Source organism: Hyperolius riggenbachi, chromosome 2 (genome assembly GCF_040937935.1).
Source record: "Hyperolius riggenbachi isolate aHypRig1 chromosome 2, aHypRig1.pri, whole genome shotgun sequence".
Lineage (NCBI taxonomy): Eukaryota > Metazoa > Chordata > Amphibia > Anura > Hyperoliidae > Hyperolius > Hyperolius riggenbachi.
This window is the reverse complement of record NC_090647.1, coordinates 100,265,810-100,382,682: the sequence shown is the minus strand read 5'-3', so window position 1 is coordinate 100,382,682 and position 116,873 is coordinate 100,265,810. Positions and strand designations below refer to the sequence as shown.

At 44.3% G+C, this 116,873-nt stretch overlaps 1 protein-coding gene across 2 annotated transcripts; it reads right to left on the bottom strand.

The window, feature by feature from the left end:
- Positions 1-19,617: 19,617 nt before the first annotated feature.
- On the bottom strand, positions 19,618-106,190 carry LOC137543984 (phosphatidylinositol 3,4,5-trisphosphate 3-phosphatase TPTE2-like). Of its 2 annotated transcripts, none has more exons than XM_068265040.1 (19): positions 106,068-106,190; positions 87,435-87,504; positions 73,737-73,811; positions 67,375-67,422; positions 59,413-59,574; positions 57,740-57,859; positions 56,027-56,126; positions 53,485-53,548; positions 52,506-52,570; positions 50,368-50,428; positions 47,736-47,817; positions 45,005-45,093; positions 41,792-41,853; positions 38,591-38,671; positions 37,842-37,947; positions 35,706-35,803; positions 28,214-28,309; positions 21,529-21,599; positions 19,618-20,958 (listed from the first exon to the last, which is right to left on the bottom strand). In XM_068265040.1, the coding sequence occupies exons 2-19, from the start codon at positions 87,482-87,484 to the stop codon at positions 20,856-20,858; spliced, it is 1,533 nt and encodes a 510-aa protein (XP_068121141.1). In that variant the 5' UTR covers positions 87,485-87,504; positions 106,068-106,190; the 3' UTR covers positions 19,618-20,855. The 2 variants fall into 2 exon arrangements, with proteins under 2 accessions (XP_068121141.1, XP_068121140.1); XM_068265039.1 differs by lacking the exon at positions 106,068-106,190 and adding an exon at positions 105,859-105,977.
- Between the last annotated feature and the right edge of the window lie 10,683 nt (positions 106,191-116,873).

Sequence of the window (116,873 nt, the reverse complement as noted above, 5' to 3'; positions counted from 1 at the left end):
TGAAAGTATTTCACAGAGTCATCACCCCAATCCTACTGTATGGAAGTGAAGTATGGGGCCCCACCACCTACCCAGACCAATCAAAATGGGAATCCAGCCCAACAGAAATATTCCACCTTGAGTTCTGCAAACACCTTCTCCGTGTCCATCGGAGTACCTCAAACAATGCCTGCCAAGCTGAGCTGGGGAGATTCCCATCACTGCTTGAGATACAGAAGAGAGTGTTGTCCTTCTGGGCCCACCTACAGAGCAGCAGCCCCGACTCACCCCACTACCAGGGGCGGACTGACCCGGGGGGACGGGTGGCATTTGCCCCCCGGGCCGCTGCCTCCTCACACATTCAGGGCCGGTGGGGCAGAACTAATTATCTACACAGGTGTCGGCTGCCGAGCATAACTGCAGTGTTGCGACTGCTCGATATGCAGACTAAGCCTCGCCCCCATCAGTAGCTGTTCCTCAGTGTCCAGGCATTGGGTGAGACCTCCAGCTCCTCCCCGATGCAGAATGGTCCAGGATGGCTGCTCTGGAGTCTTAACTCCGCCCCTGGCCTGGAGCTGTCAGAGGAGAGGCCGCAGCAGTGCTAATACACGCCATGTGCTGAGGGAATTGGAAGAGAACCTTGGCTTCAGGGAACCTGTGCATCCGCCAAAATCGTGGCGAAGCTCCGCCCCCAAAATTACCGCGAAGCTCCGCCCCCAAACCGGGTCAAAGCTTCGTTCCAAACCTTGGAGGTATTCTTGAACTCTGTAGTGGTGAGTTACATCACCCTTCTTTCACTTGCAAACTCTGTATTGGGGGGCTCCCTCTCTCCAACCACATAACCTGGGAGCTTCACAGGCTACCTATACTTGGGGGGCTCCCCGATGCCTATCCTGGGGGGTTTCCCTGGTTGTCTTTATGTGGGGCTCTGTGGCTACCTATACTGGGGGGGGGGGGCTCTCTGGTACCTATCCTCTGGGATTTCCCTGGCTGTCTTTATGTGGGGCTCTGTGGCTACCTATACTGGGGGGGGGGGGCTCTCTGGTACCTATCCTGGGGGGTTTCCCTGGCTTCCTCTATGTGGGGCTCTGTGGCTACCTATACTTGGGGGGCGGGACTATCTGGTACCTAGCCTGTACCTAACGCTAACCTCACCACCGCTGCAACTAACGTTAACCTCATTGCTGCCTCACCACCGCTGTACCTTACGCTAATCTCACTGCCGCTGCACCTAACACTAGTTTCACCGCTGCACCTAATGCTATCGTCGCTGCTGCACCCAACGCTAACCTCACTGCCGCTGCACCTATTGCTAATCTCACTGCCACTGCACCTAACGCTGCTAGCCTCACTGCCGCTGCACCTAAAGCTATGGTCACTGCTGCACCTAACGCTAACCTCACTGCAGCTGCACCTAACACTAGCCTCACCGCTGCACCTAATGCTATCGTCACTGCCTCACCTAACACTAACCTCACTGCCGCTGCACCTATTGCTAATCTCACTGCCACTGCACCTAACGCTGCTAGCCTCACTGCTACTGCACCTAAAGCTATGGTCACTGCTGCACCTAACGCTAACCTCACTGCCGCTGCACCTAACACTAATCTACCTAACGCTAAAGTACTCTATTAGATTGAGATCTGATGACTATGGAGGCCATAGAATTACACTAAACTCTTTATGTTCAAGAAACCAGTTTTAGATGATCTGAGGTTTGTGACATACATTATGCATTATTCTGCTGGAACTAGCCTTCAAAAGCCATCAGGTGCACTGTGGTCATGAAGCAATGGGTATGGTTAGCAACAACATCCAGGTAGGCTGTAGGCTTTAAACAAAGCCTAGGTGGTACTTAAGGGCCAAAGTGTGCTAAGAATATATCACCCACACCATTACACCACTACCAGCAGCCAGGATCAATCTTATTGCTTTTTTAACCCGACCGCCCATCAGAAAGCGACCAAATGAAACCCCCCCCCCACACCAAGCAGCACCTGAAAGTGTATTCCGACCCTCATTTTAAAATGTTTGTTTTGCAAGAACTAGTTAATGTAACTGTAAAATGTATTGCGTTTTTATGCTACATATTTTTATACTACATACAGTGGGTTGCAAAAGTATTCGGCCCCCTTGAAGTTTTCCACATTTTGTCACATTACTGCCACAAACATGCATCAATTTTATTGCAATTCCACGTGAAAGACCAATACAAAGTGGTGTACATGTGAGAAGTGGATCGAAAATCATACATGATTCCAAACATTTTTTACAAATAAATAACTGCAAAGTGTAGTGTGCGTAATTATTCAGCCCCCTGAGTCAATACTTTGTAGAAGCACCTTTTGCTGCAATTACAGCTGCCAGTCTTTTAGGGTATGTCTCTACCAGCTTTGCACATCTAGAGACGGAAATCCTTGCCCACTCTTCTTTGCAAAACAGCTCCAGCTCAGTCAGATTAGATGGACAGCGTTTGTGAACAGCAGTTTTCAGATCTTGCCACAGATTCTCGATTGGATTTAGATCTGGACTTTGACTGGGCCATTCTAACACATAGATATGTTTTGTTTTAAACCATTCCATTGTTGCACTGGCTTTATGTTTAGGGTCATTGTCCTGCTGGAAGGTGAACCTCCACCCCAGTCTCAAGTCTTTTGCAGTCTTCAAGAGGTTTTCTTCCAAGTTTGCCCTGTATTTGGCTCCATCCATCTTCCCATCAACTCTGACCAGCTTCCCTGTCCCTGCTGAAGAGATGCACCCCCCGGGCATGATGCTGCCACCACCATATTTGACAGTGGGGATGGTGTGTTCAGAGTGATGTGCAGTGTTAGTTTTCCGCCACACATAGCGTTTTGCATTTTGGCCAAAAAGTTCCATTTTGGTCTCATCTGACCAGAGCACCTTCTTCCACGTTTGCTGTGTCCCCCACATGGCTTGTGGCAAACTGCAAACGGGACTTCTTATGCTTTCTGTTAACAATGCCTTTCTTCTTGCCACTCTTCCATAAAGGCCAACTTTGTACAGTGCATGACTAATAGTTGTCCTATGGACAGAGTCTCCCACCTGAGCTGTAGATCTCTGAAGCTCGTCCAGAGTCACCATGGGTCTCTTGACTGCATTTCTGATCATTTGCTCTCCTTGTTCGGCCTGTGAGTTTAGGTGGATGGCCTTGTCTTGGTAGGTTTACAGTTGTGCCATACTCCTTCCATTACTGAATGATCGCTTGAACAGTGCTCTGTGGGATGTTCAAGGCTTTGGAAATCTTTTTGTAGCCTAAGCCTGCTTTAAATTTCTCAATTCAATTCTGACCTGTCTTGTGTGTTCTTTGGACTTCACGGTGTTGTTGCTCCCAATATTCTCTTAGACAACCTCTGAGGCCCTCACAGAGCAGCTGTATTTGTACTGACATTAGATTACACACAGGTGCACTCTATTTAGTCATTAGCACTCATCAGGCAATGTCTATAGGCAACTGACTGCACTCAGATCAATGGGGGCCGAATAATTATGCACACACCACTTTGCAGTTATTTATTTGTAAAAATGTTTGGAATCATGTATGATTTTCATTCCACTTTTCACGTGTACACCACTTTGTGTTGGTCTTTCATGTGGAATTCCAATAAAATTGATTCATGTTTGTGGCAGTAATATGACAAAATGTGGAAACCGTCAAGGGGGCCAAATACTTTTGCAACCCACTGTATATTTGTACACAAGATAGATATCCGGTACATTTGGGCTGGGGCTGCTGTAAAAGGGCCTCTAGGTTTTGTTTTCCCCCCAGGCTAAAAGGTCCCAGTCCTCCCCTGCCCACTACAAAGCCATGCTGCACAATGAAGACCAAGAAAAGCCGTGTGCACTAAAAGTCGTGGTCAGCTCTATACTCCCTCCAACCCCCGACTCACAGGTCATAACAAAAGTCCAGATAAAACACACCACAGCTAAGAGCAAAAAAGACTATGTGGAAAAATGGAGGAGTGAAATAAAACAGTCACAAAAGCTAACCATATACCAGTCTCTACAAAGAGAATATAAAATTGCCCCATACCTGGAAAAGCTGCAAAACTCTCAAGAGAGGAAAATCCTGAGTGTCTACAGATTGAGTGCTCACAACCTCGAAATAGAGTCTGGGAGACACAGACAGACGTACAAACCCAGGGAGGAGAGACTATGCCAACACTGTGAGCAGAAGACCCTTGAGGATGAAAGCCACTTCCTATTGCACTGCCCCAAATACCAAACCAGGGACACTTACTTTAAGAAATTGTTGGAACTATTCCCAGACTTTCTCACACTAGAAGACGAGAGAAAAACATACATCCTACTGGGAGAAGAGGAATCCACAGTGACAATCGCTGCACACTATGTCACAGCATGCCACAGACTGAGAGGAGCATAACTGAACTGTAAACCTAAAAAATTTCCACAGACTGCTTAGCCACTGTCCCCCTACCCCACCCCCTCCCATGTCCCCCTACCCCACCCCCTCCCATGTCCCCCTTTTTCCCCTTGCTTTGGCAATACCTGTAATGAATCTTGGTCATGCCAATAAAGCTATCTTTGATTTGATTTGATTTGACAGCCAGGCAAGCAACATTCCTGAAAAAGTAATAAAGTCAGTGCTAAATAATAAGTAATAAATATGGTGGTTTTAAATATTCCTCTCAGTTCTGACCCTTTAAAGGACTTACAAGGCCAAACTGTAAAAAAAAGTTAAAAAAGTGAAGTACCTGCATCTCTTTAAAAGACGCGGAGGACGCCATCTGCGCCCTCCGTGTCATTCCGCCGGGTCCCCGCCGCTCAATAGACCCCCCGGCCTGTCACGACCGCAGGGCCCGGGTCGGGCTCTCCTGCCACTGCCAATATGGCCACCGGAGCTGGCCGCAGCTGCGCAGTCCGCACCTGCCGCGAGTGCGGCTGCGCAGCTCTAGGGCCAACCCCCCGATCCACGCTACTGTACCTTTAGCATGACATGGAGGGCACGGATGGCGTCCTCCGTGTCTTTTAAAGAGATGCAGGTACTTCACTTTTTTTTACTTTTTTTTAATAATTTGGCCTTGTAAGTCCTTTAAAAGCATTAGAGAATATTTGGTAATCAAATAATCCATTCTAGTAGAAAGTAGAGTATTGTAGCGTGTTAGCCATCAATGAAAGCAAGATGTTAGGAATCAGGATGACATTTATTGTCTAATTTCAAAGAAAAATAGTAAGCTTTTGGGTAATAAGCCTTCTTTAGACTCCGACTTTTAAGTTAGCCAATAAACGGTATCACCCTGATTCAAAACTTCTTGCAATGAATCCATTCAGACTGAAATACTTCTAGGAAGGGAGAAGACTGTCTGGATGGTATAATTAGTATTATATTCTGAGTATCATAGCTGTAATTACTGTTTAATGCAAAACAGAAAGTGTACAACGTGACAAGTTTGATCTATTTATACGTAACATCAGAGATAATATATTGTGATCTGACCGATTCGGTTCTAGTTACTATGGGGAACCCAGGCAAAATTAACCTGGAAGCCCCCCTTGTTGGCAGTATCAACAGGATTATTACTTAAACTGCAGTATAGTAAAACAACCACACTATGTCACTGTCTGTAAAATGTGATGATAATCTCCATGGCATTGTTATTTTCGGTACTTTCTGTGTGTTTCTCTCTGTTTTAAGTATGCAGCATTTCCTGATGGTGGCATATCTCTGCATGTTTTGCGTCAGTAAAGCGTTCTAACTTGTTATACTGGGTACAGACCACTCTGCTGCTCCATCACCCTTGACAGAGCCCCCCTTCCCCCAACAGACTTGACTCCCCTCCCTAAAGCATCATCAGGGGCCGCTTTGTTGTGCTTCCTGGGTCTTCAGCAGAGTAACATCTCACCTGTTTCTGCCTCCCAGTGCGCCACTATCTTCATCCTCGCAGATTCGCCTCTCCCCCGTGACCTGGTACATGTTCTAATGCGGGGGTGCCCAATAGGTCGATCGCGACCGCCTATTTGGTAGATCGCGTCCCATCACATTTTGCGGCTGGCAGCTGTCCCATCGAATTCTGCTGCCAGCCGCTGGCCAATAGGAAGCAGGGGAGGAGAGAGGAGGCGCGGCTGAAGAGGCCATGATGCGACGTCATGGCTGGAGGCGGCGCCGGGCACGCATGCCCGCCTCATGCAAGCACGCTGCCCGCCTCATGCAAGCACGCTGCCCGCCTCATGCAAGCACGCTGCCCGCCTCATGCAAGCACGCTGCCTGCCGGAGCGCTCCGAGTCTGAGAGGGGAGACCAGACATCGCCGCTGGAGGGAGGTAAGTGTTTGAGCACCCATCCTACCTACGCGAATGGCACCTATCCCCACCTATGCTAATGGCAGCTATCCCCACCTATGCTAATGGAACCTATCCCCACCTATGCTAATGGAACCTATCCCCACCTATGCTAATGGAACCTATCCCCACCTATGCTAATGGCACCAATCCCCACCTATGCTAAAGGGACCCATCCCCACCTATGCTAAAGGGACCCATCCCCACCTACCTATGCTAAAGGGACCCATCCCCACCTACCTATGCTAAAGGCACCCATCCCCACCTACCTATGCTAGAGGCACCTATCCCTACTTACCTATGCTGACACCCATCCCCACCTACCTATGCTAATGGGACCCATCCCCACCTACCTATGCTAGAGGCACCTATCCCTACCTACCTATGCTGACACCCATCCCCACCTACCTATGCTGACACCCATCCCCACCTACCTATGCTAATGGGACCCATCCCCACCTACCTATGCTAATGGGACCCATCCCCACCTACCTATGCTAATGGGACCCATCCCTACCTACCTATGCTAATGGGACCCATCCCTACCTACCTATGCTAGAGGCACCTATCCCTACCTATCTATGCTACCTACCTATGCTAGAGGCACCCATCCCTACCTACCTATGCTAGAGGCACCCATCCCTACCTATCTATGCTATAGGCACCCATCCCTACCTACCTATGCTATAGGCACCTATCCCTACCTACCTATGCTGACACCTATCCCCACCTACCTATGCTAAAGGGACCCATCCCCACCTACCTATGCTATAGGCACCTATCCCTACCTACCTGTGAGGGGCGGGAAACGCGTCGATGGGCGGAGCCTAGTGCACCACGCACACGTCACATCCACACCAGCGGATGAACCGACTCTGGAGCCGTCAATACACCACTCCATGCGTGCCGCCATTGCAGATTGCGGCTTGAAGTAGCGGAACACAGCCGACCGCTGATATTGCCTTCTTGGCGCAGCATTGAGGCATTGCCCTGGTTGGGCACATCTCATTCCGGCCACCGCTCTAAGAGGGACTGCCTGAGCATATGCTCAACACAAGCTGGAGGGCTGTGCCGTCCTCTCACCATATGGGACATCGTGCAGTATCATCAAGTGGGTACCCACACAGCAAGCTACAACGGAGGTGGTAAGAGTGACTTTCTACCTGGAAGCTATTCTTTATCCCTGTGGAGATTATTGCTTGTCAAATTGATTATCGCTGCTGTGCAGGTGGACTCAGTTGCCCCTATGGGAGTAGCCTCTCAAGCATCACGCACTGCAATTAAGTTGAGCAACGCTTAGGAGTGAGTGGGCGCCATTGTATGGATGTATGGATGGACGCATGATGCCGGCCTAGATTAGATAGTTGCTGTCTAGTTTAGAGCATCTCATTGTTGGTGCCTAGGTGCTCCGCAAGTTTTTACTGATTATTTTATGAAGCTGATTTTTGCATGCAATCAAGCTATGAAATTGTGTCATTTGTGTATCCATTAATACATTTCTACTATCTGATTTATATATCTTGAACCCTAGCCAAAATTTCTTATACACCTATCCCTACCTACCTATGCTGACACCCATCCCCACCTACCTATGCTAATGGGACCCATCCCCACCTACCTATGCTAATGGGACCCATCCCCACCTACCTATGCTAATGGGACCCATCCCCACCTACCTATGCTAGAGGCACCTATCCCTACCTACCTATGCTGACACCCATCCCCACCTACCTATGCTAATGGGACCCATCCCCACCTACCTATGCTAATGGGACCCATCCCCACCTACCTATGCTAATGGGACCCATCCCTACCTACCTATGCTAGAGGCACCTATCCCTACCTACCTATGCTAGAGGCACCTATCCCTACCTACCTATACTAGAGGCACTTGTACCCAGTGAAGGGACCTGTACCCAGCTACCTTTGCTGAAGGGACCTATACATAGCTACCTATACTGGAGGCACTTGTACCTGGGGGCTGTTCATGATCGGGGGGGGGGGGGGGGGGGTCTGCAACACTTTTTAAATGTTGGTAGATCTCCTGGACTTGGCAAATTTTAAAGTAGCTCGCGAGCCAAAAAAGTGTGGGCACCCCTGTTCTAATGTAACCCTGTGAGGCTGAAGACAGAAACACATAGAGCCATGGACCAATGGAGGAGTGCGGACAGATGAGTTGCTACACTGCTGAATGTTCTGCAGGGGTCGGGGGAACAGTTGGGGGGTGACCTGGGGGCCTCACAGCTGGCTCGGGGCAACCTCCTGCTTTAGTAACTTCTCCCGATCATCTCTTCTTCTGGGGGCATTTACTAATATAACCCCAGTGATTGTTAATGGAGAATCATTATCTGCATGTATCTTTGCTACATGCTTAATTAAACGTCCTGCCCCTTTTGTAGTTTTTAAAGAGTTAACATGCACCTGATATCTTGTGCACAATTGGCGTGTTGCCATGCCGATATATAAAACGATTACAGGGACAGAGGATTTCATAAACTCACTTTTGTGAGATACTGTACCTTATCAATACATCACTACTAGTAGTCATATGAGGCAGTACAAATAGTGTTGCTGTTTTGGGGTAATAGGATAAAAAGGTGCCCAGTGGGGGTTACAGGCATCTATTGAACTAAAGATGTGATCTTGTGGGAAAGCTGCAGCTAGTCACCACTGTAAAAAAAAAGGTTCTTCTGGATATAAATCTGGGCAAACTACTGGAGACTGACAAGGCCTCCATAAAATGGGGAGTGGTCTGTGCGGTTGCCCACAGGCTCTATGCTGAACAGACCTCAGCTAGATTCATCCATGTCAGATCTGAGTTGATCCAGAGATTTATCTGACTGTCATCTGGAGTTGAGAAGGAAGTTTCCCCCTTTTAAGGCTAATTGACCCGGACCTTGTAAGGTTTTTCACCTTCCCCTGGATAAAATGGGATATGTGCAGGTTCAGGATGGTGTTTTTTGTTTTTTTTTAATTTTTGTTTGTTTTTTTTGGTTGAACTTGATGGACGGATGTTTTTTTTTTCAACCAAACTAACTGAGTTTGCTCTCAACTGTTCTGCTCCTTTGTGGTACTGAGCAGGTGAGCAGTTGCTTAGCAATCAGTGTGAGCAGCATCAGATGGCCCTGATAGCCACATGGTGCTCATAGATCACGAGTTTGAAAGCACTGGTTATAGAATGCAAAGCCAACCATAAAATAATTTGGCAACTATGGACATAACAACCAAAACATTGAAAAGATAATAACAAGCTGAACATGTGGTGAAAACAGATGATGGTTAGAATTAGTTAATTGCTCATACTGATTTGCTGTGTGTGTGTGATGTGTCATCCAGACATAAATACAGGGCTGGGATTGCTCTGAACAAATTGTCCTGCTTACAGCTCACTTTCAGGCAAGAAGCAGCCAGAACATTTCGGCCCTAACAAGCAGTTGATGATCACACTGTTTGCTCAGGACTCCTGGACGGAAAACCAGATTCTTCCAGCTTAGGAAGCCATGGCTGTTGCGTCAGCCAAGCGCTGCATACAAATGGCTACACTTTCTGCTGTTAGATAATAAATAAAATCTGCTTTATGAGGGAAGCAATATCAATATCGTTACTTCACGTGGCTCATTAGGACACAGATCTGTCATCCCAGACCTAAAGTCTGAGGGGAATACTGTGCAGTGATAACAGTTCAATGAGACAGACTATATAAAACGAAAATGATAACACGTGGCACCCATAAGATTTAGATAATAAAATGAGGATGGAAATCACAGGAGCTTAATGAGCCATATATAGCTGTATGGGGGAGCAGATTTATGAAAACCAGTGCAAGGCAGACCGGAGCAGATCACCAAATTAAGGATTTTGATTAGTGTTGGTGTTCGATTGCGGATTTCTTATTTTGGAAACTTAAATTACACCGTACACCACGCTTCAGTACCTCAGCCAGTGGACAGGGCCACGGAGGTCCACACTGCAATTCACCAGACTCAGATACTTCCTCCTTCTAACTTGGAAGAAGGAAACCAAGATTCAAACACCAACAATTTTGATTGGTCTCTCTGAACAACTGCTCCTTCTCAATGATTCTGATTGGTCGCTATGATCAGCTGCTCCATTTTAAAGATTCTGATTGGTCACACTGATCAACTGCTACATATCAATGATTCTGATTGGTCTCTCTGAACTGCTCCATTTTAAGTATTCTGATTGGTCGCTCTGAACAATTGCCCAATTGTACCAAAATATGATGTTGCTGCTGGGAATAGAGGCATATTCAAACAACATAGGGTTTAGTTTTAACTAAGGCGGGGTTCACACTTGTTAAAAATCATGTGTGAATTTGCAAAAACGCAAAGCCAATGGAGAATCACACTTCAAATTGGGCTCTCATTTCCTTACATCTTGCAGCATAAATCTGTGTATTGCATGCAAATTCTCATTGCTTTTCAATTGCTACCCCGAAAACATGCATGTGAAAAACGCACATGAATGCAAGAAAAAACTCACATATGAAAAAAAGTTCATTTTTTTGCAATGCCTAAGCAGCTGAGTGGAGTAGGTAGGGTGTTCAAATGGACCTGAACTCAGAACTCCTCTCTGCTCTAAAATATACACAACAGCATAATAACCTTTCGGCTGCTTTCACAGTGGGACGTTATAGGCGCACGTTAGTGCAGCCTGTAACGCAGCCCAACTCACAGTAATGAAAAATCAATGGGCTGTTCACAGTGCCCACCTTGCGTTACAGTGTAATGCTGGACGTTCAAAGAAAGTGCAGCATGCTGTGCGTTATAGGTGGTTTTAGCTGCGTTAGACTGTTTGCACACGCTCAGTAAGGGGAGAGTCCGCTATTGTTCCTAGCCACATGGCTAATTAATATTCACTGCACTGTAGTGTTGTCCAGATCATGAACAATTCGAATCTTTGATCTGGATCTTTTTTGTGAGTCGAATCATCCGGATCATCACAATGAAGGATTTGGTTCACGGTGGATGTCTGGAAGAAACAGGAACTGCAGCTTCTGTGCACAAGCACAATCTTCCTGCTGCATCTCTCCCTTCCCCATTAGCACCCTCAATGTGCCTTCATTCTCCTGCACCTCTCACTCTGCTGCACCCCTGCTTCCCTAGTAAAACGATTCAAAGATTCGGTTCCATGCGTTGCGTTGGGTGCACGTTATGCGACCTTAACATCCCCTAAAACCGTTATGCGACCTTAACGTCCCCTAAAACGCAACGTCTTGGTGTGAAAGAGGCCTTAAACAAAAAACATTTCTTTGTTACAGCTGATACAAATCATAATATAAATTTGCACAGTCTCTACTTCCTGATTCATGGAAGCAGACATATTGTTTACAGCCTGTGCTTTCAAATGGCCTTATCTGCCATCTCTGCCATAGGCAGTCATGTGACACAGGGGAGGATCACATTACAAATAGTGATTAGACACAAATGAGGGGGAACTACACAGGCTAAACTCTTTAAATACATACAGGGTGCAATTCTGTTATGTTTTCATTGTGTCCTGTGCAAGAGTTCAGGTCCACTTATCACCTATGAAGGGGCTGCATAATGACCTCTAAATAAGGGGATATAGAGGCTACACTAAATTCCATAGAAGTGGCTGTATAGGGGTCCTTTATAATACCAGTTAAGTCACTCTGCAGAAAGACCAAATAATGACTATTTAAAGCAAGGGTCCCCAAACTTTTTCAGTCAAGGGAAGGGTCAACATACTTCAGACTGCTAGGGGCTGGAGTATACATGAAATGATGTAGAAAACCATAACATTGAGCATAGGTATTGTAGACAGCGCCTAGTATTAACATGGACAGCCCTCATGTCTCCCATTTAACCAGAGCAGATGTTATGCTCCCAACACAGCATGTGCAGGTAATATCTCCCCAACACAGCATGTGCAGGTAATATCCCCCCAACAAAGCCTAGACACCCCAGAGCAGATTGCTAGGCCAATATGACAGTTTTTGTCTCTAGTCCTAACTGGAACTGTGTTGTATAAGACCATGGGAGGCCTGACCATGAGAAAGTCACAATCCAAGAGGAATCACTCAAAGCTGGCTCTGTGAACTTGCAGGGCTGCAATGCAGACAGATGAAAAGACATACCAATAAACTGGATTCACTATAAGCCGGTTACTACAGTAAAAAAGTAGCTTGCTTACAGTTCCTTCAGATGAGGCAGAATGAAGCAGCCATGTGAAGTAATCTGTCACACACCTTTAAAAAACGATGCAGTCTATATAATTCTCTCAACCATCACCCTCCGGAACAACTATCTAACTTCCTGTCAGATATATCCTTTCCTGACCTCCCTACTGGCTTTCGGGACCTATTAGACCAGGAAATCTCACTGTCTCAGGTCCAACTGGCAATTAAGCAGCTTAAGTTAAATAAGCAACCTGGACCAGATGGTTTTAGAGCTTTATATTACAAGAAATTAAGCGATGTTCTTGCCCCTAAATTAGTTAACGCTTTTAATAGCATTCTCAAAGGTGCCAAGTTCCACTCTGACTCTATTACCGCCTCCATTAGTATGCTCCCTAAACCCAATACAAATAACCAGCTTTGGTCCAATTACAGACCAATTTTGCTTTTAAATATAGACGTTAAGCTTCTAGCCACTCGACTCAACACGGAAATTTGCTCCCTCATACATAATGACCAGGTAGGATTCATGCCACATCGGCAAGCAGGCGACAGTGTGAGATGCCTCCTCCAGTTTATTCAACACGCCCGTTCTTCTCAAATTTCCTCCATGCTGCTTTCCTTAGACATCACGAAAGCTTTCGACTCAGTGTCCTGGAAATACCTAATTACAATACTGGGAAAATGGGGTTTTGGAGATCACTTTATTACATGGATAAGAGATCTATACTATACCCCCTTAGCTTTTGTAAATTATAACGACTTCCTATCCCCCTTCTTCAAAATCACAAGAGGTACTCGCCAAGGCTGCCCCCTATCTCCCCTACTATTCGCCCTTGCAATAGAGCCCCTAGCTATCCGAATTAGAAACTCATAAGAAATTAAAAAAGGAATTTAAGGTCAACCTGTTCGCAGATGACCTAGTCCTTTGTATCACTCGCCCCACGAACTCTCTCCTCGTCCTTAATAAACTCTTATCATCCTTTGGAACTTTCTCAGGCCTACGGGTAAACCCCGATAAAACTAAAGCATTAAATATCTCACTATCACATAGACTTATGCAAGCTCTTCAGGACACCTTTGAGTTTCAGTGGGAACAACACAAACTCCCATATCTAGGCATCTATTTACAAACTCAAACGAAACTCTATTCCACCACAACTATCCGGCATTAGCTAAAGAACTACTCCAACTTCTAGAATGCTGGAAAAGATACTCAATCTCCTGGCTAGGTAGAATCACGGCAATTAAAATGACGCTCCTCACAAAATTTCTTTATGCCTTCCGCATGCTGCCTATCCCACTGTCGCCCTCTTTTCTCAATAACATTCAAAGCAAACTCAACCACTTTATTTGGGGTTCTAAAAAGCCAAGGTTTCGCAGCCTCTACTTATTCCGATTAAGACATGATGGTGGCTTAGGCGTACCTAACCTTAAGTACTACTATAAGGCAGCACAGATCTCCCCATTAACCCTTTGGCATCTTGACACCAACAGACCCTCTTGGGTTGATATCGAAGAAACCCTTATTAATCCAATCAAGCCCTCCAATCTTCTTTGAATCACTCCTGCCGACAGAAGCTCAATTACAAATCCCATAATTAAACATTCACTGTCAGTTTGGGACAGCTGCAAATATTCCGGGAATCTCCTTTCCCCCCATAGACTGTTGGCTTTCTTCATGGGCAATCCCTCCTTCCCCGCGGCTTTGGAATCCCTGGTCAGCTTTCACTGGTGGGTTAATTCCCATCTCACTAAAGTCTTTGACCTATCTACTGACACTGGAATGAAGTCCCTGGCCTCCCTGTGTGAACACAAACAGCTCCCCCCTAATGAAACCTTTCGCTATCTGCAGATTTCTCATTTCATCAAAGCTCACCTTTCCTATACGGAATCCCCATTAACTAGGACCCAATTTGAACATATTTGTGCCTCGATTTCCTCAGGTATTATCTCATTTATATACAAATCACTATCTCATGAACAATCTAAGCATTTGCCAAAGTATATCGCTGACTTGGAAAAAGACCTAAATATCTCAATAGATCCTGAAAATCTTTCAGATATCTGGTCCAACATCCCCAAAATCTCTATCAATGCTGACTTAGTAGAAGTTAACTACAAATTACTTTTTAGATGGTATATGGTTCCCCTCCCGGCTGGCTAAATTTAAAGGGACACTTAAAGAGGAACTGTAACGACAAAACGTCCCCTGGGGGGTACTCACCTCGGGTGGGGGAAGCCTCCGGATCCTAATGAGGCTTCCCACGCCGTCCTCCATCCATCAGGGTTCTCGCTGCAGCCCTCCGTGCAGCGGTGACGTAATATTTACCTTCCTGGCTCCTGCGCAGGCGCTCTGACAGCTGTCGGCTCCGAAGTAGGCGGAAATACCCGATCGCCGTCGGGTCTGCTCTACTGCGCAGGCGCAAGTTTCCGGCGCCTGCGCAGTAGAGCGGACCCGACGGAGATCGGGTATTTCCGTCTATTTCCGTGCCGAAAGCCGCCACAGCGCCCCCGCTGGAGCCAGCAAAGGTAAATATTGAAGCTACAGTCGGCTCTGTCGCCGGCTGTTCGGAGGGCTGCAGCGAGACCCCCGTGGGACAGAGGACGGCGTGGGAAGCCTCATTAGAATCCGGGGGCTTCCCCCACCCGAGGTGAGTACCGCCCAGGGGAGGTTTTTGTTGTTACAGAGTCTCTTTAAGTCAAACAAAAAAAATGAGTTTTACTCACCTGGGTCTTCCAATAGCCCCCTGCAGCTGTCCGGTGCCCTCGCCATCTCCCTCCGATCCTCCTGGCCCCGCCGGCAGCCACTTCCTGTTTCGGTGACAGAAGCTGACAGGCTGGGGATGCGAGTGATTCTTCGCGTTCCTGGCCACAGTAGCGCCATCTATGCTGCTATAGCATATATCATATATCATATAGCAGCATAGAGGGTGCTAATGTGTCTGTGAACGCGAAGAATCACTCGCGCCCCCAGCCTGTCAGCTCCTGTCACCGAAACAGGAAGTGGCTGCCGGCGGGGCCAGGAGGATTGGAGGGAGGCAGCGAGGGCACCGGACAGCTGCAGGGGGCTATTGGAAGCCCTAGGTGAGTAAAACTCATTTTTTTGCTTGACTTAAGTGTCCCTTTAATAATGATATCTCCCCTAATTGTTTTAGGGGATGTAACTCTCCTGGCACACATGAGCACGTCTGGTGGAAATGTACTAAAGTCCGTCGACTCTGGCTAAGGGTGTGTACTTGGGCCTCATCCTTAGTTAATCAGCCAATACCTAAAAATCCTATCCACACCTTATTAGGCCTCCCTTATCCTAACCTTACTAAATCGCAAAACAAGCTAGTGAATTTTATCTTTACTGCCACTAAGCTGACGATAGCGGCTGCATGGAACTCTAAAACTGTTTCCTTTGACCTAGTCAAAAAGAGATTAAGCCACATCCTCTTCTTTGAAAAATTGTGCGCTAGGCTTGAAGACAATATGGCTAAATTTAATAAAATATGGTCTCCTCTTATAGAATACCTTTTGGGTGCTGACAACAGCGCTAGAGTTGCCAACATCTAACCTCGTCTTGGAATTCAAAGTCATGCCTTACCCGTTTCAGCTGATCTATGACGCTGTCTGCTCTCCTTGTCCCATACTTTAACCCTTTCTCCATTACCTTTTCCTTTAATCCTTTCTTTCTGCTCCCTCTTTCTGTCCAATCCTATCTTTATACTCCTTGTTCCAGAAGCACCTTTTAATGGTATCTACCTTATCTCCATAAGCACAGGAAGCGGATTATATCCGCAGCTCACTCCTGCCTCCGCTGGGAGACAGGTTATATTAGCCGCTCACTATATCCTAACGAAATAGGCTCTTACCCAGCCAGAATTCTGGTTTAATGAATGGGCGAGAGATATATTGTTTACATTATGTGTACATCAGCTACCTTCTTCATGTAATAACACTAAATAAGTTATGTAATATTTATGGTTTATCGTTCTATTTAGTGTACCTGATTATAATTTCTCTGTAAAACAGACGCTCAACGGTTGTACTACCCTCTTTTTATTTGTTCACTATTGTCTAATTCCATATTTGACAATAATTTGTCTTTGTTCGTTATCCTTCATGAATGTTACTGAAGTTTTTTTTTGTATAGTTCTTGTATACACCTTGCTTTATAAAACCCAATAAAAACAATTGAAACAAAAAAGGATGCAGTCGCAGGACACTGTGGAGAAAGGATTTCACCTGCAGATAGCTCAGCAGCTCTGAGTAAAGCTCTCCTCTTCAGAAGAAGAGTAAAGCTCTTCTCTACCAGATCTTTCTCTGCTATCTCTCCAGACAGTTCAGTTCTGTGTGTGGAACACTGTGCAATCCCCCAGATCTCTCTCCAGCCAGTTCCCGCTCCATTCTCTCAGCTCACTCAACCCAGTTTCTAGCAAATTATTTGTTCTCTAAGCTAAGATTTTGTCTCATTGGTTACAAAATCTTCACAGTATAAAAGCTGCTCTCCTATTGGTAAGATGAACTATCCACCTAGGTGTAGAAGGGAAAACTGCAAACAGAAAACTATGCAATCAACTGTTTCAGAGCTGAATTCATAGAACTACAAATCCCAGATATGATTACACAGAAAATATACTTTGTACAGGTACTGAATATTCATGTTGGCAGGCTGGCTACACTCAAAAAAGTGTGTGAACAGAACAGTTTTTAAAATATAAATAGAATATTTTATTGAATACTTCAAAAGATGATGCATTTCATGTGGGCCCTGCTCGCCCTTAGAGCAAACTTGAAGCAAACAAAAAAAAGAACGTATAATGAATTGTATGTGTAGTACGGATAAGGAATAGAGCAATAGTAGCAAAGAAAATAGTCTCGTATTTTAATTTTCAGTTATATAGCTTTTTTCATAACATTGCATCATTCTGTCACAATTCCAGTTTTAAATCCACACTCTGTCTTTTAAGCTATAAAACAATGCAGAAATAATGACCCATTGAACTTTCCTGCAGTAAAACCTTATCTCAAGCTGTCTCTCACTGTTTCTTTGCTGTTTAAGTGCTTCAGAAAACAGGACTGTTTTGGGTCCAGTGGGTGGAATAGCTCAGAGAAGCTCTTTTGCATAGATAACAACTGACGTTTTTTTTAACTCTTTCTGTACTGTTAAACAATATGAGACTCTTTTGTTCTATTAATGTTCTATTTCTTAGCTGTACTGCACATACAATTCATTATCTCATAAGTTTATTTTCCCTTCAGTTTTGCTATAAGGTCAAGTTAATCAGGGTCTTATTGGGGTGCCTCCTCCACCTGCACATTTTACTCGACTTCCCCCATCCCTCAGGGGAGTTAAGTGTTGAGCACCTCTGGAACCCTCAAGCGTTTTTCTCTTGGAGGGTGACCCATAACAGATCTCAAGTCCCGAGTGAGGATGGGTTTTCCTTGCTTGCCTGTGACACTGGTTTCTGGTCTTGCAACCCACTTTGCGACTGCCTCTTTACTAGACATACATATATACATCTGGTGCAGTTAAATACTACACTATGCGGGGTTCCTGTGTTTTCTGTTTTTCTCTATCTTTTTGTCTGGAAGCGCCTTTGGACTGCATCCAGGTGTACAACGCGTACAGTTTGCTTAATGCGCAATAGATTTCTGCTGAAATGTATCGCATTTAGTCTACTGTGTGGTGTAGCAACCAATCACTATTCAGTCACCATTGTTGGTTTCCACTTACCATTGGTGGTCATTGGGGACCTTCTCTTCCACCCTCTTCTTGAGACCTCGTATTTCAGCCTCTTGGTGATTAGTGTTACCCCTGTATTCAACCCTTTAAATCAGTGGTCCTCAAACTAAGGCCCACGGGCCGAATGCAGCCCCCTGTGGCTTTTTTACTGGCCCCCTACACACAATGTATTACTTATAGATGCGGTTCTCTACATCTTTAAATATTGGTGACCCACATACAGAATAGCAGTTCTGGCACCACCCATCCACCTGGAAGCCAGAAAGCAATCATTTGCTAGCTTTTGGATTACTGGGTGGAGGGGATGACTTGTAACAAGCATAATCACATATATTTTGGTCAGTGCTGTGCAGGAATGTTATGGTTTCTTTGCGAAGGGAATATGAAGGGTTGCACTTCATATGTTTCTACAGAGAATGTGTGTGTGTATGGGTGAGATTGTGCTGCAGGCTTTGGCACGCCATGGCTCACATATGACTTGCTATGTTAGGGTTTAGATATCTGCACTGTGTTGGGGGCATACTACCTGCACATGCTGTAGTGGAATGCATACTATCTGCACATGCTGTAGTGGAATGCATACTATCTGCAATATCTAATAATCCAGCTTGTGTCATCTTCCTGCTGCTGCTCTCTTAGTGAAGCTCCATGTGGATTACAAATACTGTTTTATATATGAGCTCCAACTGCTGGCCTACTACTTAGATTAACATTGGCCAATGTTTAGTGAAATTAGCTTACAGTAAATGTTTATCTGAGTTTGATTATAACAGATTGTTTATACATTTGTCATTTACAGTGCACTTAATGATTTACTGTGATTTGGGGATTTGACATCTCTGGATTTTCTGGTGCTTCTTTGGGCCAAGCCCTTCCCAGAGTCTTTGGAGGTGTCATTCTCTATTGCATGCCTTTGCAAGCAACTGCTGGTATTCCATTACTGCCATAACTGTGAGTTCAGATGCTATGACCTATCTGTTGGAGCATATTGATAGAAGGTAAATTGTTAGTTTTATCTTTATCACTTGGTCTCCAGATCCAATAAAATTGCTTAGCATTATGCTGCTGGTTCATGTGTATCACTAGAGGTTCTGGGCGTCACCAGAGTTGGACAAGAGCAGGACCCATCTAACACCGCTACACCTACCGATGCCCTACATGAGCAACTACCACAATTATTGGTGCACCTCCTCCAGTAGGCGCCACGGAACCCCTACTTCTCCTACCCCACTCCGTTGCAATTAGATTTTCCAACATGTACAAACAAAAATAAATTGATCGGGTACATAAGGGTAACAGATGACCCACTAATTTGATCAAAATAATCAAATCGCATGTGCTGGAAAGAAATCAAGTGGAAAAATCAATACGTGTCTGGCCAGCCTTAGAATTATTTAAAAATAAGAAAGTCAATATTCATAGCAAAATAAATGACAAAGTACAGTTTTTATTTTTTTCCAGTTTACTGATGAAAAAAGAAATACCCATATATCCTCGAATATAAGTCAACCTCGTGTATAAAGTCGACTCAAATATTTGACCCTCTTAAGCTGGAATATTTGATTGACTCAAGCATAAGTCTACCCAGCAAAGTTAATAGTTGCACTTGGGGACCAGGAAGCATTAACAGCTGCACTTGGGGACCAGGAGGGATTAATGACTGCACTGCATACAGTATTGCAGCCATTAACCCCTCCTGACCCTTAAAGTGTAACTGTTGGGCATAAAATAAAAAAAATGAATTCTTTATTTTTATCTGGTAAACAATCAATAAGGATGCTAACCAGGCAATCCAAAAGTTAAAAATCACTATTACTGTTTTTGTTGATAAATGATCATTCCACAGTTTACCTGACTCTTATTTGGTATATCTGCCACACAAAGGAAGTTGCAGGGCATGCTGGGTTGTCTTTTTTTTGCTTCTTTACTTTCCCCTCAGACTTAACTAATGCAGCCTGATTGGCTGAAGCCTCTTTGCCTCCTGTTTTCCCCTCCCACACCTCTGGTCCTCTCTGATTGGCAACTATTTCTCATGCTGAGGCAATGCACTTTCTATTGCAGAGCTGGGTGGGAGTGCCTGAAGACTGGGAGGAGGGCGGGCTATGCATACACAATCAGGTAGAGGAGAGTAAGGGAGGAAATTACAACAGGATTGGCTTCAAGATAGACACAGTTAAAATGGAGAACCCTAAGAATGATTTTTTTTTTTTTACTATAAAAAAATCACTAAAATAAAAACATGGACAGTGCAATACATATGTTATGTATGTAGAGCAAGTGTTTATCTACTTACATATGTGTTTTTTTTCTGAGATAGTATGGCTGACAGCTCCTCTTTAAGTGCAGCCAATAACTCCTCCAGGCCCGTACATTACATTACGCACATTAGTGTGCTCAGTGTTGCTCGTGAGTCATGTATAAGTCGAACCCTATACTTTTATTTAGTGAGTCAGACCTAAATTTCTAGACTTATAGTCGAGTGTATATGGTAAGTACATATGCCTATATCATAATTACAATGTTAGTATATACATATAAACACCAATATAAAACAGTTTATAACAATAAAAAAATATGGCACATAGAAATCCTTTGGACTCTTTGGTCCATGTCACAGTGAGGGTCAGATGGTCACACACAATTTGTGTGCCTGAAGTGTCAAAGTCTACGCAGACTCAAAGTTTATTTCCACTGCAAAGTTTTCAGTGTAGAGTTTTCCAGACTTCTCTTTGTGCGGATTGTCCAGCTCATTTTTCGATAGATACAGCCTAAAATTAATATTGATAATCAGTATTATTGTACTTTCCCTTATAATACGAAACTGAAAAAAATCCTATGATACAGAGATAGGGACTATAGGTTTATTCTTAACCTGAATTCGTTATTAAGTCGGAACACTGTTTCACCTCTATCCCCTGTGTCTCCTATGTGCCCCCCTTTGCCTCCAGTGTCTCTTTCTCTGCCTCTAGGCCCCTTCTGTGCCTCTCTCTCTCCCTGTATGCCCCCTTCAATGTCTTTGTTCCCCCCTCTGTGCCTCTCTGTCCCCTTCTTTGCTTCTTAATCCCCCTCTGTGGCTACCTCTCCGTTTACTATGCATTAAAAGAGCTTTAATGGTACTGCTAAATTATTTGCTTTCCTCCCAAAATCATACAGATAAGCTAACTGGCTTCCCCCTAAACTGACTCTAGATTATGATGGACATGTCTATGGTAGGGATTAGATTATGAGCTGGGGGAGATGTCTGCACTATATAAATACTTATGAATATGCATTCAGTTAGCATTGGCTGCAACCAGGCAAAGCACAATAAACACCTACAATGCATGTCAAACACTTACTTGTTGTTTTCTACAAATGAAGTATTGAACCAGAAATAGAATGGACAGTCGTCGTAGCCTTTTGGTAGACCCTAAGTGATAAGAGATGAAAATTTGTAACAATGACGCTGTTAGAGAATTGTTTCTTGCAATACAGAATCCCTCATTTATTTTAAACAGCAAGAAAACTGTATATACAGAGTACGTCTTTAAAGCGAACCTCCAGACTAAAAATCTACTCAGCAGCACTGAAAAGGCTTGGTGTTTCTTTAACAGTTTCACAACATCAGAATTTTGTTTTTCTTACCAAAGCCTAATTTTTAGCTGCACAGAAGCTATGCGACGCCCCATCAAAGAAAACTGCCTGGGCATTTTTCCCCTGATGCTGTGCAAAGCATGATGGGATTTCTAATGTTGTTGCTCTCGTTGCCTAGCAGCTGGAAGGGGTGATCAGGACACAGGACAGTTGGAACTGTTTCTCATGCTCCCTGTCACCTCCTTTCACCCAAAAAGATGGCTGCCCCATGAAATCCCAAACATTTCCTGTTTTTTTAAAACAGGGTGGGTAAGAGATTATATCAACTATCTATTTTAAATAACATAACTAATTTAACTAAATGTCAGTATGTTTGTTTAGGCTGAAGTGCCTCTTTAAATACATTAAAAGAGACCATAATTCTGAGGGTGTAGTGGAACATTTTGCTTATGTTTCATGAAGGCCACAAAGCAGCTTATCTGCTAGGTGCCCAGACACCCAGGCATTTTAGGCTGGCAAATATGTAAACAAACCAAGCGGGAACACATAACATTGTTTCGTGGTATGACGGAAGGAAGTTCCATATAGGGTTAGCCACATTTACGGCAGCGCAGTGTCTTTTCAACCACATGACCAAAGGAGCCAATAGCAAGGTCCTATGAGGTGATGTGTTGTTGGGACACACCCACCGGGGGTGACATTGCTAATGAATGCTTGGGAAGCTGGTATATAACAGCTTACCTAGTTTCAGGGGGTTACGTCTACTCCTTTAGTGCATCTTCTTTTTACTTAGCTCCACTTCATTTATGCTGTAGTTTCTCTTAGTGTAACATTTAGAGTATTCTTAAGATAAACATGAGTTATTCACTAGGACTATCTCATGAATGCAATGCAATGCACTGCCAATACCTGAACTGATCTTCATATTCTCGCTTTCCTTTGCTGAGGTGATGAAGATTGCTGATGTACACACCTGTATACCTGTACTTGCCAACGTTTCTGTCAGACTGAGGAGTGTTAAGCCGTTAATTGCAGCCATTCGGGCTGCTGGTGCTGAAGAACGGTGTGGTAACCAATAATGAATTCTTTACAAAGTAAAGAAAGATGTATCGAGATGTTAAATCCAGTTTATGTACTCATTGTATTAAGTGTACAATGTGACATGCCCAACTAGGTTCAGAACTGCTGACAAAGAGGAACTCCAGTGAAAATAATGTAATAAAAAAGTGCTTCATTTTTACAATAATTATGTATAAATGATTTAGTCAATGTTTGCCCATTGTAAAATATTTTAAATCACTGATTTATATTATGACATTTATCACATGGTGACATTTTTACTGCTGGCAGGTGATGTAGCTGCTGCTTGCTGTTTTGGCAGTTGGAAACAGCTGTAAACAGCTATTTCCCACAATGCAGCAAGGTTCACAGACAGGAAACTGCCAAGAGTACGTACTCGGAATTTCTTTGTGGGAGGGGTTTCACCACAATATCAGTCATACAGCTCCCCCTGATGGTCTGTTTGTGAAAAAGAATAGATTTCTCATGTAAAAGGGGGTATCAGCTACTGATTGGGATAAAGTTCAATTCTTGGTCGGAGTTTCTCTTAAAAATTGTGCCGAAGGAGGCCAGGCTTGCGTCAGCTAACCCGCCCCCAGCACTCAGGACTTCCAGTCCGGTTGGTAGGAGATGGCCCTTTGGGTAGATTAAAATGTGAAATAACTTTTTTTTTTCTTGTGAACTGGTCTAATAGCCCAAGAGACTCTGTACCATTTCACAAGTGGTCACAAGCTCAGGTCCCACTACAACGGACCCAAGCAGGAGCATTATACTGCTGTCCCACTCCATGTGGCCTACTACAAGATTCTCTGCAATTGTGCAGCAGAGGATAAATGTCCTCAAAGCACCTGTCTAGAAAAATCCTTCCTACTGGGATGGTCTGTGAAAAAGTGGACCCATTAAAATGGATTGGTGTGAATAGGCCCACGGGAAATCATTTCCAGCTTCATCCCATCCATATTTTTCTGATGCTGGTTCATTGTAGAGCAGACCCAGTGCAAACTGAGCCACAGACATTTTTATACTAATTAGTTGGGTTTAGTGTGCAGGCCCACTGATCTCTCTGTGCTAGTGGACCGATGTGAGAGCGGGCTTCAGTACAGCCTAGTGCTTCACCCACTGTGCTATGTTGCTGCTATCAGGCCAGAATCCAGGCGAACTTTTTAAAAATGTGATCCTACATACTTGACATTGGCCTCAATTCACTAAGTAGTTTAAACTAGTCTACTGATGGTTTGGTGTAAATCAGTTTCATCAATAGGGAATTCACCAATAATTACCAAATGTTTTAGACCTGTTTTTAGACCTGCTCTAAACATTCGGTAATTAGGTCAGTAAAGCAGGGGAAATGATCAAAAGAGTAGCTATGACTGACATCCTTCTCCTCTGATGAGCTCTCCTCTGCATACAATTAAACTCCTGCATGATTCATTCAAAAGGTTCCATCCTCACATCTAAAATACCTCAGAGAATTACTTTACGGACAGAAATCAGCTGGTCTAATCTCTGCCAGAAAAAGTGGGTGTGGCTACTCCTTGTTTGCCTTTGTGAATTGCATCTTTTGATCATTTCCCCTGCTTTACCTACCTAATTACCGGAAATTTTAGACCAGGTCTATAACATTACAGCAAACCATCAGTAGACTAATGCTGGATACACACTATGCGTTTCCGCGTGCGACGCGGCCGTCGATACGCGTCGATTCGATTATTTCCAAACATTTCCGAACGAATTTCGATGATTTTTAGGTCGAATGCCATGTAAAGTATGGCAAATCGACCTAATGATACATCGAAGCTTGAATCGGACATGTCGGAAATAATCGAATCGACGCGTATCGACGGCCGCGTCGCACGCGGAAACGCATAGTGTGTATCCAGCATAAAAACCATCAGTAGACTAGTCTAAACTGCTTAGTGAATTGAGGTCATTGTCTCTTATCATTCACGCGCATGTGGGAGACAATTAAGGATAGTGATGGGAAGATATTGTCTAAGTGATGCAAATGGGTTCTGTGAAAAAGTTAAATCAATGGAGGCTCCACTTCTGATATAAGGCCACTTTTCTATGGGTAGCTAAACAGCCCTAGCTATGCCTCTGCACTGCTCTCCCCCCCCCCCCCCTCCCATCATGAGGCTAGCTCAGGCATGGGTAAACTTGGCCCTCCAGCTGTTACGGAACTACAAATCCCACAATGCATTTGGGAGTCATGACTGTGGCTGTCAGACTCCTGCAATGCATTGTGGGACTTGAAGTTCCTTAATAGCTGGAGGGCCAAGTTTGCTCATGCCTGGGCTAGCTTCTACTCAACCCCCAGCCACCAATCAGGACAATTGTTCTGAATGAGATAGCAGGATATGCTTCCTCCATACTGGCTTTAGAATAAGAAACTACTGCTAGGTCCCCCCTCTTCCCCCAGCAGGATGATGAAGCAAGTTAATGAAAAAAATGCTGTTTATACTGTCTTGGTAGGTACATTGCACGGTGTGATGTAAACTGACATTATGTGACGCCGAGTGACTACTGAGAGTGGAGAATCCTCTGCCCTAGTGATAGGAAAGAATCACAGCAAAATAAACATTCCAATAACAACCAGAATCCTTTGCACATGGATCAACTCTTTCTTTAAAAAGTTCTCCATTGTGCAGAGACTCACTTAGTCACTAATTGAAGGCTTAAAGTGTACTCGAGGTGATATGTGACATTATGAGATAAACATGTGTATGTACAGTACAAAACTTGCTAATAACCAGGCTGCTTTACTTGTTTTATTTTGCTGCCTGAAAGAGTTAATTTTTGGGCATGCAAGTTACAGTTTCCATCTTGTTGGTACTTTGTCGGGTATATAGTAAACATCACTGATAATCAAATTACAGCCATTAAAGTTGACCTGACAGAATGCAACTTCTGAGTGCAAGGAGAGATAAAATACATGAATGTGTGACCTTATTCTAACTCTGGGACACTTAATAGGCTGCCACTGAGTAGAGACAGTAAAACATTCAACCAACTTTGTAAATATTTAAATGTAAAAGAAAACCATGAGATATCATAAAAAGTCATTTTTAGGAGTAGGAGGATAAATATAATTGTTTACATAATTGTTTATCTCATCGGTTTATTTTCACCTTGGGTTCACTTTAAGCGTTAGAGATGATCCATGGATTGCAAATGCTTCCAGCTTGATGCACATTTTGTTGCAATTTATGTGCATATTGAAACTGGACCAATCCATTTTGGCAACAACTGCATTGGATTGGTATCATTTTATCGGCATACAAACTGCAACAGAAGTTTCATCAAGTTCGAAAACTTTGCATCTTGCTGATCATTTGTAATACCGTAGGAATTCTTTTCTCTTATCAAAAGAAAGGTGCTGGAATCCATTGTTTTTTGCCATAGTGTATGTACTGTATAACTGTTATAAACCAGATTTTTACATGTTGCTCTATGAGTTGATGAAAGCTGATTTCTGATTGGATGACTGTCCCGTCATGCAGTTACCACATTTCTTTTTAATACAACCATTGGCATTCTTTCTCTTTAAATTTGCACTCTCTGCAGTATGAAGATGGAAAGCTTATAGCCTGAACTGGGACCAAATCCAGACAAACGGAATCAGGGCACCACCAAATACAAACTGACCCCACTACGGCATGAACTGCTTCCAGCAAGGGTTTGATACTTATTGATTGGCTTTTGTAGGCTCCACCCACTTTTCTGAACATTAATCCCAGTTACCCAGTGACCAACTTTGCAAACTTTGAGAACCCTGCCATAAACAGTGTAAGAATGGCTGCAGTTGACATTTTCCCAGTGAAATTTGTATTTGTCTCCGCCCACTGATGACCTGGCGTTGCCCGGGTATGTATTTGGCTGGTGTTGGCTGCGCCTACTTTTTCTAACCCTAACACACAATTACTCAATTACCCAATGACCAGGAGCGCCGCCAGCATACAGGCGAGCCACGCCCCCGCTTGGGGCCTCACACAAAGGGGGGCCTCGCTCTGCTGCTGGCGGCTGGCAGCGGGGCAGCAGGAGGGTGTGCGCAGTGGCGGGGGGAGCAGACAGAGCAAAGTTTCAACTCACCTGCCTCGATCCTGCACACAGCCTCTATCTTCATCCTGTCCCGGCGTGCGGCATCTGTCGCTATTTTAACAGTGCCCCCTGTGATGACGTAACTGCATGGGATCACAGGGGGAGCTCTTGCCGATGCAACAGATACCGGGACAGGAAGAAGATAGAGGCTGCGTGCAGGATCGAGGCAGGAGAGTTGAAACTTCGCTTTGCCCGCTCTCCTCGCCCTTATTGCTGGAGACACCTACCTATCTAACCTATATTAGGGGCATCTACCTATCTAACCTATACTGGGGGCACCTACCTATCTAACCTTTACTGGGGGCATCTAGCTATCTAACCTATACTGAGGAGTACCTACCTATCTAACCTATACTGGGGGCACCTACCTATCTAACCTATACTGGGGGCCCCTACCTATCTAACCTATACTGGGGGCATCTACCTATCTAACCTCAAGTTATGGACTGCTTGGGGCCACCAAAACCTTAGCTGCACCCCTGCCAATGACCAAGTTTGTGAGTGAAATGAAACAAATCTGATTGGCTGTGGCTTCACCCCCTTTTCTGAATGTGAACCCCAGTCACCCAATTACCAACTGTACCAGGTTTGAGACTTGTGCCATTAACAGAACAAGACTGGCAACAATTAAATATTCTCCTTGAAAATCAATAGGTGAATTTTGATTGGCTTTTGTAGGCTCCACCCACTTTTGTAGGCTCCATCCACTTTTCTGAATATTAATCCCAGTCACCCAGTGACCAACTGTGCAAAGTTTGAGAACCCTACCATTAACAGTGTAAGAATGGCTGCAGTTTACATTTTCCCAGTGAAATTTGTATTTGTCTCCACCTACTTTTTGGTTATGGGAATAAAAAGTATCCTATATGTTACTCCAGGTAATGTACTATGTGTGTGCCAAATTTCATTCAAATCCGTTCAGTCATTGTTGCGTGACTGGGTAACAAACATTCAAACTTTTGCATTTATAATATTAGTGAGATTATTATTATTATAAACGATATACACAATACATACATAGACATATGCCTATGGTAGAGATAAGATTGTGAGCCCCTCTGAAGGACAGTTAAATGACAAGATAATATACTCTGTACAGCGCTATGGAACATGTCGGCGCTGCATGAATACTAAAGAATAATAACACTTTATAGTAATTGGGAAAGGCCTCCCTGAAACTAGTCTGGGGACAATTATACAGTCTGGCTTTCCTTTATGTCAGTTTTACACTTTAGATGACAGCATGATTAATACAGCATTCATCATAGCACCGATCAATGTATAACTACTTACGGCACTAGATTCAAATCTGATCTTAATGTCTCCACTGATAACCGGACAAGCTTCCAAACTAATCACTACTGAATTGTTCCCAGCATCATAGAACAACTGCATGAAAAAAATGTGAAGGTTTGTTAAACATGCACATAGCATACGATACAATTAGCAATATCCGATGAGGCTACAGAAGTTAGGTCTCTTTCATATGGGCAGCTGAAGGCAATTAATTCACCACCTGTCAGCTGATCTCTCCCAAGGGAGTTGCTAGCACTTGGTACCGGCATTGAACAGGCAGCCCCCCATGGAGTCACATCCGAGCACAGCCACAGCTGCACACAGGCGCAATATTTTGCCTCTGGGTAAAACGCTGACACATGTGAGGTTAAGACCACTGCCATTCTGCTGCATTTAAATAGCACCCGAATGGTGGTCATGGGCGGCAGATGGGACACTAAACTGCCTGAGAAGCATGTCTGAAAGAAGCCTTAAAGTGACCATGAATGGAGGCTGCCATATTGAATTCCTTTTAAACCATGCAAAAAGTTGTTTGTCCTACTTGCCATTTTGGCTTCTGCAATGCTTGAATCATTCTCCTGAAGCAAGCATGTGGCTAATGTAGTCAAACTTTAGTTAAGGCACCAAGGGATCCTAAGGGGTGCCCTAACATATGTATATTTATTCAAACCCAAAAATACAAATATTAGGACCATGGCCCATATGCAATTAACTTTTTATCCTAGGCGATAATTTTCCTATTCTCGTTAAAATACCTTTTAAGTATTTTACTATTGATAAAGTTGTTAAAAACGTACTATTAAAATTATTTGGGGAATTTTCTTGCTTGCTGGTGGTTTTAAAAGCATTTTATGACAAGGTGTGAAAATATCGTCCATGAGAAAACTCAGGAGAAAAAGGTAATTGCATATGGGCCCATGTGTCTTACCAAACTAATAAAAGGTATTCAACTGTTTTACGATATTGATTTTAAAAAATATCACAAAAAGACAACATCAGGAAGTCTGTAATCAGGATGATACCATATATTGGCTAACTTAGAGGTTAAAAAAACCAAAGTATGCTTTCGGTTTATAAGCCTTTGTTAGCCTGATGGCTAATATGGTACAACACTCTACTGCTTGTAAAAAAAAAACATCAAAAAGAACACAGTATCTCCACCTAAAAGGCCATTATACATTTTAATTTAAAGGACTTAAGAGGTGAAATTTGTAAAAAAAAACTTCAGTACCTGCGTTTATTCTGTATTCACGGAGGACGCCATCCGCGCCCTCCGTTTAAAGAGACTCTAACAAAATGTTGAGCCTTATTTTTCTATCCTACTCCTATACCTGTTATAATGTGCTCTGTCTTACTGCAGCTTTTCCTAGTTGCAGAGTGGCTGTATTATCTATGTTGTATGATCTAATCTTCTCTCCTCTGTCGGCTCTGTCCGGCCCAGGCACTCAGGCTGGAATGTGCTGTGCTGCTTGTGATTGGATAGATGCTATACACACCCTCTCCAGGCCCCCTGCACACTTTATATGACTCACACGCTGAGCTACTCTCAGCCTATCACGTGCTATGTCTTTTGTTTGTAAACACTGCATAAAAATGGCAATTACAAGCCAAGATTGCAGCAGGGAGTGGCTGTAATAGTACAGAGGGGCCCAGGAGAACATAATGAATAGAATGGTATGCTTTTTATTGTAAGAATTTTAGAGTACATATTCGCTTTAATTCCGCCGAGTGCCACGCTCTGTGCCAGACCTGCGTTTATTCTGAGTGCGGCTGCGCAGCTCTAGGGCCTCCCCCTCCGATCCATGCACAGGAGACAGCCTGTAGCGAGGACGCGGCGGGAGGAGCCCTAGAGCTGCGCAGCCGCACTCGCGTCTATGCGCAGCCATGGCAAGCTCCGGCGGCAATTTTACCTGTGGAATGAGAGCCCTACCCGGGCGGTGGGCCGGGAGCCGACCGGGGTCTGACACAGAGCGGGGGACCCGGCGGAAGTAAACGAAGGGCATGGAGGGCGTCCTCTGTGGTTACAGAATAAACACAGGTACTGAACTTTTTTTTTCAAATTTCACCTCGTAATAATAATAATGTAATGATTGTTGAAAATTGATTTGGAAAAGCCATTCTTTAATGGAGTGGCCAGGAGCATTAAAGGAAAGTTGAAGTGAGAAGAATATAGAGGCTGCCATATTTATTTCCTTTTAAACAATACCAGTTGCCTGGCAGCCCTGCTGATCTATTTGGCTGCAGTAATGTCTGAATAACACTAGAAACAAGTATGCAGCTAATCTTGTCATGTCTGACAATAATGTCAGAAACACCTGATCTGCTGCATGCTTGTTCAGGGTCTATAGCTAAAGGTATCAGCAGAGGATCAGCAGGACAGCCAGGCAACTAGTGTTGCCTAAAAGGAAATAAATATATGGAGGAAAGAAGGCAGGCTGGCACTTGCAAGGTTCCAAAGCGTAAAAGCAGCTTTATTCCATCCGGCTGACAAACTTCAAATATGCATATCATTAGTTTCATACATAAAACGTTTCCTACCCTTCTGTAGATGGCTTTGGGGCGCGGTGGGGGCGGTGGGGTCGCCTAACGACCGTTTCGCTCCTTGAGCGTCTTCAGAGGCTGCTGCGCACGCCCGGACGCAGAACTGCGGCTACATTTAATGGGGAATTCCTCCCTATGGGCGTCTCTCGCTGGACTCCGTCGCCTGCTCCACTTCCGGCGGATGCGACGTCGCATAAAAATATCTGGACCACCTCCTGAGGCCGCTACTCGCGTTTGTACCGTCATATTTACAAGACACACTGGATGTGTTGAAGTTCGTCGAAAACTCGTCGTGGAACATGGGCGATGCGATCGCCACCATAGATGTAGTTAATCTCTACAATAGAATCCCCCACGCCGATGGAGTTGCGGCGGCTAAGTACTTCCTACAAAAAGCAAATAAAGACTCGAGGACTATAGACTATATATGTGAATGCCTCACCTTTGTCCTAACCCACAATGCTTTTGTGTATGATGGCCAGTGATACTGGCAGGTGTCGGGCACGGCCATGGGGACATCGGTGTCATGCACATACGCAAATTTATTTTTGGCATGGTGGGAGGAGAAATATGTGTATGGCCCGGATGTACCCCATGGCCACGGCCTCAAGAGGTGGTCCAGATTTGTAGATGACGTCCGGGTGGTCTGGAACGGGACTGTGAATACTTTTGAAGAATTTTTTGAATACCTAAATAAAGATAATATCTGTCTTACTTCAGTTGTCCTCTAAGTGGAGGGAGGATGGTGGTTGGGGCAGAGCACCAGTATTCAACAGACAGCTTCATTATATTTGCACTGCAATAAACAATACACAGCTACTACTAGCAGTGGTGTGAATAGTATTAGATCACATCTCTGTGTTCTGAGTTCTTACTAAATATCAAGAGGTGCAAGGTGGCAAGCAGGATTGCTCGTATGCACCGTATTGCGGATTCAAATGATTTCAATCACGGCTCCACCCACTTCTGGATTGCAGTGATCGTGGTTACGGATAGAATCGGAGTTCCGAATTTGAATGCAATTGCGAATCATAATTACGCATTACATCCGTAATCATGAGTTGGAATATGTGAATACTTTAACGGTTGACAGCAAAACCCCCATACGCAGGGGCGTAGCAATAGGGGTTGCAGAGGTTACGATCGCATCGGGGCCCTTGGGCCAGAGGGACCCCGAAGGGCCCTAATTCAACTACAGTATTAGCTATCTATTGGTCCTATGCTCATAATAGTCACTTCTATAGATACTTTGAATAGTGGTAATCAGTAACAGACTGTTCCCCATTCCCTTTTTGCACCTCTGACATTGTAGTTGCCATTGGCAGGTTTTGGTGCGCCGTATCAATTGTTATGTATAGAGTGCTTGGGGGGCCCTATTGTAAAACTTGCATCGGGGCCCACAGCTCCTTAGCTACACCACTGCCCCTACGTGCTAGAAACACCAAATTTTCAGGGTATGTTAAGAAGAACATTGGTAACAAGAGGAAAAACAATTACAAAAGACCTTATAGTTTTTGAGGAAATTGATTTTAAAGTTAGCAGGAAAAAAAGTAAAGTGTAGCAAAGCCACTGTGCTAAAATGATAGATATTGTACTATAAACATGTATATAAATGTTTGCTGTTTTTTATGCTCAGAGTGTTGGAAATCTTAAAAAAGATCTTATTGTTTTTGAGAAAACTGATTTTAAAGTTATAGTGCAGAATGTGGGAAATGTTTCCGATGCCGCCGACTTTAGAAGTTAATAGCAAAGCCCCTTTATGTGCTAGAAACACCAGATTTGCAGGGTATGTTAGGAAGAACACGGGGAACGAGAGAAAAAAAATCAAAAAGACCTTCTAGATTTTGAGAAAATCGATTTTAAAGTTAGAGGGGAAAAAAGTATAGCAAAGTCACCGCTAAAATGACAGATAATGTCCCCTGAACATGTATATAAATGTATTTGTATGTTCAGAATGTAGGAAATTTAAAGAAAAGTGACGCGGGGTCCCCCCTCCCGAGCCTTTTTAAATTTGGTGTTTCTAGCACGTACAGTGGGATGCGAAAGTTTGGGCAACCTTGTTAATTGTTATAATTTTCCTGTATAAATCGTTGGTTGTTACGATAAAAAAATATCAGTTAAATATATCATATAGGAGACACACATAGTGATATTTGAGAAGTGAAATTAAGTTTATTGGCTTTACAGAAAGTGTGCAATAATTGTTTAAAGGGACTCCGAGCAGTGCAGAAACTATAGAAAGATGCATATCATTTTAAAGCTCTCTTTCTCCTCTTTCCAATGATATATAAACCACCACCCTACGTCTTTTAGTTTTCGTTATTTTCGCGATTGAAATTGCCGCGGCCGCGATTTCGATCGCGAAAATAGAGAAAACTAAAAGGTGTAGGGCAACGATTTAGGTGTCGTCAGAAAGAGGAGAAAGAGAGCTTTAAAATGATATCCATCAAGCCATAGTTATATTGTATTACACAGGACGACACTTTCCCCAGTGTCAGCAGCTCCATTCTGCTGAATGCAGCTGCTGACTTTGACAAAAAGTCGCCCTGTGTAATACAATATAACTATGGAAAGATGGATATCATTTTAAAGCTCTCTTTCTCCTCTTTCTGACGACACCTAAATCGTTGCCCTACGCCTTTTAGTTTTCTCTATTTTCGCGATCGAAATTGCGGCTGCGGCAATTTTAATCGCGAAAATAGCGGAAACTAAAAGGCGTAGGGTGGCGGTTTATATATCATTGGAAAGAGGAGAAAGAGAGCTTTAAAATGATGTGCATCTTTCCATAGTTTCTGCACTGCTCGGAGTCCCTTTAAACAAAATTAGGCAGGTGCAAAGAAGAAATTAAATCAATATTTAGTAGATCCTACTTTTTCAATAAAATACAGCCTCTAAACGCTTCCTGTAGGTTCCAATGAGAGTCTGGATACTGGTTGAAGGTATTTTGGACCATTCCTCTTTACAAAACATCTCTAGTTCATTCAGGTTTGATGGCTTCCGAGCATGGACAGATCTCTTTAACTCACACCACATATTTTCAATTATATTCAGGTCTGGGGATTGAGATGGCCATTCCAGAACGTTCTACTTGTTCCTCTGCATGAAAGCCTTAGTGGATTTTGAGCCGTGTTTAGAGTCATTGTGTTGTTGAAAGATCCAGGCCCGGCGCAGCTTCAGCTTTGTCACTATTTCCTGGACATTGGTCCCTCAACTTTGACAAGATTCCCAGTCCCTGCACTGGCCACACAGCCCCACAGCATGATGAAACCACCACCATATTTTACTGTAGGTAGCAGGTGTTTTTCTTGAAATGCTGTGTTGTTTTTCTCCATGCATAACACCCCTTGTTATGCCCAAATAACTAAATTTTTAGTTTCATCAGTCCACAGCACCTTATTCCAAAATGAAGCTGGCTAGACCAAATGTGCTTTAGCATACCTCAAGCTGCTCTGTTTGTGCTGTGGGCGGAGAAAAGCCTTTCTCTGCATACAGCATCTTCTTGTGTAAAGTGCGCTGAATAGTTGAACGATGCACAATGACTCCATCTGCAGCAAAATGATGTTGTAGGCCTTTGGTTCTGGGCTGTGGGTTGACTCTGACTGTTCTCACCATTTGTTGCTTCTGTTTATCCAAGATTTTTCTTGGTCTGTCACTTCGAGCCTTAACTTGAACTGAACCTGTCGTCTTTCCTCAATATGTTCCTAACTGTGGAAAGAGACAGCTGAAATCTCTGAGACAGCTTTCTGTATCCTTCCCCTAAACCATGATGGTGAACAATCTTGAGACCCCCATATTGCTACTCTTCAGATAAATTTAAAAGAGGAGGGAAACTTACAATTGATCCCCTTAAATACTATTTCTTATAATTGGATTCATCTGTGTATGTAGGTCAGGAGTTACTGAGCTTACCAAGCCAATTTGAGTTCCAATAATTAGTTCTAAAGGTTTTAGAATTAATAAAATGACAACAGTGCCCAAATTTATGCACCTGCCTAATTTTACTTAAACAATTATTGCACACTTTCTGTAAGTCCAATAAACTTCATTTCACTTCTCAAATATCACTGTGTGTGTTTCCTATATGATATATTTAACTGACATTTTTTATCATAACAACCAACAATTTATACAGGAAAAACATGACAATTAACAAGGTTGCCCAAACTTTCCCATCCCACTGTACGGGGGCTTTGTGATGAAGTAATCACAGATTACGACTCGTGATTACGGCCGTAAACCGGGATTATGGGTCGAATGCGTATGAAATTACAGATGCATTCGAAACCGCAATCCGTGATCGTAGCTGATCACGGATTCCGATTTCGAGCCCATGATTGCGCGAATCAGCCCGTAATCACGGGTTACCCGTGATCAGATCACAAGGTCGTGATGAGCACCACTGGTGGCAAGCAGGCGAATTACCAATATCAGGTTGATATTGATGGTTTACCTGATCTAATATTGTATTGAGAACATAGTTATTAGCATTACTATTTAAAGGACCACTATCACAAAACATTATAAAATATAAAATACATTCATATAAGATGTACATTTGGGCCAAAGTAAAAGGCTCTATATACAGTATGTTCCTATGTCTCATTTACAGTAGGCAGTAGAAATCTGACAATTCTGACAGATTTTGGACTATTCCATCTGTGCATGGGAGATTCTCAAGGTTTTCTCTATTTTCAAAAAAACTTAATGAACAGCAGTTGCCGCCAAAATAGTGTGTAACCCAGGAGGATGGCTGACATGTTTATATAGATCCTTTTTCTAAAGGAGGATAGTATGCAGAATGATATTACCTACCTATCCTGTACCCAAAAGGCTGACAGTGTGGCACCATCTACAGCGGTCCACAAATATGTAAAATCAGGAAACTCTCCTCTCCTGCTCTCTTGATATTCCTGTTATGGATGTGGCTACAGACCTCGGCATACGCTACCTTGCAGTTCTCTTGTGTTTCACAAACACACTGGAATACAACTTGTTTCTTCATGATTATCTGGACGCTTATGTCACTTCCATTGCTTTTTCCTACTCCTGTAGAGACAAAAAATACTGCATTAGATGGTAGTTGTCCAATAGCACACATCCCATATCACACTGATACGTGAAGAGATCTAGCGTAACTAGTGCAAATCACAGTTCTAGTGAGAAAAGCGTAGTCAGAGTTAGACCGGGGCCAACCACGAGAGCAGATGACTGAAGTACAGAAGGGCTAGGCAAAATCGTAGTCAAAATAACAGGCAGGGTCATACACATTAGTCAGATGTCAGTCGTATTGGAAGGATCAAACAGTAGCGAAGTCAGAGACCTGCCGAGTCATACACAGATATCAGATGGCAGTGGTACAGAGGGATTAAGCAGAAACGAGGTCAAGAGGCAGGCAAGGGTCGGTACACAGAATAATATACAATATTACAATATATAATATTACAAGTAATATAATACTACAGATAATAATACTGACTGACTAGAGTACATATATATCGTGCTGATGCGCAATATATGAAATGTAGCTCTCAATATCTCACTAGCTAAGGGCCAAGAACTAGCAAACTGATTAGTATCAAGGCCAGTGAGCAAGTGAATGCTCTGGCCTTAAGTACTCAAAAGACAAGCCATAAGCCCACCCCCAGAATTGACAGCACCTCCTGCAAAGGGTGTCAGCTGATGACATCACAGCTGACACCTCATCAGACACGCCACCTTATCCTATAAGGTCCGTCCTGCCCCATGTGCATCCGTCTGGACGTACTGTGCATGTGCGTGCGCTGATCCACTGCCGCAGGGGTGCCGGGGATGCTGCCGAAGGATGTCAGCGCGGAAGCTCCACCACGCGCACAAAAACCACCGGAGATGCCGTGGGAACCGCTGTTGGAAGGTAAGATTGTTACATCCCAACTCGCCTTCCTTTGGAGGGGCAGTCTGCATTCCAAAGGTGCCCATACCTCCTAGGTTCTCAACATGTGGTACACGTACCCCAGGGTTACTTCTGATGGTTCCAGGGGGTACTCAAGCTTGATATACTTGACCAAGAATAACAAATTTAGAGTTTTAGAAAATAACTCTTATTTTAAAAACACCAAATTAGTGTTTTAAGTTATTAAAAGCAATAGTAAATGCTTGGAAATTGTTCAGAACCAATTATCATGTACTACGATTAAATATATATTTGTCAAGGGGGATTTGTTATAATGTTTACTATGTTAGGGGGTACTTGTTGAGTATGGGGGTTTAAAAGGGGTACATAGCAATAAAATGTTGAGAAACGCTACCTTAGACGATGTATGGGCAGATCGACCAAGAGACAGATTTCTCTCGGATCAAATCTGATCGGAGAGAGATCGGTTGCCTGCCCATACACCACAGGCCGATTCCCGATCAATTTCATGCTGAAATTGATCTGGAGATGGCCTTGTGACGCTGCTTACGCCGCCCCGCCGGCCTGGTGCTGTCCGCCATGATGTTTCATGTTCCTTCCCGGTGCCCAGTCCACTATAAATTACCTGTCCGTGACCGCCGCTGCCTCTCGGCGCCCATACATGCTCCCCACGTGGTTGACATCATACACGCACTTGCATGTACACATGGGGCGAGTGTATGGGCAACACCCGGAGCCAGCCCAGAGTCAGCAGCGGGCACGGAGAGGTAATGTACAGTGCACTGGGCACCGGGGAAGGGGGGACGGGACATGAAACATCAGGGGAAACAGCTCCAGGCTGATGTATTGCCACCTTTACACACATATGATTACTGTTGTCATACACAATCCTTTGGGCGACAGCTAGTGGCAGAGGTTATACAGACACATTGCTAGCCTACAGACTATCAACGTGTTCTGTGACTATGGAAGGGGACAGAGGAATGATGAGCAGTGCACAACGGAGTGGGGTAAGGGGTGAAAATAACAGTGTGGGGGATCAATGGGGAGGTTGGGGGCTGGGGTACACACACTAGATTCTGGGCAGAGGTGGTCTTTAGCAGCCGCCTCGGCTAAGCTTGATCTAGTGTGTATATAAACCTAGATAAGTTCTGATTTATTGTTGCCATGCACTGCTAAATGAAATGAAATTACCTTGGATAGAATGTATTCGAATACTCCGGATTTTGAGATTTTGTTGGGGAGGCATCTGTAACTTGTACTTGTTCTTCAGAATTTCGTAGTAGCCCACATACCTACTCTGTAAGCAAGCACAAACATAAAAACACTACTACACACTATTCGGTACTGGAAAAATGTGTCAATGAGAGGATGTTCTTTGTAAAAAAAAAATGCACAAAATGCAGTACTTTATCAGCAGGGACCTATTTATATTACCCTTGGCCCACTAAAAAAGTCCTGGAGGACTTCTGATTTTATATCTAGTATCTTGTGGAAACACTCTTACAAGCCCCACCCCCAGAGCCATATCAATGCATATCTTACACAGATATAGACCAAAAGAGCCTGAAAATGTAAAACTACCGTATATGTGTGCTAAAAGCAGCAGTTCTGGACTTATGGTTAGCTAACAACAGCATAAATTAATGGCATAATTAAGAGATTTACAAAGTGTAAAACCAGCCTAAAAGGGATTTTTTTTCAAGCTGTTGTTCTGTGTTTCTGCTTGTAAGTCTTTGTGGACAAGGTAAGAGATACCAATGTGTAGTATGTCTGAGTGGCACCCTTATTCCAGTGGATATGGCGCAGGAATCAAAAATAGAAGCTGAACTACATGCTTGCTTTTATTTCAAAAAGAAAATTTCAGGACGTTTTGACAGATTCTCCTCACTGAATTCCAGACTGGCCTCTCCCTTGTAACTGTTCACAGAAGACAGACGAACCTGTGATGGTGTTTCCACGCCTTGAAACTTGGTGCTGACAGATGTGTCCGTCCTGCGTTCACCAAAATAGTCCAGACTTTCCTAAATATAATGAAAAGAAGACAACTGTCATACACAGAATGGTCAGGCTTAAGGTGGCCACTAATGATCCAATCTTTTTCATCCAATTTTACCAAATCTATGTAGTATAAAGGTAAATTGAGTGAATATAATAAATGGATAATTTAGGCATTTCCCTTATATTCCATAGAAATGGTAAGATTGGATGAAAAAATTGGATGATTAGTGGCCACCATTAGGGAAATGCTCTCAAACAGGTCACAAACCAACTTCCCTTTTGTTATCACAGTCATCAGCAATGTACACAGAAAATGAACACGGTAAGACTTGATTTGATTATGTCCTTGTATCCATATCTCATCCACATCACTACGATACTCTCCATTTAATTCAATGCAGCCTCTCAGTTAACAGCATTGCTAGTGAATGTACTGTAAGCTGGATCCAGGGGCGTACCTAGAGGGGAGCAGCCCCTGCCATTGTGGGGGAGGGGGGTAGAGATGTGGGAGGCACTAACTACTAACCTTCCCTTCCTCCAATACCGGGGACTATACTTTAGATCAGGTGTTTTTGTGGCTACAGTTGTTATGGGAGTGAAGATCATGAAGGCCACACTTGTTTTATGACCCCTGTGAGATGAGCCCAAGGCTGTGAATGGCACCAAGGGGAGGCAAGAAAAGGGGTGTGAACAATGGGGTGGGGCATCAAAGTTTAGTTGCGGGCCCCATGAATTCTAGTTTCGCTACTGGGCAGCACGGTGGCATGTGGGCAGCACGGTGGCATGTGGGCAGCACGGTGGCATGTGGGCAGCACGGTGGCGTAGTGGTTAGCACTCTTGCCTTGCAGCACTGGGTCCCTGGGTTCATATTCCAGCCAGGGCACTATCTGCAAGGAATTTGTATGTTCTTCCCGTGTCTGCATGGATTTCCTCCCACACCCCGAAAGCATAGAGATAAGTTAATTGGCTTCCCCCTAAAACTGGCCCTATATTACGATACTTACATTTCACGATACATACATAGACATGACTATGGTAGGGATTAGATTGTGATCCCCTCTGAGGGACAGTCAGTGACGAGACTATATATACTCTGTTCAGTGCTGCGGAAGATGTCGGAGCTATATAAATACGAAATGATAATAATAATACAGGCTGGATCCCTAGCAAATGAGATTTATCAGTGCTTAGTGCTGATGGTAAAGTCACTGGCAATAGATAATGCCCAACAGTCTCTGTTAATAAATACAAATCACTACCTTAGGGCTGGATCACAATGGGACACTTTTGAGCAGCGTTCCAGTGCTTTTCTGATCGCCAGCACTGTGACATGTGTATCCCTATGGGATCATTCTCACTGCTACGCCTGTAATTAGTATAAATTGCAAAACAGTGGCGTACCTACTATAGGGCTGCAGGTGCTCATAGCACCGGGTGTAGCCATGGCTAGGGGTGCCGCTGTGGTGCTCAGCCACTGTCTTCTGCCACCTGGGACCTTTTCTCATAGCTTGGACAACATTTGGGAAAATAGCAGCAGGCAGTGCAGGAGATTGTACTACTTCCTGCACTAGATGAAGCACCCCTCCCCCTTCCTGTCCCACAGGCAATGTGTCTCCTCGGTCTCTACACACAGCCTGCAGTGAGTGAATGTGCAGAGCAGGAGGGTGAGTAGAGAGAATGATTGCTGTGCTGCAGCAGGTACATTAGCAGGGAGAGGTGGCAGGCTGTGTTTAGTGCTTCAGAAGTTGCCTGTCATTAGAAGCCATGTGCACTGGCTGTTGTAATACCATAGTGCCCTGGACTATTGATAACTTATCCTGATCAGAGTAATTAATAATGCAGGGCAGTCTGCTGTTGCAGGTGCTGACAGCCGACTTCTGTAGTGAGCAGAGAAGCAAGCTTTAGTACCGGGTGTCAAATTCCCTAGGTACGCCACTGTCGCAAAATAATTTTGGCAGCGATCACGATGCGATTCTCATTTTCATAGCAAATCGCTAGTAGCAGGGACTTCCACTAATATCTCCTATGTGTCACCTGTCTGACATTGAGGCACCAAAGTGACACAGTACTAAGGATGTCGTCACCTGTAATAAAAGTCAGGGAGAGGAGAGTTTTTACCATGGGCATACACTGACGCAATAATTTCTGAAGTAATATTGTAAAAAAATAAGCAATTTTGTTATGTTATTTTCACTACAGTTCCTCATTAAGCGACTATGCAGATGACCTTGTCGAGAGAGCACAGAAGGAGGTTAGTATGCTCTGCTTTACTGTAACAGGTAAGGCTCATGTTTGCAGGCGTTATTCATTGCTTGCAGTATGCCTGCCAGTACACGCTCCAGCAGTGGCCTCTACCTCTGCCTCTGACACAGGAGACCTGGGTTTGAATCTTGGGTCTTCTTGTTCAGTACGCCTAGGCCAAGACTCCCTAACACTGCTAATGTGCCCTAGTGGCTGTAGCTCTGGTGCTTTGTGTCTGCCAGGAGAAAAGCGTGTTATAAATGTTCTGTGTCTTAAAGGATACTTTAACACTTAATTAAATTAAAAAAGGACGTCTAATGTGTGTATGGGGAGTTGTGCGGATCCTTATCCCGTGCCCCGGCCTCTCCCTCCGTTCGCCAGTAATAATTCAGTTCTTTCTCTTCCTGGTCGGCACGGTTGGTAACCTCTGACCCGGATATACTGCACTGCACTTTGCAACCACGTCAACGTGCTGACGTCATATGGTGTCGCCGGGGAGCATGGTCACAAAGCGCCTTAGCGGACATACTACGCAGGTGCAGCATGCTCCGACCACGCCAACCAGGAAGAGGAAGAATTGGATTACTACCGGAGAACGGAGGGAGGCGCCAGGGCACGGGAGGTGCGGTAAGGATCCGCACAGCTCCCTATAAACATATTAGGCATTATTTGCATTTAATTTATCGCTAAGGTATCTTTTAAGAAAAGCAAATGTTTCTTTTTACAGCTGGTAAATTATAAGTTAAACATTTGGTATGAAAACAAGCCAAGAGTTGTCTACGTAACAGCTAGCCAAATGGAAAAAATAAGCTTTGCATATCTTCTATGGTTAATATTTTAACCGAGGCTTCTAGTTTGTTAATACATCATATATGAAATAGTAGGTACCATGAGGTCATTACCTTTGCACTCTCAAACTGGTCACAGTCAACAAGATACGTGCAAACCATGGTTCCTGTCCGGCCTAAAACACAGAATACAGAGCTAAGAAGCGTAATGTGACTAAAAACCAGTAAAAACCACACAAATTGTGTCACCGTGAGAAGATAAATGGCTGCAGGCCTGGATCCTCATTTTGATACATTTGATCAGTTTTGAAGTCCATCCAGGGACGGATCTAGGGGAGGGCAGGTGGGTATCTTGCCCCAGGCGCAGTTTGTTAAATTTTTAAAAAGGCAGCAAAATTTGGATGGGGAAAAAAACACTTGGCAGTTGGCAGCATTGATAGGCGGGCACGGGAGTGTGACGCGTCGGCGCGTCTGGCTTATGTGTCGCTGGTAATGACGTGTGACACTCGTGATTACCAGCAGGGAGATCTTTAGCTCCTCTGCGGCATTACCCCTGTTCTACCCCCCTCCCCGTGTTTAGCAATCCCCCTCCTCTTCCTCTCCGAGGGTAGCGATTTACTGACCTCCCCCCCTTTTTTGCAATCCCCCCTTCTTCCCCTCCAAAGGTGGCAATCTACTGACCCCCCGTTTGTTGCAATCCCCCCTTTCATCCACCTCCGAGGGTGGCGATTTACAAACCCCCCCCCCCCCCCGTGTAGCGCCCCCCCCCCCCCGTAGCCAACCCCTGCTTGGTGTAATAATACATACCGAGCCTTCAATCCTGAGGATGGATGTCACACAAGCTCTGCGCTGCAGCTCCGTCTTCCCTGCCGAGGACACACTCGGCTTGGTGCCATCACTAAGCCACGTGTCTGTGTCCTGACAGAGAAGAAGGAGCTGCAGAGCTTGTGTGACATCCGCAGGATCGAAGGCTCGGTATGTATAGTTACACCAGGCAGGGGATGGCTGCAGGGGGGGGGGGGAGGTCGCAACACGGGGGGGGGGGCTTTACTAAATTGCCACCCTCGAACAGTAGGGATAAGAGCATAGGCGCCAACACCTGACCTTGCCACAGGTGCAACTTGGTCTAGATCCGTCCCTGAGTCCATCTCTAACTCATACCCCTTCACAACTGTGTAACGCCAGTAACTCATACCCCTACACAACTGTGTAACGCCGGTAACTCATACCCCTACACAACTGTGTAACGCCAGTAACTCATACCCCTACACAACTATGTAACACCAGTAACTCATACCCCTACACAACTGTGTAACGCCAGTAACTCATACCCCTACACAACTGTGTAACGCCAGTAACTCATACCCCTACACAACTGTGTAACGCCAGTAACTCATACCCCTACACAACTGTGTAACGCCAGTAACTCATACCCCTACACAACTGTGTAACGCCAGTAACTCATACCCCTACACAACTGTGTAACGCTAGTAACTCATACCCCTACACAACTGTGTAACGCCAGTAACTCATACCCCTACACAACTATGTAACACCAGTAACTCATACCCCTTCACAACTGTGTAACGCCAGTAACTCATACCCCTACACAACTGTGTAACGCCGGTAACTCATACCCCTACACAACTGTGTAACGCCAGTAACTCATACCCCTACACAACTATGTAACACCAGTAACTCATACCCCTACACAACTGTGTAACGCCAGTAACTCATACCCCTACACAACTGTGTAACGCCAGTAACTCATACCCCTACACAACTGTGTAACGCCAGTAACTCATACCCCTACACAACTGTGTAACGCCAGTAACTCCTACCCCTACACAACTGTGTAACGCCAGTAACTCATACCCCTACACAACTGTGTAACGCTAGTAACTCATACCCCTACACAACTGTGTAACGCCAGTAACTCATACCCCTACACAACTATGTAACACCAGTAACTCATACCCCTACACAACTGTGTAACGCCAGTAACTCATATCCCTATACAACTGTGTAACGTCAGTAACTCATACCCCTACACAACTGTGTAACGTCAGTAACTCATACCCCTACACAACTGTGTAACGCCAGTAACTCATACCCCTACACAACTGTGTAACGTCAGTAACTCATACCCCTACACAACTGTGTAACGTCAGTAACTCATACCCCTACACAACTGTGTAACGCCACTACGCCAGTAACGTATACCCCTACACAACTGTGTAACGCCAGTAACTCATACCCCTACACAACTGTGTAACGCCAGTTTATTTCCTGATAAATGAAAAAATATTTACACTGGAACTAAGGGCAGCAGCTAAATACATTGAATTGTTTTAAAGTAAGGCCTAGTTTCCCAGTACATGAGGTTTTTTTATGCATTTCACAAGGTAAAAACTTGCATGCTAATTAAAGTTTATGGGCTCATTTGCATTACATTTCCGTTGCTTTGTGGGGAAAAAACTGACAGCCTGATGAATTTTTCCCATGACATGTTTGCATCTAAATCACACTTTTGGCTAAAATGAAATTTCCAGATGGGAAGAGGCGGGGTTATTATTCCCTCCTATCACCCTTCATCGCATGCAAACTCTCACTTGTAAAATGCAAACATGCAATAAGCCTTTAAAGGAACCCTGAGCAGGACCCAAAAAATGCCAAAATGAACTTACCTGGGGCTTCCTCCATCCCCTCGTAGTCCGTGAGGTCCCTCTGCGTTCTCTGGGCACCCTCTGTTCTTCTGCTGGTGTCTTCGTTAGCCTGGCAACTTTGCATGTGTGTTTTGCGCATACGTGTTTCTCAAAAGAATGAACCGCACATGCACAGAATGCTCACAGGGATGGGCGCATGCAAAGTTCTACACGACTCCTCGCGAAGTCGCCAGGCTAACGGAGCTACCAGCGGAAGAACTGAAGGAACCCAGAGAATGCAGATGGACCTCACAGACTACAAGGGGATGGAGGAAGCCCCAGGTAAGTTCATTTTGGCATTTTTGGGTCCTGCTCACGATCCCTTTAAAGCACACCTGAACTGAGAGGGATAGGAAGCTGCCATATTTATTCACAGTCAAACAATATTTATCAAAATACTAATTCTCAAAACTAGAAGTTTCGTTTGGACGGGCCTGGCGGTCTGGATTGAGATAGGGGCAGGGCAGAGTTATAAATCTTTCGGCTGGTAAAACAATTTACTTTTGTATTTAATATTTATAAATATTTTAGCAGTTTGCCTAGAGTGCAGATGATATATTCAGATTACACACAAAATAAACATAACAGCTTTAATGGCTAAGTGTGTGACTTTTTTCTGTACCTTTTCCCCCTTTACAGTGAATGGCGATTACATTTTTTGGATCCTCTGCCATCCAGGAGCGTACACTGGCTGTATATTTCAGCATGTCCCTAGGGAGAACCCACAAACAAAATGTATAGCCTCAATATATTACAGGCTGCTTAATAGTATACACAGAACTCTGCCTGCTTCAGAGGAGCTTAAAATCTAATCAATTTAATATTTAAAAATATTTGGAAAGCAGACAGAAGGCAGGTCTTCAGAGGACCTGGGCCCATATCCAATTCACTTTTTCTCCTGAGTTTTCTCCTAGGAGATAATTTTTCAACTACTTTTTAAAATAACATTTAAGCATTTGAGCATAGTTCCCAACTCTCCCTCTTTTGGAGGGACAGTCCCTCTTTGGGAGCCGTGTCCCTCTGTCCCTCTTTCCTCCTCATTTGTCCCTCTTTCAGGACTTCATCCCTCTTTCTATGTAAATATTTATATTTCTCTGCTAAAAAATGTGTTTGATTGACTCTAAACGTTATTCCCATCCTTTAAATGGATATATTACTAATTTTAAAATGTTAATATGAAAGAAAATGAACCAGGATAGAAAGCACCAGTGTGGTCTGAATTATAAAAAAATCATATTTTTCTTATGAAATCTTTATGGTATGCGTGACTAGAAGTGTGACGGCCGGGGGCCTGATCAAGGGCGTGGCAGGGGCATGGCTTAATTGTGCCTCTTTCTCATGTCAAAAAGTTGGGAAGTATTATTTAAGTAGTTTTTTCTTTTTTTAGAGCAGAGAGGAAGTTCTGAGTTCAGGTCCACTTTAAATGCACTTTGAGGTGCAAGCAGAAAACTGTGCTTACTCACACAAGTAGTGAGAGGTCTGGAGAGGAACACCTTGCCATATGAAAAGGTGGGTGCATAACCTTGTTGTTAAGCCACACCTGTAAAGAAGTAGTAAAGCCCAAGAGTGGTTTGCACACCATTTGTGATGCTGAAGTGTTTTTTTTTCTTCAAGACATAAGTCAACACGATAATTGACAATAGTTTTGGGGCCCGTGGGGGGTCCCCTTCATCAGATAGTGCAGTCAATCGTATATAATAAAACCGCAGATGTCCCTGCATCATCCTGTCCGTTTCCGTGGGTTTTTGCTACTGCGCATGTGCGCAGCACGGACAACCGTTAGGTCAGGAGACGGGGCCAGGGAGGCGGACGGGTGCGTGCAGCGGACGGGTGAGTGGCTGATGGGTGCGTGCGCCGCAGATGGGTGCGCACATACGCACTGACTTGCGGAGGCGGTGGCTGCGTGAAAAGACCTAGAGCCCGTTTTAAACGGGCTGAGGTCAACTAGTAAAGAGAATAAAACACTTCATGATCACAAACAGTGTGCAAACCAATCTTGGACTTTACTACTTACACACAAGTAGTGTACTGTTATATGATAAGCTACTTTTGTATGTGTAATCACCATTTTTGTGTGTAATATACTGCTATATTCCAAACTGCTTTAAAGTTTTTCAGAAATTATCTTAACATATAAAAAAAAAGCATAAATACAGAGAAGGGAATATAAAGAGTTGAGGATGGATTTACACTTGTCAGTGGCTAAAACGAACACAATTTTTGGACAGTGTGTGCATTTGCCTGTATTGAACCGCACATATTTTTTTAGAGTGGCAAATGATTGTAGTTAGAAAAATGCACATGGTTTGCGAAATAATGCTGGACTGCTGTAAGTTTTATACCCACATGCAAAATTCACATTTAAAGGGATACTGTAGGGGGGTCGGGGGAAAATGAGTTGAACTTACTCGTGGCTTCTAATGGTCCCCCGTAGACACTCACCGATGCTCCGGCCCCGCCTCCGGGTCACTTCTGGAATTTCAGACTTTAAAGTCTGAAATTCCAGCTGTGCTTGCGTTGCCGTGTCCTCGCTCCCGCTGATGTCACCAGGAGCATACTGTGCAGGTACAGACCATACTGGGCCTGCGCAGTACGCTTCTGGTGACATCAGCGGGAGCGAGGACACGGCAACGCAGGCGCGGTGGTTTTCAGACTTTAAAGTTTGAAATTCCAGAAGTGAACTGAAGGCGGGGCCGGAGCATCAGTGAGTGGCTGCGCGGGCACAGGATGTCTGCGGGGGACCATTAGAAGCCCCGGGTAAGTTCAACTCACTTTCCCCTGACCCCCCTACAGTATTCCTTTAACTCAGGATTGAACTCCATCCCAATCAGTAGCTGAGAACCCCTTTCCCATTAGAAATTTTAACCTTTTCTCAAATAGATCATCAGGGTGGTCTGTATGGATGATATTGTGATGAAACCCCTCCCACAGTGTGATGTCATGATTATGGTCCTGACAGTTTGCTGTCCATGAATCTTGTTGAATTGTGGGAAATAACGGCATTTTTCCAACTGCCAAGCAAGCAATATCACCCTCTGGGCATGGAACTCTCAGTAATAAACATTCTGTAAAAATCACCTGACAGAACTAAAGATGTCACCACCAGTGAATCATTTCAGAATGTAAATCAGGGAAAGGAAAGAATTTACAATGAAATATACGTATTGTAAACAATAAGGAATTTTATTCATTATGTTATTTTCACTACCGTTCCAATTTAAGTCACATTAGTTTTAAACTGCAATGTGATTTTGAATATGGGAAAATGCCTGCAATTTTCACAAGTGTGAACCCTGCCTAAATTGTATTGTCTCTAGAAGGAGATCAGTTGTTCAGAATAAAAGCAGACTTACTCCAAAGCTGGTACATTATGATCATCTATGAAAACTCGCTCCACTCTGTAATGGAAGTATTTAGGGTCATAACCCTTTTCACCTTCAAGAAAAAATTGACATACTGTCAGTAAATAGATAAAAAACGAAGTTAACAAAAATTTACCTTGGTAGAACTTTTCAAATTACTTGCGCTTAAAAAGTGCTGGTAGTGTAAACCAGCCCTACGAGTCACTTCCAGTCATCCTCATCTCATAAACTTATTGCACCCATCTCTTAATCCAAGCTTGATGCTACAGTATTTCAATACAAAAGTGACTTTTAACCAATGGAATTGTTTATCGTTGGAATTTATGATTTTCTTTGAAATACTTATATCCTTTGGTAAATCTACTACTTATGCTAGCAAATCCCTAAAAAGTCTTAAATGACCGTATGTTTGTAAAACTCCAACCCAAACAGGGGATGTGAGTAATTTATTACCTTATATATTTTGCATTATATTTCCTATGGTCAAAAACAGATCATTCTAAATATACTTTCTGTTTTGTGACTTTATTACAATAGACCTAAAGAGAATCTATATCTTTAAAAAGTGCCCCTGGGGGTAGCTTGGATCCTATCGAAGCTTCCCCCGTCCTGCTCCGCCCCACGGTGGTCTCGCTGAGCCAATCCGAACAGCAGTCATGTAAATATTTACCTTCCAGGCTCCAGCGCAGGCGCAGAAGCAGTTCTCGGCTCGGAATCAGGCAGAAATAGCAGATCCCAGTCGAGTCCGCTCTACTGCGCAGGCGACTTGACTGGGATCGGCTATTTCCGTCTGATTCCGAGCCGAGAGCCGCAACATGCGCCTGTGCTGGAGCCGGAGACGGTAAATATTGCAGGCGCTACTGCGCCACAGCCTGACAAATGGTCGACTGTGGCTTACGAGGGGCAAAGCGAGACCACCGTGGGATGGAGGAGGACAGGGGAAGCCTTGTTATGATCCAGACCCCTCCCGGGGTAAGTACCCCCCAGGGGCACTTTTTAAAGTAACAGAGTCTCTTTAAAGCTTTAGGATGCAGAGGAGGTGCAACGTCTCTTAAGGCCGGTTTTATACTTGAGGCGTGCGTTTGCGGCGTGATGTCCCGCCGCTTCCGCATTGCACCGCAACACTTCCGCATTGCACCGCAACAAATCACAAACATATGACCCTGTGGCAGAGTATGCTGACAGGGTCATATGCATAGTGCCGCCCCCCACACGCCCCTCGACAAGGTCCTTCAGCACCCAAGGCTGAGACACCAAAGTGCGCCCCTCCATCCCTCCACCCCAGCCGTCACACACTGATTATTATCAGACTAAGAAGCACCCCAGGGCCCCCAACACCTTCATCTCTAGTTATCTGGCTTGTAGTCACTTCCATGTATCTTCTTTTCTTATTTCTTTCTGCTTTAAACACAATTAGGAATGACAGCTGAATGAATTGTGCGCCCCCTCCTACACTGCGCCCTGAGGCTGGAGCCTCTCCAGCCTATGCCTCGGCCCGGCCTTGCCCATCACCCAGTGACATAATTCTTACTGGACAGGAAGTACATCACTGGGGTTCCCGGGGATTCCCAGTCCTATTCCTGTTGTTCCACGTATGCGTGCCTCAACCAGGGCCCCATACCTTTTTAAAAGGTATGCGTCACCCATTGACTTAAATTACTTCTGTCTGGCGGCAACGCACTGTTGACTTTATGATGGCTCAGCAGCGGAATGGTGCACTACCGGCACAACGAGACAAGTGTTCTAGGCCCCATTGCCTTGCAGTTGCATTACTCTGCAGTAAAACAGGGCAACACAACACGCTCTTGCAATGCAAGTGTAAAAGGGGCCTCAAGCTTTGAATCATGGGAGAAAAGCTGAACAGAATGAAGGTATACAATTGTCAAACTGGGAAGCAGTAAAAAAAGGGCTAATGGACAAAAAGGGCGCCACCATAGACTGCAATGCAAAATATCGGCTATTGGGCGCCCAACAGGAAATTTGGGCGCCCGAGAAATAGCGGTTGCAGGGATCGTGTTAACAAAAGTTTTCGTTTACAGAATAAGGTTTATTATAAATATCGTTTACAAGTTCGTTTTGACTTTGTGGTTTCCTTATTTTTTCGTTTTTTAAATTTCGCTTATAGGAGCTTTTACTTATTTTTCCATTTTTAAATTTCGCTTTCAGGACTGTAACAAGTAAATTTTCGTTTACACTGATTTTATCATTTAAATTTGTTTTCATAAGTATAATGCTTAAATATCATTTTCAACCTTATTCTATTAGAAATACATTGCTTTTGGTATCAACTTTGTTTTTTACACTTATAATGCGTCGATTAAATTACTAATATATCGCTTTTAATATTACCATTATTTTAAGATTTTTAGTACGTGATTGTAAGGCTATCTATTCTATTATATACAGGTGTATATATATATATATATATATATATATATATATATATATATATATATATATATATATATATATACACACACACACAGTGGCTTGCAAAAGTATTCGGCCCCCTTGAAGTTTTCCACATTTTGTCACGTTACTGCTGGCTGGCTGGCTATGCTTATTCAATGATAAACTAGTGTAAGTATAGACACATATCAGCCACATACTGAGAAGTACTTACTGCACAGGTTGTACACCTTATAGTGATCTTTATGCTTGGAGTCCAGAAACCTTGCAACTTCCTTTGAAGTAAAAAGTACAAATGTTACTGAGATAATTTGAGATATTAAATGGGAAATGGGAGATTTAGAAATGATAACACATAGCATAGTGCAGAACAAGAGTAATATGCAACATGCTTCTATAGTAATATAAAAGCAGACTTCTGATCAACATGCACTGCTGCTTCTGCAGTCAAGGGGTCATTGGGTGTCAGTCGTGTGGCCTGCTTTGCTATTATTATTGTACTTATTGATTTATAAAGCGTGAATATATTCTGTGGCACTGTACAAAGTAAGAAACAAACATGGGGTACATAATAATACAGACATTGGTGTACACCAATATATAAAATACAGAATTGGTACAAAAATCAGGGGCGTAACAATAGACCCTGCAAGGGATGCAGCTGCAGGGGGGCCCAGGAGCCACAGGGGGCCCTGTCCTGAGAGACTTGTGGCAAGGAGAAAAAAAACGTTCTGTTCTCTGCACAACTGCTCTAATAACTGCATCTGCTCAGCCACTGATAAGGAATCATACAAAGTTTTGCAGACAAAGATTTGTAGACAGTCCCTATTCAGTGTTCAGCAGGGTCTTGTGTACAGGGCTGCTGTACCTAGCCTATCTTCCTCAGCCCAAGTGCTATGTCCTGTAGTGATGCTTAAAGGGATGCTGAAGAGAGAGGTATATGGAGGCTGCCATGTTTATTTCCTTTTAAGCAATACCAGTTGCCTGGCAGCCCTGCTGATCTTCTTCCTCTAATACTATTAGCCATAGCCCCTGAACAAGCATGCAGCAGATCAGGTGTTTCTGACATTGTCAGATCTGACAAGACTAGCTGCATGCTTGTTTCTGGTGTTATTCAGATACTACTGCAGAGAAATAGACCAGCAGGGCTGCCAGGCAACTGGTATTGATTAAAAGGAAATAAATATGGCAGCCTCCGTATACCTCTTACTTCAGTTCCCCTTTAAGGAGTCTGGGCACAGAAAGAAAGCGCTTTCTGCTCTCTGCACAATTGTTCTAATGACTGGTGAGGGTGGAGTTTGGCGGGAGGGGGCCCCATCCAAAGTTTCGCAGGGGGGCCCAGTGATTTCTAGTTACACCCCTGTTCAAAATACAAAATTAGTAATAACAGTGACATAATTAATATGAATAAATGTGTAACAAATTCAAGACACAAAAGAGTGGGAGAGCTCTGCCCTTGCAAGCTTACAATCGAAGGGCCTGTACACACTGCTGCGCTTGCGCTGTGCTTTTAAAATCACATGCATTTTTTAATTCGCAAGGTCTTTTGAAAAATCATGAAAATCATGAAGACCCGTACACACTGGTGTGATGCGATTTTTCTATTTTCATGAAGGCTTTGCAATTTCAAAATCGCATGCAATTTTTAAAACGCAGCGCAAGAGCAGCAGTGTGTACAGGCCCTAAAGGAATCTAAAGCAAGCCCTATTGCATTCAACAGCTGAGGCCTGAATGTCTTCATTAATCAGTTCAAGAGAGTCATGAAAGTCGAAGACAGTAAAACTCCTGCAAGGACACAACAAATGAGCTTTCCCCAATCTATCTTCCGCAATCGCCTATCGCAAAAAGAAACTACAGGAGCGAACAAGCGTTAAAAGGATCATGGTAATTTGCGTGAAAGTCAATGGGGATATGGTCAATTGCTCGTCCAGTGATCCGTCATGACGGTCGTTCAATTTGAACAATCATTGCGGGTTGTCGGATGCCGTCTCTATGACGACAGAGTCATATGAGCCGGTCAGGAACCGCTTTCATTGGCGCCTGACCATGTCTATCAATGTAAGCCTATGGGAGTTGCTTACATTGATATACACGGCCAGGAGCCAATGAAAACTGCTCCTGATCGGCTCACAGGGCTCTGCTGTCATAGAGACAGGCAGAGCAAGTGAGCTGAGACGGGACACGGCAGGGATTCAGTTGCGAGATCAGCGGGGATTTTAATCACAGTGGTCCTTACGTAGTTAAAGGAATTCTGGAAGAATCTGATTGGACTCAACCCTGACACGTGGACAGTGCTTTTTAATTCTCTTTGAAAACTGCAGTGTACTATTGTCAGCACCTAAGAACACCTACCTCTATGGGATTCCTGTAAAATGACTGTTTTCCAGAAGATGGGAATGACATGGCTATAATGCGATCTGTTAAGGATAACATGAACATTTACTAAACAATCTTTTTAAAGATACCTAGAAATCACAAAATAACACAAAATAACTAGAATGTTTACTGATGTACAGTATGGGAAGATTCTCACACAACTTTGATAATATTGGTTCCCAACTAAGCAGATTTCTCAGTTTGTATGAAATAAGAGATTTGACAACTGAATTTTTGCTATGATACACAGTTTGAAATCATACTGGGCTTCCTGAGAAAAAAGCTCATTGCGAACATAGCAAGGATATGTGCCTCCTACGTGAGTCAGCCAGCAGTGCAAAGTCATCTAATCTCAGAGTAACAGCTCTTGTGTAAACGTGAGAAGATTACAACTTTCCAGCTATATATGTGAATATGTTCATTTATCATATTTCATGTATATTTGATGAGATAAACTGTCTTTGTGTTAGTACTGAGGACTAGAATATGATTTATCGAAGTCTGCATCAATAAGCAAGCTTAGATTTTTTTTACAATAAATGCAAAGTAAATACAAAGACTACAAAAACCATGCACAGCCACATTGGGCATCAGTGCTTGTGGAACCTGCAAATGCATCCAGGAGGTTATGTACATCCCAAATGAAGACTAACAGACACTCAAAAGAATAAAGAGATTTCAAAGAAATACAATGAATATGATTTATATTAGAAATAAAAAACAAACAGATACTTAACTATGGAGAGCATAAATGGAGGTCGGCAGTGAATGGATTGGGTGCAGAGCACTGAATAGCCTCACCGCCGTTTTGCAATATTGGCGCTTCTACGTAGATTCTGTAGAAGTGCTGATATCACAAAATGACCGTAAGGCTATTCAGTGCCCTACATCCACCGACTGGTTAACACAGCTTTACTGAATCGTTAAATCAAAAATGACCAGATCCAACACAAACCTGTGACATAGGTGAGGTCCAGGTCAAACCCATCTTTCTGATACCGCCTCTTGTTTTCAGAAACCTATAGGAGAAAATATTAAATCTAATCTTACATACAATTTGCATTCCTTATGGCAGCCATGATTGCTTCTGATAATGACTCAATGAGAATTTCAGTTTTATTAAAAAGAAGCTAAAATGAAGCAGATTAGGTAGGAATAGGTTAAGTTTTCCTTGTAGGTTGTCACCAACAGATCAAGGACTCTGATTGGTCTCTTTGAGCCACTGCTTCACTTTGGCACCTGATTTACTCCTAAGTGATATTTTCAAACTTGTCATTAAGATGCCCTTAAAATCACCAACAAGCAAGAAATACTTATAGTTTTGCTATTTCACCTACTTGTTCTTGGTACTTTTTCAATTACAAAGTGCTGACAATTTATTGTAAATAGAAGATGAAAAATGACCTCCTAGGGAAAATTCAGGGGAGGAAGTGAATTGCATATGGGCCTGTGTGTCTGTCATACAGCTGCCAACCAACAGACAGGACAGTTTACCTATGCAAAAGAGATTTTCTGTATCACTGAGGGTGAGCTTTTCATGGCTTAGCTCTGAGGTCCCCATACACACAGGGCCGGTTTCAAGGCCACTGGGGCCTCAGGCAAACTTGATCTAGCGGGCCTCCGAGCTGCCCGCTCCCTTCTCCCACTTCCTCCTGGATACTCAGCAAGAGAACCTTTTCCACCTCAGTGTAGGCAGCCATATGCAATAGCCATCGTTTTACACTGGTTCTTATATATCGCTGGCTCCCCTCGCTCTGCATCCCAATGCCCGGCATACTCAGTGGCACTTGCACTCATATGAACGTGGCTCGCAATGATGAGGCAGGCGAGCGGTGAACTGTCACGGCACTCGTATACTTCAAATACAGGTAGTGATTACTTCCTATATTTGAAGTATATGTGCGCCGTCACTGGTCACTACTCGCCTCCCTCATCACTGCGGGCCACGCTAATCTGACTGCAATGGGATGCAGTCAGAGCGAGGGGAATAAGGCTAATTATCTGACTGCAAGCCTGAGTATGCCGGGAGCTAGGAAGTGGCAGCGGAGCAAGGAAAACTGTGTCTGTGTGAGCAAGCTAGCAGGACTTGTGGGCAGCACATGTGGTGGGGTACAGTGACGCGGGGGCCCCTGGAGTGGTGGGGGTCCTGGGGCAATTGCCTCCCTTACCTCAATGGCAGTGTTGGCCCTGCATACACATAAGAGAACATCCACTAAGTCTATGTCTCCTGATGTCTTTAGATGGAGATGCTGCTCTATGGGGAAACTCTTGATTGGACAAAAACAGATCAGACGTCTGTTGCTTCTCCATAATGAGCTGGCATTGCCAGTGTTTGTGGATTTCCCCTGCCCTCTTCCTCCACCATAAGCATGATCCTGTATACTTGCCTAAGATAAGCTCTAAGTTTATGGGGCATTCAAGTCTATGCAGTCAACCAGTTTACTGCATAATACGGAGTGAAAGTTGCCTCTTTTGTGTATATATCGTACTTGTCTTTCAGTTTAGTTCAGATGCAATGAAAAGTAAGATTATTTAAAGAAAATGTTGTAGTTCTGATAATAAAGAAAAACCCCAACAAGTTAGCTGGGTTCCTTGTAGCCCTATACTTCTACAGTAAATGTAATCATGTGACCATCTGACCTGCCGCAGCTTCAATTTACTTTCACTGTGGCGTCTCTTCCTGTGGGAATGCCCCCTTAGAAATCCACTAACAGCCTTTTGCTTCTCATAATTGCACAGCAAGCTGAAGTGAGGCAATCTCTGTTTCCTAAACAGATGTACATTTCAGTTCTGTTCATTGGGCCACTCTGTTCATTGGGCCACAGGGAAGCCAGGGGAATTTCCCAGAGCTGTTCTTTAAAGTTGAACATAAAAAACAGCGCCTGGAAATTTAATTTGGGTAGCCAGAAATAGCTGATAGTAGAATATTGGTAAAATTACTGATTTTCTACTCTTGCAGTACTAATGGGGGTAGTAAAATATTGGTAATACGTATCAATATTCTGCTAAAGCTAAATCTAACCCTATTTATTTTCACACCGAACCCACCCTTTACAGATGATTAACCTCAACTGCTCCCCCCCCCCCCCCCCCAGACCCAGCTAACCTTAACCTGCTGCCCTCCAGGCCTAACCTAAACCACCCTTCCCTCCCCGATTGGCTAACCTTAACCCCCTTTCTCACAGCTAACCTTAACACCACAACCCACCCTTCATCCTCCGCCAATACACTGCAAAAAACAACAATTTCTGGGTGCTATTGAAATACCGGCAATGTGGGGAAATTTGGGTGCGTGCTGCATCTGCAAAATGTCTCCACATTGCCAGTATTTTAATGGGCACCTATGGCGGCATCCAAACGTCCGTCAATCGTGAGCGACCAAGTTGTTTCCTCTTTAAAGTGTGCTCTACAGACAGACATTAGTCACAAATGAGACAACACAAGTGTATCTTAGCCAATGAAGTTTCCATCATGAGTCCAAATCAATCAGGCCTTACCATTCTCCGGGTCACCTTCTCCAGCTGTTTCTTCTGAGAAGCAAGACGGAAGATTCTAATCAAGATGAATATTCTCAACGCTCGGAAAAAGTTCACCAGCCTATGAAGAGAGAGATGTTTCATTAATGCCTATACAACTCTACATTTATCTACATAATGCAGATGTTTTTACAAGATTTACAATTGGAAGCAATCAGTAATATTTTGACTTGCACTATTTATAAGATAAAAATGCATACAATTAAACAGGGAGCTATGATAGAGCTTAATCAAATGACTGCAGTTTTTGGTGGACCAGTGCCTCTTATTTATAGGCAGTGTTAGCAGCGCTTTTCGGCTATGTTCCCACTAAAGCAAAGACTTGAAGCAGAGAAAAAGTATGATATAATGAATTGTATGTGTAGTACGGATAATAAATAGAACATCAGTAGCAAAGTAAAGAGTCTCATAATTGTATTTTCATTTATATAGCTTTTCTATAACACTGCATCATACTGTCACAGTTGCAGTTTTAAAACCACAGAAATAATGACCCTTTGTATTTTTCTACAGTAAAACCTCAGCTCAAGCGGTCTCTCACTGTTTCTTGGCTGTTTAACCACTTAACAACCGCCTAACGCCGATAGGCGTCGGCGGGTCGTTAGTGGTATAGCATGCGAACTGTAAACAGGCGGGGAAGAAATCCCTGCTGTTTACATCACACGGCGCTGCTGTGCAGCAGCGCCGTGACGTAGATCGGCGATCCCCGGCCTCTGATTGGCCGGGGATCGCCGGCATATGATAGGCTGAAGCCTATCCTTCAATGCGCAGGACGGAAATCCGTCCTGCGCAGCCCATGGAGGGAGAGCGAGGTAAGGGGAAGGAGGGAGCGCCAAAAACACTGCGGAGGGGGGCTTTGAAAACAGCCGGCGACGATCAGACCCCCCAGCAGGACATTCCCCTAGTGGGGAAAAAAGGGGGGAAGTCTGATCGCCAAGGCTCAATCCTGATCGGTGCTGCGGGCTGGAGAGCCCACGCAGCACCGATCACTGCAGAAAGCCCTGGTCCTTAAGTGGTTAAAGAGGAACTCCAGTGAAAATACTGTAATAAAAAAAGTGCTTCATTTTTACAATAATTATGTATAAATGATTTAGTCAGTGTTTTCCCATTGTAAAATCTTTCCTCTCCCTGATTTATATTCTGACATTTATCACATGGTGACATTTTTACTGTTGGCAGGTGATGTAGCTGCTGCATGCTGGTTTGCAGTTGGAATCAGCTGTAAACAGCTATTTCCCACAATGCAACAAGGTTCACAGACAGGAAACTGCCAGGAGTACCACGGTCCTCAGAGCTTCTTGTGGGAGGGTTTTCAACACAATATCAGTCATACAGCGCCCCCTGATGGTCTGTTTGTGAAAAGGAATAGATTTTTCATGTAAAAGGGGGTATCAGCTACTGATTGGCATAAAGTTCAATTCTTGGTCGGAGTTTCTCTTTGAGTGCTTCAAAAAACAGGAACTCAGAGAAGCTCTTTTGCATAGATAACAACTGACAGTTTTTAACTGTTCTTGTACTGGAAAACAATATGAGACTCTTTCCTTTGCTACTAATGCTCTATCTCTTAGCTGTACTACGCATACAATTCATTATCTCATAAGTTTACTTTTGCATCAGTTTTGCTTTAACCTTTTCCCTATTCAGTGACATGAACCCTGCGTTGCTAAGGGTTACCTTGGAATATTAGTGGCTCCACTGAAATCTGTAAATGCATAGATGAGGGTAACAACCAGCGTGACGACAACAATAGCAGCATCGAAGATATTCAGCTTGGAACTGAAGTATTTCTTAAATCTGGAAGAGAGGAACACGAGTCAGAAAGCTGATCCTTCTCATTTAGTTTTACAGGGAAACAAACGATTTCCAGCACAGCAAGACAAAAGCGCAGGACAAGAGACGCATGTTGACAAGTTCTGATATGTGAGCATGCAGGAAATATGAGGACTGGAAAGGAAACTGGATCTGGGACTTATCTTCTAAATAATGCACAGCACTGTCCTGTCTCAGGGCTGGTGGTAACCATGCTCATCTCATGTTCCAATTTTTTCTAATATCAAGACGTGTTTAGGCAATAAAATGTATCTTCCGGGAGATGTAAACATACACATAAAAGTTGTAAGATGTAAAGATATCGTAAAAGTTATCACCTTGAAGTTATGATATACCGGTATTGATTACATTTTGTCACTGCCATCATTGGTCCCTAAGTGCATGAAGTTGAGAAAATCAGCTCATTGTATCCTTATTTTTTTTTTACAGATTGTGCCAGAAGTGTGAGATGGAAAGATTGAGGTACGCAGCGAGATAAAGTTCCTGCATTTGAAGAGAAATAACGTCCGGCAAATTCATGATGAGCTGATGGCTGTTTATGGAGACGATTGCCCATTTTATGACACTATTGTGATGTGAAAAAGTAAATTCCAAAGTGGCCACATGCTCTTCACAGATGAGCCAACACCTGGAAGATCATCCTTGAAGGACGATACGGCCACACTGAAGAAAGTAGAGTGTTTGATCTCCAAAGACAGACGAACAACCATCCAAATGATCCTGAATGAAGCTGGCCTCAGTTATGGTAGTGTGTGGAAAATGATTCATGATGAACTGCACATGTCTAAGGTGTCTGCACTCTGGGTTCCATGTATGCTAACCCTTTTCCAGAAACACACATGGGGTGGGGGGTGGCCTTTTGAGATAGATGTTGACGCAGTTGGCACAGGATAAAGAGGGATTGCCAATTGGACAACACAGGTGACATCATTCTTGAAGTGGAAGAATGGTTTAAGGCACAATCTGCAGACTTCAAATATAACAGTATTCGGAGTGTCAAAAAAACGCTGGGAAAAATGTGGAAGGTGACTATGTAGAAAAGAGTTAACGACTTCAAATCAAAACAAACTTTCTGCCAATTTATTTTAAAGGTGACACAACTTTAAAATAGCCCCTCATACATATAAATCAACAAATAACTTGTTTGTAATATCTGTATTTGTTACAATTTGGACATTTTATACATATGCTAGTATTTAAAATTAATAGACCATATGATATCACATACTTCAGCTTCTAATACCAGGAGCACATGGACTGATGAAGGAAAGCACCGGACTAACAGGTGAGTCACTCCGCTGCGGAAATCTCTGCAGGGGCCAAGGGGACCACAATTTATTTGTGGCGAGACCTGGATGTGTGTTTGTGTGTGTGTCGGGGGTGGGGGGGCGCAGCAGCTGGCCCTTGGCAATTGCCCATTTTGCCCCAGCATTGCTCTAGTTTTTCCTTGCAGTTGACCTTTGCCCCCTCGACTGAAACCAGACATGTGCTGCGTTTATTTGACATTTATCACCTACCCCTCCACAAAAATGTGCAGCAGAACATCTATCAGGAAGAAAATGGAAATGGATAAGGAAATAGCTGATATGATAGCGGCCGTCTCAGCACTTTTGTCCACCACTGACAGATCCACAATGACGAATACAAAATCCACAATGATGAGGACAACTCCAAAGACCCTGAAATATAAATAATGACAGATGAAACAAATGCACATTACAGGAAAGTGGACATCAATACTTTTAACAGAGTAACCAAGCAGCTCAGGGTGACCCAAACTACTAGGAATGTATAGGGGGATAAAAGGAACCAAAAAGCCCTCCTACTAAAAAAGCAAAGCTTGGTGTAATTGCCTTCTTAAAACAGAAGGAAATTTGCAATAATTCAGTTATAAGTGAACATTTGTGGTTACCCACAATGCCCTACTGAATATGCAAATTATCCCTTTTTACTTTTAAGTGGAACTCTCATCTAAAACATTTTCTTTCTAGCTTTGAGTAGTGTGACAAACAAAGTTAAATTCTGTCAGATTTTTATTGCTATTTTCTGTCCCCATGTCAAAGATTGCCTCTACTTCCTGTCTCACTGAAATCACAAGGAACTAGAAGAATCTCTCCATCAGAAAATAACACCACAGGAAATCAGATGCTTCTCTCCACCAGGAAGTGACTCCACAGGAAGTCAGATGGTTCTCTAAAACATAAAATGACTCCACTGGAAGTAAATGTGACAGAAAGTGAGGAAATCTCCCCAATATGAACTTGGTCAACAAAAAAAGATACAACTATTGTAACACTTACAGTACCTTAACCATTAAAAAAAAGTTCATTTTTGTTTCCTGTGTGCTGGATGGGCATGTTCCCTTATTTCCCCCCCCAAAATTGCCTAGACATATTTTAAAGTGATCATGAAGTAAACTTGTACAATATTAACTAAGACCATTGAGAGAACAAAAAGCACTCCTACTAAAAAGCAACACTGAGTATACCTTACCTTCTTAAAAAAGAAGGTATTTGAAACCACATCAATCCCTGCCATGCACTGATGAGGACCAGATAGGCCAAAACAGGCTGTATGCATAATGTAACGTTTTTTTTACTTCAATCAGTCACGCTGATACAAGTTACACTTACAGTGTATAAGAAATCAATGCGCCTGTCAGGCCTGCCGTCTATCCTCTCCTGTGTCCCGCGCTTGGCCAGAGCGGCGGGATGAGTTGGAATCAGCGTGGGAATCCCCGCGTCCTGGCTCCGCCAACTGCCTCCGACTCCCACGCTGATTCCAACGCATCCCGCCGCTCTGACCAAGCGCGGGACACAGGAGAGGATAGACGGCAGGCCTGACAGGCGCATTGACTTCTTATACACTGTAAGTGTAACTTGTATCAGCGTGACTGATTGAAGTAAAAAACCGTTACTGCACCAGCGGTGCGCTCTTGTTCTCTCTTTGTCTTTTTGTTAGAATCGCTGGCACCATCCAGCTTCCGGAGCAGCACCCACCCACACCTCCCCACCATCCATCAAAGACAGCGCAGGGATTGTTCTTTTTGTTGGATGCATGATGTGTTGATGTGGCTCCGTATAATTTATAAGCTATAGGCTTGCTATACACCAGCAGTTCTGGATGCCAGCCTGGGTTCAGGGGCATAAAGAGATTATTTGCATATTTAGGAGTGATGCATCGAGTGAAACCACACTTCTACACTTCAGGGTTCCTGAGCAGACGCTGTGGGTATGCATGTAAGCATACCCATGTCTATTTGGTAAAGAGGATGCACTCACCGGCCCCTTATCTAAGTGCTCCGGCTTCTGGGCTGGCCGCTATAAATTACATTGTAATCGGTGACTCTGACAATAAGTGACCCGGAACAGGAAGACTGTGGGTTCTCTCTGCGCATGCACTGGCCTACAGGCTTCTTCCTCCCCTCCGCGTGTGAACGGCAATATGATGCGCGCAGGAGGGGAAGAAGCCTGTGCATGCCAGAGGGGACCAGCAGTCTTCCTGCTTATATGCATATACACAGTGTCTGCTCAGGGTGGGTCCCTTTAAATATGAATGATCACACATACGTTCTGTTTTAAGAAGGCAGATTACCATATACTCAGCATTGAATAAGCCTATAACATTCCTGCCCTTTCACCTTGTTGGCACTCAGACTGCACACCATGCTGTTATGTACTATTCTCACGTCTATTTCACAACGTGTTCTGAACACTATTATTACGAGTAGCGTATTCCAGGGGCAATTACTGCATTCACAAGATGTCCAAAGGACGATGCAGACACAGTAGTAAATGAAGTAAATATTGACATAGCTAGCTTGGACCATCACAATTCAGCAATAAGTTCACAGGAACACATAGGCAAGGGGACTCTATTCGGTGCTTCACTTGTGAAAATGGACCTGAACTCATAGAGACATGCACCCTGTATGTATTTAGAGAGTTTAGCCTGTCTAAGCCCCCCTCATCTGTGACCAATCACCACCATAATTTGATCTCTCAGCTGTGTCATCTCAGGAATCTCCTCTGCCAAGGCAGAGCTGAGCAGCTAATTTGTAAACACAGGATGTTAACAATAGGTCTGCTTCACCCTAACGATTTATTGCAGAATTTGTATCAGCTATAACAAAGAAATGTTTTTCTTTAAAGGTTATTATGCTGTTGCGTATCGTTTAGAGCAGAGAGGAAGTCCTGAGTTCAGGTTCATGTCAGACTCAATGAATGTAAGCAAGTCATTTACAAGCAGCTGCGCTGAGACAGTTGTTATTTGCGCTGTTGTTTTCCTTGCGCTGTCACAGAAATAGCTGCTCCACCTAAGTCTACATTCATGTTTTGTCAACTGAAATTGTTTCCCACACTGGCGCAGTGTTGTCTGGTGCAGCTGAAACAGGACTGATTCTTGGTATTTGACCGTTCTGAACTCGCCGGCCTCTTTATCTGGTGTGTTCATTTAAACATACAACCAGTATTTTTATTGATGTTCTTCTCCGTCATGTAAACAAAACCTCAACTTAGGGATGAATAATACCCGGAAGGCTGAATTATGAGGTTTCTTGAGAAGCCAGATATCATAATTATTATGCTGACAATCCATTTCTATAGTGTTGACACTCCAGAGAGCTTTACAGAGCTAAGGTGCGCACAAATTCACAATTTCTGGCCCCCTGTAGAGATCTGGACTTGGTCCCTCAAAAAGCAGTTTGGGGCCAAGTTGTGTACAGATGCACTGCTAGCATTGAGGCTATCAACACTTTCTGTTGCTAAAGAGGGGCGAGGAGGAATGACGGCATGGCGCATAATGGAGAGGCGCAGAGACGGTGGGATAAGGAGGAGGACAATGGCCTTGGCCATTACTTAAACCAGATGATCCAGCAGTCCAGATTTCTCACTGGTGCTTTGGGGAGGGTTGGGGGCTGCCCTACACATGCCAGATCCTTCAGTATTTAGGGTGTCTGTAAGGCTTTGACTCAGTTCCCACACGAGCACCTGCTCCGGGCCATCCGCTCCGCATCCACCCGCTGTCCGAAGTGATCGCCGCTTTACCTGTCCTGCCGCCACTCGGTCCCTCTATATTCAGCCCAGAGGCTGGCAGAAGCATGGGGCTCTCCATAGGCTGCATTAGGCCAAATCTCCCTAGCAACAGGGCGAATTGTCATTGGTCCACAATGAACAAGTGAGAATTCTCCCTGTTGCTGAGATTTCCCATTGGTCTTTTGCAGCCCAGTGGGGATCCCCATGCTTCTTCCCTGTGTTCAGGGAGCGAGTGACGGCGATCATCAGTGGGACGTGTAACTTGGGGCAGATGCATTTGCCTGCCCAGGATTATTGGGGAGTGCATAGAAGTGCGGTCTGCTTACTGCAACGGATCCGTGGGACAAGTGTGAACGGCTCCAATTTATAAATTATGAGCCATTCACTGTCCATTTAGCGATGAGTGGAGAACGAACAAAAACATGGCCATTCTCTGCTCTAGTGAGAACACAGCCTTACACAACAGAACAATACACATTACTCACTCAGCATGGCTTACAATCTACCATGTCCTAGGAGCAATTTTTGGGGCAGGGACAGTGGGCCTCTAGCCTCGCAGCATGACTTTCGCATGTTGGAAGAAATTGGTATATCCAGAAGAACTCCACAGAAACTGGTGAAGAACACACAAAGTTCATGCAGGTTGTGTTCTACTTAACGCCTTTTCTACTACTACCACGATTGAGTTTTGAAAATGATCTAGACTTGACCATTTTCTCTGTGGTTTACTAATCAGAAGTGTTGGTATTGACTGGTCCTGTACAGATACCAGTGGGTGTTTTGTTCAGGACCAAACAATATAAGTATAGATGTGGGTAAGATGTGGCTGCTGATATAGGTGGGATGCAGCTGGTGATGTGGGCAGGATGTGGCTGGTATGTAACCCTGGCTACACTCCCTGCGCCCCCTATGGAACAATTGTACATGTGTGTGTGTTGGTTTGGCCTTCCCATCCAATTAATCACCTTTTGTTCAAAAAGAACGATCACCTGAAAGATTGTGTGCACATCCCATCATACTGAGAATCCAAAGGTCATTGCATGCCAATCCTGTATTGTATTTTTTCCATGCTTCTTGTGTTAACATGTAATTATACCTCTTGTATAAAAACCTAAAGCAGACATGAACTCAGAACTTCCTCTCTGCTCTAAAAGACAAGCAACAGCTCACTTCACTTGCAACCCCTGGATATGTTTTGTGGTAGGCATCGCCCCAAGCCCCCCCCCCCCCACCACCACCCATGGTCGTCACATTTGCAAGTATCTGTATGGATGTAGTAGGACCATTCATTTTTAAAACTGGTTTTGCAGTGAAAACGAAAGTGATTGCTCTATATAATGGCAATCTGTAAAACTCCAGACTTTGAAGTGGACCTTAAAGCAGAACTGAAATAAACTGAAAAAAAAATAAGAGTTTCACTTACCTGGGGCTTCTGCCAGCCCACTGCAGCGACCTGTGCCTACGCAGCCACTCAGCGATGCTTTGGTCCCATGTCGCAGCTCACTTTCACTTTGCGCAGTCCTCGTTCTCGTTTAGGCTCCCGTAGCCGGTAAAGATTTTCTCGTACTGCTCCTGCGCAGGACGCTCCTGGCCACAGAAACGCGTACGAGGATAAGCGTGGCCAGGGCGCAGTGGAGTTCGACATAGAATTCGGCTTCTACTGTGTGAAATGGGGGATCAGTCCAGGACGGCGTGGGCACAGGGCTGGCAGAAGGCCCAGGTAAGTGAAACTTATTTTTTTTAGCTTATTTCAGTTCCACTTTAGTTGAGAATTTCCTCTCTGCTATAAAAGCTAAGCAACAGCATAATAACTTTAAAAGAAAAGCATGTCTTTGTTACAGCTGATACACATCCTGCAATAAATATGCAGTTTGTCTACTTCCCGCTGTCATGGAAGCAGACATAGGCCTCGATTCACTAAGCACGTCTTAAGGCTTTGGATGTGCAAACTAGGGTGCTAAGCAGTTTACACGTCCAAAGCTCTCACTGATCACGTGCAAAAGTTTAGTGCCGCGTGGTGTGCCGATAACGTTGCACCGGTGCGTGTGAAACATTGCACCGTCTGCTTGGACGGTGCGACGTTTCGCGCACACTGGTGTGACGTTATCGGAGCATCGTGCGGCACTAAACTTTGTGTGCGCGACCGATTGCGCGCATATTAGCGCGTGAAGCGGCCGTTTTCGTGTCCTAAGTGCCTCTTCACTAGGGTGATAACACTTAGCATCTCTTTAGTGAACCGAGGCCATATTGTTAACATCCTGTGTTTACAAATTAGACCTCTGCCGTGGTAGTCAGCTGGTATAGCAAATCAAATTACAATTTAAGCTTAGTCACAAATAAGGGGAAATTAGACAAGCTAAACTTACTAAATACATACAGGGTGCATTTCTCTCTGTTTTCCTTCTGTCCTGTGCAAGAGTTCAGGAGTGCAAGGTAAAAAGAAACCTTTGGACCTGATGATGTTTGATGCCCCCCCCCCCCCCCCCAAAAAAAAATTAAACGGGATTAAAAAACATACAATACTCTCTCCAGTGTCTCATCTAAAGAAACGTCTCAAAACTCCTATATTAAATCTATAGTTGTTTTTGTTTTTTTCTCGCAAAAAAATGACAAGGACAGCTTTGGCCAGTTTTGAAGATCACTCGCTAAATTTCACTTTGTTTTCACAAAATTGTAAGCTAACTCAAAATAAACACTTCATGGCAAGCATATCTCAAAATGCTTGTGACAAGTGCATGTCATCTTTGTTGATAATATCTTTTGCTAAACCATTCTGTTCTGTTTTTATCCATTAGAGGTTGTTCCGTTTGTTGGCAAGATGAGATTTCAGTTCTAGAGGCCTGCAGGCATGCAATGCAAAGAAACCTGTCCTGTCCTGTCTAGTCTATATATTCTCCAGCTCAGATAGATGAAGGACAAACTACTGTAACTAGCAGCTGATTAACCTCATCAGTCCAGGGCTGTGGAGTCGCTAAAGAAATCATCCGACTCCTCAGTTTATGAAACCACCCAAGGCCGGATTTCTAATTTTAGCGCCCCTATGCCACCTTTCTTGTTGCTCCCCTTCCATCAGCATCACCCCCCTCCATTCCATGTACATCCCCTTTTCCATGTGTAAAATCCACGTACAGCAGTCTCTTATAAAGAGAACCCGAGGTGGGGTTCTGACAATGCAATACACATACAGAGGCTGGGTCTGCCTATACTGTCCAGCCTCTGTTGCTATTTCAATCCCCCCTAAGCCCGCCCTTGCGCTCTGCTATCCCCCATAAATCACAGCCGCGTTGCCGACACGCAGTGTGTCACAGTGGGCTGTGTTTATCTCTGTACTGTCAGTCTGCCACTCCCGCCTCCTCCTGCATAGCTCTGGTCCCCGCCCATGTCCCTTCCCTCCCCGCTGATTGGACCGCGGGCGGGACCGGAGCTATGCAGGAGGCAGGGGGGAGCACGCAGAGTGACAGGACAAAGGTAAACACGTAGCGCGGCTGTTCTTTATGGGGGATTGCAGAGCGCAGGGGGAATGGAGGGGGGATTGAAATAGCAACAGAGGCTGGGCAGTATAGGCAGACCCAGCCTCTGTACGTGGATTGCATTGTCAGAACCCACCTCGGGTTCTCTTTAATGATAGCTCTATTGAACAGCAGCACCATTTTTTCCTTGTGTTGCTCCCCATTTGCAGTTCTCCTTTTCAATTTGCCGCCCCCTTCCTCCATATACAGCAACTCTTCTTCAATATCCAGTCACCCCTCTTCCAGGTCTGGCAGCAGCCCAAGGCCCGGACCTTTGTGACCTATGCAGAAATCCGTCCCTGAAACCAATGACTCTGATTCCAGGTACCCAAAATTGCTCTGACTCTTTGACTCCGACCCCACAGCCCTGCTCATCACAACAGCACAAGTGTTACTTTGTACCACTTTATTAGATAAAACACTTTGGGCTTGATTCATTAAGCTGCACTGTTACGCTGCGCACCTTTAATGTGAAGGAGTGTCCGCTAATGCATGCATTACATAGCAGCGCTCACTGCTATGTAAGGAGCGTGCCTTCCTCAGGAATGTGCCTTGCTTAGATAGGAGCGTGCCTTCGAATGCATGCTCCTATCTAAGGAAGGCACACTCCTAAGGAAGGCACACTCCTTACATAGCAGCGAGCGTTGCTATGTAAGGCATGCATTAGCGGACACTCCTTCACATTAAGGTGCGCTGCTTTAGCAATGCAGCTTTATGAATCAAGCCCTAAGGCCCATATGCAATTCACTTTTTCTCCTTAGTTTTCTCCAAGTTGATATTTTCAATAAAATACCCTTTAAATCCCCAGCAAGCAAGAAAATACACAAAATAATTTTGATTGTATTTTTTCTACTACTTTGGGTACTTTTTCTTTTCTCTGTTGCAACACAATGCAATGGTTATAATGTTGAAGGACCCTCATATAAAAATGTCCTACCTGAATCCAAAGGACATCACAATTGGAGAGATTACTTTCTTCACCTTGCTGGAAAAAAAAACAGTAAACAGAATTATAATTAATTTTATTACCAATTTTGAGTTGGTATCATTAAATAAAACAATCAGACAAACAAAATAAATTATTCTAAGGGCTCATTCACAGTAAAAGCAGTTTAAACAATAATTATGTTTATAAAAGTACTATAAATGCCCCTTCAAAATCTTGAACTACTGACCTTGTTATCTGTTTCCTACAAGCAGATGTTTTTTACTCAGCCATGGCAAGATTTACACCCCTGAGAGATATGCTACAGTCTAACTGCATTTACAGCTATGAATTATTAATCCTTACAGTGAGAAAGAAGGAAAAAAAAGGAACACGGGACAGTTCTAAGTAGGATTGGGACTGTGCACACAAGTTCCTCATCATGGGCCATATTCACAAAAAAATTGTAAAGCTGCCATGCATAGGGAGCTATGTAATACGTGCTGCGCAATCAGCATCACCTAAGTTCAAAGTAATCACCAGGGTAGTTTCTAGGTTAAATTGCACCCAGGGCGAGGGTGTTAAAATTGCGCCCCCTTCTCCCCCCCACCCCCGTGGACTCACAAACCCTTACTCTTTAGGGACAGTCACACAGCCACAGGTCACAAGTAGATCTGCCTACTTACTAGTGACCAGCCGCTCATCCAGGAGGAAGCAGGGACCAGGAAAACACACAGCCGCAGAGTCTTTTCTTCTTTCATTTGGCTGCACCACATGTCACCAGCTCCCTAGTGGTTATGTCCTTCTGCCTGCGCCACCCTTCTACTTGCTGGTCTGCACCCAGGGCAGCCGCTCTGCCCGCACTGCTCAAGAAACAGCCCTGGCAATCACTTTGAGTGCACTCTTCTTCGCACTGCCCCTGACCTGACACCTAGACGTAATGTCAATACATCTATGGCTGTGCAAAGGGATTTGAAATGTAATACGGGTGTCGGCAATTGCCAGACCCCGCATTACTTCTCCCTCCAAGTTGCTACAACTCGGAGGCAGCATAATATTTAACGCACCTGCTATTTCATGTCCAGAAGGGTGAGCTGTCATTCGGTTCACCCTGCGCCCAACTGACCAGGCGGCGTACTGACAAGTACGCCCTACGTGATGCCAGTTATGTGACATGCAATGCTCGCGTCACCTAGGCAACGTGGCTAATTGCGCAACAGGTGCTACATAATAAGCTAATAATGGTAAAATTTCTGTGCGCTCCCTACACATAACAACTTTACTTTTTTTGTGAATTTGGCCCCATATCATGTGTAGCTTCAGGAACCTTTTAAGATAAACATTGAAGCCCCATTCCTCCTCGCAGTGAAGTGTTTCAGTACATCCATTTTTTGCAAATGATGCTAGTGCCATGTGATATTTTATAGCTGTCGGCCATCTCACTGGGGAGATTTCATTTTACTTCCTACCCCTGTAATAGTTAATAAAAGGACAAAGAGTGAGTCCGATTTCCAAATTAGACAAAATTCTCCTAACCAATCAGATTAATTAAACCGATGTGATTTTTGGATCGATATGTCAATCTGATCAGATTGGTTAGGAGATTTTTGTCCATTAGAGGTCCCAAACAATCAATTGTTCTAAAACGATGGTTCAGGAAATTGTATCATTAGTGGCCACCTTAAAGTGGAATATAACCCTGCATTTCATCTTTGCTCTAAAACATTATTTACAGCATATTATATGCAACCAGCATTTTTTTTACTAGACCAGCATACGAAGGGTTACACACAGAGCTTGAAAGTTCAGTTCAGTGAAATGTGGATGCATCCGAACTTTAGATAATGTTATCTTGTGTTTACTTAAATGTATCAAGTGAGGAATGTGACACATTATCTGACTGTGCAGAAGCAGCTGGAGACAGAGAGACACTGAAAGCATGTCTGCCTTCAACACATAACGAATAAAACCAGTTATTAATAAAATGCAAAGTCAGCTCACAAAGCAAAAAACTGTACTTTTGGAAACCTATAACTTCTAAATGAATACTAATACTTATGCACAAATGCAAATATGATAACCATATTGCATATAAAAAGTAGGTAAACATGTTTTTATTGAATATTAAGCCAGGGTTTTAAACCGCTTTAAAGGAAGTAAAATTAAATCTCCAGCATGGACTTCTGTTCCACTGAAAACTGTCCGAAGCGTGACTTAGACTTGCTATAAGGTTCTCAGGTCCTGATAAAGCAGGACAAAGGATTTATAATGCTGATGCGACTGATCCGACCTGATCTTATCTAATAATGAATTCAATCTGAGCAGAAAATAAATTCACAATAAATTCTGAGCTGTAAACTATGCTAACCCTAATTCCACAGCAAAGGCAACCATGGGTAACAAGACAGGCAAGTGATATTTTAATGTAAGAATGTAATGGAAACAGTCAACAAAATGTATTATGCATGCAACGTAGAAAATGGTCAGCACTATCAATACCACATTTACCACGTTTATTGGTCATCATGCCTAAAGCCTCGGAAGAAGCGCCACTCGCGCGAGCCTCAACAGCACCCACACTGAGTGAATATTTTAGCCTGATCAAATTGCTTATCATTTTCACGCTGTTTGCGGCCCCAGACGATGGTCTCAGACCAATCACAATGATTGGATCAGACGGATGATTGTTCCAGAAATTGGATTGTTAATGAACACCATTAAGCTAGTACACACATGCAATCACTGGAATCAGGAATCTGGAATCAATCCCTCAAGCAGCAGTTCGGGGTTTATGCAGTACGGATGCACTGCTAGTTTGCAGGCTAGCGATGCATTCTATTACTATGAAAGGGAGGGGGTCAGAGGTAAAAGGAGTGGTACACCATGGAGCAGGAGGAGTAAGGAGGGAAAACAATTGTGTCGGGCAGCATTCAGCAGGTTGGATCTCTCGCCAATGCATCCGGTAGGTTCAGGGGCTGCCATGCACAAACTAGGCTCAGCACAGGTGGTCTTTACCGACCGTCTCGACTGAGTTTAATCTACTGTGTGTATGAACCTGAAAGGGGAACTGTAGTGAAAATAACATGATTAATACAATTGCTTATTTTTTACAATATTCACCTATAAATTATGCAGTCTGTGTTTGTCCATTGTAATCTTTCCTCTCCCTGATTTACATTCTGAAATTTATCACTGCGGGTGACAGCCTTAGTTCTGCCAAGTGATCAGTACGGAATGTTCGTTACTGAGAGTTTTACGCATAGAGGGAGATACTGCTGGCTTGGTAGCTGGAAAAAGCCATTATGTCCCACAATGCAACGAAGTTCACAGACGACCATAGTCAAGACATCACACTGTGGAAGGGGTTTACTCACAATATCAGCCATACGGACACCTTTGATGATCTATGTGAGAAAAAATAAAGATTTCTCGCGGAAAGGGGGTATCAGCTACTGATTGATCCTTGGTTAAAGTTTTTCTTTATGGGTGGGAACCAATTAACATCTCTGTATGTTTTGGCATGTGGGAGCAAACTGGAGTACCCGGTGAAAACTGACGCAAAGAAATAAACAAACTTAATGCAGATAGTGTCCTGGCTCCATTTGAGCTGGAGACCCTAGTGCTGTATGGCAAGAGTGCTATTCATTACGCCATCATGCTGTCCACCTGTATATGGAAATACAAAGCAGTGCAGTATATAAAGGAAAGGGTGGGCTGTATGAGTCCTCGACCATAACAATTCACTTTTCTCCTGAGTTTTCTCAGAGATGATGTTTTCTCGACTCATACAATATTTTTTCAGCACCTACCAAAGGACTGTAAATGATTATCCTGTAAGGAAACTCAGGAAAAAAAATCGGAATCACTGCTATGGTTGATGTTGCCATTCACACCTGCCACAGATGAAGGTAGATACTACATTTTTAAAGGCTAATTTTTCTGATTTGAAGCAAATTTGGTTGCAATTTGTACGGAGACTGGAACTGAACCACACAAAGTCAACTGAAACTTCCTTTATTGGTCTACTTTCAACATGCATACATACAACAAGCAACCAAATTGCAACCCGATTTCTATTATTTCTGTCTGGGGTAAACAAGTCTAATTGTTAAATGCCTTTGCGCTCCCATACAGATAAACCTTGAACTATTGAATTTGTTATCGGTTCCCTGTACTCCAATAAGTTTTTTTCAGCCACACACAGTTTTTTAACCCTCATTAGTTATCAATAAGAGTTACACTACGGAAGCAGTAGATTTGGGCGCATGAGACAAGTGGACAAAAAGGGCGCCCCATTCACTTTCATTATAAATATCGTTTAATGGGCGCTGAACGGGGAAAATAAGGCGCCGGAGATTTTTAAGGATTTATAACGGCGCCCGGAGATTTTTAAGGATTTATAACTATGTTTGTGATGATTTAAGTTTACAAAATGAGCCCGTGACGAATAACGTTTATGAAGATAATAAATCACTATTTCTAAAACATTTCTAACACATTATTATCCACCCAAAAAAATAATTTACATTTTTTTTCTTTACATTCTTTATTTATTCATGTCTGTAAAACATTATTATCCATAGGGGGTTTTAGGTTTAGGCACCAACAGGGGGGTCTTAGGTTTAGGCACCTACAGGGGGGTCTTAGGTTTAGGCACTAACAGGGGGGTCTTAGGTTTAGGCACCAACAGGGGGGTCTTAGGGTTAGGCACCTACAGGGGGGTCTTAGGGTTAGGCACCTACAGGGGGGTCTTAGGTTTAGGCACTAACAGGGGGGTCTTAGGGTTAGGCACCAACAGGGGGGTCTTAGGGTTAGGCACCAACAGGGGGGTCTTAGGGTTAGGCACCAACAGGGGGGTCTTAGGTTTAGGCACCAACAGGGGGTCTAGGGGTTAGGGATAGGTACAGGGAGGGTTTTTAATAAACGAAAATATAAGTTTCACTTTACAAACAGGGAAGATTAACGTTTTAAGAATTGCCGATCTCATACACATTATTTAGTGATTTATACATTTTTAAATCACTATTTATAAACGAAATTCTACACAATAATTTCTATAAACGATATTTCCATTTATCGTTTATACCACGCGCCCTTTTTTCCCGACGCCCTTTTCGTACGTACGCTTTGTTATCGGTTCCCTGTACTCCAATAAGTTTTTTTCAGCCACACACAGTTTTTTAACCCTCATTAGTTATCAATAAGAGTTACACTACTGTCTGACTGCAGATTAAGTATAATTTAAAGTCCTTTCTTAAAGCACATCTGTATTTGACCAGAAAAGTAGATTCTTTGCTTACCCAAGGCTTCTTCCAGCCCCCCCCCCCCCCCCCTCAAAGCTCTTGGTATCCTTCAGGTCCCCTCTGTTATGCCTCTGCACCCTTGCAAAGATCTGTCACTATCGGCTACTGCACACGCATGGTCCCATCTGCATACCTCCTCGATTGCTCTTCCATCATTGGAAGCATTCTGTGCATGCACCATTTTCAAAGGAACTGTATTGCACGTGTCCAGGATGCCCCCGACAACAGAATGGGACCGTACATGTGCAGTAGCGCATGACTAGACTAGTCAGAGATCTTTCTAAAGATAGCAGCAACACAACGGAGGGGAGCCGAAGGACACCAAGGGACCTGGAAGGGTATGGGAGGCTGGAATTATCCCAAGGTAAGAAAACTGTTTTTTTTTTTTTTTGGGGGGGGGGGGGGGGGGAACAAAACAAAAGAAACACAGCCTCGTTCTAAGTGAGGGTGGGACTGTATGCTTATGGCATCATGTGCCATGTTATTTCCAATACAATTTAATGTAGATATGTCTGCAAAGCAATATAAAAAGGGCGGCCACCTGAGACTTATAAGCTCTTTCTGTGTGTTTTTTCCAGTTAACAGCACATTACACTTGCTATTTTCTCAAATGGTTGCCTTTCCCACTCAAGAGAATTACTTTATGTTCTTACAGATTAAACATCAACTTTTTCTCCCGAGTTCTCCCCAAGATAATTTTCATATTCTCTTTACAATATCATCTTTGAAATAACTTTTTTAAAGCATTTTACAATTGAAAAACGTACCTAAAAGTAGGTGAAAAAGTATTGTCAAAATAATTTTGAGTACATTTTTGTTTGTTGGTGGCTTAAAAGACATTTTAGGACAAGGTGTGAAAATATTAATTAAAATTCTGACAGTACTTTTTCATCTACTTTTTGGTACTTTTTCAATTGCAGAGTGCTGAAAGTTATAAACTGAAGATGAAAAATTACTGTATCTCCTGGGAGAAAACTTAGAGGAAAAAGTGAACTGGATTGGGCCCCATGTGTTTTCTGTCTGCACAGTCCTGTCCTGTATTGTAAGAACGCTCACCAAGCGCTAACTTACTTCAGACATGTTGTTGTTTCCTCTGGATCATTCTTCCCATCATCCACCTGAATGTTTACTTCAGTTTTAGGATACCTGTTTAACAGGCAAACACAGAAATGAGAATTTATGTTAATGATAATTTATACTGTAAAGCATCATTTCCTGTAATGTTTCCATAGTGAGGCTGACTTATTATACATTACAGAAGTTTGTACACATGCTGTATATATTGTTAATGTATACGCTGTCTATGTCTGTTAGGCCCGGTTCACACTTGCGGTTGTCTGCCAAACGGACCGGATGACCTGACCGGATCCGGACCGGATCCGGATCGGAACCGTACGGTTCTGATCCGGATCCGATCCGGATCCGGTGAGGTTGCATCAGGTGTTCATCAGGATGCGATCCGGATCCGTTTGGCAAAAGTTAAGTACAAACCAAATAAAATGTTGGGGTCTGGGAGGTCAGCAGAAGGGGGACCTGTGGAATCAGGCCCTCTGCTGTTTAGCACTCACCTCCACCTCCGACATGCTGCCAACATCTCCAGCTCGTGTAAAGTCACTGCTGCTCCACTCCAAAATGCTTGCCCATGTGTCCCCATCCAAAATCGCCGCAACAATCCGCATAGGAAGTGGGGTAGAACATCCGGATTTTTAGCCAGTGTGTTGTGCGCTCTCCGGTTCTCATTGCTTTGTATTGGCCGGATGGTGCAGTCCGGCTCCGCCCCGGATACGGCTGCTGGAGGAGCCGGACCAAAAAATAGCGCATGTTGAAACGGACGCCGGAGTCCGGATCCGGCCCGGATCCGGTCCGGCTCCGGTCCGGCAGAACGGACGCATGTGAACGGACGCATAGGCTTTCATTGCCATGCCATGCGTCCGTTCCGTCCGTTCTGCAAGCGGTCCGGCTCCGGCACGGCTATTCCGGACGGCCACCGCTAATGTGAACCGGGCCTTATTTTCCCTTCTGCCAAAGCCTATGTGTACCAAAGGCAATTCCAGGTACGGCTCCAGACTCCGTCATACTTAGCGAATACAGCTGATTCTAATTCTGAGAAGAAATTTATCCAAAGTAGTAATTGCTTCATATATCTATGTGTATGGCCTAATTACATATTATTCTTTTTTATTTACAGTGCTACCCATAATTATTCATACCCCTAGCAAATTTTGACTTAAGGTTACTTTTATTCAACCAGCAAGTAATTTTTTTTACAGGAAATGACATAGGTGTCTCCCAAAAGATAATAAGGCGATGTACAAGAGGCATTATTGGGGGGGCGGGGGGGGGGGGGGCGGGGGGAATTCTCACCTTTTAGTTACATTTGAGCAAAAAGTATCCAGTCCAAAATTATTCATACCCTTCACAAACTGTCACAGTCTGTGTGAAAATCCAAGTTCTATACCATTCCAAATAGTCCAAGCTGTTCTAAAGCATCCTAATTACCCTGATTAATTGGGAACAGCTGTTTTAATCAACTCAACAGGTGAAAAGCAGCAGCTCTCTCCAGTTTGTGGACTGTCATGGCTTAGGAGCTCAGTGAGGACCTGCGGTTGCGCATTGTGGCTACTCACAAGTCAGAAAAGGGCTACAAATCCATTTCTAAATGTTTTCAAGTTCCAGTGGCTACAGTGCAAAGTATTATTAAAAAACACAAGATGTTCTGCACTGTGGAAAATCTCAAGTGACACCTGTGCTGGCCACGATGATAGTGAGAGAGGTGAAAAAGAATCCAAAGGATCACCACCAAGGCCATCCTGGTGGATCTGGGCTCTGCTGGTGGCAATGTCTCAAGGCAGACAGTCCAACGGACACTGCACACTGCTGGCTTCCACAGATGCAGACCAAAGAGGATGCCTCTTCTCCAGATAAGGCACACAAAAGCTCGCTTGGCCTTTGCAAATGCTCATCTGGACAAAGAAGAACACTTCTGGTTTTCTGTGTTATGGTCAGATGAAAGAAAAAATGAATTATTTGGTCACAATGGTGTTTCCTTCATTTGGTGTAAAAAAGGGAGAAGCTTTTAACCCAAAGAACACCATCCCCACTGTCAAACATGATGGTGGAAACCTAATGTTTTGAGAGTGTTTTTCAGCCATTGGAACAGGGAACCTAATCACAGGAAACGGCACCATGAAAAAAGAGAAATACATGAGGATTCTCAACGATAACATAAGGCAGTCTCCAGAGAAACTTGGGCACCAGTGGACATCTCAGCATGACAATGACCCCAAAAACACACAGCAAATGTGGTGAAGAAATGGTTAGCAGACAACATTAACGTTTTGGAGTTGCCCGGCCAGAGTCCTGATTTGAATCAAATTGAGGATCTGTGGAGGGAGCTAAAGATCAGGTAGATGGTAAGAAGACCTTCCAACCTGAAAGATCTGGAGCTCATTGCTAAAGATGAATAGGCAAAAATACCTGTGGAGACATACAAAAAGCTGGTCTGCAATTATAGGAAGCGTTTGTTTGCTGTAATTGCCAATTAAGGCATTGATTATTGAGAATAATATGAATCATTTTGGACTGGACAGTTATTGCTCAAATGTAAATAAAAGCTGAGAAATGTGCCCCCCCCTCCCACAATAATGCCGCTTGCACAATGTCTTATTATCTTTTGGGAGACATCTATATAATTTCCCGTCAAAAAATTACTTGCTGGTTGAATAAAAGTAACTTTAAGTAAAAATTTACCAGGGGTATCAATAATTATGGGCAGCACTGTATATAGCACCAACATCTTCCGTAGCACTGAACATATTATTATTATAGTTTTATGAAGAACCAACATATTCCGTGGCGCTGTACAACGTAAGAAACAAACATGGGGTACAAAATAATACAGACAACGGTTTACACCAATATAAAAAATACAGAATAGGTAATTACAGTTTTTTTTTCCAACATGGCCGATCTCTTTCCGACAAATTTTCTGTTCACTTCCATGGAAAATCGGAAAACGATCAGAAATCGATCGGACCCGTTGAAAATAATCTCATTGTGTGTACCTAGCACTAGACTGTAAGGCTATTTGGCTAGGGCTATTTTCCACTTTTACTCACAATGCTGTGTAATGGGTGTGCATATCTCCCACCCCTGTAAAAACCCTGAAGTTGATTTGCTCAGTACATCCCGGTAATCCACCGTTGTATTGTAGCGTTAACTGTTGCATTGTTTATTTGGTATTGTTATAACCTGTATGCTGTTGTACAGCGTCATGGAAGATGCTGGTACTATAAACAGTAGCAATAAAAAGTATGTGAACCCTTTTGACCAAATTGGTCTTAAAATGTGATCTGATCTTCATCTAAGTCACAACAATAGACCATCACAGTCTGCTTAAACTAATGCCACACAAATATTTAAATGTTTCCATATTTTGATGGAACACCATGTAAACATACACAATGCAGGAGAAAAAGGCATGTGAACCCTTGGATTTAATAACTGGTTGAACCTCCTTTGGCAGCAATATTTTCAACTAAACGTTTCTTGCAGTTGCAGATCAGATGTGCACACGGTCAATTCTTGACCATTCCTCTTTACAGAACTGTTTCAGTTCAGCAATATTCTTGGGTTGTCTGGTGTAAATCGCTTTCTTGAGGTTATGCCACAGCATCACAATTGGGTTGAGATCATGACCCTAACTGGGCCACTCCAGAAGGCGTATTTTCTTCTGTTTAAGCCATTCTGCTGTTGATTTACTTCTATGCTTTCGTTGTCCTGTTGCAACACCCATCTTCTGCTGAGCTTCAGCTAGTGGACAGATGGCCTTAAAGGACATCCGAGGTGAAAAAAAAAACTGAGATAAACAATTGTATATGTCCTCCTCCTTCTAAAAATGACTTTTAAAGTTATCCCGCAGTTTTATTTTATATTTACATCAACTTTTTAAGCTTTTACTGTATCATGGCCTTTTCTCAATGAAACATTAATTAAAATATGCCAGGGCTAAAATATATGAACTATTTACCTTTTTTATCTCTTTCCTGCTCTTAGAAGCCATTTACTACCACAAAAGTGTTTTATGGCTGAAATTCCTCATGAGTGAGGGTTACGCTAGAGTCCGACCCAGTCCTGACAGGAACTGCCACTTACATACCTGATTTTTAACTTTTTCAGGCAGAGAAAGAGAAAAAGGAATACAGCCTAGTTATTTGTGTGCTAGGCACTGTACATACACATGTATATCTCATCATGTCACATGTCACCTCGTGAGTCCTTTAAAGGGAAGGTTCAGGGTGAGGGAAAAAAATAAAAATCAAAATCCACTTGCCTGGGGCCTCCTCCAGCACGTGGCAGGCAGGATGTGTCCTCGGCGCAGCTCTGCAGGCTCCTGGTGGTCTCCGGTGGCTTCTTGTGCGCTCCGATCTGCGTTTCACGCGGGCGCGATGACGTCATCAGACGTCCTCCGCGCTGTACTGCACAGTCTCAGAACTAATGAGCCTGCGCAGTACAGCCCGGAGGACGTCCAATGACGTCATCGCGCCCGCGTGAAACGCAGATTGGAGCGCAGAAGAAGCCCGACCTGGCCGCCGGCCTGGCCAGGTCGGGTCGGCCACCGGAGACCACCGGGAGCCTGCGGAGCGGCGCTGAGGGCACATCCTGCCTGCCATGTGCTGGAGCAGGCCCCAGGTAAGTGGATTTTGATTTTTTTTTCCCTCACCCTGAACCTTCCCTTTAAGTTCTCCTGCAAAATGTCTTGATAAACTCCAGGCCCTGAGCCAGCAAAGCAGCTCCAAACCATGATGCCCCCACCACCATACTCCACAGTTGGGATGAGGTTTTCATGTTGGTGTGCTGTGCCTCTTTTTCTCCACACATAGGGCTTGATTCACTAAACCGTGATAACTCAAATATCACACCTTATCAAAGATATCACACCTTATCAAAGTTAACATGGCTTATCAGAGTAGCATAGCGAGCACTACAAACTTATGCCTGCTAATTGGCTAAGGCACTCGTCCTGCCCTGAGCCCCTACGGGTTCGAAGCGCTCACTATGCTACTCTAATAAGGCATGTAAACTTTGATAAGGTGTGATATCTTTGATAAGGTGTGATATTTGAGTTATCACGGTTTAGTGAATCAAGCCCATAGTTTTGTGCATTTCTTCCAAACAACTCAACTTTGGTTTCATCTGTCCACAGAATATAAATGTGTGTTATTGTGCGTGTCGCTAAAACTACACAGCGTGTTGTAAAACCACACATTGCGCGGTATAACCACCCAAAGTGCGGTGGGAATACACAGCGCCCATTACAAATGCACAGCGCGTGCTGGGAACAAGCTCTTACTACACAGCGCGCTACAACTAGATAGCACGCATTACTTTGGGCGCGTATATGTTTATGCGCGTAATAATGGAATGATGCAAGCATTTCAATTAGGTGGTACTCTTTAACATTTGTCAGCTGTTTTTGACCTATGAAAGCTTTGCTCATCAGCACCAGATTCAGAATAGTTTGAGACTGGGCAAGTAAGTGTTATTTGTTTGTAAGTGTCCTTTACAATTTGTAGCTGTTTTTGCCCTATGTCTATTTTTTCATTGTTTGTTAAGTAGTATTTAAATTGTGTTGCTCATATGTACAATGCCAAGCAACCATAACTTTTATTGTTTGTATATCACTGTAGGCAATATAATATGTGGATACTGTGTAGTGTGACTTGTGTGCTGTGTAATATGCGTGATATGAATGCATACTGTGAACTTTGTGTCACTGGCTGCCTTTGGCTTGTTTTAGGCTGCGCCTCAGTGGCTGGCCTCTATTATGGGGGCCACGTCTCCGCTCCTGCTCCACTGCAACCAAAGCAAAAGAACAATGGAAAAACAGCAAAATATACAGTATGCAAGCACTGAATAATTAAATTAAAAAGACTAGGGAATTTAAAGGAGAGGTCCAAGGTAAAACAAAAATCAAAATCCACTTACCTGGGGCTTCCTCCAGCCCCTGGCAGCCATCCTGTGCCCTCGCTGCAGCTCCGCTCACTGCCGGTGTCCTACGCTGAAGAAGCCTGCGCAGTACAGACCTGATGACGTCGGCTACACCACGTGACCCATGCCGTGAAGCGCACATGAAGCCGACCCGCAAGCCGACCTGGCAAGGTCGGATTCTTCAGCTGAGGACACCGGCAGTGAGAGGAGCTGCTGGGAGGGCACAGAACGACTGCCAGGGGCTGGAGGAAGTCCCCGGTAAGTGAATTTTGATTTTTGTTTTACCTTGGATGTATCCTTTAATTACACACTACGCATAACTGATTACGCGCATAATGAATTACTGGTGCGCAATCAATGCATTACGTGCGCACTGACCTAATTCTTAACAAATGCTCTTTACTGTGTCACTACCGACCTCTATCTAATTATCGCACACTCTACCGTAATTGCCATTAGCACGCGCCTTACGTATAGCATTACACCGTAAGCGCTGTTTAGTGAATCAACTCCTAGGATTCTTCTTCACCTCATTGAGCATTCTGCGCTGTGCTCTTGCATCTTTAAAGGACAACCACTCCTAGGGAGAGCAGCAGCCCTACTGAACTTTCTCCATTTATAGACAATTTGTCTTACCGTTGGTTGATGAACAGGAAGACTTTTGGAAATACTTTTATAGCCCTTTCCAGCTCTTTATGCAAGTAAACAATTCCTAATCGTAGGTCTTCTGAGAGCTCTTCTGTGCGAGGCATCATTCACATCAGACAATACTTCTTGGGAAAAGCATACCCAAAACTGGTGAGTATTTTTTATAGGGCAGGATAGCTGTAACCAACACCTCCAATCTCATCTCATTGATTTCTGGCAAACACCTCCCTCCAATTAGCTCTTGGAGATGTCATTAGTCTAGGGGTTCACATACCTTTTCCCCCTGCACTGTGAATGTTCACATGGTGTGTTCAATAAAAACATGGAAACATTTAATTAATTGTGTGGTATTAGTTTAAGAAGACTGATTGTCTATTGTTGTGACTTAGATGAAGATCAGATCACATTTTATGACCAATTTGTGCAGAAATCCATATCATTCCAAAGGGTTCACATACTTTTATTGCTACTGTAGATCAATAATAATAATAATGGTATCAGATTCGTCACTCTGGTTCTGAATATTTATGCATTATAAATGTTACAAATGTTTGCAATAGAGTTCGTTTAAAAGGAACCCGAGGTGTGAGACCTATGGAGGCTGCCATATTTATTTCCTTTTAAACAATACGAGTTGCCCAGCAGTCCTGCTGATCTTTCTGGTCAGTAGGGTCTAAATCATACCCTGAAACAAGCATGCAGCTAATATTGTCAGATTTCTCATAGACACCTAATCTGCATGCTTGTTCAGGGTCTATGGCTTAAAGTATTAGAGGCAGAGGGTCAGCAGGACAGCCAGGCAATGTGCATTATGTAAAAGAAAATAAACATGTCAGCCTCCATATCCCTCTCACCTCGGATTCCCTGTAACTATAAATTAATAATAGAACTTATAACGTTTAAACAAAAAAAAATTGAGGCCTTCAATGACAAACTGAATGAAAAACAAAATGGGAAAAAATAGTTGTACCGAATGTCAATGCAGACCTGTATTTATAGTTAATACATTCCATCATTGTTTGTGATTGATATTGTATTTGTTTATACACTGTATGAGACTGCATAAAGTTTCCTGTGTACAGTGGGTTGCAAAAGTATTCGGCCCCCTTTTTCCACATTTTGTCACATTACTGCCACAAACATGAATCAATTTTATTGGAATTCCACATGAAAGACCAATACAAAGTGGTGTACACATGAGAAGTGGAACGAAAATCATACATGATTCCAAACATTTTTTACAAATCAATAACTGCAAAGTGGTGTGTGCATAATTATTCGGCCCCCTTTGATCTGAGTGCAGTCAGTTGCCTATAGACATTGCCTGATGAGTGCTAATGACTAAATAGAGTGCACCTGTGTGTAATCTAATGTCAGTACAAATACAGCTGCTCTGTGAGGGCCTCAGAGGTTGTCTAAGAGAATATTTGGAGCAACAACACCGTGAAGTCCAAAGAACACACAAGACAGGTCAGGGATCAAGTTATTGAGAAATTTAAAGCAGGCTTAGGCTACAAAAAGATTTCCAAAACCTTGAACATCCCACGGAGCACTGTGCAAGCGATCATTCAGAAATGGAAGGAGTATGGCACAACTGTAAACCTACCAAGACAAGGCCATCCACCTAAACTCACAGGCCGAACAAGGAGAGCGCTGATCAGAAATGCAGTTAAGAGGCCCATAGTGACTCTGGACGAGCTGCAGAGATCTACAGCTCAGGTGGGAGACTCTGTCCATAGGACAACTATTAGTCATGCACTGTACAAAGTTGGCCTTTATGGAAGAGTGGCAAGAAGAAAGGCACTGTTAACAGAAAGCATAAGAAGTCCCGTTTGCAGTTTGCCACAAGCCATGTGGGGGACACAGCAACCATGTGGAAGAAGGTGCTCTGGTCAGATGAGACCAAAATGGAACTTTTTGGCCAAAATGCAAAACGCTATGTGGGGCGGAAAACTAACACTGCACATCACTCTGAACACACCATCCCCACTGTCAAATATGGTGGTGGCAGCATCATGCTCGGGGGGTGCTTCTCTTCAGCAGGGACAGGGAAGCTGGTCAGAGTTGATGGGAAGATGGATGGAGCAAAACACAGTACAAACTTGGAAGAAAACCTCTTGGAGACTGCAAAAGACTTGAGACTGGGGCGGAGGTTCACCTTCCAGCAGGACAATGACCCTAAACATAAAGCCAGGGCAACAATGGAATGGTAAAACAAAACATATCTATGTGTTAGAATGGCCCAGTCAAAGTCCAGATCCAAATCCAATCGAGAATCTGTGGCAAGATCTGAAAACTGCTGTTCACAAACGCTGTCCATCTAATCTGACTGAGCTGGAGCTGTTTTGCAAAGAACAATGTGCAAGCAGTGGCGTAGCTACAAACCTCTGGGCCCCGATGCGGAATCTGGATGTGGGCCCCCCCCCCCGGCAACAACAGCCCCCCCTCCCCCGGCAACACCCGACGGATGCACACACATATCAAAATCCCTATAGCCAGCTATAGGTCCCCCCAGTATAGGTAGTCAGGCATAGGTAAGCCAGTATAGTTGCCCCCGGTATAGGTGAGATAGGCAGGCGCCGCCGGTATAAGTTAGATAGATAGGTGCCCCCAGTACAGGTTAGCTAGGTGGGTGCCTCTAATATAGGTAGCCAGAATAGTTGCCCCCAGCGTAGGTTAGATAGGTAGGTGCCCCCAGTATAGGTTAGTTAGGTAGGTGCCTCCAATATAGGTAGCCAGTTTAGTTGCCACCTGTATAGGCTAGCTAGGTGCCCCCAATACAGGTTAGATAAGTGCCCCCAGTATAGGTTAGATAGGTAGGTGCCCCCAGTATAAATTAGATTAGGTCGGTGCCCCCCAGTATAGGTTAGATTAGGTAGGTGCCCCCCAGTATAGGTTAGATTAGGTAGCTGCCCCCCAGGATAGATTAGGTAGCTGCCCCCAGGATAGATTAGGTAGGTGCCCCCCAGTATAGGTTAGATTAGGTAGCTGCCCCCCAGGATAGATTAGGTAGCTTCCCCCCAGGATAGATTAGGAAGCTGCCCCCCAGGATTAGGTTAGATTAGGTAGCTGCCCCCCAGGATAGATTAGGTAGCTGCCCCAGGATAGATTAGGTAGGTGCCCCCAGTATAGGTTAGATTAGGTAGCTGCCCCCCAGGATAGATTAGGTAGCTGCCCCCCAGGATAGATTAGGTAGGTAGGTGCCCCGTCCCCATAATGGAGGGGGGGCCGCAGCCGCGGGGAGGGCAGCCCGACCTCTTCCTCCCTTCCTCTCCCCGGGCCCCCCCCCCCTCAGATGCAGAGTGAGCGGCTCACGGAAGCGCTGTAGGCAGAACTCACCTCCGTCCCTGGTTCCAATCGCCGCTGATCTCCTCTCTGGCTGGCTCTGCATAGATGCTTACACACGCAGCGTCCTGTTTAGCCGGAAGCTGCGTGTGTAACAGCATCTATGCAGAGCCAGCCAGAGAGGAGATCAGCGGCTAGTGGAACGCAGGGAGGTGAGTTCTGCCTACAGCGCTTCCGTGAGCCGCTCACTCTGCATCTGAGGGGGGGGGGCCCGGGGAGAGGAAGGGAGGGAGAGGTCGGGCTACCCTCCCCGCGGCTGCGGCTCCCCCCTACCAGCGCGCATGGGCCGCATGGCCCTCCAAACGGAGATGGGCCCCCCGGGCCCCTCCCCCGCCTCCACAGGAGCCGGGCCCGGTCGCCAAGGCGACCGCTGTGACCACGGGCCCTACGCCCTTGTGTGCAAGTATTTCAGTCTCTAGATGTGCAAAGCTGGTAGAGACATACCCTAAAAGACTGGCAGCTGTAATTGCAGCAAAAGGTGGTTCAACAAATTATTTACTCAGGGGGCAGAATAATTACGCACATCCCACTTTGCAGTTATTTATTTGTAAAAAATGTTTGGAATGATGTATGATTTTCGTTCCACTTCTCACATGTACACCACTTTGTATTGGTCTTTCACGTGGAATTCCAATAAAATTGATGCATGTTTGTGGCAGTAATGAGACAAAATGTGGAAAACTTCAAGAGGGCCAAATACTTTTGCAACCCAATGTATATAGACTCTTTCTTGTCACCTGTCCACACAGTGGCATAGCTATGGAGCTATGGGGCCCCGGTGCAAGTTTTACACGGGGCCCCCCAAGCACTCTATACGTATCAATTGATACGGCGCAGCAAAACCTGCCAAGGTCATCTACTGTATTAGAGGTGCAAGAAGGGGATGGGGAACAGTTTGTTAATGATTACTACTATTCAAAGCATCTATAGAAGTGATTATTACCACCACAGGACCAATAAACAGCTTATACTGGGGTTTAGGAAGGGCCCCATGGGGCCTCTCTAGCCCAAGGGCCCCAATGCGGTGGCTACCTCTGCAACCCCTATTGCTACGCCACTGTGTCCAGAGCCAGGGACCTCAGAGATTGGCTGATTGTGTAAATATGATTCAGTGGCCCTCAGGCTTTTGTTCGGTCTGCCATATAACCAACAGGAACGCCCTGTTCCCTGGGTGTTCCTGTATAGTGTGATTTTCCCTAGCCTGATTAATCATCTCCCTTCCCACAACTATCATCATTCAACTATGTCTCAAAAGAATGACAATGCCTGGATTGAGTTATTAACATCTTGTGTCTAAAGGTGGCCATACATCAGGAGAGTTGGCGGCCGATCGGCCATGAGATTAGATTATTATAATTGGAATCGAATGAAAATCGTTGCCGCCAAGTGTATGCCCAACCGACAATGCGACCAATTTCAGGCCGACTGCAAGATGGAGGGCCACCTTGCTCAAACAGGTGTGCGGCATTAACAGGGAGCAATATCGGGACAAGCAACAAACACGACAAGACCCCCGGTACTGTCCCCCCAATGTTTAATGTCCCCCACGGTGCCCAGTGTGAGCTATACATTACCTGTCCATGGTCTTCGCTTGTCCTCCGCTGTGCCCGGGCGCACTCCTCGCCCTATACACGCACCCCACATGGTTGGCGAGTAACGGGAGCCAAGCCCATGCAGGATATGCTAAGAGGATCCCAGCGCTTAATCGGTAGGGTCAGGATGATGGGGAAGCCTCTGAACTATCGAGAGACTTCCCTCTACTGAGCCAAGCATCTAACTTTCACTGTTATTCTCCTTACAGATTTACATTAAAGCACACTTGAAGCAAGAGAGATATGGAGGCTCAGGCTGCCATATGTATTTCCTTTTAAACAATACCAGTTACCTGGCTATCTTGCTGTTCATCTGCCTCGAATACTTTTAACCATAGATGAACCTCATAAAGCTATAACCTTGTGCTTAGTAACCACTGTTATGGCCCTTTAATAATAATGACGATGATAAAGTCCTTTGCTCCAGGAGCTTCTCCTGTTACTGGGTGGTGCCAGTAGGCACCTCCTGTTCAAGATACATGCCACTGTAGTGCTGGATGCGAAGGCTGTATGCACATACACCAAAGCTGTCACAACACAGTCCTAATCATCGGTGTATATGGCTCTGCTTCATTGCCAGCTGGCGTCCCAGCCTGGCTTTCTTCAGGTCTCTGTGTCCCCTCAGTTCAAGCATCAACAGCTCAGAGCTGTGCACAGATCCACATGGCTAAAATGTTTGGATGAACCTCCATGCTTGTTTCAGGTGTGAGATTCAGACACTACTGCAGTCAAAGAGATCAGCAGGACTGCCGGGCAAATGGAATTGATTAAAAGGAAATAAATATGGCAGCTTCCATTTTTCACTTCAGGTGTCCTTTAACCTCCTTGGCGGTAACCCCGAGCTAGGGTCGGGGCAGAAAACCAAAGCTCAGAGCGGTAATCCAGACCTCTGCTCGGGGTAGCCGCCTGAGGTTCTATGCAGTGCAATGCGCGCAGTGGGAGCGTTTCTACATACCTCCTGGGGATCCCGACGTCGGACGCTATTCTTCTTCCGTCCTCCGGGGCTCTGCTTCCTCGTGGTGAGATCGCGGGCTGTCGTCATGACGACAGCCGCCAATCTCACTTTAGAGATTATTGAATCTCACTTTAGGGTTGCAGTGCCACCCGGAGGATGGAGGCATAACTGCCAAGCTGGAGCCAGGGAGGTGAGTGGTTACAGGGGATGTGCAAATCTCCCTGGCAGCATGATTTTTTCCTAGGTTTTAGGGTCTGAAAGGGTGCAAAAAAAATTGTACCGCTTTTAGACCGTAAAATCCGGATAGAATCATAACGCCAAGGGGTTTAACTATTCATTATTTGTGTGAAAAGGCAGAAAATGCCCCATTTGAGTGAGTGAGTGAGTGTCTGTGCCTGCGTGCGTGGGTGTCAGGGACCATGCATAACCTTTTCCTGCCTGCTGGTGGCAGCATTTGCATGGACTGCAGGGACTTTCATTGTGCCACCAGCAGAGGGCTCTGTAGACTGTGAGCAGCCCTAATTTTCTGCAACTCATCACATGCATCCTGTTATCACATGGACTATTTAAGGACTGCCTCTTCCCCCTGCTAATTGCCAGAACTTTGAGCTCCCAGGTCTGAGTTTCTGGACACCCTGGTTCCTGTTCCTTGCCCTGATCTCTGTTTATGCCTTCCTGTTGCCGAACCCTGTTATTTCTTTTTGAGACCTTCCTTTTGCCTTATCTCTGGCTGGTACTGTACTTTAGCTGATTACCTGTTACTGACCTTGCTCTCCTGTTTGACTCTGATACTCTGTTTGATTCCTTATTACCGCGTATGATTGTATATATTTATATGTTATTTTCTGTATATATTATTGTGCACTTAGTTAGATAGATAGTCAGGTCTTGTAAATATTTGTCGCTTGCTACACTTGTATGTATTGTGTGCTGTGCATAGGTTTGCATGATATTTGCATTCACGGTTGCATGTATGCTTGCATTATTGCTTTGCAATAAAACTTTATATTTGCACCATATTCCTTGGTTCAGTGTCTGTATACTGCAAACTGTGCTCAAAACCCTGTTCTTCCGTTCAGGCTTGTGACAGTGGGTGTGTCACAGTGTTCAGAAACTTACAACAGAAAGAAGAGAGCATCCAGAAAAGTATACCAGAGACTATCTGAGCACAGATGATACCACCAATCATGTTAATATCTAGCCCATTCTGCTTACACATTGCCATGGCTGATCACTCACCCGTTGACTTCATTGCCCTCTGTCCCTGGATCAAACCTTACGCTGGACATCTTGTCAATGATTCCAGGAGCTAAAACATGAACGAAATTTAATTTTATTAAAAATAAATCACCTATAAACCAGACACATCGCTAAATAGGACTAACCTAACAAACAGCGTCATCATTTTCAGTTAAATGTCTGCACCCCTGGGCAGCCCAATGATCTCTGGGCAAAGTCAGAGTGGCTTTAGCTTTCTTGACATGGAACTAAGCTCCACCCTTTCCAAGGCTGACGCCAGCTAGTTAGTTACTATAGGCGGGTCTGCATGTGCATTAAAAAAAATAGGATGCAAGAGCCCCTATTTTACCTTAATGGAGAATTCCTGAAGGTGTTAAAGGACCAACGTAGCAAAAAATTGTAAAATTTTAAATACACATGTCTAAAAAAAATCTCTCCCTTAGTGAAATGCTCTATAAATTACTTTTCTCCTATGTTGTTGTTGCTTACAGTAAACAGTAAAGACCTGAGAGAACTGAAAGGTTTTGGACTAGTCCATCTCCTTGTGGGGGATCCTCAGTATTTCTTTTATAATTTACAAAAGCACTTCCTGAAAAAGCTCTATACAGAGATGTTGACTAGCTTCCCTACTCACTTGTACACTATTTTGGTAATCGGGCTTAGCAACTGCTGTTCAGTAACTGCTTTTAAAAATAAAGAGAACCCTGAGAATCCTCTATGAGGAGATAGACTAGTTCAAAACCAGATTAGAATAAGATTTTTACAATCTATTGCAGGACAGTGATCTAGGAAATTTTTTTTGTATGCGATCAGCCGGCCGCATCAGCCAGTGAAAACGCTTGGCTATTGTATTTCAATGTGTGGTGCACACCGGCGGTTTGAGGTTTTTAACAAACCGCAAACGTGCAGCAGGAGGCACGTTTGCGGTTTGCTAAAAACCTCAAACCGCCGGTGTGCACTAGCCCATTGAAATACATTAGCCAAGCGGATTTGAAGGCAGATGCGGCCGGCGGATCGCATCCAAATCTGCTCAGTTGCCCCAGGCCTTAGGCCTGGTGCACACCAGAGGAGTTTTTCTGAGCGTTTTGAGTTTTTAAATCTGCTGCTAATGTTATCCTATGTGTCTGTGCACACTGGAGCAATGAGGTTTTGTAAAAAACCCCATAGCATTACATTGGGAAGAGCTTTTGAAACCTCTAAAAACTCTTCCCAATGTAATGCTATGGGGTTTTTTACAAAACCTCATTGCTCCAGTGTGCACAGACACATAGAATAACATTAGCAGCAGATTTAAAAACTCAAAACGCTCAGAAAAACTCCTCTGGTGTGTTCCAGGCCTTAGGCCCAGTGCACACCGAGCGGTTTTTGGAGCGATCCGCCGGCCGCATCCGCCTCTAAAAACGCTTGTCTAATGTATTGCAATGGGATGGTGCACACCGGCGTTTTGCGTTTTTTGCCAAGCCGCAAACGCGCCTCCTGCTGCGCGTTTGCGGTTTTCGGAAGCGTTTCGTCCTCAATGTAAAGTATAGGAAAACCGCAAACCGCTCTGAAAAACGCTAGTTCAGAGCAGTTTGCCAGGCATTTTTGTTACAGTAGCTGTTCTGTAACAGCTTTTACTGTAACAATATGTGTAATCTGCTACACAAAAACGCACGCAAAACCGCTAGGTATGTTTAGAAAACCTCTCTAAACATACCTAGAATCGCTCTGAAATCAGCTCCCAAAACCGCTAGCGTATTGCGGATCTGCTAGCGGTTTTGGTGTGCACTGGGCCTTACAGTGCATTTTACTCTGGAAAAAAATGTACATTTTATACATATGCATACACACATTACACATTTTACAATTTTTCATGATAGTGGTCCTTTAAAAGTATCACCTAATGTTATCTGTTATTTTAATTAATCTTTGAATATTGATTTTCCCTTGCTTACAATATGCTTGGCATTGAGAACTATCTGAATCATGAGTGAGTTTCAGTGGACCTTCAGAATGTTTTTTATTTACATCACCTTCTGTATTAACAATGATAATGACAATTTATTATTTTTAAAGATAAGATTATTATCCTTGAAGCTGTAATGCAGACAAGGGGCTTAATTCACAAAAGCGTGCTAACACTTAGCATGCCTGTCCAAAGCTGCTTTGCACGTGATACCATGCGCGTAAAGCTTAACGCGCATTAAACTATTGACTTCACGCGAAGTCAATAGTTTCTGTGCGTAAAGTTTTGCGCAAATTACATCGCGTGCAAACAAGCTTAGCACGGGCATGTTAAGCATACGCTCTAATAGGTTAACACACGAAGCGCCATAGTTATCATGTGCAAAGTGCACTTATCATAACGCCGTACACGCGATAAAACTTAGCACGCGAACGGCATAAACTTTGCACGTGCAAAATGCTTAGCACGCAAGTTTGCACGTGCAAAGCCTTAACACGTGATAACTGAGTTATCACCGGTTGGTTAATCGAGCTCAATGTGTTTCTATTCTCCTGACTCTCAGGAATAGGTGAGCCAGCCAGGTAGCTAAAGAAAACATTAAAAAAAAACTATCACAAGAAATAACTTTTGGAGGTCACAGACATTTCTAAGTTATAAATTCCACCCGTTATCCCTGTTTAATGCAAACTCCAGTATCATGTCACAGAGTTCCCCTTTAACTTATGGTTGCAGTGAGCTATTTCAGGACACATTGCAGCCACTGGTACCCTCTCTGTGCTGAGTCAGTGTGAAACATCAAGATAAGAAAACAATACAGCTCTTTTAAAATCCTTAATGATGGGAACACACGATACGTTTTTTCCTGCTCGATTCACCGCTGTTATCATTTTTCCACTCGATTCTCGATGATCTTCCACTTGTTTTTCTTATCTTTTTTCTATTCACTTCTGTGCGAAGTCGAGCGGTAAAACGATCGAGCGGAATATTGGACGCATCTATCGAGTGGAAAAACAAAACGTGTGTTCCCAGCATTAGACCCATGTTCACAAACAAAATAGGTCCACTAATGTCATACTGAGCTTGTTATTGTGTATTTATAGATGGCAGACATCTTCTATAGAGCTCAAGAGCTCACAATCTAATCACTATCACAGTCAAATGTAATGTCCCTATGGCCACATAAGGCCTGGAACCCACTACAAAGCGTTATCACTAATCGCATTCGCTAGAGTTTTTAACCATTTCAGCCCGCGGGGATTTTTCATCTTAAGCATCAGAGCAATTTTCCTCTCCCATTCATTCGCTAATAACTTTATCACTACTTATCACAATTTATTGATCTATATGTTGTTTTTTTACGTCACTAATTAGGCTTTCTTTGGGTGGTACATTTTGCTAAGAATTATTTTTTTATAAATGCATTTTAACAGGATTAATAAGAAAAAAAATGGAAAAAATTCATGATTTCTCAGTTTTCAGCCATTATAGCTTTAAAATAATCCATGCTACCATAATTAAAACCTATGTATTTTATTTGCCCGTTTGTCTCGGTTATGACACCATTTAAAGAGAGACTGAAGCGAGTATAAAACTCGCTTCAGCTCTTATATTCAGCAGGGGCATGTGTGCCTGTGCCCCTGCTAAAACGCCACTATCCCGCGGCTGAACGGGGGTCCCTTACCCCCCAAATCCCCTCGTCTACTCACAGGGATCTCTTCCTGTTTGAGGCAGGGCTAATGCACGCAGCCCTGCCTCACACGCGTCTATCAGCGCGTATCTCCGCCTCTCCCCCGCCCCTCTCAGTCTTCCTTTACTGAGAGGGGCGGGGGAGAGGCGGCGATGCGCTGCTGATAGACGGCGCTGAGAGGCAGGGCTGAAGCCGTTAGCCCTGCCTCAACAGCAGCAAAATCTACGACCAAGTTGGTCGTAGATTTTGCAAGGGAGGATTTGGGGGGTTAGGGACCCCGTTCAGCCGTGCCTACAGGCGCCTGATGATGGAAAGGCGGCCCACCCCCCTCCCCAAGTGCCTCTCTCCCTCCTGTCTTACCTATGCAGAGTGTCAAGCGGAGTGTAAATGAGAGGTTACTCACATTGGTCTTGGCATTTCAATCACCAGATCTCCCTTTAGTCAGAGGCACCTCTATCTGCCTAATATTTGGGGGCACTTCTAGCTACTTAATATTGAGGGTACCTCTGGCTACCTAATACTAAGGGGCACCTGTAGCTACCTATGATGGGCAAGGGAAGTAAGGGAGAAGTGACAGCAGGGCCAGCCACAACACTTGTGGTGCAGTTTGGTGGGGGTTTGTAGGTTCATGGAGGGGAAAGTCTAAGGAGCCAGAACATATGTGCCTATAGGCTCCTGTGATGTAAATCCAGGCCGGGAAACATCCATATCCCTCTCAGTTTAACAAAAGTTTGCTTTCTTAAAACAGAAAGAATTTGCGATAATTCAGGTTGGAGTGAGCTTGAGATGTCTCCCAGGGCATCACTGCTGAATATATGCAAATTAACCATTGTACCCTTAGAAGCTAAACACACCTCCAGAACCGCTGGAATGCAATGATGTGTCCGCTTGTTAATTTGTACAGAGCCATAATAATCCAACATGCATACAGACTGGTTCAGATTGTTGATCTTCATCAGTGCAGTGCAGTAGCTAGAAGTTCCCCCTGCAAGCGTTATAAAAAGCGCTCCAGAACCACTCTGGTGTGCACCAGCCCGTAATGAGGACTTATGCTTTAATCCTCAGGTTATTTTCCAACCTCCCTCATATCTAATGAGTGCTGAAATACATGTAGGAAATGTATATACAATATAATGAATTTGGAAAGAGTCCAAGGAATAGTTTACAGCTAAGGCAGCCAAGTCCCTTTTATCAGCTTACTCAGCGCAAGATTGCATTGTACACAGGCAGCAGCGATAACCTGCACAGTACACTCAGTACAAAACGCACTGACTGCCTATGTGTCTTGCATCACATAGAGGCAATAAGAACTCCCTATGTAATAAGTGGGAATGTCCTTGGTTGACTCAGCAGCACTGAGTACATATTTAATATATACTCATTTTAGACTAGCTGGAAACTGGGTCATGAAAACACCCAGTTCTAAGTGCAAGCTAAAAGTTCCCACCTGCAATGGAAAGTGAACATACCTGTAAATATTTGAGATGGTCTAGTGTGGTCACCTGAATATACAATCTTACTGTAGGCATCTTAAACAACTGGTAAAAAGTGATCAAAGTACTGTATATTATATGATTATTACAAAGACCTGCGAGTTTCAGTTTTGTCATAGGGAACCATAAATCCAACCATTTATTATTAGAACTATGCAGACATCTGCCACTCTGCATTGTTTCCCTTAATTAGAAATATAGTTGAGCATTACTAATACACATATAGGGCCATATGCCATTTTTTTTTTCACCTGAGTTTTCTCCTAGGAGATAATTCTTCATCTTCAATTTTAAATAACTTTCCAGCACTTTTCAACTAAAAAAGTACCATAAAGTAGGTGAATAAGTACTATCAAATTTATTTTGAGTATTTTCTTGCTTTCTGGTGGCTTAAAGGGCATTTTATTGACGAGTTTAAAAATACCACCTAGGAGAAAACTATGGAGAAAAAGTGAATTGCATATGGGCCATAGACCCTTATTGAATTCACATTGGCCCTATGCAATTAAATGTTGCTCCTAAGTTTTCTCCTAGGAGATAATTTTTCATCTGCTGTTTAAAACTACTCTTCAGCACTCTGTAATTGAAAAAGTACCAAAAAGTAGGTGAAAAAGTACTGTCAAAATTATTCGGAGTATTTTCTTCCTTGCTTGGGCTGTAAAGGCATTTTATTGGCAAGAAAATATCACCTATGAGAAAACTCGGGAGAAAAAGTGAATTGAATACAAAGGACTTGATTCACAAAGCCGTGATAAATGCTATCATGGCTGTGATAAGCTCATTGCGCGGGTTAGCTCATCAACAGGTTTACGCGCGTAATAGTAAAGGTTTCCGCGCGTAATAGTAAAGGTTTGCGCACATTAACTGTCCCCGTTCACTCACTAACCATATGTTAGCACATGAACGGGGACAGTTAACACACACAAACCTTTACTATTACGCTCGCAAACCTGTGGGCACGCTATCCCACGTGCTGAGCTTATCACGGCCATGATAGCATTTATTACTGCTTTGTGAGTCAAGCCCAAGGGGTGAAAATATCATCTAACGCAGGAGAAAATGTGAACTAAATAAGGGCCATTGGCGATTATCAAATCCGCTTTTTGTCTTTTATTTGCTACCATAAGATAATTTTTTATCAATGAAAAAAATACTAAAAAGTAGGCAAAAAAAGTATCAAACTAATCCACAGATAAGAAGTGGCTAAGGTGTGGTGGCTCATATGTGCCAACTAACATAATATACTGTATATATATATATCACAGACAAAATAATGTACAGTGATAAAAAAATATTCAAATTTAAATATCAAAATTGTAATAAACTACTTAATTGCATTACACATGGGATGGCCACCCCTCCATATAGCTAACAGGACACACACATCTCAACTGCAAACAACGGCCGTATACCATGCAAAGCCCCCACAGTTCAGAGTTCTATAATAGCTGGACTATTGCTCAGTGTTTTGCATGGTCTAACCCCAATGTTCATGCAAGAAAGCTTGAAGATCGGCAGTTCATAGTGGTGGAGCCGGGTCATTTCAGCATTGCACACTAAAAGAATCGCCAGTTCAAATCCATGTATCGGCAAAGCAAAAGCAAGCCAACAAAGCAATTGGCAGAAGGCATATTAATAGCCATTATATAGTTCACTGTGTGTAGCTGGATGGTGAGGAGATCCAACAAGTCCCTTTGAAGAGGGTTCTGTAGGGGAGATTCAGGCAACCCAATGTGACTGATGTACAGAAGTGCTGTGCCGGAGGCAGAGGCGGGTGGACCGCGGGTAGGTGCAGTGGCGGCCCGCGGGCGGCATGCCAGGCTGGTGATAAACCCTATTACAGACCCGCTCATGGTGGGTAAGGTAGAGTGGCGTCCCATGCGGGTGTTGCACTCCCTAATAGATGGCCCGAACAGTTCGCTGGCGAGCAGTACTCTGCAAACATCTTCTGTTCGCATTTGCAGCGAACAGCGAACATTTGGCGTGTTTGATTCGCCCCCTATACATCTTCATTGAGCTAAACTTTGACCCCTTACCTCACAGTCAGCAGACACATGGCAGCCAATCAGCTAGCCCCCTTTCCTGGACCCCCACCCTCCCATCAAAAAGCAGTTGAAATTCACCCGCCCATTGAAGTCTATGGCGGTTTGCCAGATTTGCCTGTTCCCGAACATTTGGAAAATTCTATGTTCGCGACATCTCTACTCCCTAATAGTATCAAACTTATTTTGAGTATTTCCTTGCATGATGAGAGCTTCAAAAGTATTTCTTGGTAAGGTTTGAAAGTATCTCCTCAGAGAAAGCTCAGGATAAACGTTATTTGGATATGGGCCATTTTCTTAAATATTACACATGTAGATTTCTAGGTCTATGTCTATAAATGTGTAGTGATGTATCATAAATACCAGTTCAGTTGTAATCTAATTTCTATAGACAACTTGCTCCTTCTTATGTCACACTGCTTGTAATGCCCTAAACTGATCATACAGAAGCTGCAGAAGCACAGTTGTGTTTCTGACTCATAGACTGTGGCTCAGTCCATAGTCCACAGTTTGGGATGGAAACTAAGCCATTTCAAAAAAAAAAAAAACTCCAAATGTTTTAGACAGAGTGGGAAAGAGGTTAGACACTTGTCAGGTGTGCTGGGTTTTTATTGCTCCAGTGTCTAGGTTAGAATGAGGCAACACTCATAAAAACACGTTTTTTTGTAGTTGGAAATCATAAGAACTGAGAAACGTTTATTGCTTTATGGGCCTGTGAGTCTCTATTGTGTGTTGTAGAGATTTCCTAACTTCCTCGCCATTGCTGCAATAAGCAGTATGTAATCTTAAGGATTAAAGGAAAAGGTGGGGATTTGTGGAGTGTCTGTTAGCTTCTACTTATATGAGGCTGACATGTAAAGTGTGCGTGTGTGTGTTCGGGGTGGGGGAATTAATTATGGAGTAGCTGGCTCTCTCCGTCTGCAGCACTAGTCTGTATGTTGGACTGATTGGTATCTGTGCGAGTCTGTTGTTATTTTGTTTTGTTTTGTTTTTTACAAATATATACTGTAACTTATATATCTTGTCTAATTTCAGGAATTACGGATGATGTCTGGATGACATAATATATAGGAACTAGACATAAGGCCAATTACAATAGCTGGCGCTAGGCCTCTCCCCAACAGCCCCCCTCCTCTGTCACTGCTGCAACAGGTCAGTGCGCATGTGCGCACGGCCGCAACGCATACCCGCGCGTGCATTGCGATGATCATTGGAGTTAGACCATACCAGCACACCGCGCGCTCACACGCCCGCCCCCCTGGCCTCGTCCTCCTCCTGTCCCAACGGCCACCCACGTGACACACATGCAGTAGCGCGAAGGCATGACACAGGGACGAGAGAGGACGCAGGGACACAGGGGGTTTATTATATAGGACTAGTAGACCTAAGCCCATTAAAAAACGGGCTCTAGGTCTCTCTCACCAACACCACCACCACATGTCAGCGTGCGCGCTTGCTTCCGCCACGCTACCGACACGTCCTCCTCCTGTCCCAACGGCTACACATGCGCAGTAGCCAAAACACAGTTAGGGTTTTATTACATAGGATGGTTTTATGGTAAGTGATGACATCACCAGGGATCCCCGAGGGTCCTTGAATTAGTAGAGGCCTGGCAAACTAGGCTAAGTATGTTGGGGCTCCCCTTCCATGTGCAGCAGTGCCTCTCCCATTCCATGCGCAACCCCCACTTTCATGTGTAGCATCCAGTATTGCAGACCCTCTCTTTCATGTACAGCTTCCTATGAAAATCAGTTTCCCTTTTCATGTATTGCTTCCCATTTGCAGTCTTTTCTTTCAAATGTAGCAACCTCCGTTTTAGGTCCAGGAGCCGGTAGACTAAGGGTGTCAAACTTAAATACACAGTGGGCTGAAGTTGAAAACTGGGAGCAAGTTGTGCGCCAATCTTGACGTCTAGTGGCCTCCTCCCTCCCATATATGGTGTGTAGAGCAGCCCTCCCCTTTCCCTGGTGTCTCTTTTTATTTCCTCAAAAACTACAAAGTTTTTTTGAAAAATGTTTTTGACTTGTTCCTAAAGATCGGGCTGCTTGTATCTTTGGGTCATTCATAAGTCGGGCATTCGTAAGTTGGGGATTACCTATATAAATATAAGTACTAGCTTTTCAGCAAATTGTCCCTGGTAATCATTTTACTAATATTTACTGTTAATTGCTATGGTATGCTTGGAGTCTTTTGGCAAGATGAACACATGTCTTTGCCCTAGTTTCTTATAAATCAAAAGAGCACCTGGAACATAAATACAAGCTCTGATGTCACAGTCGGCGAAATCAGTGCTTCTCGGTTGCCAAGTGCTTGTAAACTAAACCGGCTGCGGAGTGCAGCTTATCTCATCATCTATGTTGCATAAAGCAACAAACATCTCTCCTGTGTTCTAGGTCACAAGTTAACTGAGCAGCAACTGCCAGGCCCAATGTGTGTATACTACTAGGAGCAGGAATTTCAAAACAATAATAGTATGTGTATTAATTACAACAGCCAGTGAGAGATAATAAAAATATCAATCAGGCTGCACCCAAGCCTGTTGCAAACTACTGCAGGTCATAGAGGAGTAATGTAGAAGAATCCTGTACACTACTGCTGGACACGCTCATTAGCATAAACATCCACATTTAGGCAGCAAGTGGTCAGCAGTTGCTTGGATCTACATAGTTACATAGTTACATAGTTATTTTGGTTGAAAAAAGACATACGTCCATCGAGTTCAACCAGTATAAAGTAAAACACCAGCCTGCTCCCTCACATATCACTGTTGATCCAGAGGAAGACGAAAAAACCCTTACAAGGCATGGTCCAATTAGCCCCAAAAGGGAAAAAAATTCTTCCCGACTCCAGATGGCAATCAGATAAAATCCCTGGATCAACATCATTAGGCATTACCTAGTAATTGTAGCCATGGATGTCTTTCAACGCAAGGAAAGCATCTAAGCCCCCTTTAAATGCAGGTATAGAGTTTGCCATAACAACTTCCTGTGGCAATGCACCTCTTTGTAAACAACTGCATTCTCCCCCCCCCCCCCCCGACACCCATCAACATTACGAGGGGTGTGTCCAACTACTCTCCCCACCACAGCCACTCCTCCTTAGTGACTAAAAGTCTATCTATTGGCTTTCTGTCTCCATGGAAGCATGGGTGAGCCTTGTTTTGAACACTGAGGGGAAGCCTTTTAAGAATTATGATGTCACTTAGGGAATCCCTGGGATTCCCAGATTCACACAAAGTGTTAGATAAAACTGACCATATACATTTATGAAAAACAGGAGAAAAGAAGACCTATGTCCAAGCATAGAGCCTAGATGGAAATAAAAAGCAAACAAGTATGCGGCACCCTTCCTCTACCAGATAAGGTCATGAAATGTTATCCCTACCTGGGGGGGGGGTTCATGCAGCTGGACTGTGGAAACCCCCTTTAATAATAAAGGAGTCTCCAGATATCCAGATACCTGCCCACTCCAATCCAAGGGGAAGGAGGTAAGGTACATCACATGAACAATGAACACTATCAAGTGATTGTCATTTTTTGCATTCATTTGCATTGTGGTGGGATGCAACAGGATCATAGCATCCCCACCACAATGCAACGCAAAAAATTGATGTAAAACTGGCCTAAAAGTCTATCATTGGGCCTGGTGCACTAAATTCAGTAAAGTGGCCATGTGCAGGGAGTGCATGGCAATGCATGGCAGTCAGTATTATAAGGCACATATTTTACCTGATGAAGAGGCTTACACCGAGAAACGCGTTATCATCAGGGCCGGATTTGTACTTTTTACCGCCCAAGGCCAATTATACCGTCTGTATGGTTGTTATCTCTGTGTGCCCCAATGAGAATTCTACTTACATCATTGGATGTCACAGACAATAACTATTTCAGTAATACGCATATAAATTATAAGTTATATTTTCCTTAAGAACTTTTATGTTATGTTTGCCATCTCATTAATGATGGACCCATTGTGCCACCATGTGAGTTAGGCTGAAGTGTACCTGCAGGATAGAGCTAACAGATCTTGCAGGGACGACACAAGTACACAGGACATAGAGTTCAAAGGTTAAAGCTGTCCTTGTAGATAGGGATGGCTGCATGGAACAGCTTTACTGTACCTCACTGAGCCGCCCCTAAATTTCTGGTGCCCTAGGCCATGGCCTATGTGGCCTTGCCAGAAATCCGGCCCTGGTTATCATAGTGCTATCATCTTCAGCAGTTTATCTCAGCTACGGTTTGCCCTCCCTCCCATGTTGCTGGCTTCAGTTTTATTGAGGGTAATGTCTTTGAGGTCATGGACAGATTGGATTGTTAATGGGAAATGGCACCGACCGCATTGTGTGGACATGTTGAAGCTTGGAGTTTCTTGGGTCTACCAACCTAGTGATGAGTGACAGCAGATTTTATATTTTAATTCTATTTACCAGTATTTATTTAAGATTATTTATTGTTGAGTGTTTTAGGATTTTTTTATAACGTTATCAACCCACGTTTTATTTACTGGAAACACCAATAAAAGGCAGGGGCCTATTTGAGCCACAAATTGTTGTCTGTCTTTATTTATTAGTATTAGGTTTATGGTATAATGTTTGGTTTTCAGGGGGTGGCCATTTACAGTTTCATATAGACTTCTGCACACAGTGATGTACTGATTCCACAAAGCATCAGAGCTCACCACATACTGTGGATACTGGAGCAGCTGCTGAAGTTCAGCATAATAATATCAAGGCCGACAGGAAATCGTGACACTGGCCAGCATCAGTGCGTTGTCAGCATACCGTCCAGCCAGCAAGAGGGAATACTGTACTGCACAGGAGTCGCGTGACTGCTATTGCTGGACCTTCCTCATAGTGGCGTGTAGGCCTGAACGATTTTAGGAAAGATTTGAATTGAGCGATTCCTGTCCAAAATTGCAATTTCGATTCGATTCACGATTTCCTTCAAATCAAGCTTTGTTCCCCTCTGTGCCTGTTTGTTCCCCCTCTATCCCCCTGTCTCTCTTTGTGCCCCCTTTGCCTCTTTATGCCTCCTCTGGATCTCTCTCTTGCCCCCTTTTTTGTCTCTGTGCCCGCTGTGTTTCTCTCTGTGGCCCCTTTGTGTCTCTCTCTGTGCCTACTCTGTCTCTATGCCCACTCTGTGTCTCCTCTGTCCCCCAAGCCGCAACAGTTCTGGACATAGCTTCCAGCACAAGTCCAGCGATGCCCGTCTAACCACTTCGCCGCCTGCAGGCTCTAATGCACGGAATACTTCCTGTATGTCATGTGACATACAGGAACCCAGAGTTTTGCCATGCACAAGAGCCGGCAGACAACGATAGAAGACAGACAACGTTGGAATCGCGTGGAAGGCAAATCCAACGCTGCAGGCCGCACGTGCCGGAACTTTGGGGAAGTTTGAAGCCGCTTCTTCAAACTTCCCACGTGTGGAAATGACATGATCGCGATAATCGCCGCTTTGACGATTCTGAAGTTGTGATCTTGGTGATCACGATTTCGGTTTAAATTCCATTTATCTTTTAGGCCTAGCGGCGTGTTTAGCATGTTTTCAGGTACTTGTGAACACCATGCATGAAATAATAGCACCTGTTCAACAGACAACACATAGAGGAAAGCAGCAATGTCATGCCTACGTGTGACGCCACCACCATTTCAATTGGGCTCCGGGTGGTGCCACTACTAAAAAAATATTGGTAATTTAGATTACTGATATTTTACTACAGACTAACCCAGCCCCAATTCTCACATGGCCGCTCAGCTCTTAGGGCCTAACACTAAACCCCACTCCTAGTGCCTAACACTAACCTCCTTCCTAATGCCTAACACTAACCTCCCCTCCTAATGCCTAACACTTACTCCCCTCCAAGTGCCTAACACTAACCTCTCTCCTAATGCGTAACACTAACCTCCTTCCTAATGCCTAACACTAACCTCTCTCCTAATGCCTAATACTTAACTCCTTAGTAACGCCTAACACAAACCCACCTTCTAGCGCCAGACACTAACCTTCTTTCCTAATGCCTAACACTAACCTCCCCTTTTAGTGACTAACACTAACCTCCCTCTTAATTGTTGATAATTTGTATTGGTGTCTATTAGGCACAAGACTTAGGCCCGGTTCACACTTGCGGTTCTCTGCCAAACGGACCGGATGACCTGACCGGATCCGGACCGGATCCGGATCGGAACCGTACGGTTCTGATCCGGATCCGATCCGGATCCGGTCAGTTTGCATCAGGTGTTCATCAGGATGCGATCCGGATCCGTTTGGCAAAAGATAGTAGAAAAGGAATAAAAATGTTGGGGTCTGGGAGGTCAGCAGAAGGTGGACCTGTGGAATCAGGCCCTCCGCTGTTTAGCACTCACCTCCACCTCCGACATACTGCCAACATCTCCAGCACGTTTAAAATCACTGCTGCTCCACTCCAAAATGCTTGCCCATGTGTCCCCATCAAAAATCGCCGCTTCAATACGCATAGGAAGTGGGGTAGAACATACGGATTTTTAGCCAGTGTGTTGTGCGCACTCCGGTTCTCATAGCTTTGTATTGGCCGGATGGTGCAGTCCAGCTCCGCCCCGGATACGGCTGCCGGAGGAGCCGGACCAAAAAATAGCGCATGTTGGAACGGATGCCGGAGTCCGGATCCGGTCCGGCTCCGGTCCGGCAGAACGGACGCATGTGAACGGACGCATAGGCTTTCATTGCTATGCCGTGCGTCCGTTCCGTCCGTTCTGCAAGCGGTCCGGCTCCGGCACGGCGATTCCGGACGGCCACCGCTAATGTGAACCGGGCCTAAACTCAGTGCCCAGAAGATCTGATTCACACAATGCCACATAATCACTTTCAGCCATAACAGCAATTAAAATGGATTATAAATATAAATGTATAGCTGATACAATATAATATTGGATATGTATAGGACTATACCTGTTCATTTTGTGTGTGTGTGTGTGCGTGCGTGCGTGCGTGTGTTTATTACTTTCTATGAGCAGGACCATACAAGTTCGCTGCCTTGTAAGTAAAAGGTCATATGTGTTAACTGCCTTGCATGTACAGGGCCATGTGTGCTCACTGTCTTGTATGTACAGAGTCATATGTGCTCGCCGTCATTTATGTACAGAGTTATATGTGCTCATTGTCGAGTATGTACAGAGCCATATGTGCTCACTGTCTTCTAATTATGTACAGAGTTATATGTGGTCACTGTCTTGTATGTACAGAGTCATATGTGGTCACCATCATCAATATACAGACTTATATGTGCTCACCATCCTCAATGTACACACTCATATGTGCTCATCATCTTCCATTTACAGAGTCATATCTGCTCACTGTCGTGTGTGTACAGGGTCATATATGTCATTCACAAGTCAGTACGTGTTCAGTGACTTGTGCATCAAGAAGCATGTGTGTTCTCTGTCTTGGTGGCCAGTGACGTGTCTTCACTGTGTGCAGCACCATATGTGTTCACTGGACAAGCTATCCAGCTACATCATATGTGTCCATCATATGGGTCAGGCCTCCTCAATCATGGCAAAAAAGTGTCTATTTATTATGTACTATTTTGGGCATGACAGCTGATGTGATAATGATCACAAGTGCACACTGTATTACATTAAAGTTCTGTTTGGAAAACTTGGGTTGTGCAGTTCCACAAGAACAGACAATTATACAGTAAACTCATCTGTGTTATTATATATCACACATTACAATTTAATTGTTCAGACTACTATGGTTAATTAAAAAAGTAGCCCTTTTACAATAAAAATATAAGAAAACTCGACTGCAAGAAATAATAATGCATTGGCCAGTTTTAAGATCTATTTTGTTGTAAAGGAGGTCCCCTACGTACAGATAGGTTCCGTTCCAGGATATTGTGTGTAAGTTGAATTTGTTTGTAAGTTGAGTCCTATGTTAACATGAAGAAATGCAGATAAATGATTTACTTTTGGACGACTCTGGATTTGGGCATAATAGCATAAACAATGATTTTTAATTGTTTTCAATGTGCTTGTAACTTACTACAGTTTATACAATGCTTTAACCTGTAACAACAAAAATAAGTACAAACAGTAATGTGTATTTTCTTTGCATGTATGAAAAATGATAATTTAAGTGGCTTGTAAGTAGAGGACTGCCTGTAATAGAAAAAAATTCTAACTCAGTCAATCCTTTTAATACAATGACATCCGTATGTTATTAGTTTATTATGCTATCTGAATATAACTGTAACATTTGTTGCCAGTTTTCATTATATTTTGTAACAAGTTTGCTGGATAGTATCTTAGGGCCCTTTTCCACTAGCAATCGCTTGCGCTAAACACTAGCGATTGCGATTTAGCAAGTGCCTAATTTTTTCTCGTTTTTTTTTCATAGCAAAATCGCTGTAAAAATTGATCACAGTTGCACTTTGGTAAAAATGGAATTGCGGTACTGGAAATACCTACTGCGATTCCTATGTTATTTAGCAAACCCTAGTGATTTGCAATTTTGTGATTCAGCATTGCAATTGGCGCAAGTGGAAAAGGGCCCTTAAGGACCGTTTCCACCAGCGCGGAAACCAGGCCGAATCCGCAGAGTTTCCCTGCAGCCAAATCGCACGGGGAAACTCTGCCATAGGAAATAAAGGCGCAGCTGGCCGAAATGCTTGCCGCAGCAATTCCACGGACATTGCCAGCGGTTTTCTTGCGGGACGCAGGGAATCCCATAGCCGTGCATGGCACGGCTTCTGGGATTTGTCTGTGTCCACCCAGACCAGGAAGTGCCGCCGTGCGTTTTGCATCCGTGCGCGGCGGCTAGTGGAAGCCACAGTAAATCTGTTGTGACGTGCAAGCAGCTTGTTGCATTAATTTTCCAAATTGGCATTTTGTATCAATGTACGGTACCTCTTCGCCATTCATTTGTAGCACAGACATACTCTGCGCATTGTCGTGTAGCGCAAACCTCAGCTTGCATTATTATGACGCAACTCAATGGGGGCTGTTTGTGAAGCATAAGGGAGGGATCAAACTTGTGTCCACAGGAACTATAGACAATTCCCTACAGGTGTTTTGCTGCACGATATGGGCATGTTGAGTGCGTTTTAACGCATGCGGTTTTTACAGTAGCCAAATTGCCAGTCATTTCGATAAAGAATCACATATGCTGTGTGGAAAAGTAAAGCAGGCTGTATCTCTTTTCAATGCTATTCACAATTGCAGATGCCTCCAGAAAATGTTGTGGCACGATAGGAAATTCGTTATCAGCGCGTTGTGCCATATACAGTGAAACAGTCAATGAAAAATATGCTTCCCTGTCACTGCCCTCCACTGCCCTCTCCCCAGATGTGCTATAGGAGCTGTACTATCTCTATATAGCTGTGTGTTCCTTACCACTGCTCTCTCCCCAGATGTGCTATAGGAGCTGTACTATCTCTATATAGCTGTGTGTTCCTTACCACTGCTCTCTCCCCAGATGTGCTATAGGAGCTGTACTATCTCTATATAGCTGTGTGTTCCTTACCACTGCCCTCTCCCCAGATGTGCTATAGGAGCTGTACTATCTCTATATAGCTGTGTGTTCCTTACCACTGCCCTCTCCCCAGATGTGCTATAGGAGCTGTACTATCTCTATATAGCTGTGTGTTCCTTACCACTGCCCTCTCCCCAGATGTGCTATAGGAGCTGTACTATCTCTATATAACTGTGTGTTCCTTACCACTGCTCTCTCCCCAGATGTGCTATAGGAGCTGTACTATCTCTATATAGCTGTGTGTTCCTTACCACTGCCCTCTCCCCAGATGTGCTATAGGAGCTGTACTATCTCTATATAGCTGTGTGTTCCTTACCACTGCCCTCTCCCCAGATGTGCTATAGGAGCTGTACTATCTCTATATAGCTGTGTGTTCCTTACCACTGCCCTCTCCCCAGATGTACTATAGGAGGAGCTGTACTATCTCTATATAGCTGTGTGTTCTTTACCACTGCCCTTTCCCCAGATGTGCTATAGGAGCTGTACTATCTCTATATAGCTGTGTGCTACTTATCACTGCCCTCTTCCCAGTGTGCTATAGGAGCTGTACTATCTCTATATAGCTGTGTGTTCCTTACCACTGCCCTCTCCCCAGATGTGCTATAGGAGTTGTACTATCTCTATATAGCTGTGTGTTCCTTACCACTGCCCTCTCCCCAGATGTGCTATAGGAGCTGTACTATCTCTATATAGCTGTGTGTTCCTTACCACTGCCCTCTCCCCAGATGTGCTATAGGAGCTGTACTATCTCTATATAACTGTGTGTTCCTTACCACCGCCCTCTCCGCAGATGTGCTATGCCAACTGTGCTATCTCTATATAGCTGTTCTTTACCACTGCCCTCTCCCCAGATGTGCTATAGGAGCTGTATTATCTCTATATAGCTGTGTGTTCCTTACCATTCCCCTCTCCCCAGAAGTGCTATAGGAGCTGTACTATCTCTATATAGCTGTGTGTTCCTTACCACTGCCCTCTCCCCAGATGTGCTATAGGAGCTGTGCTATCTCTATATAGCTGTGCGTTCCTTACCACTGCCCTCTCCCCAGATGTACTATAGGAGGAGCTGTACTATCTCTATATAGTTGTGTGTTCCTTTCCACTGCCCTCTCCCCAGATGTGCAATGGGAGCTGTACTATTTCTATATAGCTGTGCGTTCCTTACCACTGCCCTCTCCCCAGATGTGCTATAGGAGCTGCACTATCTCTATATAGCTGTGCGTTCCTTACCACTGCCCTCTCCCCAGATGTACTATAGGAGGAGCTGTACTATCTCTATATAGCTGTGTGTTCCTTTCCACTGCCCTCTCCCCAGATGTGCTATAGGAGCTGTACTATCTCTATATAGCTGTGCGTTCTTTACCACTGCCCTCTCCCCAGATGTGCTATAGGAGCTGTATTATCTCTATATAGCTGTGCGTTCTTTACCACTGCCCTCTCCCCAGATGTGCTATAGGAGCTGTACTATCTCTATATAGCTGTGTGTTCCTTACCACCGCCCTCTCCCCAGATGTGCTATAGGAGCTGTATTATCTCTATATAGCTGTGTGTTCCTTACCACTGCCCTCTCCCCAGATGTGCTATAGGAGCTGTGCTATCGCTATATAGTTGTGTGTTCCTTTCCACTGCCCTCTCCCCAGATGTGCTATAGGAGCTGTACTCTATATATAGTTGTGTGTTCCTCTCCACTGCCCTCTCCCCAGATGTGCTATAGGAGCTGTACTATCGCTATATAGCTGTGTGTTCCTTACCACTGCCCAGCGGCTCCTCTGTGTCTCCTGTCCTCAAGTCATCAATAAAGTGAAGCTCAGTGAAAAGCTGCAGCCAGCCAGTCGTCTCTCACTCTTTGTCACCTCCTCATATTTCTTGAATGAACCCGATCAGGGAGGAAGAAGGACCAGAGAGGAGAGGGAGGGAGTGTGTGGGTGTAATTAGAAACATGTGACAAGTCTCAGCTCACCTCTTTTTACTATGACTGTCTCTTCACTTCCTCTGTTTCTTCTTTCCCATGGCACTGACTCTTCCTCTGCTGCTGGTCGCTGTACTTTTTCCTATGGTTTCCGCTGTGCCCCTCTTCCTCTAACTTTTCCCCCTCTGCCTAGCCAGCACTTTCCATTTCCTCTGACTTGTGCTGTGTAATGTTTTCTGCTTATCCTTCTCCCACCCTGAGTCTTCCCTTTTTCAGCCTGCACAGCTGTCTCTAGTTACTTTGTACTCACAGTCTCATGGATCTCATGGATAACACATAACAACTAAGGGCCCTTTTTCACTAGCAATAGCAATCGCAAATCACCTGCACTTGCAATATTCGCGCAAGCTGCTTTTTCCACTGTCCGCGTTGCGCTGCGCTGCCATCGGTAATGTAACTCGATTGCGGTGAGAATCCCGCTGGCTGGTGATCGCAATTCAGCAAAAAACAAATCACGAACTAAGCATCATAGAGGAAAATGAGCACCGTGATTTACGTGTTATCTCTATGCTCTAGCAATCTGAAAAACGGCTGTGATCCGTTTTTTTAATCTAATCGCAGCCTATAGAAAAGGGCCCTCAAAGAGATCCGAAACAGGAGTCACACGGTTCCACATACTAAGTGAAGTATGGTCCGGTGTTAGCCATGGATCAGATATATGCAGACATCAAACCAACAAATGATTCAGGTAGTATCTTTAATAACTAACATTGTTTACTGCAAGCTTTAGAAGTTTTAAAGAGTACCCAAGCTGAAGCTCGCGTACAAACTCAGATACTTACCTTAAGGGAGAGAAGCCTCAGGATCCTACTGAGGCTTCCCTTGCTACTCCGTGGTCCTCCCGTTGCTGAACGCACCCCCTCCCCCTCAGAATATTAGCGACAAGGCATTGTTGCTAATCACATCGGGCCATGCAGCTCCACTTTCTGAATCATGAGTGCGCAATAGCCGACCAAGCCTACCTGCGCAATAGCACTGAGCCTGAGGTCATGCAACCATTGCGCGCACTTGATCTAGGAAGAGGAGCTGTGTGGCCCCGTGAATGGGGACGCGCTCAGCAACGGGGGGCTTGTGACAACAGAGGGAAGCCTTAGGATCCTGAGGCTTCACTCTCTTCACAGTAAGTATCAGATTTTGAACCCGAGCTTCATCTCGGGTTTGCTTTAAGTTTCTTCTTCAGGCATTATACAGAACTGGATCAGAACCATACAGTTCTGATTTGTACAGTTCAGATTCAGTTCTGTATAATACCTAAAGAAGAATCAAAGTGTACTTGAGACGAGTTAAATAGAATAATTAATACTTACCTGAAGCTTCCTCTGGCCCCATGTATTTGGTGGGCTTCCTCGCCGTCCTCCCGGGCGGCTCCATTCGCCTTCAATCTTCTCCGTTAGAATATCTTCAGTTGCGTCAGTCGGGCTGTACTGCATATGCATGGCCCGGCCACTTGCATGCCCCCATTGTTCTGCATCTGAGCAGTACTACCAGCGCAGGAGCAGAACGGTCCCAGCAACAAGAGAAATGGGGCTGCGCATGCGCAGTGCAGCCCGGCTGGCGCAGCTAGAGCCTTCCTAACGGAGAAGATTGAAGACGAATGGAGCCAGCTGGGAGGACGTCAAGGGAGCCCAGCGAGTACATGGGGCTGGAGGAAGGCCCAACAGTGGCATAGCTTGAGATCATGGGGCCCTCAGATGCAGGCACTCTTAAGCAATGCCACCTGCCCCTATGCAGTTAATTTGACCAAGTTAATTGGGCAATTTAAATTCTCATGTAATCAACACTGCACATAGTTCATGGGCACTGGCACAAAGTCAGAGGGTGGAAAAACACAAGAAAGTTAATGGTGAATACATTAAGTACCACCTGGGCCCCCTATACTACAGGGCCCCATAGCAGATGCTATGGCTGCTATGGCTATTGCTACGCCCCTAAGCCCCAGGTACGTTTAAATTCTTATATTTAATCATCTCAGGTTTACTTTAACGTTTCGATAGCTTGCAGTAAACGCATTGTTAGTCATTAAAGGTATTGATGTCTGCATATAGTTCTACATACTTTGATGATCATCCAAAACATTAAAAACTAACCGCCTAGAATGTTGTAGGTCTCCACTGTGCCAGTAAAGCAGCACTGATTCATACAGCCTTGGATTCCACAAGGCCTCAGTGACATTGGCACCTAGTTTTGGGGTCCATGGATCAAAATTGTTTTAAAACGTAACTAAATTTCATAGGGACTCATAGCAACCCTTTCATGCCCCAATCTTGGTCACCTGCATTCCATATCCTTTCACTTCATTTTTCTTTATCTACTTCAGTACCAGTTGTTTCTGGCCCCTTAAAGCGGACCAAAACCAAACATTTTTTTAATTAAAAATAATTAGTTGCACCACTCTGACACATACAAAGATAAATAAACACTCCTTCAAGCCTATGAGCATTTCAGTGCATGCTTTTCACCCTTCTCTTTGCATAACTAGGGTTATACAGGTGGCAGCCATTAGCAATTCCTCCATTGCCGGACACCATCTACTCCTCCAGTTTGCCGGATTCTGTCCCGGCAATTTGAAAGGAAGGGAGGGGTTCCTCCAATAACTGTAAAATATTTAATATTTGTCATCATGCAGCTGAAAAAAGGCTGCTATTTATTATTACAATTTAGAAAATAGATTTTATTTCTGAAATCTTGTATTTTTAATTTGGGCCCACTTTAAGGTCCAGAGACCATGGGTCCAAAAACATGGGGCCTACTGATGTCACACTGCACGGACCCGCTGCTACCGCCAATTGTGCCACTTTCCCACCGCTTAAACTCACTTGCTCTGCCGTCACTAAGACAGCAGAGCTCTGTGAGCCGGTCAGGAGCCATTATTTCCCACAGTGCAACAAGGTTCACAAATAGGAAACTGTCAGGGCCTAGGTCCCGACATCTGGGAGGGGTTTCACCTCAATATCTGCCAGACAGAGGTCCCTGATGCATTATTCCAGAAAAGGTAAAGATTTCTCCTGGGAAAGGGGGCATCAACTACTGATTGGGATAAAGTTTAATCCTGGGTTAGAGTACCTCTGGAATTGGACACCTTACTGAGCTGCTAACTGTAGTGCATAGCTGATGGCCTGGCATTGCAAGGCTGAAATACATACTGTAGGTTGTAGAACACTGGTGATATTGCTGTTTGGTGCACCTAAAACACTTCTTCATCACCTTTTAATAACTACAGAATATCGGTTAAAGACAGGAGAGTAATTGGAGTCAGGCCATTTATATGGTTGACCATAAGCCTGTGACTCATCTCATTTTTTCATTGCCAACTGATACACTGTGTGACTATGAGATGTTTATTTAACCCTACTTGATCCATCCTACCATCAACAACTACAGATATGCAAGCACTCAGTAGTCTGAAGGCTCATACACACATCCAACTTAATGCACAACCAACCACACAACATAACTAACCACACAACAAGTTGTTTGCCTGACAAGTACGTACTGTACACACGCCAACCAACTCACAACCAACCTCATAAACAACCAACTCACTTAAAGAGACACTGAAGCGAAAAAAAAATTATGATATTATGATTTGTATGTGTAGTACAGCTAAGAAATAAAACATTAAGATCAGATACATCAGTCTAAATGTTTCCAGTGCAGGAAGAGTTAAGAAACTCCAGTTGTTATCTCTATGCAAACAAGCCATTAACTCTCCGACTAAGGCTATCATTCATAAAGCCTTTCCGCATGCGGAAATGCTAAAAACAGCTGACTTTACCGACCACTCGGCAAAGTCAGCATTCATAAAGGCTCTTTCCGCATGAAAAAATGACACTACCGAGCAGAGTGATAAATCACCGCCTTGTGCGGTGATTATCGGAACAAATGTAGCAAAATGTTTATTCATGAAGATCACCGCAAGCGGTGTCAGGTCGGGAAGTTCCGCTCCCTCTGATGTGGCGATACCAATGCAAGTGAATGGAGACACACAAACCTCCCAGGCAGCTGCAGCAGAGCGGAACACAGAGAAATGTATCAACTCGGCAGCTTCCGTGTCTCCGCCTGCCTACCGCCTGCCTATCGCCAGCCTAGTTCGGGGAATCTCCGCACTGCTTCCGCACATGGATACTTTTTTATGAATGCCCACCCAGAAGTCTAAAAATCCGCCAGCGGTGTTTTCCCGCACAGATTCTTTTTACCGACAAGCTGTTCATGAATGATAGCCTAAGTCTTAGTGGTGGAGAGGGCTGTTATCTGACTTTTATTATCTCAACTGTTTACTTTTTCTCTGCTAGAGGAGAGGTCATTACTTCACAGACTGCTCTGAAAGACTCATTTTGAATGCTGAGTGTTGTGTAATCTGCACATATTATAGAATGATGCAATGTTAGAAAAAACACTATATACCTGAAAATAAAAGTGTGAAAATATTTTCTTTGCTGCTAATCTTCTAGTAATTATTCATAGTACACAACCAATTCACTATATCATATTTTTTTTTTCGCTTCAGTGTCTCTTTAAATACAATGCGCGCAAGCTAAACAACAAACTTCACATGTCTGCATTCAAAAACAATAAAGTTGTTCAAAAGACTTGTACACACGTTCCAACTTGCATGATAATTGGGCAGGTTGAGCCACCGGTTGGATCTGGCAAACAACCTGTTATCAGTTGGTCATCTGGTTGTTTGTCAGCTGTACACACACCCACTTTATCTTCCAACAGACAAGTTTAAAAGATAGTTGGACAGATTGTTGGTAGGTGTGTATGAGCCTTGAGAATACCGGTATATTCCAGCGTAAGGATGATCAATGAGTGGAAATAAATCTGAGTTGATGCAGGATTATGTTTTTTGTTATGCAAAGTGGGCCAGCAATGCCACCAATGTTATGTTTCTCCAAAGGATCTCATTGGAATAAATGATTTCTAAACAGGGAATGTGGATCAATATTACAGTCAGAAAACAGAAACACTTACCAAATCAACAAAATCGGAATTGGATTTTATTTGCCAAGTATGACAGGGTTGTACCGACATTGGTTTTAGCACGTACAGTCAGTGATGGCACAGTGTAGCACACAGGCCGGTACAGAAGAAAGCAAAAAGAGTAAGCATACGCAATACAAACAAAAACAAAGTACAGTATAATGCACCTAGCCCAGGCGGAGCTGGGAAAAAAGGGCGCAGGCAGCTAGTGGACAAAAAGGGCGCCGCCATTCACTCCCATAATAAATAACGTTTAATGGGCGCCGAGCAGGAAAAAAGGGCGCCGGAGCTAAATAAAGTTTACAAACGGCGCCCGGAGCTAAATAAAGTTTACAAACGGCGCCCGGAGCTGTTTAATGATTTATAACTGAGCTTGTGTTGATTTACGTTTATAAAATGCACCCGTGTTGAATAACGTTTATGAAAATACTAAATATATTTATCTTATTTAAATAATTAAAACATTATTTAAAGATTTATCCCTTACTGTTTTTAAAACATTATTCACAAAATAAAGCGATCAGTACGTAATGTAAATTGCAATATATTTTTTTATTTAAAGTTTTATCCCTTACTGTTTTTAAAACATTATTCACAAAATAAAGCGATCAGTACGTAATGTAAATTGGAATATATTTTTTGGAGTCACAATTTGTAAAACATTATTATCCACATAATAAAAAACATTATTATTCACAAAATAAAGCGATCAGTACGTTACGTAAATTGCAAAAAAAATTTTGCATCAATAATTAGTAAAACATTATTATCCACATAATAAAGGGGGGTCTTAGGTTTAGGCACCAACAGGGGGGTCTTAGGTTTAGGCACCAACAGGGGGGTCTTAGGTTTAGGCACCAACAGGGGGGTCTTAGGTTTAGGCACCAACAGGGGGGTCTTAGGTTTAGGCACCAACAGGGGGGTCTTAGGTTTAGGCACCAACAGGGGGGTCTTAGGTTTAGGCACCACCAGGGGGGTCTTAGGTTTAGGCACCAACAGGGGGGTCTTAGGTTTAGGCACCAACAGGGGGGTCTAGGGGTTAGGGGTAGGTACAGGGAGGGTTACTTAGGCACCAACAGGGGGGGTCTTAGGTTTAGGCACCAACAGGGGGGGTCTTAGGTTTAGGCACCAACAGGGGGGTCTTAGGTTTAGGCACCAACAGGGGGGTCTAGGGGTTAGGGGTAGGTACAGGGAGGGTTACTTAGGCACCAACAGGGGGGGGGCTTAGGTTTAGGCACCAACAGGGGGGTCTTAGGTTTAGGCACCAACAGGGGGGTCTTAGGTTTAGGCACCAACAGGGGGGTCTTAGGTTTAGGCACCAACAGGGGGGTCTTAGGTTTAGGCACCACCAGGGGGGTCTTAGGTTTAGGCACCACCAGGGGGGTCTTAGGTTTAGGCACCAACAGGGGGGTCTTAGGTTTAGGCACCAACAGGGGGGTCTAGGGGTTAGGGGTAGGTACAGGGAGGGTTACTTAGGCACCAACAGGGGGGGTCTTAGGTTTAGGCACCAACAGGGGGGGTCTTAGGTTTAGGCACCAACAGGGGGGTCTTAGGTTTAGGCACCAACAGGGGGGTCTAGGGGTTAGGGGTAGGTACAGGGAGGGTTACTTAGGCACCAACAGGGGGGGGCTTAGGTTTAGGCACCAACAGGGGGGTCTTAGGTTTAGGCACCAACAGGGGGGTCTTAGGTTTAGGCACCAACAGGGGGGTCTTAGGTTTAGGCACCAACAGGGGGGTCTTAGGTTTAGGCACCAACAGGGGGTTTTAGGTTTAGGCACCAACAGGGGGGTCTTAGGTTTAGGCACCACCAGGGGGGTCTTAGGTTTAGGCACCAACAGGGGGGTCTTAGGTTTAGGCACCAACAGGGGGGTCTAGGGGTTAGGGGTAGGTACAGGGAGGGTTACTTAGGCACCAACAGGGGGGGTCTTAGGTTTAGGCACCAACAGGGGGGGTCTTAGGTTTAGGCACCAACAGGGGGGTCTTAGGTTTAGGCACCAACAGGGGGGTCTAGGGGTTAGGGGTAGGTACAGGGAGGGTTACTTAGGCACCAACAGGGGGGGGCTTAGGTTTAGGCACCAACAGGGGGGTCTTAGGTTTAGGCACCAACAGGGGGGTCTTAGGTTTAGGCACCAACAGGGGGGTCTTAGGTTTAGGCACCAACAGGGGGGTCTTAGGTTTAGGCACCACCAGGGGGGTCTTAGGTTTAGGCACCACCAGGGGGGTCTTAGGTTTAGGCACCAACAGGGGGGTCTTAGGTTTAGGCACCAACAGGGGGGTCTAGGGGTTAGGGGTAGGTACAGGGAGGGTTACTTAGGCACCAACAGGGGGGGTCTTAGGTTTAGGCACCAACAGGGGGGGTCTTAGGTTTAGGCACCAACAGGGGGGTCTTAGGTTTAGGCACCAACAGGGGGGTCTAGGGGTTAGGGGTAGGTACAGGGAGGGTTACTTAGGCACCAACAGGGGGGGGCTTAGGTTTAGGCACCAACAGGGGGGTCTTAGGTTTAGGCACCAACAGGGGGGTCTTAGGTTTAGGCACCAACAGGGGGGTCTAGGGGTTAGGGATAGGTACAGGGAGGGTTCTGTGTAAGAGTAGGCTTAGGTATAGTTTTAGTAAAATTTTAGTAATAATTACTAATGTTTTACAACACTTATTACGAACATACTTATATTTATATCATCGTTATAAAGAATATTTTCAGATTTTATTATAAGAACAAACCATAAATGAAGGTTATTCACAATAATATACAATTATAACAATTAAACATAAATTATTGTTTTTTTAATAAACGTAATTATAAGTTTAACTTTACAAATAGGAAAGATTAACGTTTTCACAATTTCCGATTTTATAAACATTATTTAATGATTTATAATTTTGTTAAACTTTATTTGTAAACGAAATATAGCACACTATTTTTATAAACCCTATTAATGATTAATTATTATTTAGAGTTTACACCCCGCGCCCTTTTTGTCCAGGCGCCCTTTTTGTACGTACGCAGCCCAGGCATATATGATACACATAACAGCATTCCAGTAACAACAGAGGTAGGACCAGAGGGGTAGTCTGAAGTGCTGATTTGAGCGGAGCTGACATCTGTGGCACTCAAACTCTACACAGCGAAGTCAGGTGCTACGCAGTCAGTCTGTGGCTGCAGCTCTGCAGTTCATTGGTTGGCCAGGAGCTGGTCATGGAGCCAGGCCGAGGGGTTAGCACAGGGCCGGGCCGAGGCAGAGGCTGGAGAGGCTCCAGCCTCAGGGCGCAGTGTAGGAGGGGGTGCACAATTCATTCAGCTGTCATTCCCAATTGTGTTTGAAGCAGAGAGAAATAAGAAAAAGGATACATGACAGTGACTGCAAGCCAGATAACTAGAGATTAAGGTGTTGGGGAGGTTGGGGGCCTTGCTGCACCTATTAGTCTAATAGCAATCAGTGTGTGATGGCTGGGGTGGGAGGGATGGAGGGGCGCACTTTGCTGTCTCAGCCTTGGGTGCTGAAGGACCTTGTCCCGGCTCTGGGTTAGCATGATGGAACAGGGGGCAAGCTGCGGTGGTGACCAGGAGGGAGGTGGTTGACCTGCGCTTCAAAGCTGAGGGCTGCCAATTGGTAAGGTGAAGCGGGGGCCATGCAAGGTTGTACTGCAAGCCAATGTGGTGAAGCGGGGGCCAGAAGCTGTGGGACCAGGGGGACCCTGACAAAAAGTCCGCAAGTGGGCCTGGCTGGCATTCCTGGGGGACAGAACTAGGGATGGAGGCCTCTCTACACAAGGGCATGGTCAGCAGTGGTGTCGGCTCACCAGTGGCGTAGCTAAGGAGCTGTGGGCCCTGATGCGAGTTTTATATTGGCACTCTATACATAACAATTGATACGTCGCACCAAAACCTGCCAATGGCAACTACAGTATCAGAGGTGCAAGAAGGGGATGGGGAGCAGCTTGGTAATGATTACCACTATTCAAAGCATCTAGAGAAGGGATTATTATGAGAACAGGACCAATAGAGGCATAGGCAAATGCAGGGGGGGATTACAGCTGCCCAGAATCCCCCCTCAGACCAGGGCCGATGCAGTGTCTGGGGACAGGCACAATTTGAGAGACCAGAATATCTGCAGGCATCCTGCAGCTCACAGCACCGCCCCCTTTCTTTCCCTGCTAGAGTTGACTTTGGATGTAGCAGCATGCGTGTGTACAGAGTTAACTTTGGATGTAGCAGCAGCGTGTGTACAGGGCATGGTGCAGCAGTGTGTGTACAGAGCATGGAGCAGCAGCGTGTGTACAGAGCATGAAGAAGCAGCGTGTGTACAGAACATGGAGCAGCAGCGTGTGTACAGAGCATGGAGCAGCAGCATGTGTATAGAGCATGGAGCAGCAGTGTGTGTAAAGTACATGAAGAAGCAGCGTGTGTACAGAGCATGGAGCAGCAGCATGTGTACAGAACATGGGGCAGCAGTGTGTGTACAGAGCATGGAGCAGCAGCGTGTGTACAGAGCATGGAGCAGCAGCGTGTGTACAGAGCATGAAGAAGCAGCGTGTGTACAGAACATGGAGCAGCAGCGTGTGTACAGAGCATGGAGCAGCAGCATGTGTATAGAGCATGGAGCAGCAGTGTGTGTAAAGTACATGAAGAAGCAGCGTGTGTACAGAGCATGAAGCAGCAGCGTGTGTACAGAACATGGGGCAGCAGCGTGTGTACAGAGCATGGAGAAGCAGCATGTGTACAGAACATGGGGCAGCAGTGTGTGTACAGAGCATGGAGCAGCAGCGTGTGTACAGAGCATGGAGCAGCAGCGTGTGTACAGAACATGGGGCAGCAGTGTGTGTATAGAGCATGGAGCAGCAGCGTGTGTACAGAGCATGGAATAGCAGCGTGTGTACAGAGCATGGAGCAGCAGTGTGTGTACAGAGCATGGAGAAGCAGCGTGTGTACAGAGCATGGAGCAGCAGTGTGTGTACAGAGCATGGAGCAGCAGCGTGTGTACAGAGCATGGAGCAGCAGCGTGTGTACAGAGCATGGAGCAGCAGCGTGTGTACACAGCATGGAGCAGCGTGTGTACAGAACATGGGGCAGCAGTGTGTGTACAGAGCATGGAGCAGCAGCGTGTGTACAGAGCATGGAATAGCAGCGTGTGTACAGAGCATGGAGCAGCAGTGTGTGTACAGAGCATGGAGCAGCAGTGTGTGTACAGAGCATGGAGAAGCAGCGTGTGTACAGAGCATGGAGCAGCAGCGTGTGTATAGAGCATGGAGCAGCAGCGTGTGTACAGAGCATGGAGCAGCAGCGTGTGTACAGAGCATGGAGCAGCAGCGTGTGTACAGAACATGGGGCAGCAGTGTGTGTACAGAGCATGGAGCAGCAGCGTGTGTACAGAGCATGGAGCAGCAGCGTGTGTACAGAGCATGGAGCAGCTTTGGGGATCACAGAGTCAGGTATGAGCACGGCCCTGTGCCCTGCTGGGTGAATGCTTCACTTTCCCCATCATTACCAGTGTTGGCTGTCCTCATTATTATCTGTATCCAAACTGCTCCTGATTGATCCCGTGGTCAGTCGGAAATTGCATTATGTGTACCCAGCATGATGTTCTATCATATTATTATACTGTATTGTGTGTGACAAAACATTTGTAAAGCGCATTTCTCCCATAGGGCCCAAAGCAATTCAGCTTGTCTCAGATCAGTACACAGTGATGTACAGGGGAAATGTTATGTGACCGTAAATGCCAGACTGAACAGGTGGCTTTTCAGTTTTGATTTAAATGTGTCCAAGGTTGGAGCTGTCTTAAGTTTGGCAAGGCATTCCAAAGGTTAGAGGCAGC

Coding starts and splice junctions, on each gene's coding strand:
- LOC137543984 (XM_068265040.1), bottom strand. CDS start 87,484: ATGTCCAGCGTAAGGTTTGATCCAGGGACAGAGGGCAATGAAGTCAAC. Junction 52,571..53,484: donor GGACCTCACCTATGTCACAG/GTTTGTGTTGGA, acceptor TATCCTTAACAG/ATCGCATTATAGCCATGTCA. Junction 41,854..45,004: donor TCACTGTAAAGGGGGAAAAG/GTACAGAAAAAA, acceptor TCTGTGTTTTAG/GCCGGACAGGAACCATGGTT.